This window comes from Pinus tabuliformis, chromosome 5_1, assembly GCF_031772625.1.
Source record: "Pinus tabuliformis cultivar Carrire ecotype Pingquan chromosome 5_1, CPIR1, whole genome shotgun sequence".
NCBI lineage: Eukaryota > Viridiplantae > Streptophyta > Pinopsida > Pinales > Pinaceae > Pinus > Pinus tabuliformis.
The window spans coordinates 853,771,232-853,915,410 of NC_142305.1; the positions used below are offsets into that span (position 1 = coordinate 853,771,232).

The 144,179-nt window shown below is 37.0% G+C and overlaps 2 long non-coding RNA genes across 2 annotated transcripts; one reads left to right on the top strand and one right to left on the bottom strand.

Annotated features, from left to right (window-relative positions):
• Positions 1–26,118: 26,118 nt before the first annotated feature.
• On the bottom strand, positions 26,119–110,912 carry LOC149167536 (uncharacterized). Its single transcript, XR_016260566.1, has 2 exons — positions 110,744–110,912; positions 26,119–26,271 (listed from the first exon to the last, which is right to left on the bottom strand). It is a non-coding gene; the product is annotated as an uncharacterized LOC149167536 (long non-coding RNA).
• Positions 109,377–110,915, top strand: LOC149167537 (uncharacterized). The gene is made up of 3 exons (XR_016260565.1): positions 109,377–109,575; positions 109,649–109,773; positions 110,781–110,915. It is a non-coding gene; the product is annotated as an uncharacterized LOC149167537 (long non-coding RNA).
• Positions 110,916–144,179: the final 33,264 nt, after the last annotated feature.

Genomic DNA, 144,179 nt, shown 5'->3' on the forward strand with positions numbered 1-144,179 from the left:
ATATGAGGTCTTATATTATGTTGTTTCATTATTTGGTCATTGGAAAATTAGTCCTAGCGTCAAAGGAGAGAGTAATGGGTCATATCACGCATGTGTTGATGTGTGGTTTGTTTAAGAGAATATAACTTTGACAACCATGTTTTAGAATATGGATGTCATGTTTCATCCATATGTTGGTTGTGTGGAGGCATTGTATAATAATATTTTATCATTCTTGTAGACATTTAATAGGCCTATCAATCCATGTACTTTCATTGCATATCATTGTGTCATAACCCTTGATTGATGTGGAGTAGCCCCTTGTATGTGAAAAGAAATCATTGTCAGCAACAATGGTTGCATGTACAACACCATGGAAGGATGTTTTATAGTCCCATTATAAAAGTAATGTACATGTATTAGAAGTAATTTTTCTTTAATATGTGGAACTCCAAAAGTCTGTATGAATTTTTTGGTGGTTTTGTTAGGGATTTTTTACTAAAAGGTCGGAAAAGACTAACTAACATCTAAAAGGTGATCAATTCAAACATAATGAGGACTAGTGATGTCCATGGATTGCATCTTCCATCAATTATATAAATCTTGGAGAATGAAGTATAAGGGGTTAGGATCATGAGATTGTGAGAGAGAGTATGCTAGAGGTTTGCAGAGTTGGAGAGAAAATCATAGATCAGATTTGGAGCTTATTTTAGAGGATAATGGAGCTACAATAGATCTACAAGTCAAATCTATTTGTTTTGCAGATTGTGGCTCCCAATTTTTGTTGATATGGAGAGGAGAGATATTGTTGTAGTTGTTACATTTCCATATCAAAGTTCATATTGTTGATACATTTGTGTTTCAGTGGTTTTACTGGAAAATGATTTGTTGTAACTTCAATATACGAGTTTGTATATGGTTTATTAAGGTTTATTATGGATGAGTGTGTAGATTAGATTTTCATTATGTATTGTTGCATGGTTTGACTTTTTTAAGTTAATTTTACATGAGATTGTGTTGCAGAGTTTTGTATACATATTCATGACTATGTATGTAAGAGTTGTGTTGCATGGTTTTGTAGATCCATATAATGTTGGTATCTACTGTTTGTATTTTGTAGTGAGAGTTGGATTTATAATATGGTTGTGTGTGATATCCATAGCTTGTATGTTGCTACAAAATACTATTAAGAGTTGGATTGTGATTTTTTGTTGCAGTCATATTGTGTTGAAGAGATGTAATTTAGTTTTGGATGAGTTACTTGTATCATGGGCCATAGTCTGAAAATATATAAACTAAGGTCCATGAGATGTGCTAAAGGTTGGGTATTTTAGTGAGAAAGTGGTGTCTTGCAAAATTAGGGTGTAGTGGCATCCTTCAAGTAGTTCCCTAAGAACATGGGAGTGGTGGCTACATAGTCCAATGATGGCTAGGCGAGACTTATTGGGACTAGTCGATTCCAACATGTAGTGGCTTGCAAAGACAAGGGAGTGATGGATTCCTGTAGGTGGTGGCCTAAAAATTCCATACATGTTGTCATTTGGAGTGAGTAGAAGTTCATATGATTAGCAAGTGGTGTCTTGCACACTGGTGGTGGATAATGAATCAGACATAAAAACATTTTACCTAATATAATATACGATGAAAAAGACTACCTCCCAATAGTGGGTTTAACCCTTATGGTTTATACATTATATCTTGTGTCCTCATGTGATGATTTTCTTTATTGTGTTATTGCTCATGGTTACTGTTTATGTGTTAGTGGTTTCATGCATTGATATTTTATTGCTTAGTTATTATTATGGTTATGCATCATGTTATGCTTCTTATGGTTCATGGTCATGCATATATCTGCTAATGTGTTATGATGTTAATGGAATGAATTAGGGTTTGTAAAGAAAGGAAAATTTTGATAAAAATATATTACAAGGCATAATATTGATTCCCCCCACCCATCGCACCCCCACACTCAATATTATTAAAGGTTTATAATAAGTGCTATTAGAGTGGGGCACTTGGTTGCAGCTTAATCAATGGAGAGTAGATTCAAATAGATCAGGTGAAAAACATTTACTTGTTTTTAATGAATCCTCCAACAGTGTCTCCTCCCACAACAAAAAAATTGAAGGTATAGAATGATAAGGTGAAATATTTACTATCATCTCATGGATCTGACTTTTCGTAGATAGTTTTCGAAGGTTGTGGTGAGGGTCCATCTTCATTTAGTGTCTTACAGAAGGATTCTCTAGCGAGATGCACTATGTATAATAATCTCCAGAATGTGGAGGTGAATAAAATAAGTGATTTAAAATATGCTAAAGAAATATTGGATAGATTGTAGATCGTATTTGGAAATGATAGTAGTAGGATCAATTAAGAGCTAGAGCAGAGTAGAAAAAAGAAGAAGAGAAAGATGAAATGCCTTTAGAAGCAAGAATATCGCCCAAAAGAGTCTCATCCTCCTAGTATAAATGGTGCAACCGACCATGAGAAAAAATCCAAATATATAGAATCATTTGTATTGCAACAAAATGGATCCAAAGTTATAAGAATTAATGAGCTTCTTTCAATTTATACTTTGGATGGTTGTGGTTCTAGTATATTTGACTTTCCTTGTGAAGATGAAAATTAACTAACGCTTCTTCAAGTAGAATATGAGTAAGCTTTCATGGTCATTCAAAAAATCTTTGTTGAGGTTGGTAGACTAAAAAATGAATGCAATGATCATGAAAAACATTTTTCGATCTATGATTATAAGGATGCCAAGCTCAAGGAAGATATTGTCAAATTTTGGACTTAGTTGGTAGAATAAAAAAGAGGTGAAGGAGGAATGAGGAAATAATACAAATAAAAGGAAGATTAGTGTGAGAAATTAGAAGTTGAAGTGATACCTCTGAGGAAGTAGCTAAAGATGGAGAAAAGAATCATAGCCTTGGAAAATTTTCTTGAAAACCAAAGATCACCATTTCATTAGAACTAGAGAATTTGTAAGCAACTGCATGAACTACTCAAAACTATTTGCATGTTCCTCTGTCTATTCAAATTTATTTCCTTTCCTCTATAATTATATAATAGGATGCCAAATATGTGAGAAGTCATGCATGAAACTCTTGTAATGACCTAATAACCCCATGAATGATCTAACATCATCCACATTTATAGGAGCTGCACATTCCATGATAGCTCTAATATTTTCTTGGTCCACTGTTATCCCTTCCTTGGAAACATATTATTACTAATGTGCCTTGGTCTGAAAGAAGTTTCATTTACTAAGGTTAGAATACAATTGATGTTCCCTTAGAAATATTAATAATGTTGCTAATTGTTCTGTATGATCTTCCTCATTCGTAGAATATATCAATATATCATATGTGAATACTATCACAGACCTGTAAATATCCACAAATTGAGAAATGTGCCAACCAAGATGAGTGGTTGCAAGGTACATTAGTTGAGGAATTAACTCAAGAGGAAATAATGGAGAAAAATGTCAAGGATTTAGAAAAAACTCTTGACTTGGATTCTGTGCAGCAGGTAACATTCAAGTTGCCACATCAAATTGGAGAAGGTACATCCGCTGCTGCAGCCACACCAGCCGCCCAGGGACCATCTACATCAGCAACAGGTACAACAAAGGGCAAGGAGATAATGGGTGCAGAAAAGGAAGTGGTCACAGAACAGCCTGCCTCTTCAATGGAGCAACCTCAAGTACAGGCTCCTCCATAACAAACAGAAGCACCAACAGTGCCTACCTTGCAGACTCCTGCCCATGAGGAAAGGGGCAGAAAACGAGACCAAGATGAGTCCAAACCTGCTAGTGCGTCCACTCAGCAGCCCAAAGCCAAGAGGAAAAAGGTTGATTCTCCAGTTGTGGAGGAAATTAGTGAAGAAATCCTTCGAAGCCCAAGGAAAGATAGAGAAGACAGTCAACAAACAGCCACAAGCTCTTTTCAACAAGAGCAGGAAAGACAACATGGCATGGAGGTGTCCTCCTCCACACAGCAAAGCAAAAGGCCAGCTAGCATTAAGGCCGCCTTTAAAGAAATTAAAGCACAAAATGAGCTGCTAAGAGTGGAGTTATATGACCAATTCCTCAAGGCAACACCTGCCAAACAAGAAAGGTTGATGGCAGCATATGACATCAAAGAGGAAAAGATGATCCTCAACCATTTTAAACCTAAGGTTCAGCAGCCTCAGTCGGCTGCATATTATGTCAGAACGAAGTTGGAGGTTATGGCAAAAGACATTCACCCCATGGATCAAATAGAACTTCATAAGCAAACAGGGGAAATGGTCTATGCCACATTGGTAGACAAGGCCACAATGGCCCATGAGTTAAAAGAATCTCTGAGGAACACTAATACTCAGCTTGATTTAGAAAGAATGTCCTCCACAGCCAAGGACAACAGAATCAAAACATTGGAGGAAATTATTGTGGACCTGGGGCATTATCCTAAGAATCCCAAGGCTATCAAGGCTCTAATGAAGAAAAAGGAGGATGATATTGCTGCTCTAAAAAAGAAAATGAGGCTCTCCTCAACCATGCATCCACAAACAGGAGAGCTAGTAAAAGAGAAAGAAGTTGAGGATACATTGGACCTCCTAATGCAAATGAATCAAAGAATAGTCTAAATGGAAGAAGAATTGGAAAAAGCACTGCAAAACAAGCAGGGAGAGTCGTCCTCCCAGCCTCCTCAAACTGCCCCAACTACTGCAGCAACTACAGAAGAAGCAGTGACCCCTCCAACGGCTACAACAACTTCAAATGCTACAACAACAACCACAACAGCTCCGGAGTCTAGCATAAGCATGGATGAATTGACCAAAGCTTTCAAGGAGCTGGAGCTTTAGGCAACAGAAATTAAACAAGCCAAAGAAAAATTGGCTGAGCTAGAAGAAAAATATGCCAAGTACAAAATGACAGTGGCTGAACAGACCAGAGAAATCAAGGCCCTGAAAGATAGAATAAAGGCCCTGGAGAAGGAGCTAAATTTAGAAAAGACTCTGGCTGAAATAAAGAAAATTTCGTGGACCAGGATTGACCACTCTATCACCAAACAGTGGAAATCAATCAAAATAGTGCATGAGCAGATTGAGTTAATAGGCCAAGCTCAAATTGAAATCCAAAAGGCCAGAGCAACACTGGGAAATATGCCTGAGTAGGCTAGCAGGAAGATACATTTCCTGAACACTCACACAAAGGAGGTGTTGGCAGCCCTAGAGATCAGCAATAGAACATATATTGTTTTAACAGCCAAAAAGGTACTGACCCTCAGAAATTTTATGCAGAATTTGGAATGAAAATGTCAGGAAATGCAGGCTGAGGTAGATGATTACAAGCTAAGAATGGGTGCATTACAAGGCAAAGGATTGCCCAGCCTATTGACCAGTGCTGGAAGACTGCTCACCCATGAGCAGTATGCCACTAGGATGACCAATTTCATTGCAAATCAGATCACAGCATCCACCAGCACTTCAGAAGAAGTAGGACCTCCATCAGGGCAGAGCCTCTATGACAAGCTAGAAAATTTATTTTACATTGAGCATGAAATTAATCACCTGTTTGAGGTCCCACCAAATTTTTATAGGTACACAGAGGCAGATGAAACTCTAATAAAAATACGAAGACACCAACTGCCTAAAGAAGATTGGTGGCAAGCAATGCTGCAAATTTTGCCCCAATGATCTCAGTTCTGTCTCTTCTAATCAGCCTCAGGTCAACGAAATTTAATGCAGCATGAAGACAACTGGCAGAGCGGGTGAGAATAATGACTCAACAAAATACTGGGACAGCAAGCCCAAGAAGGGAAAAAACACAGATTTTGGACAGCGTAGCTCCAGCCGACTCAGTTGGTCACAAAAGTCAAAACTTTCTGACAAGATAGACAGCTAATGCACTAAATATTTACTGCAACATTTACTCTTTCAGCTATAATTCCTCAGGGGTTGGCATAGAATTTATGAGCTATTAACTCATCAGCTAGATATTTTGTATCTAATTTTTGTATATATACCTCCCCATACAACGTATTTGGGGTTGGTGATTTTCTCTCTGAGACACTGTTTTGTAAATTTTCAGACTATCTAATACAAATGGCTGGAAAAGTTCATGATCCCTGCACTGTTTGATGTTAAAGTGATGATCTACGTTCTGCTACAGAATTCCTATGTTATTTGATGGAACAATAAGTTATCCTAAACTATCTTTTGTCTTTCTATGTTTGCTTAACTCAAATATATGTTTCATTAGCTTAGCAAAAGAGAAAAAGAATAGTAGAGGAATTGTTTGAATACACCCTCTGCTCAATCTCTGTTGTTAAATGTGTTTTCTTCAGAATTAATCATAAACATGAATTCTTAAACTGCTCATGTTTGTATTCATTTTATCATTATGAATTCAGGAATTCCTGAATGCTCCTAGATAATATTCCCACCATTCCCTCTATCAGTTTAGTGAAAGATCCTTAGCTTCCTTTCGCTCCCTGATTTCATCCCATCATATTACATATTTGAAAAATTGTTCCATAGATGCTTGTCTAGCTCTGTAGCATAACCTTTTCCCTCAAAAGACATTTCCAGCAGTTCACCATCATCGACTCCATGCCCAATGGCCTAGATCATTCTGCAAAAACATGCCAGTTCTGACTGCAATCATCATCCCAACAAATTCAAAACAAAATCCTGTGCATCATAACTATTCTAAAATTTCACCAAAAAATGCTAAATCAGAAAGAGAGAGCCCTCTCTGGTTGCAGGTAGGCTAGGACCTGTGGCTAAAAGATTGGTTAGTGGTTACCTCAGCAGTATTCCCTTTGGAGTCAAAGGGAACAACCTGAGTGCTAACACATACCCTTCACCTCAAATGCACAAGGTCTTACCTAGTTATGAACTCTCTTCTTAGTAACTATAGCCAACTACACCAACTAAGACTCCGCATGCACTTGTTTTCTCAAACCAAACTTATCCACAAGGTTAGGATTAACATAAATATAATTGGATCCCAGGTCAATCAAAATAGAAACAACCTGATAAAAAATCTTACCTTTCATCTCAATAATGGATATCTGATGATCTGCATGCTTGTAGTCCACAATTGCATAAATTATAGGAATGTTATGTACAACATCCCCAACACACTGCGCCTGCTAAGCACTATATATTTGATGCATTCCACCCTAGTACAATGGAAAATCCATCTTGCAATGATCCTCGCCATAAATCAAACACTGCAAGGGCCACCTACGAGCACCTCTATTCTTCTACTCTGCAGGGTGTGACCCATGTCCCTTCTCAACTGCATTATGCTTCTTGTAAGGAGAAACATTTTATTTCTCACCTGCATCGTATGGTCTTCCCCACTTGGATGACCAATTCCCTTTAAATTTGTCATTCCCATTAAAACCATGCTAAGGCTCAACTTTATGCTTTGATTCTCATAACAATGCTTCAGTTTCCTCATGGCTTCCTCTAGGGACTGAGGCTCATCAAACTCAATCCGGTCTCTATATGTTGCTAGAAACCTGCTAATGAACCTTTAAATCTTTTCTTTTTCATCCTTGAGGGAAGGCACATACCTCAATAGCTCGAAGGACTTACTAGGATACTCATGATATGTCATGGAACCCATCTGTAGTTCATAAAACTCCTTAGATTTATCATCATAATGTCTCTCAAATAGGTACTTCTTCTTGAAGAGTCTCTCGAACTCATCCCAATTCAACTCTTCTTCTTGAATGCCTCCAACATTATTCACATCTTCCTGCTAGATATTTGCTTTCCCTTTAATACTTAAGCTAGCTACTTTGGGTTTTGTGTTCTCTAAATAGATATGCAATATGAAGAATTTATTCATCCCAAGAAACCATGAATTTGAATCTTCCAACTTCTTCATCTCTCCATCAAATTTAGGAGGCTTGAATTTCTTCAACTCGCCAGGAAAGTACTCATTCTGCCTATGAGGATTATGGCGGTGATGATGGTGATGATGTCTCCTAGACACGGAACTAGAATGAAACCCATACATACCAGTCCTCATGTGAGGTGTATCCAACGACATTCTACCTCTGACAACGTCCCCTCTATCTGAAATGTATCCTGACCGAAAGCTACTACCATATGCTCCATTAGTATTATCTTCATTTTCTTGACTAATCCTGAGTTGTCCCTATCTCTACAAGTCGACAAGCTCTGAAGGATCACTGCATTGACCTTTGCCTTCTTTTCTCAAGCCCTTGCACGTCTCTCCTGAGCCTCAACCAAACTATCATTTCTTTCCTTGTAGCTTATGATATTTTATTTTTAACTCAATGTATCTACTATATCAAGAGAATACTCATATCCTTGCTGCTCAATTGATATGTAGGAAGAGTCGCATGAACCATAGTCCACCATTTTTCTTGTCATATTTTATTCTCTTCTTCCTGCAAGAATTCCATGTGAGATAAACCAAATACATACCATAATCAAAATCATACCTCAATGAAATTTAGGGGAGGATTATCTCATCTACAAGATCAATCCAAATTAGCACGATACATGTATAACCATAATGATATCAATATGTCGACATCTTCCATGACAATACCAACTACATATCATGACCTCATGCATGACAACCATAGCCATGAAAATGCATGCAGAATGACATGCGTCTATGCCATCTGGTCCAAATGTTTGAACCATGCACTGATACCAATCTGTAACACCACTTCCCACATTTACCCAATTTCATTGTCCTATCAAGGTAAACATGAGTTGAGGGATACTATGATAGGAATCAACCTCCTAAGTACAGTTAAGGAAGTGTAATCTAAAAAATGAAACTTTATTAACCTTCCTCGAGAGCTATAGGACTCCCAACAGCTAAACAACCACTGTAGGTCCCACAACCCTGCGTTAACTTTCCTTTTTAGTGTAACACCTCCTCCATACCTACCCACTTTCACTGGCCTGCCTAGGGTAAACATGAGAAGAGATATATTATAACATGAATCGACCCCCTAGATAACCTCAAGGAAATGGAGCCAACGAAACGAGACCTTACTGAATTACCTCAAGTGCTACAGGACCACTAGGAGCTAACCAATCTCTCCAATTGTCAAACCCCTATGCTAACTTTCTTTTTCAATGAACTAGACCCCTAGTCACTCCCATGACAAGCCCTCCAAGTGTCTATAAACCTCTAGTCATGCCCAAAGGCTTGCTTCCCAATGATTGTAGTCTTTTTCACTAAGTTTTGGGCGAGTGACCTCGAGATTTGGGCCACGTTTTCAGGGCTAGGATCCATACATCTACCCAAAGATTAATGAAACTCCTAGAAATGATAAATAAAATACATAGAAAGGCTCTAAAACAAAACTTAATGAAGGACTTGACCTAGCTTGGTCTAACCATGATAGTCATTCCATCAAACAAATTGAGAACATAAGTTCTACAGGTCATGAATGCATATCTAAACATAAATATCTGAAAATTACTTGAGGTTTACCAAGAAGGACTAATTCCCTCTCACAATAGCTACAATAACTTCTATTAGGTCATGCATTCAATAACCTTTCTTTTATCAATCAAACATGATAAGAGACATAACTTGGATCAGTCATAAAACCATGCTTATAACCAACATTTAACTAGATAAATAAAAATGATATAACAACAACCAAATCCACATAATAACATTTAAATCTACTCATAAACTACAAGAGGAACTTAGCTCTTATTGGCATATGTGAAAGCTAACCAAGTCAGGGATATCCACATACCACCTAACCCTAGATTGGGTTGAACCAAATCTTTCTTTTAGCTAATCACCCTCATGCCATATTCCAATCATGAATGTGGGATCCCATGGGATAAGCCAATCCATAAAAAACTAAGGGAATATAGAGGCTAAACCTACTTGACCCTCACACTATCATGATCAATCCTAAATCGATCCTATGATCACAAAACCAAATGGAGCTTGGATGCCTCAAAATCCCTTCACCATCCCTTGAGGAAATTTCCTATCTTAACCCACCTAATGAGGGCTTCCCAGAGAAAACCATCTCCACCCACAACCCTTGGGATTTTCCTGAGACCACCTCACCTAGATCGAAAACCTTTTAGTAATCCAAATCTCAACCAAGAATGAATCCCATCAGACCATGGCGATCTAGAAATTGTAAGGAAAGGCTAAAACCATTGTTGATACCCCACAAAACCCATGTCAATGACAACAAATGAACCAAATACACACATTCATATACTGTGAATGCTAAAACCAATTACTGTAGGTTTTAACCCCATACAGAAATTACCTGCATACGAATTCTAAAACATAGAAAATAAACAATGTGAGAGCATAACACATAAAACACATATACACAGAGATTTTCCCCTAGATCCCAAAACCGGGACTACCATCTTGACTTTTCATGATGCTACTTTCAATATTACAATACATATTTATACATGTCGAAGCATCCAAAACCATGGACCAAAAACCATCTCATCCTAAACCATGGACCGAAAACCATTGTGTCCAAAAAACATGTGTGAAAATCATGCACAAAACCATAGGTGGGTCCACCCAACCTAACATAGGGTCCAAAACCAAAATTTTCTAGGGCGCTGCCTCGGACCCCATAAAGTGGGGTTTTGGGTACCCCTCAAACCCCCTATGACTCCCCCCCCTCTAACCCCTAGTTAACTATGTGGGCTAGTTGTGGAAATAATATAACACAACCCAAAATTCTCCCACTTGTTGTTTTCTTTCCACAGGGGGCCATAAGAGAGCTTAGTTATTTATCTAGCCCTGCAACGCCCATTGTTTCTCTACACCAAGAGAACTTCTTAGAGCTCACAAAATTTTTCAATGCATCTGCAGTATTCTTCAAAGTGTCCACCTTTACCAACAACACCCTTTTGTCTTCTATCATATCCCTCACAAAGTGATACTGAACATCAATGTGCTTTGTCTTTAAATGATATGCGGGGTTCTCTGCCAAGAAAATTGTACTTTGGCTATCACAGTCTATCTTTATAGCTTCCTGTACTAACCCCATACTTGAACACAATCTTTGCAACCAAACTGCTTCCTTGCTTGCATGAGAGGCTACCATGTATTTTGCCTTTGTAGTTGATAGTTCCACTACAGATTGTTTCTTACTCATCCAACTGACTAAACCTCCAAATAGGTTAAACACATACCCACTTGTAGATCTTCTTTGATCTAGATCTCCAGCATATTCTGCATCAACAAAGCCATGAACATCCAACACTCTGTCCAATCTCAGTCTTTCTTGGTAGCACAAACGATAATCATTAGTGACACGCAAATACTTGAAAACCCACTTCACTATTGTCCAATGGTCATTTCCTGGTTTTGACATAAACCTGCTCAATGCTCCCACTACATGTGCAATGTCTGGTTTAGTACAGACCATTGCATACATCAGGCTACCGATTGCACTTGCATATGGAACACGGGACATGTCCTCTTCCTCATCTTGTGTCTTGGGACACTATTGAGGAGATAACCTCACTTGTAGGAATAGGAACCTTCACCAGTTTACTATCCTGCATATTAAACCTCTACAGTATTGTCTCGACATACTTCCTCTGGTTTAACCAGAGCTTCCTCTATGCCCGATCTCTTTTAATTTCCATGCCCAAAATATAGTTTGCATCACCAAGATCTTTCATGTCGAATTTGGAGGACAATTGGGTCTTCAAATCCTGGATAATTTCTTTATCATTTCCAACCAGCAACATATCATCCACATACAAGACCACATAAATAACACAGTCACCAATTAATTTAAAATACATATAGTGATCTGTTTTTCTTCTGGTGAAGCCAAGTCCCCATATAAATGTATCAAATTTCTGATACCACATCCTTGGTGACTGTTTTAATCCATATAGGTACTTCTTTAACTTGCATACCAATTCTTTCTTACCCTTCACCGCAAAGCCTTCAGGTTGCTTCATGTAGATATCCTCTTCCAGATCCCCGTGAAGAAATGATGTCTTCACATCCATATGTTCTACCTCAAAATCAAAAGCAGCAACAACAGGTAAAATTAATCTAATAGAATTTATCTTGGCAAGAAGAGAAAAAATATCACCAAAATCAATTCCCGGCACCTGGGAATAACCTTTTGCTACAAACCGAGCTTTGTATTTCTCCACTTTTCCTTTTGCATTTGTCTTCTTTTTGAATACCCATTTGCCACCAATGGGTTTCCTTCCATCTGGCAACTCCACCAGATCCCAAGCCTCATTTTTGTGCAAAGATGCCATTTCATCAACCATGGCCTCTTTCTATAGTTTTCCATCCTCTGAATCTATTGCTTCTTTCACAATTCTGGGATCATCACCAGTAATAGATAAAGCAAAATTTGAATAGAAAGTAGATGGACTATACCTTTCAGATGCCTTCTTTCTTGAACTGATCCTCTCACAGTTGGAGTTTATGGCTCTTCTTCTTCTGATTCCTCCTCTGCTGTAGAGTTTGATTCTTCCTCCTTTAGCTCAAACTCTATCTTCTCAAGTTCCTTTAGTTGGTCTTCATGTTTAATAACATCTTTCACCTCTCTGAACACCACATCTCGGTTGTACACAAGCTTCCTTGTTACTGGGTTCGAAAGCTTATAACCCCTTAAACCATTCTTATACCTAATAAATATGAACTTTTCAGATTTACTATCCAACTTGGTTCACTTGTCCTTTGGAACATGTACATAAGAATCACATCCAAATACCATTAGATGTGAGAGAGAGGGTTTCTTACCAGTCCATGCCTCTTGTGGAGTCTTATCCTCCAACGCTGATGAAGGTGACCTGTTGACTAGGTAAAATGCAGTATCCACCTCCTCTGCCCAGAATTCCTATCCTAACCCGGCACCACCGAGCATGCTTCTTGCCATTTCCATCAACGTCTTATTCATTCTTTCTGCAACTCCAGTTTTTTGAGGTGTATATGGAGTAGTCTTCTGTCATGCTATACCAAAATTCTTACAGAATTCTTCAAATTTGTTACTGCAAAACTCTCCACCATTATCTATCCTCAGCACCTTTATCTTCTTCTCTGTTTGATTTTCCACGAGAGCCTTAAATTCTTTAAACCTGTCGAAGGCTTTAGATTTCTTCTTAAGGAAATATATCCATGTATTCCTTAAGAAGTCATCTATAAATGATACATAGTAAATAGACTTACCCAGTGATGGAACCTTCACAGGTCCAAACACATCACTGTGCACAAGTTCTAATATTTGTTTCGCCCTCTTACTACGAGAGGGGAAACTCACCCGATTCTACTTCCCATATACACAATTTTCATAGAAATCAAAATCTAGAGAGTTATTACTCATAATTCTACCATACCTTTACCATGAAGTATTCGAAGGCCCTTCTCTCCAATATGACCAAGCCTTTAATGCCACAAGATGGTCTTCTCTCCAGAGACCACTAGATTTTTTGCTCCACTATTAGGAACCACAGAACTGTTGCACCCATCAACAACAGTGCTACCTTGAAGCTTGTATAGAGTTCCAATCTGAACTCCCCACATCAATACCAGTGCTCCCCAAACCATCTTGCAAGTATCCTTCTCAAACACTGTTTTTACACCTGCATCATCCAACTTGCTTACAAAAATCAGATTTCTGGCCAATGTAGAAATATGCAGAACACCCGGAAGTGTTCTAACCCTTCCATTTTGGAACTTTAATTTTACTTTTCCACGACCAATGATTCTAGCCTTCCTATTATCCATGTTGAGCTAATTTGTTTACCGAAATTAACACAAATATTTCTTATCAATCCGGGTTGTTTATGCTTTGAGGCAAGTTCACTATATGTGAATATCAGATGTAATCAAACCTTGAAAGATAAGTTATTCAAAAAAAAAACTTAAAGCAATACATCCTACAACTCTAATTCAATTAGTTTGAAAAGAGGAAAAATATTGAAATGGTTCTTAACTCAAGAAGTCCACTTTTGCCTCAATTACTACTTAATGAATCAGAGATTAAAACCAAAAACTTAAGATGGATAAATTATTAATGAAAGAAGGCTCCTAACTTAAGAGACACATAATGTGTTTCATCATAATTCATTCACCTCAATGCCAAAATCACATAAAGAAACTACTTGCATGCAATCAAAGGAAACTAGTTACAATTCATCATATTAGTAGAAGGGGTGCTCAACTTGAACACTTTGTTTTTCCAACTCAATCAAATGATGAATAAGCTAATATATAATGAAATCAATCACCATACATTAACCATAAATCAAATCTGAAATAAAGCATGAAAAACCAATTCTACAATAACCAGATTACAAGAAATAAAGCTAGTTAACAAGGAAGTGTACTTAACTTGGAATGGGGGCCCTCGACCCTTGCTTTGCACACTTGAGAAGTGATATCAGAAGCTCAAATTCAGTCACACATCCATAGCATTGAACAACAAAATAATAATAGCACAAGTCTTCAAATTAACTCTCCAATCCAAAAGTGTCTCAGCATAAAAGTATAATAAGTCAATACATAAGCCATCAACGTCTTGGCTCTTAAATAGAAGTCTCATGAAACAAACTGATCTATATTCACTCAAACAAACCCATCTACTCGTATCCATCTATCTAATTCGAATTCATCACTCCCATCCCAAGAGATATGATCAATCCCATAGAATCTCAAAATTGCCCTATTTCTATGGGATTTCTGAATGACTAGTCATGATTGACTAGCACTAAATGGGCCTAATAAAGCTTGTTCTGTTCGAGCTAAGCATAGCTGGCTTAGTCCTAGTTCCCAAGCTATCCATCCATGCATTCAATTCATGCCCAAGTATCCTGCAACCATATTAACCATAGAGCTATTACGGGAATTTCTGAATCTACCAATTTTTGCACTTAAAACCAAACTTTCATAAAAAGTTTAGAAATTGAAAAATTTAAGTTAAATACCTGAATGGATATAAAATACATATCAAAATGGGATGAATAAATGGAAAATGGATGGCAAATAGATGGATTAGTAAGTTTCTTAGAGCAAAAACAAGACCAAAACTAAGGCCCAACATATCCCCCTTGCTTATCATCAAGCATGTCCCCATGCTTGCTTATTCCTCTTTGATCTTCTTCTCTCTGTAGTAGATGTTGTACCTATAGATGCTTCCTGTTGTGCTGCCCTGACCAAACAATCCAAACCTGAATCATGTCTTTCCCTGAACAAAGCTGCTTTTACTTTTTGTTTTTCATACTTTGCCTGCCACATATTCTTTTCCTTTAACTATTTAAATGCTTGTTTAGAAAGTAGATCATTTTTCCGTTTTAGTCTCCCTAGCTCTTCATTTAACTTTTCATTTGCCTTGAACAACTTAGTATTATCCTTATTACTTGCCTTCTTTTCCTCTTTTAATTGTTTTTCCATGATTTTACTAATTTTTAGTTGGTCAGTTAAGTCCCTGATTCTTCCCAAATTGATTTCTTTTTCAAAGTCTTGTGTTGTTTTAATTAGTGATGCTACTGCTGCATCATCATATGAAGAATCCCTCTCAAATAATTCTTGTGCAATGTCGTTTTCTACCTATTTTCTTGGAGAATATGTGTCTACCTCCTTTCCTAAGTCAATGGGACTTTTATTCCTAAATCTTCTAGGAATAGACATAACAGATGTTTCATTTTCCTGCATGGTCATGTTATTTTGCTGTTTAGCTCTTGTTTTGGTATACAAGGGTGAACTCATCAATCCTCTATTTTCCTGCTCTACTTTATCCTGCACTCCATTAATCTATAAAGTAAACTGATTTCTAGACATGAACTCGCTCCAAACTATGCCTTGCGACCTCACTTGATACTCAACCAGGATTTTGATCAATCCCTGGTGGTAAATCTATCCTGCTTTGGGCATGTGTTCATGTCTCACTGTTTCAATCATTCTCAAGAGGATCCTAAATAAGAAATATGGCAAGTTAATCCTATCTTCTCCCTTAATATGATGTAGAAGCTGGACATGATATAGGTGGGCAACACTATATCCTCTATCACAAGTCAAAAACTTCTGGATGACCAGAACTAACTCACCCAATGGTTCATTGAACCATTCCCTTGGTATCCTCTTTATTCTATCAAAAGTCCCCTTCCTGTTCTTTTCAAGGAAGAAAGTCCATGCTTTCTCCTTGAAGTGCAGGCCTTTGTGATATTTTTCACCTATCATTGGAAGATCTAAAGCTTGGGAAAGGTATTCCCGAGTCACAGGAATAATGACATCTCCTACACGTGTTTGGTCCTGACTATAGTTGTTTATGAAGTCCCTGGTTATCTCCTCACTGTAGCCATCAAACTTTTGCAGAAAGCCTATCAATCCTGCCTGGTAAAGCTTTTCTATGGTTTCCTTTTTCCAGCTCTCTATTTGAAATTTGGGCTCTATTCTAGTTGACGTTGTTTCTAAAAACCAGTGGATATATTCTTCTACTGTCATTAATTTCATCTTAACAATAATACTTTACAACTATTGTTCTGTTGAAAATTAAATTTTAAAATCAGAGAAGCTTACCTGCTCTTTCACAACAATTTTCCTCAGTCTCTGTTTACCCTTTCTCTGCAGCAATCACTGATTTAAATCCCTGTCCAAGCACTCAAACACCTGTATATCCTTGTCAATATGCTAAACTCTGCCTGGTAAAAAAAATACATATGAAACAACATTTTCATGATGGACTTTTGGTTTTCTTAATGTATATTTTCTTTAGGCATCATCCTTATTTCGCTCCATATATGCCTAACATTGTGCACTATGTATATAAAAAAACATTAAAACAAACAGCGCATGGCCCTTATCTCTCTGAAAATCAGCGCTCGGCCTCCCATATAAAAAATCTTGAACATCACACAACACATTTAAATGGAACAGAGTTTAAATGGCTTGGCCTTATACAACTTATACAAGCATACCAGTCTAAAACAAAGTCACATTCTTTGTGTTTATTCACATTACAGGCCGTTCTATTCAAAGGTATGCAATATATATCAAGCATATAAACAATAAAATCAACCAACAGCACAAAACAAAATCAACTTATACAAGCATATCACAAAAATTCACATCTTCAGCGCTAGCAACTATGACTCTGCCTCCTCCGTTTTATAAACTCTGTATTGATTTGCAAAATTCCACATGTGAGCCCATGCTAATGACGTGTTATACATGCAACATGATAGAATTGACTTGCTGCACTATTTTCCTAATGTTTATGCCGCGATATATGCGATGAATCTTATCACCAAGCCTCATATTTATTAAACTGTTGTTATTAACCCTTAGAATGATTGTTTCTGGAGTTTTTCGGCATTTTTACCTGGCTATTGGCGAACGCTGAGGAGTGTTAAATGGCACTCCGAATCCCTGTGACTGCATTTCGCTGACTGGTGGCAAGAGCAGGTGTGTTAGTCATTAAATAACAGCACTGTTTTAACACGACTCATGGTTTTTGGTCTTCAACGAATCACACCATTACCTGAGTTATCCCGGGATTTCAGGATCACTTCGCGTTGTATTCGGGACGTTTACCCTCCTTATATCTCCTCAGGCCTGCTTCAGTGTCTTCTTTGCTTGCGACTATGCATCTCACAGCTCTTCAACAATCGTTCTGAGCTATTCAGCGATGATGAAATTGTTTTACCTGGCACAGGAGACCATCGGTCAGTTTATGACCATTTACTTGTTTTGGTTATGTGTTTGGCTGAGTTGAACTGTATGAGTTTCTATTGGTGGTCATGGGCACATAGACATGCTGTGCAAGTCATGCAAGTCCTTTTGACCAGTCACCTGACTGTGTCATTAGGATGGCCTGCCTATTTTTATGATTCAAGTTTAAACCCTCCATCCATGCAGGTCGTGGCTGTCCTCCTATGCAGATCACGACATCATGCAACCGTTTGATGGTGTACATGTACCTCCATGCCACGTTGCTCAAGCCACCTCTGTGCTTGAAGGTCTATGCAATTTATGCCTTGGGTTGGTGCGTGGGTGGACTGTCGTTGCACTCATAACCTTCGGCATTCACCATATATGCAATATTGTTTAATCATATGCCATAACCCATATATGAAATATCCTTTGGCCGAATATAAATGTAACATTGTGTTATATACGGTCATGTCTCCTCGTGCCATGCGCTATATGCATATTGCCTTGCCTTATATCCAAAGTTTATTGTATACGCATATCATATATTCATTCGTCCATAGCGCATATATTGCATATTGCATATTTGTTTGTGACTTTGCATATTGCATATATTCAAATTTTCATATAGTGAATTACTTCTAAAGGTATATGCACATCCTTATTATAATTTTAAAATGACCATCTTGGGTCATATTTAAAATTATAACCATTGCTAATCATTGAATTGTATGTGCAGGTTGAAATGTTGTCCTAGTTTGGTCTCTTTATGCTTCTAAAGAAAAATACTTAGGGGTTAATGAACATGAAATGGGATAGGATATGAAATGGATATGAAATGGAATAGAATGTGTAAGGGTTATAGGGTATGTATAGGGAATATAGGGTATGGAATGATAATTAATAGCTTCAGGTACTAATTTCAACTTAACAAAGACTAAAAATTTCTAAGAAAAATTTGAATTTTCAAGCATAAAATGACTATACATATGCTCCCTTGGATGATGTCTGTACAAGTGGGATGAAATCAGTTGATCAAATGTTGTAGATGGATTGAAAAGTAAAATTTATTGCTGCTCCTTATTCTGCATGCTCTGGTTCTTGAATTGCTGACTGTTGTTTAGGTCCCTCTGTAATGATTTCTTGATTCAGGTCCCTCTGTAATGCTTATGAAATATATACATGTTTCTTTGACATTTTCAGGTCCCTCTGATATTTTTTCAGGTCCCAGCTGTTGACAATACAAGTTCTATCTGTACTTCAGCTGCACAACTAAAGTTCTTGTGCAATTCTCCCCCTTGCTTATGATTCGACTTGTTCTCAAGTCAGATGTGTGTGGAGAAGTATTTCCTGCATTGAATTTTTGTGAGAATAGTAGAACAAGAATAAGGAATTCATAGAGTCCAAGTTTCCTTGGTTTTCCCCTATGAATTCGTGTTTTCTTGTTGCCAGTTTCCTGGTTTTCACTAGCGAAAAATTTATTTATTTATTTGTTTTTTTATTATTTTTTTATTATATATATATATATATATATATATATATATATATATATATATATATATATATATATATATATATATTATTATTATTATTCTGCTACAAGACTGGAAGATGGCTGAGCCTGTTGTGCCATGATTTCCAGTTCTGTATCCTCTACCAGTTGTTTCATAAATGCTTCCTTGCTGATAGGCCTGTTATAAACTTTGAGCCTTTGTCCATTTACTAAAAATGAGGTGGAGTCCTGGTCGATCGTCCTAATCTTTACTGCTCCATTGTCAAAGATTTCTTCGATTTCATATGGGCCTAGCCAATGTGTTGTGAACTTTGCTTTGAAATCTTTGAATTTGGAGTCAAACAGTAATGCCCAGTCTCCCTTGTGAAATGTTTTGCTTTTGATAAATTTGTCGTGCCACTTCATTCTTTGCTGTTGCACCAATGTGGTATGTTCTATGGCTTGCTGACGATGTTCATCTAGTCGATTCAATTCCATGATCCACTGCTGTTGTGCTTCAGACATGTCTAGTCCTAGTTCAACTGCCAGTTTGTATGTGTGTATCTGAAACTGTATAGGCAATAAGGCCTCTTTTCCATATACCCACTGGTATGGACTAAAACCAGTTTTATTCTTCCATGTCATTCTATAGGCCCATAGTGCATCTTTTAATTTTTCAGACCAATCTTTTCTGTTCAGCTGTACTATTTTAGTCATGATATTTTCTAGGACTTTATTTGTTGATTCAACCTGCCCATTTGCTTGAGGATGATATGGTGTAGACTTCCTGTGTTTAATCTTGTATTTCTCTGTTAGATCTCGTACCAGCTTTGAAGTAAATTGTGTTCCTTGATCTGTTACAATTTGTCTAGGTACTCCGTATCTTAAAAAGATTTCTTCAAAGAGAAAGGTGACCACTGTATCTTCTGTTGCTCTGGTTACTGCTTTGGCCTCCACCCATTTGGTGACGTAATCTGTACATACTAGGATGTACCATTTTCCTTTTGATGCTGGATTAATAGGTCCAACAAAATCGAGTGCCCATTGCTCAAATGGTTCTATGAGGACCTGTGGCTTGAGCAACATCTCATCTGATATGATTGGTCTCCCTGTTCTTTGGCAACTGTCACATTGCTTGACATATGCCTTGGAGTCTATGAAGATGGATGGCCAGTAATAGCCCAATTGCAGCAACTTGTATGCTGTTCGTTTGTCTGCAAAATGACCACCACATGGTTCATCATGACATGCTTTTAGGATGTCTAATATTTCATCTTCTCGCACACATTTTCGAATCATTAAATCTGAACCAGTATAAAATAAATAACCATTTACCCAACTATACCTAAATCTTTCTCTAACAATTTTTTGTTTTTGTTTTTTAGAGAATTGTGTTGGAAACTTTCCAGAATATAAGTAATTTGCAATGTCTGCAAACCATGGTGTTTTTACTGTTATTGCAAATAGGTGTTCGTCTGGAAAGTTGTCTACAACTGGATTTGGATTGTTGGGTGAATGTATGCGGGACAGAAAGTCAGCCACTTGATTTTCTTTGCCTGGCCGATCTTGTATTGTAATATTATACTCTTGCAATAACAATAACCATATTGTTATTCTCCCATTGGTGATGGGTTTATTCATCAAGTATATTATTGTTGAATGATCTGTGTGAATAAAAACTTGGTAACATGTTATATAGTGCTTGAATTTGTTTACTGCATGTATTATGGCTAACATTTCTTTTTCTGTGACTGTATAGTTCAATTCTGCAGGTGTTAAATTCTTGCTTATAAAGTATATTGCATAATTGAACAGGTTCTCTTTCTGCCCAAGAGAGGCACCTATCGCGGTATCAGATGCATCAGTTGAAATATGAAATGGCAAAGACCAGTTTGACCCACAGAGAATGGGTGCAACTGATAATTTTTATTTTAGTATTTGAAATGCATTTTGACAATCATTTGTCCAGTGAAATTCAATATCTTTTGCTAATAGTTTGAACAGATGTTGGGCTATTTTACTAAAGTTTTCAATGAATTGTCTATAATAGCCTGCATAGCCCAAGAAACTTCTTACCTCTTTTTGTGTTGTAGGAGACATTAAGTTCACTAAGACTTGGATTTTTGCTAGATCCACCTTAACTCCTGAAGCGGAAATATGGTGTCCCAAAACTATTCCTTCTGTCAACATCATATAGCATTTCTCATTGCTCAATGACAAATTTGTTTCAATGCATCGTTTCAAGACTTTCTCAAGGTTGTTGAGGCAATCATTATATGTGTTTCCATAAACTGTGAAGTCATCCATATAAACCTCTACACATTCGTGAATTAGATCAGCAAATATTGCAAGCAATGCTCGTTGGAAGGTTGCAGGTGCATTGCATAAACCAAATGGCAAAACATTATATGCATAGGTTCCCCATGGGCAAGTGAATGTTGTCTTGTCTTGGTCTTCTGTTGCTATTCTAATTTGATTGTAGCTGCTAAACCCATCTAGGAAGGAGAAAAATTTCTTTCCAGCTAATGAGTCTAACACCTGGTCAATGAATGGTAGGGGAAAATGATCTTTTAATGTGGCTTTGTTTAATTCTCGATAGTCCACACATACCCTCCACTTTCCATTTTTCTTTGGTACTATAACCAATGGAGAAACCCATTGACTATCTGAAATAGGATAGATGAATCCAACATTTAACAATTTTTGCAGTTCCTCTTTCACTATTTCTTTCATCATGGGATTCATTTGTCTTTGAGGTTGCCTTATAGGTTTGAGTTGATCATCTGTATAGATGTGGTGGATACATGTGCTGGGATGAATTCCTTGCATGTCAGTATAATCCCAGGCAAAAGCTTTTGAATATTTCAGTAATAATGCAATTACCTCTTGTTCTTGTGCTGATTGCAACTAGTTTCCAATGTTCAAATGTTTTCCAGGATATAAGTCAATTGTTTTTATTGTTGGATTGGAGATTGTGTTTACAGGAAAGATGTCTATAAAAGAATTCCGCAAAGTTTGAACAGTACAAGTTTCCTGAAAGCATTGATTCAAAAGATTACTTGCAGCTTCATATTGAACCTCTCTAAGCTGCTCTGAAATACTTGGTTCTGAAATGAAAAGATCCATTAAGTCTTCATTCTCTTCTTCTTCTCTAAAGTCAAAGAATTGATTTATACTTAAAACTGATTTAGTTTGTTGTTTTTCTTGAGTTTCAAGTACTGATTCTAAAGAAGATGATTGTGCAGGTGAATAAAGAGCAATGTGTTTCCTTTCATCTCCATGTGAAATAATCATGCTTCCTGATCTGCATCCTATAAAGGCATCAGCGGTAGCTAACCATGGTCTACCTAAGATTAGAGGATGTCCTCCCAAATTTGTTTTTGGTTGCAAGATAACGAAGTCAACAGGATACTCCCATGAATCCAAAGAGACTATGATATCTTCTAATATCCCTTCCGGAACAACTTTAGATCTGTCTGCTAATTCTAAAATTGTAGAAGTTGATCTAATGTTGTTTAAATGCAGAGTTTTCATTGTCTCCATTGTCATTACATTTATAGCTGCTCCCAAGTCTATTAATGTGTTTGGTACTGAGAAATTATTTATTGATATAGTAACCATAGGGATACTAGGATCAATATATTTTTCTACAATGGTTTGTGTAGACATGGGGCTTGCTAATTTACCAATGACTTGGATTGTAGTAGGATCCTTCTTCTTTTTACGTGTTTTCTTAAGGCACAATTCCTTTATTGTTTTAGCATATATTGGTATTTCTTTAATTGCCTTCAACAAAGGAATTTTTCCATAAGCATTTTTTAATTCATCTAAAATATCAAATTCAGGAAGGGTCATTTCTTTTTGTTGTTCCACTAACCTTTCAGGATAAGGCGGTGTTTGAGTTGTAATGGTTTTTCCTTTCTGAATTTGTATTTCAGTTTGTGATGTTTCAGGTGATTCTCCTTGTTCAGTTGGCTCTTCTATAAATGGAGGAGAATCCTTTTTGAGCACTTTTCGAGACCTTAGATGGACATCATTTAGAGGAAGAATAGAATATGTGGGAAAACATGTTGCTTCCTCTACAGTGTATGCAGATTTGTCCACTTTATTATTCCGATTTGCCATTGGTTGGGCTGGTAATTGAGTTGGTCTGGGTTGATTTGAGGGTAGCTGTAACTGTTGTGGTTGAGTCAACAATGGTGGTGGATTCTGCTGTGGAAATGGCATGGATTGTGGATATGCAGAATTTTGTTGCGGAAATGGTATGGACTGTGGATATTGTGGATATGAAAATGGCTGTTGGTATTGTTGCTGGTATTGTTGTTGATACTGTTGAGGTGGCTAGTTTCCATAACCATATCCTCTCCAACCTTGTGTAGGTTGTTGTGGAGGCCAAGCTTGCCATGGCATTGGAGGGGTCCAAAGACTTTGAGGTGGATAGAGGTAATTTTGTTGAGGGAATTGTTGCGGATTTTGTTGAGGCATCCTAGGTTGCCATGGTCTTCGTGGTGCTACATAATAAAAACCTTCTATTCCTGGCACTTCTTCCATTGAGTTCATTTGTAATTCTTTCAATCTTAGACAGTTTTCTGTGGAATGATTTTCTGTACAAAGACCACATACCTGAATACTATCTAAAGGACATTCTCTCAATGTATGTTTCTTTCTACATTTGGAACAAAAGATTGCTAGAGCTTGTTCTTGTTCTTATTTCTTCTTATTTTCCTTTAGAACATCTACTTGTGTTCCTAATGTACTTAAGAGGTTTGTTTTGAAGTTTTCCAATAAGCTTCCTATTTCCGCTCTTGTTATCCCTCCCACAGTGGACTTTGTTGCTTTTGAACTTGCTTCTCTCTTTCCGGTTTTTGATCTTCCTCTAGAATATTTTTGACATAACTCAACAATTTCTTCGAATGGTAGGTTTGAAATGTCTCCTTTACCCATCACATTCAAAATGTCAAGGTATTCATCTCTTACACCCTTGAGAAATATTGTTCGAATGGTTTCTTGATTTAGAGAGTGTTGTTTAGATTTTTGTAGATTATATGCAAATTTTTCCAAATATTCTTCTAAACTTTCATCTTCTTGTTGTGTCATTCTGAAAACATCTTCCTTTGAATCTCTAGATCTACAATAAGCTTGATATTTTTTAAGGAATACCGATCTCATATCATCCCAAGAAGCTATTTTTTGTTCTCCTAAACCCATGAACCATTTTAAAGTTGTTGCTTTTAATGTAGCAGGGAAAAGACGAAGTTTGTGAATGTCATCAGTGTATCCATATGTTCTACATAGAATATCAAATTCAAACATAAAAGCATCAGGACCTTCCGTTGACATTCCATAAAAATTTGGCAATACAGAAGGTGGAATATTTTTCATTTTCACCTCTTCTCCTAATATTGCACTTGTGTCTACTATTGGAAAGCCAAAGGTAACCTCTTGATCATGACCATATTCTTGTCTTTTCCGATCATTTTCTATCGTCCTATCATTTTCTTGTTTTGCCTCCTCCTCTCTTTTTCTTCTCCATTCTCTTTGTTGTCTTTCATACTCAATTCATTGTTCAAGAGTGAAAATAATAGATCCATTTCCCTCTTCTGCCATTGGTTTAGTTGTTTCAATTTTGAGTGGAGATTCAGGTTGTTGATAGACAGGTTGATTTATGGATGGAAAGATAGGTTGTTTTTCTTTGATAATTTCTTTTTGTTTTCCTGAAGTTGAGGGTTGTTTTTGTTTTGCTTCCCAAGCTAACAAAGTTTGCCTCTCAATCAAAGTTAACCTTTGTCCAGTTCTTTGTTTTTCTGCCAATTCCTCAATTATTGGATTACCAGTAACTCGGGTGTTTGATGATCCTATCTCTACTTATGGGGGGTTTTTAACAAATCTACCTAGAGGATCTCTATATCTAGGCATAAAGAAACATAACTAAAAAGGAATTTAACTAATGTTTTTGTTTTTTTTTTTAGAAAATTTGAAACTTATCTTCCTATTGACTATGTCGATATTTGCCTCCCCAGCAACGGCACCAAAATGTTGAGCTAATTTGTTTACCGAAATTAACACAAATATTTCTTATCAATCTGGGTTGTTTATGCTTTGAGGCAAGTTCACTATATGTGAAGATCAGATGTAATCAAACCTTGAAAGATAAGTTATTCAAAAAAAAAACTTAAAGCAATACATCATACAACTCTAATTCAATTAGTTTGAAAAGAGGAAAAATATTGAAATGGTTCTTAACTCAAGAAGTCCACTTCTGCCTCAAGTACTACTTAATGAATCAGAGATTAAAACCAAGAACTTAAGATGGATAAATTATTAATGAAATAAGGCTCCTAACTTAAGAGACACATAATGTGTTTCATCATAATTCATTCACCTCAATGCCAAAATCACATAAAGAAACTACTTGCATGCAATCAAAGGAAACTAGTTACAATTCATCATATTAGTAGAAGGGGTGCTCAACTTGAAAACTTTGTTTTTCCAACTCAATAAAATGATGAATAAGCTAAGATATAATGAAATCAATCACCATACATTAAACATAAATCAAATATGAAATAAAGCATGAAAAACCAGTTCTACAATAACCAGATTACAAGAAATAAAACTAGTTAACAAGGAAGTGTACTTAGCTTGGAATGGGGGCCCTCCACCCTTGCTTTGCACACTTGAGAAGTGATATCAGAAGCTCAAATTCAGTCACACATCCATAGCATTTAACAGCAAAATAATAATAGCACAAGTCTTCAAATTAACTCTCCAATCCAAAAGTGTCTCAGCATAAAAGTATAATAAGTCAATACATAAGCCATTAAAGTCTTGGCTCTTAAATAGAAGTCTCATGAAACAAACTAATCTATATTCACTCAAACAAACCCATCTACTCTTATCCATCTATCTAAGTCGAATTCATCAGTCCCATCCCAAGAGATATCATCAATCCCATAGAATCTCAAAATTGCCCTATTTCTATGGGATTTCTGAATGACTAGTCATGATTGACTAGCACTAAATGGGCCTAATAAAGCTTGTTCTATTCAAGCTAAGAATAGCTGGCTTAGTCCTAGTTCCCCAGCTATCCATCCATGCATTCAATTCGAGCCCAAGTGTCCTGCAACCATATCAACCATAGAGCTATTATGGGAATTTCTGAATCTGCCAATTTTTGCACTTAAAACCAAACTTTCATAAAAACTTTAGAAATTGAAAAATTAAAATTAAATACCTGAATGGATATAAAATATATAACAAAATGGGATGAATAAAGGGAAAATGGATGGCAAATAGATGGATTAGTAAGTTTCTTAGAGAAAAAACAAGACCAAAACTAAGGCCCAACAATCACCTATGAATACATCGCCACCATCATATTTTTCATACTCACAGAACCACTCTCTATGGGGAGTGAAGTGAAAGGATGCACCTGAGTCAATTAGCCATGCCTCACGATCTACATGTGTACTTGAAGAAGCCAAGTACACATCCCCATGTTCATCTGAGGTGGTTTTTCCCTCTGCAGAAGGAGCAACATTAAATCCCTTTCCTTTGTCAGGAGCTTTAGATTTACAGTCCCTTTTGTAGTGCCCTTCCTTTCCGTATTTCCAGCACACCACCTTTACAGGTTTTCCTGGAGATTTAGATCTCCCTCTAGATTTAGATCTCCCACTCAATGACTTATTTTTGTTTCTGTTTTGGGACCGTCCTCATACAAACAAGACATCACCATTCTGGCTCTCCATATTTTTCTATCTCATCTCCTCTGTCAGCAAGGATGAGACTATTTCATCAAAATGTAAGGCAATTGCATTGCTATTTATTGCAGTACCTAGACTATCTCACGAATCTGGTAGAGAACACAACAAACTGATGCACTTATCTTGATTTGAAATTTTAATATCAACAGATGCTAACTGACTTACCACAGTATTAAATGCGTTCAGATGCTCTGTCACCGAGTCTCCATCTTTCATCCTCAGGTTATACAGCTTTTTTCGCAGGAACAGTTTATTCACCAGAGACTTAGATGGTACAAAGTCACTAACTTGTCCCGAAAAATCCTTCGTTGTAGCTTCCCCTGATACATTCAACAATACTAAATCTGAGACACACAATTGCATTGTGCTCTTTGCCTTCCGATTCAACTTCTTCCATTCTTCATCAGACATTCATGTTGGTTTAGTACCCGGATCTACCGTGATCCGCTGATCTTTATCCACCAACAGATCCTCCATCTTGAGTTTCCACAACTTAAAACTTTGACCATTAAATTTCTCGATCTCTATCTTTCCATTGTTCACCATCTTCTTTCACCACCAGAATCAATCTCATAGATCTCCCACTGAAAAGGGTCTACCACAGGCCCAAGTGAAACCCCTCAGCAACAAAGGCATCCCCTTGAAGCCAAAACTGTTGCGATACAAAATGTAGGTTTTAACCTCGTATAGAAATTACCTGCATACGAATTCTAAAACACAGAAAATAAACAATGCGAGAGTATAACACATAAAACACATATACACAAAGATTTTCCCCTGGATCCCAAAACCGGAACTACCAGCTTGATTTTTCGTTATGTTCCTTTCAATGTTACAATACATATTTATACATGGCGAAGCATCCAATACCATGGACTGAAAACCATCGCATCCAAAACCATGGATCAGAAACCATCGCATCCAAAACCATGGACCAAAAACCATCACGTCCAAAAAACATGTGCGAAAATCATGCACAAAACCATAGGTGAGTCTGCCCAACCTAACATAGGGTCCAAACCACCTTTACAGGTTTTCCTGGAGATTTATATCTCCCTCTAGATTTAGATCTCCCACTCTATGACTTATTTTTGTTTTTGTTCTAGGACCATCCTCGTACAGACAAGGCATCACCATTCTAGCTCTCCATATTTTTCCATCTCATCTTCTCTGTCAGCAAGGATGAGATTATTTCATCAAAATGCAAGGCAGTTGCATTGATACCTATTGTAATAACCAAACTATCCCATGAATCTGGTAGAGAACACAACAAATTGATGCACTTATCTTCATCTAAAATTTTAATATCAACAGATGCTAACTGACTTACCACAGTATTAAATGCATTCAGATGCTCTATCACTGACTCTCCATCTTTCATCCTCAGGTTATACATCTTTTTCTGCAGGAACAGTTTATTCACTTGAGAGTTAGATTGGTACAAAGTCCCTAACATGTCCCACAAAGCCTTCGCCATAGCTTCCCATGATACATTCAGCAATACTAAATCTAAGACACACAATTTTATTGTGCTATTTTCCTTCCAATTGGACTTCTTCCATTCATCATCAGACACTCCCGTTGGTTTAGTACCTGGATCTACCGTGATCCACTAATATTTACCCACCAATAGATCCTCCATCTTGAGTTTCCACAACTCAAAACTCTGACCATTAAATTTCTCAATCTCTATCTTTCCACTGCTCGCCATCTTCTTTCACCACCAGAATCGATCTCATAGACCTCCCACTGAACAGGGTCTACCACAAGCCCGAGTGAAACCCCTCAGTAACAAAGGCATCCCCTTCAAGCCAAAACTGCTCTGATACCAAATGTAGGTTTTAACCTCGTATAGAAATTACCTGCATACAAATTCTAAAACATAGAAAATAAACAATGCGAGAGCATAACACATAGTACACATATACACATAGATTTTCCCCTGGATCCCAAAACCAGGACTACCAGCTTGATTTTTCATTATGTTCCTTTCAATGTTACAATACATATTTATACATGCTGAAGCATCTAGCACCATGGACCGAAAACCATCACGTCCAAAACCATGGACTGAAAACCATCGTGTCCAAAAAACATGTGCAAAAATCGTGCACACAACCATAGGTGGGTCCGCCCAACCTAACATAGGGTCCAAAACCAAAATTTTCTGGGGCACTGCCCTGGACCCCATAAAGTGGGGTTACGGGCACCCGTCAAACCCCCTGTGACCTCCCCCCTTCTAACCCCCGGTTAGCTACGTGGGATAGTCATGGAAATAATATAACACAACCCAACAATTAGGAAATTGTACATGCAACTTGTTACCTACAAGTATTCTAACTGAAGTTGCTTGCTCCTTTCTTTCCTTTGTTTTCCTCATCCTTCCTTTGCTTTCATGATTTTCTTCTCCTCTTGGTGCTCTTCTCCTCTGCGAAGCTAATTCTAAAATTGAACTAACAAAAGGTTGACAAAGTTTGTGAACTGGTCCTCAGAAGCCTTTTTATTATTAAGGACTCTAATTTTGTCAATTTCCTCCTCACGTGCAACCTATCACCTTTCACGTTCCTTTTCTCCTAATTTCCTTTAGTTTCATAAAAAAATTCCAATTAATTCCTTTTTTCCTTTTCAAATCATTTCCCAATGCCCTTTCCAATTTCAACTTTAGCCATAGTAAACAACAAGTGATGCTTGCTAGGATACTTTACCCAATATTCATCATGGAAAACGTGTCCCATGACCTTGCTTTTATTTTTCCTTTATGAACTTTATTACATCAAATTTTAACTTGAGGTTGTTATAGACCACTCCCCCTTAGGGGGACAACATCCTCAGTGTTCAATGACACCTATCAATAGAAAAACCGCTGAAAACCAAAACATACTATCCATGGATATTTTTAACCCAACTAGTTCTAGTATTTACAATGAGCAATCTTCTCAAAAGAAAAAACATCATTAAAACATGATAAAATGACAACCATACCAATTATTGGAGCTTTATAACACAACTCATTACAATATTTGCAATAACAACCATAGATAAATATGTACATATAGAAAAAACTCATTTTCCTCCACTGAAAAATAATGAAGGATACATAGCCCACTTTCTATCATCCATCTCCCATGTAGCTTCTTCGGGCTGAAAGTGCTTCCACAACACTTTAAATTACTCAATTGATTTGTTCCAGAGCATGAGTTGTTTCTGTTGTAATATCCATTGAGGTTCCAACAATAATTATCCTTCTAACTCCACTTGCAAAATAGATAAATCAATAGCATGATCAACATCTTTCACATATATTTTAATCAATGAAACGTGGAAAACATAATGAAATTTCACTGTTAGAGGTAGTGCAAGCCTATAGGCCACTCGTTCGATCCCCTAAAGGATCTCAAAAGGCCCACAATACCGAGGTGCCAACTTGGCACATGATCCAATCCTCAAGGAGCTCTTCTTGGGCTTCATGTGCAAATGCACATGCTCCACAACCTAAAACTCCTTAAATGCCCTATGTTGGTCTACATAATTTTTTTTTCTATATTGTGCTACCTTTAGATTCTTCTTTATAACCTATATTTCTTGTTCCATCTCTACCAGCATATGCATTCCAATCAATACCCTGTTCACTAGATAGTTCCAACTAATGGGTGTATTACAACTTCTCCTATAGAGCACCTCAAAAAACTCACCCTTACTGACTCTTAATACCAATTTTTGTGACTCCTACTCCTCCCACATTCATTGTTGATGCATGACATATATCCTCAACATATCCTTCAGTATCTTGTTTACCCTCTCTAATTATCCATTTGGCAGTCAATAATAAGTTTTGTTGAAGTCCAAATCTATACCCAAACCTACAAATAACTCCTTCCAAAACCTAGAAGTGCGATTAGAATCTATGTCCAACAGAATCTTCTTGGGAACACCATGAAACCTCATTATCTCCTTGATGAAGACTTGTGCTAACTCATAAGATTAATATGTAGTATTCACTAGAATGAAGTGAGATACCTTTCTGAACCTGTCAACCACAACCATAATGGAATCCTGCTACTTAGATGTCCTCAAAAAACCTGTAATGAAATCTGTGGAAATGACCTCCCATTTCCATTCTATAATCAGAATAGGCTTTAACAAACTAGATGGGTGCTTACACTCAATATTCACCTCCTAACATGTAAAGCATCTAGCAACAAACTCTTCCTTTTCCTTCTTCATATTCACCCAATAGTATAACTTTTCACCACTGTCAATGTCTACTAATATCCTCAGTGACCCCAATATGGCCTGACATGAAACTCCCTCAAGATAAGCTTCTTGAGCTCAATTTCATCCAACAGACAGATCTTGTCCCTAAATTTCATCAAGCCATCTGTTGTGACACGATAGTCGACATCCATCAACCTTGTACTCATCTGAAATGTGGAAAATTAGATCGTACTTCTCTACTTGGCAAAATGATTAAATGATGCTTCATGCAAGTTTGTTAATTAGTTGTTCATTATAGATGACTGCATCACATATGAAATTAAATCTAGAGAATTTTAAACAAAATTTACGCAAATCAACAAGATAGAGAACATCGATGTTGATTATGGAGTTCACCCCTCTTGGGCTATGTCTTTGGGCCCTGCACAAAAAGGCTAGGCCACTTGTATTTCAATGGAAAAAGAGGTACATGACAATTGCTGACACAGTTGCAACTATTTCCTCAAATTGGAAATTCTCTAGTGCAGAGAGCTCTCGCAACTTTACATAGACTTTCTCCAAGTGACTTAGTCAAATTCAAAAAAATAAAAGAGTCTTAGAATGCAGACTCAAACCTCTACTGAAAACAAGCAAACATCAATAGAAATGAGATTACAAATCAAACCTCCCTCAACTTGACATAGGAGTCAGATTGTCTCTGTACTGAAATCTAGAATTTTGATTGCTTCATTCACCAAAAGGACCTTGTTAATGTCTTTGAAGCACCTTGAAACCCCTGTCTAGGCTTTTGAATCACTCGATTTGGGTTCCATATGACTACGGAAAACCAAAAACTAACTTGCTTACGACTTCAAGCTTCTTGATGCCTTGATCTGATGCAATGGTTCTCTACCTTTTGCACTCAGATCTGAACTTCAGCTCTTGAAATCAAGTTGAGTCTACTACACTCTCTTCTACATTCATATTGCTTTCCTAAAGGATGGACTTCCACTTCCTTTTATAGTTAAAATCCCAAACTAAAGTTGGAATGTTGTTTTAACAAAGTCTTTTGTGGTCCAATTACAAAGCTCGGTGCTTGATATATTATGAACTTAGTCTTAACTAACCTTATCATAATTATCCATATGACACAAACTATCTCCTATAGCTTTTAATTGACCAAACTTTAATTTACAGTTGTCTCGGTGCTAGCAAACACCATAGAACATTAACTTATGTTCTATTTATAATGGCACATAATTTAATACATAACCGAATGGAAATTTGATGTATACAATGTAGCATATTAAACCAAAGCTTTAATGATTAACCCTTGAACCCATTGTTATGCGACAGAGAGGCTTCTGATGGTTGGCTAGTTGTAGTTCACCTCTGGCGGTTAGGCTGACTTGGTGGTCTTGTTGGGTGGTCAACTCGACACATCACCCTCCAATGCATATCTGCTTGCAAGACCTTCAGCATTATATGCCCGGTTCAGTGGCAAGATTTTGTGGCATTTGATGATGGTTAAACCTGCCCTCATATGTGTTGCAGCAACAACGAACTGACTCTGCTTCAGTGGCATGACATGTCAACCACAACCCCGATAGTCTCAGCTGAACTGACTCGACCTACGTTGCTGCAATGGATATGCATGTGATGACGTAAACCCATTGTAGACCTGAGTGGTGCGCTAACATGATGCCTTCGTGGCACACCAATCCTCGGTGGTCTCAACCTGCTCTACCATCTCTGGGTGGTGCTATTAAACTGCCTATTGATAGTGGCTCCAATGGTGCTAGCCTCCTCATGGTGATGGTGTAGCAGACTTGGTACATGTGACGGTTGTATTAGTTGTGGACCTGTGGAAATCCAATAACTGATCGGTATCTTTGCAGTTAATCACATAGCATCCAACTACGCTAAGTTCATATTCAATGCCACCTCCACTTTGTTGGCTTGTTTTAACAATATTCATATATCTGCCATAGTTGACATGTCACATGGCTTATGTCATAGCTTTGATATATAGCTTATATGCGCCATATAATATCTGCTCCAAACCTCCCATAAACATTTGATTTGCTCCCCTATAGTTTTAATGCCTCACCGTTATACATCAAACACCATAGGTTTATGCCTTAGAACTTTAGCTTCATGGTTTTGAAAATGTAACATATAAAAAATCAACCATTTGACTCGGATTTAATATGCACCTATCTTGCCATCTTTGTATAACATGGTTTTGTGACAAAACTTTGTGCCATGACATAATTAAAAATCATGTGCCCATGCTATGAAGTATAAACCCAAATATACCTTTCAATTTGTAGATGTGCACTTGAGATAGGATTCGACTTGATGCCACGTGTCAAGTGATGGAAATACCATGTCAAGTGATGGAAACACCATATGACCAGCTAGGCCTCTTTTGCACCTGCTCCATGAACTTTGACTGATGATTTCTCCATCATCTGGAGTCCAAATGAGAAACCGTAAGAAGCATCGAATTTAGAACGATGGACACTTCAACTTGAAACTATCTTCGGGATGATCTGGGACTACCAATTTTATGCTCAATTCAAAAAAAAATTGCTACATGGGACCATCTTGGTCATTAAGAAAATTTCTACTTAACCTACAAGATCCATTTTGGATCATGTACCCTGTTGCAACCTATGCCTAAGCTATCGGTACATGTCATCCTGCAGTCTTGCCTATAAGATTTGGTCCTGTAAGTCTCCCCCATAAGAAATCATAGCTACAACATTATTTACCTAAACTCTCCTACTAAGATAATTTGCAACCTTGTTCACCTTTCCATTAATGTATCTGATCTCAAAGTCAAACACACTAAAGGTAGCCAACAATCTAGCTTTTCTGGCATTCATATTTAGTTGGTCAAATAGGTATGTCAATTCATTGTGATCACTCATTAAGATGAACCTACTGCCAAGAAGATAGTGTCTCCACATCTTTAAAACATGGATTATCAGTGCCAAATCAAGATAATGGGTAAAATAATTCTATTTGTGCTCATTCAATTTCCCTGACTCATAACACACCACCTGTCCCTCTTGTATTAGGACTCCATCAAGTCCTCTCTTGCAACTATCTATGCACTTCACTAACTCTTTATCTAGATTTGTTATCTTTAGAACTGGAGCATTTGTAAGCAATTGTTTCAACTGCTCAAAACCTATTGCACATTCCTCTGTCCATTCAAATTTCTTTCCTTTGCTCTGCAAGGATGCAGTAGGATATATGATCCATGGGAAGTTCTTGACGAAGCTCCCTTAGTAACCTTCTAGCCCCATGAATAATCTTTCCTCATCCACATTCCTAGGATTTTCCCACTCCATGATAACCCTTATTTACTAAGGTTGACATACAACAGATTATCTCTTAGCAATTTTAACAGTGCTACTAAGTGTTTGACATGGTCCTCCTCATTGTTAGAATATATCAATATATCATAAATGAATACAATAAAGAATTTTCTAGATAAGAACACAAAAAACTATTCTTCAAACACATAAAATTAGTTAGAGCATTTATAAAACCAAATGGAACCACAAAAAACTCATAATTCCCATACCTGGTCTAGAAACAAGTCTTGTAACTGTCCTCCTCTTTGACGTGTACCAGATGGTATCCTGATCTCAAATAAATATCTGAGAAAAATGTTTCTCCCTCCAACTATTCAAACAAGTCATTGATCATTGACAATTGATGCATGTTCTCTATGGTTACCTTTTTAGCTTTCTATAATTAATGCATGACCTGAGAGTACCATCCTTCTTCTTCACGAACCACACTGGTGCACGCCAAGGTGATACACCTGGCCTAATTCATCCCTTGTCAAGCATTTCCTTCAACTGCTAATTTAGTTCCACTAACTATGAATTTCTCATCTTGTAAGGTGCCTTTGATGGTAATGTTTCCCCTTATATCAACTCCATAGAAATGTCCACTTCCCTATGAGGAGGCAACTTTGAAATCAATGCTAGAAACACATCCTGAAAAAACTTAAATACAAGGTACCTCTCAAATATTTTTTCATTGTCAACATCCTTACGTTTGTCACCGGAAATATGAACTGCAACCAATACAGACCCTTTCCTTCAATTGTGCTTAGCTTTCATAGTTTTAACCATCCACACTGATGTAGGCTTCTTCTTTCCCTACAGGATTCTCTTTTCCCCATGATCATCCAGGAACTCAATACCCGTGTCATACAAATATACTTTGGTCATGTGGGGGTACAACCAATCCATACCCAAAATCATACTATTTACCCTAATGGAAGCACATTCATATGTGTTGAGCTTACCTTCCATCTCAAGAATGGATTCCTTGTGATCTTACTGCTTTTTGTCCACAGTTGCATAAATCCGAGGAATGTTATGACCAACATCCCCAACTATATTTTCCTCTTGGGAATTGTAGATCTCAGGCTTTTCAACTTGATACAAAGGACATTCCTTCTTGCGTTGATCTTTGCTAGAAATCCAACACTACAATGATTCCCTACCATCACCTCTATTTTGGTATTGTCAAGGTTGCAACCCATGTCCCTTATTAACTTCATTTAGCTTGTTGTAAGGAGCAACATTTTCTCTCTCAACTGCATCTCGAGGTCTTGCCCACTTCGGTGGCCATTTCCCTTTAACTTTCTAATTTCACTTCAAATCATGCTTACACCCAACTTTATGCTTTGACTACTCAAAACAATGGTTCAATTTCCTTATGGATTCCTCCAACGAATGTGGTTCATCAAATTTAATTTGGTCTCTATATGCCACTAGAAATCCACTAATGAACCATTGAATCTTTTCTTTCTCACCGTTGGGGTAAGGCACATAACTCAATAACTCTAGAAACCTCCTAGTATACTCATCATCTATCATGGAAACCATATGCAACTCATAAAAATCCTTAGCTATTTCATCATAATACCTCTCAGACGAGTACTTTTTCTTGAATAATCTCTCCAAGTCATCCCAAATCAAATCTTCTTCCCAAATTCCCTTAAAGGCATCCACATCTTCCCACCAAATATCTACTTTCCCTTTCAGATTGAAGGTGGTTATTTTGAATTTCATGTTCTCTGAATAGTTATCAAATCTAAAGAATTACTTCATCCCAAGAAACCATTCCTCTACATTTTCTGACTTCTTCAACTCTCCATAAAATGTAGGCAACTTGAAGTTCTCGAACTCTTAAGGAGTGTACTAACTCCTTCTATAAGGATGATGGTGGTGAAAATTGCGATGATGTCTGCTCGATGAGGAACTGTAATGATACCCATACATACTAGTCCTCTTGTGAGATGTACCCATTTATCTTCCACCTCTAACTGTGTCCCCTATATCCAATCTGTATTTTGACCAAGTCCTACTACTATAGGCTCCATTAATATTCTCTTCATGCTCCTGACTAATCCTCAACTCTCACTATCTCTGTAAGAATGAGAAACTCTAAAGGAGCACTACATTTCTCTCTGCCTATTTTGCCTGAGTGCTTGCAAGTTTTTCTTGAGCCTCTACCAACCTATCTTTGTATGCTTTTCAACTTTTGATCTCTTCCCTAAAAGTCCTCAATGCATCTGCAATAACAGGAGAACACCAACCTCCATATTTCCCAGCTAATCTATAGGGAGAGTCATGTGAACTATAGTCTACCATTTTGCTTGTCATATTGTATTCTCTTCTTCCTGCAAGTATACCATGTTTGATAAACCAAATAGATAACTTAACTAAAATCATATGTCAATAACATTCAAGGGATATTTATCTCATCTATAAAATCAATCCACATTGTCACGATGCATGTATAATCATAATAATATCAACATATCAACATCATGCATGACCATACTAACTAAATATAGTGACCTCATACATGACAACCATAACCATGAAAATGCATGCCTAACAACATGCCTCTAACCCATCGGGTCCAAGTCTTTGAACCATGCTCTGATGCCACTATGTGGTATCATATATTACCCAAAGAGAACAACCCACCTTGATACCATTTTGTAAAGACTCCTCCCATATCTACCCACTTTCATTGGCTTCCTGGGGTAAACATGAGCAGATGTCTACTATCACATGAATCAACTTCCTAGATAACCTCAAGGAAATGGAGCTAACAAATCAAGACCTTACTGACTTCCCTTAGGTGATATAAGACCACCAAGAGCTAACCAACCACTCCACGTGCTCAACCCCTGAGTTAAATTTCTTTATTAGTGAACTAGACCCCTAGTCACTCCCATGATCAGGCCTCCAAGTGAATTTAACCATCGAGTTACTCCCACAATACTTCTTCCCATTGACTGCAATATTTTTGACTAAATTCTATGCTATTGACCCCAAGATCTGAGCATATTTTGAAGGGCTAGGACCTAGACCTCTACCTAGAAGTTAATTAAACTCTAAAAAATGATAAATAACACAAAGATAAAGGCTCTAGCATAATCCTTAATCAAGGAATTTACTTATCCCGGTCTAACCTTGAAAGTCATTCCGTCCAACACATTGATAACATGAGATATACATGACATGAATGCATATCTAATCATAGAGATCTGAAACTTATCTAAGGTTTAACAAGAAGGACTAATGCCTCCCGCAATAGTGGAAATAACTTCTATTAAGTAATGCCTTAAATAAAGTTTCATTTGTCATTCAAACATGATAAGAGACATAACTTGGATTTGTCATAAAACCATGCTTATAACTATGATATAACCAGATAAATAACATTGATAGAATGACCTTTAAATCCACATAGTAACATGTAAGTTTACTCATAAAATACAAGATGAACTTACCTCTTATTTACATCTATAAAAGGAAACCATGTCAGGGACTTCCACATACCACCTGACCATAGATTAGGTTGAATCAAATATTTATTTTAGCCAACCACTGTTGAGTCCCTATAATACTAGTGATTACCCCATTACTATTGTAGTTATACCCCTTATTAATATTTTTGTGCCCCTATTTCCCCCATATTGTTATTACTGTGCCCCATAGAATCCCTCTATTGTTATTTTTGTGGCTTTATATCATTATTGTTAGGTCGGCTAGATTATATTGTGACTCCTTAGACTCCTATATATAGAAAGGAGGTTTTGTCATTTGAATCATCCAAGGATTGTTCATTTATGTAATGTAAAGTAGGTTGCCCCCTCGAAGAGGCTGAATTATAAGGCGTTGATCTATCTTTTCTATCTTTTCTTCAGCTAGTTTCATAACATTTGGTATCAGAGCTTCGAATTCTAGGGTTTCGCTGCTCCAAACAGGTCATCATGGCATTTTCACTATAACTTTTTTTCTGCGATGTTTCAGAAGTTGCAAAAAAAAAACCCATTTGAGAAGAAATCATGCTAAACCTCAGGTCCAAATTTCAGAGCTTTTCGTGCTATATTTACGGAGATATGATCTGAGGAAGTTGGTCTTTTTGCAAACTCCTGAATTACATTCCAAACAGGTGACCTGGGGAAAATCATCATAACTTTCTCTCTGGGGATTGGATTGAAATTTCGTAAGAAGTTACAGAAAGAGGACGGACTGCAGTTTCTCGTATGCATTTTTCAGATCCAAAGGTCAAAACAGTGACTCGTGGCACGTCGTACAAGTTCGCTCTACTAAACTAGTCTATAATCAAGTCACTGTGGGAGATTTCGCATAACTCTTCCTTGGAGAATCCAATTTGGGTCAGAATTGTGGCATTGGAAAGAGGACACAGAAGGCTACTACACGTCGCACATTCAGAAGTGGAGGATTTGAATTTACAGAGATACATCAGATTAAATATCAGGCTTCTACAAAGTGAAAAAAGGTGTGTAGTTTTTTTTTTAATTTTTGCATAAGCTTGGTTTGAAGGAATTCAAAGGGCATAGCAAAGCATTATTATCGGTAACTGATGCCCCGAGGAAAGAAAATTCAAACACCTAGTAAGGAACCTGAAAGCTCTAGCATGACTCATGAATAAGAGGAAGAAATGCTACATGATATATCAAAATTACAAGAGCAAGTGCAACAAATGTCACGCTCACAAAAGCTAACAGAAGCTAAGATAAATGGCGTGGAATCTAAGATAAAGGGCATGGAAGCTAAGATGGATGATTTGAAGATAGATTTGAAGATAGGCATGGCAGACTTGAAGACAGATTTGAAGACAGACATGGTAGATTTGAAGACAGATTTGACAAATTTTCTACAAGAAATACTTACTAATGGTGAAAAGGTTGTAAAGGAAACTCATGATGTGAACAAAAGAAATGTTAATCATGATTCCATAGACTCTAATGTTGGATCGAAGGCCCACCATATTCCAAAAATTGATATGAGGAAGTTTGATGGCAAGGATCCCGCCACATGGATATTACAGATGGAGCAATTCTTCGATCTCAATAATGTGCAAAACACACAAAAGGTACGTATGGAAACTTTATATTTGGAACCAAATCAGTTTGTATGGTATCAATGGGTTTGCTCTCGTAAACAATTTATTACTTGGGCAATTTTTACGGAAGAATTGATAGCACATTATGAGGATACAAAAAGCAACACTTTTTTTAGCCAATTGATAAGTCTCAAACAAAAGGGTTCAATAATGGAGCACATTGAGGAATTCCAAAAATTGAACATAAGGGTAAAAGATATTCCAGAGGAGCATAGGATTGATGTGTTCATAGGGTCTTTAAAGGATAATATCCAACATGATGTTCGCCTTTGGGAACCTGATTCATTAGAGAAGGCATTCAGGTTAGCAAGAAAAGTGGAAAGCAAAATTATGGCAACCAGGAAGCATACCACTCACAACTATAAAGACGGAAGTATTGTTGCCCCTAGTCTTCCACAACCTATAAGGTTGACACCACAACAATTGGAAGAAAAAAGAGCAAAAGGGCTTTGTTACAGTTGTGATAGAAAATACACTAAAGGTCATAAATGTGCTGAGAAGAAATTATTCTACATAGATTGTGAAGAGGAAGAAGAAAAGGAGCAAGAAAGGTCAAAAGAAGAGGATATACTCCAGGAACAAAGCCTAGATGAAGAACAAATATATCCGACCATATCTTGTAATGCATTGGCGGGAATTACCACTCCTCAAACCATCAAGATAGAAGGACAAATCAAGAAGAAAAAGGTAATAGTGTTGATTGATTCAGGAAGCACCCACAATTTTATTCATTGTAAGGTACCAAAAGAATTGAATTGCTTCCTATATCCAGCACCAGAGTGTCAAGTGATGATTGCAAATGGAGGAACAATAAATTGCTCTAGAAAGTGCCATAATATCAAGCTATCCATGGGGGAATATGTATTGACTAGCCCAATGCTTTCCATTCCAATGGGAGGTGCTGATGTTGTACTAGGAGTCTAATGGCTACAATCCTTGGGTACAATAGCTTTTAATTTTCAAGAAATTTTCATCAAATTTTCTATGGAAGGAAAGGAAGTTGAATTAAGGGGTATTGCAGGGAAACCAGGAAAGATAATCAGCTCTAATGGTATGACAAAGCTTCTAAAAAAGGAGCAAAGAGGTGTAATTGCACAATTATGTTCGCTAGATGTTTCCACATCGGAATCATCTATTTCTCCAGATCTCCAAAATGTCCTGGACAATCATTCCAAGGTATTTGAGACTCCCAAAGGTCTCCCACCTATGCGTGATCATGATCATGCTATTCATCTAATTCCAGGAAGCGTTCCTCCAAACATCAGGCCGTATAGATATCCCTATGTCCAAAAGAGTCAAATTGAACGTATGGTTGCAGAAATGCTAGAGGCTAGTATAATTCAACCGAGTCAAAGTTCCTTCTCCGCTCCAGTAGTATTGGTGCACAAGAAGGATGGATCATGGTGCATGTGTCCAGTTTATAGGGAGCTCAACAAGCTCACTATTAAAGATAAGTTCCCCATTCCTGTCATTGATGAATTACTGGATGAATTGCATGGATCAATTTACTTCACCAAGTTGGATCTTTGTTCAGGATATCATCAAATCAGAATGAAGACTGAAGACATTCCGAAAAAAAACATTTATAACTCATGAGGGTCATTACGAATTTTTGGTCATGCCTTTTGGCCTTACCAATGCACCTTCAACATTTCAAGGTTTGATGAATTCAATTTCCAAACCATTCCTTAGAAAATTTGTGTTAGTATTTTTTGATGATATACTAATCTACAGCAAGTCTTGCAAGGATCATGTTGAACATGTTGATAGGGTGCTACAACTATTGGAGGAGAAACAATTATATGCAAAAAGATCCAAATGTTTCTTTGGAGTCCAGGAGGTGGAATATCTAGGTGATATCGTATCTCATGAAGGAGTTAAGGTAGACCCTATCAAAATTAAGGCCATTAAGGAATGGAAAATCCCCACATCCATAAATCATCTACGAGGATTTCTCGGGTTAACAGGGTATTATCGCATGTTTGTTAAGAATTATGGGATTATAGCAGCACCTCTAACAACATTATTGAAGAAGATGCATTTTCATGGACTCCGGAAGCAACAAAGGCCTTTGAACATTTTAAAGAGGCAATGTGCCAAGCACCGGTCTTAGCTACACCGGACATCACAAAAACCTTTATTGTGGAATGTGATGCTTCTGGAAATGGAATTGGTGCTGTTCTAATGCAATATGAAAAACCCATTGCTTTTGAAAGTCGTCCAATCAAGGGAAAGTTTTTAAGGAAAGCTATTTATGAGAAGGAAATGTTGGCAATACTCCATGCACTTAAGAAATGGCGACCCTACCTAATGGGAAGAAAATTCAAGGTAAAAACGGATCATGATAGCCTTAAATACTTTTTAGAACAAAGATTATCCTCTGAAGAGAAACAAAAGTGGGTCACAAAGATGTTGGGTTATGAATTTGAAATCATCTACAAAAAAGGGAAGCAAAATGTGGTGGCAGATGCACTCTCAAGAAAGGATGAGGATGTGGAAGCATTGTTGTGCGCCATTTCTATTATCCAACCAGATTGGATAAATGAAGCAAGGGAGGAATGGAAGAATGATGAAGAAGTGTGGGCACTTATTCGAATGTTACAACAAGATTCCAATACGTCTGATACATTTAGCTGGCAAAATGATTCGTTATGGTAAAAAGATCACTTATACCTCTGTAAGAATTCCCAGCTAAAACAAAAGATTCTTATGGAATTGCACACTTCTCCCTTAGGAGGGCACTCAGGATTTTTAAAAACTTACCACAGGGTTAAGAAGGAATTTTTTTGGGATGGCCTTAAATCAGATATTCAAAAGTTTGTGGCAGAATGTTTGGTTTGCCAACAAAATAAAGTTGAAACAATTAAGACACCGGGTCTATTACAACCTTTATCCATTCCAAGCCAATGTTGGGAGGAGGTTTCAATGGATTTTATCACAGCTTTACCAAAGTCTGAGGGAAAGAGTGTCATCATGGTGGTAGTTGACAAACTTACCATGTATGCACACTTTTGTGCATTATCACATCCATTTAAAGCCAGTACAGTTTCTACTGCTTTTATGGAAACAATTCAAAAGCTACATGGAAACCCAAAGATTATTGTAAGTGATAGAGATCCCATTTTCACAGGAAATTTTTGGACAGAATTATTTTCTTGTATTGGTAGTCAGTTAGCTCATAGCTCATCTTATCATCCTCAATCTGATGGGAAAACTGAGATAGTAAACAAATGTTTGGAAGGATATCTTTGTTGCTTTGTATCTGATAAACAGACACAATGGGTCAAATGGTTGCCTCTGGCTGAATGGTGGTATAACAATTCCTTCCATACAGCAACAAAAATGACCCCATTTATGGCACTTTATGGGTATCAACCACCATCCATCACATCATATTTAAGAGAAAATTCTAAGGTTCAGGCAGTGGAACATCACATCGAACATCAACAACAAGTCCTCCAACTCTTAAAGGATAACCTTGTGTTGGCACAGAATAGAATGAAACAACAGGCAAATCAACATCGCAGTGAAATAAGTTTTGATGTAGGTGATTGGGTACTCCTACGGCTACAACCATATAAGAAAATGTCCCTCAAGCAAGCTAAGAAGGATAATAAATTATCACCAAAGTATTATGGTCCGTACAAGGTGTTGCAAAAGATTGGTACTATGGCATACAAATTGGAGCTTCCTACAGCTTCTCGATTGCACCCAGTTTTCCATGTTTCATGTTTAAAGAAGGTTATAGGTGACAAGCTCCCAGTTCAAAAAATATTGCCAGAACTTGACGAGGAAGGAAAAATTATATTGGAACCGGAAGCAGTCACAGAAACAAGAACTTGACAGCTACGAAATCGATCAATTTCACAGTATCTTATCAAGTGGAAGAACTTATCCGCTGAAGATTCCACATCGGAGGATGAGAATTGTATGCAGAAGTATCCAGAACTACTCAAGCGTTGAGGACAAAACTTTTTTGAGGGAGAGGGGCATGTTGGGTCCCTATAATACTAGTGATTACCCCATTACTATTGTAGTTATACCCCTTATTAATATTTTTGTGCCCCTATTGCCCCCATATTGTTATTATTGTGCCCCATAGAATCCCTCTATTGTTTATTTTTGTGGCTTTATATTATTATTGTTAGGTCGGCTGGATTATATTGTGACTCCTTAGACTCCTATATATATAAAGGAGGTTTTTTCATTTGAATCATCCAAGAATTTTTCATTTATGTAATGTAAAGGTGGTTGCCTCCTCGAAGAGGCTGAATTCTAAGGCATTGATCTATCTTTTCTATCTTTTCTTGAGCTGGTTTCATAACAACCACCCCCATGCCATATTCCAAATATCAATGTGGGATATCATGGGATAAACCAATCCATTAAAAACCAAAGGAATCTAGAGGTTAAACCACCTCCACCCTCACCCTACTATGATCTCGCGTAAACTGGTACAGAGATTACAAAACCAAACCAATCTTGGATGCCTCAGAATTCCTTCACCATGCCTTGAGAAATTTTCCCATCTCCAGCCAAATGTTGAGGGCTTCCAGAGAGAACCATCTCCGCCCCCAACCCTTGGGATTTTCCTAAGACCACCTCACCTAGATCCAAAACCTTCCAACAACCAAATGCTAAACCAAGAATGAATCCCATCACACCATAACTATTGAAAAACGACAATGCAAGGTTGAACCCACTATAAAAACCTATTAAAGCCCATGCCATTGACAACAAATGAACCAAATACACAAATGCATATGCCATGCATAAAAAAACTAGCTAGGAAATTGTATGTGCAACCTATTACTTGCAAGTATTCCTGTTGAAGCCAATTGATCCAACCCTTTCTTGCATGATCCTTTATTTCCTTTGATTTACTTTTTCTTTCTTTCCTTTATTTCTATCATTCTCCTCCCTATACTCTTCTATTCTTTGAAACAAACTCTAAAACTAAACTAACAAAATTCTTACAAAAGCTGTGAATTGAGCCTCATAAGACTTTTTATTATTGACACCTCTAATTTCTTAATTTTCCTCTCTTTTCTTTCATTTTCCTCCTCACATGCAATCTGTGACCTTTCATATTTATTTTCTCCTAATTTCCTTTATTTTCATAAAATAAATCCCAATTAATTTTTTGTTTCCTTTTTGCAGCCTTTGAAAATTTCCCCTCTAGCCATAATAAACAATAAGTGATACACACTAGGAATTCCAAACATTTAGCCTCGAATACATATCCCATGACCTTGGTCTTATTTCTGATTTATTAACTTTATTACATGAAATTTTAACTTGGTGTTGTTACCAACCCCTACCCCTTAGGGGAACACTATACTCGGTGTTCAATGACACCTATGACCAGAAAAAAATGTTGAATATGTACATGAATATGAAAACATGACTACATGATAACCATACTACTTATTGGACATTTATAACATAGCTTGTTGTGGTATTTACTATAACGACAATTCATGAATATTTAAATATATCATTAGCACTCTCTAATTTTTTAAGGCTCTGAAAGAAATACAAAGGTAACCCCAAAACCACTTTGGATGTTGCGATCTAGCCCTACCAGCTTTAGAGACAGATCTCTCTTTCACAGATAAATTTGTTGATATTGAGATATTGGGCTAGATATGAAGGTTTAATAGTTTGGTGTTTGATTTCTTTTGATTGTTTGGTTGATCATGTAACAAGATACCATTAGGCGATGGAGTCATTTTACTTCAACTGGATTTATTTCAGCATTGACAGATAGATCTAAGAGGGCAAGGTAGGAATATTTACTAGATCTTATATGTTTGATTAGATGGAAAAAGAAGAAATGATCAAGTGTCCATTAAGAATAGGGAAATTAAGAATTCTATTGCTTAAATTTAGTAGAAAACATTGAAATTGCTCAAAAGACAGAACCTATTGTACTTAAAAAAATTCAGGTTCACAATTTTCATTGAAAAACATAGATTAGAAAACACATATGAAATTACAATGAAGAAAAACATAGCTACAAAGGAGAATATCACTTCACCAAAAATCTGACACAGGAACCCTGTAAGAGTTTTTGTATTACTCAAATGTGTCCACTAGAACTTTGTTGAACAACTTTACATCAATGGTCCTTTCCTTTTACATAATTATCAACCCCTACTACTTCAAAAAATGAATTACTTATCGAAAAATTATTACAAAATATCGTGATGTCAAAAGAATGAGATAAAATTCTAAAATATCTAAAATTGATTAAATAAACAATACAAAAATTTAAGAATTTGGAATTGCTAGAGCATCTAGCACTATTGTCGAGGATGACTCTTGACGAATGGTACAAAAATGTTGTTTCCTCGATGTCTGAGATGAAGCATTTCAATCAAGTAATTCACACAAGTGATCCCATCGATATTCATTAGGGATAGAATGTTTTATTAACTTTCTATATGTTTCATCAACTTCAGTATGTTTCTCAATTGTAGGCTTGTTGATGAAAATGTGTTTGATCTCATTTTTAATGATCAAATCAAGCTCTAAAGCCTCTAGAAAGATTTTCTTGTAATATTTCCTTTTACCCCTGCAAACTTAGAGTTATTTTGGGAAACAATAAAAAAATTGTGGTTGTAGTCACTCAAACCGATCAATTTGACATTCATTGCTACCAACCCTAGTATCCCTCTTTGATTCACTAAATTGAACTTGGTATGAATCCTCTGAACTACAGTTTCTAGAGTCTGACACTTATTCTCTAGTTGTAACATAAGGTTTCTCTTTTATACAACTTTCTTTATCTCCAAAATGGTTTATGTTCTATCTCCAATCTAAAACTCCTCTAGTTCTTCCTTAGCTTTAGAATTTAAAATTTTGATTAAGGCTATTTCTTCACCTATCTTATCTCCCAATGTTTCTCTTACCTCCTCTACCATTATTTTTTTATCTTTGCATCAATTCTTCCTGTTCGAAGATGATCTGAATTGATGACCAAATTTCTATTATGGTCTGCTTTATATCCACCAATATCTTTTCTTTGTCTTGTGCTAAAATTTGAGCCATTATTGACTCACTCTCTAAGACCTCTATTATCTGAGAAAGCCTGTGAGATTTTTGTAATTCTGCTACATGAGTTAACTATCTTCAATTTCTGTTCTTGTAAATTCTCTAGTTGATCTTTTAACTTCTCAATTTATTTTCCCTGAATGGACATCTCCTACATGGATTTAATCAATTTGGTGGAAGAATATGTGGTTGATACTGGTGTTGTTATAGAGTTTAGACTTCTGTGATCCATAACATGTTTGTGAGAATGATTTCAGCAAAATCACATAGAAAATCATTTGTCGACAAATATTAAGAATTTTAATATTAGTATCATAGTAACAATAATTTAGTACTAATAATATTATTATTCTTTTAATAGAATTATTTACCTTAATATTAATACTAATAATAAGAATAATAATAATATTATTTTAAAATTAATAATAATAGTATTAATAATATAAATTTTTAGCTTTAACATCTTTGACCCCTGCCCTTAATCCTTATCAGCCTAGTCCCTGGTCAAATCTAGATGTTAGAAGTCATTTTTAACCATTGCTCGGTCAAATATAGCTGTTGGAAGGACATCCATTCCCTATTTAACTAGTTGCTTAGATTTTTTCTTCAACTTGTCCTGACGATGAACCACACTGGTTGGTTCGAAACGCGTCAACAAATTATTTTCTATCTGATTTTTCCAAAATCATTCTCACAAAATGGTGTTGTTGTCGATGTAGAAGCCTTTGTTGTTCATGTAATTGTAATAGGAACTGCATTCAGTGTAACTATAGCCAACTGTGAGGACTGCTCTTTCTCCTTGAGCAATTTTTCTAGTTCCACCTCCATTTCTCTGATATAGACATTTTGTTCAATTAATATCTTGAACATGTATTCCTTTTTAATTTCCAGTTCTTCCATTTCCTTGGTCTGTAGATCCTCTATAGATGGTAGCTTAAGCTACTTCCTCAAAGCTTCTACATCTACATTCTTTTTTCTCACAATATCCTCTACTGCCTTTATATCACTGGGGTCATACCCAAGCTTAATGACTAAGTCCTCTAGTGATATAATTCTAGTATCATTTGCTAAAGATGAGATCTCCTCCAACTTCAACTGTGATTGTATGTTGCTAATGGAGGCCTATAATTTTGAATTTTTGATTGCAGTATTGGCCAATGTGGATAATAAAATCTCTCCAGTTTGTTTGTGCATATTCATCTGATCAATTAGATGGATTTGATCAATGTGAAATGACAAAATTGTATGCTTATAATATGCTGGTGATTTTGGGAATGAAACCTGTGGCTGTAGAATAGTTGTTTGCATTCATCCAATTTTAGTGTCAAAGGCTGACAGAAGCCCGTGCTGGGAAGAAGCAGTTTGTTTCCAGTATTGAGTATATGTACTAGCCTTTAGCATTTAATTTTTTTGTTTAATTTCTTTATACTTAGAAAAAATATTTGGCTCTGTTTGGCCTTCAGCCAATTCTGTTATTTGTGCTGAATCTAGAGGATCTTGTGAGGTTGAGGAAGATGGAGAGCTTAAAAAAATCTTCTTGTATTGTACCTATAAAAATGTTTTCTCGTCTTGTAGAACCATGTGGACCTATCGAAACTATAGTAGCTTGTCCTCGATCATCCTGCATGAAAACTGGTTTTGGAGTAGTTTTTGGTTTCTTTGTATTTATTAGGAATTCCTTGGTTCCAATTTCTGTTACTGAAGGACAATTTTCTTTTGTTGGCCTTTTGTCATGCTTCTCTTGAGGTAATAGAGTTTGTGAAGTGGTTGTGGATAGAACCTATTCTTCAACTTCTTGCAGAGTGTTCTCCTCCCATTGATCTTGGTTCATGAGTTTTTCAATCTTCGACCTGGGAGTGTGAGTGTAATGAGTGGTCTTTGGTTCCACTCTTAAGCCGGAAATGATGTTGAAAGGGTCATATGACCAAGTAAAGTTTAATTGGAAATTCATTTGTTTCAGAAGTGCCTCTGCCTCTTTACCTGATGCTCTATTGTTGCATATGAATGGCCCTACTTGTGTATTGATCTTGAATTGTGCCTTCTTTTTAGCAGAAACAAAGTGTAATTAATCCATGTTGATCATTTTCCTTACATATTACAATGATTAAATTCTCATAGAAACATATTTTGGTAGTTTGTATGGTGGAAGCTCACAGTCATACACTCTAATTTCTGTGTAGTTATGGTACAAGTACCCGTCTCTTGTTTTAACTTGTTCACTAACGTGTAAGGTTCTTCTATCTAAGAACCTATTCTATGTTCTTCATTATTGTTAAGAAGGCATGTAATTGTATAAATGAACTGGTATATGAAGTTACTGAAACTGAAATCATTCAAACTCTTCCCCACCAAGGAGGTCTAATGGATGATTGACTGTGCATTGCCTTTTTCATCTAGTTTATGCAAAGCGATTGGGAATCTTTTTTCCTGGAAAAATAGGAACATATAATCTAGCATTGATGCATGTTTAAACATTCCTTCTATCGTAATCTTGAGAAACTACTCCTTGATGTTGTCAAGGAATTGACTGAAATTCAAATTTACATAAGGTTTTTATTCTATGGAAAAGATGGATAGAAAACCTAGGATAGCTTCGTCAACCCATTGATCTGATTGATATCCTAGGAGACAAAATACTAATGAGAAAATTTTCTTGGTTTTTCTGGAAACATGGAGGCTCATTATGGTGGATTCTTCTTTGGAGGTTAGATATCTTCTAGCAAGAAAATTTCAAATGTTCTAGCTCTTTGAGGGAAGGATAGCTTTTGGTAGAGTTTCATTAGGGAATCTCTAGAGAAAGGGATCAAAGAATCATTCAGTGGGACTTGAAGCATCTGGTTAATTGACTCTGAGGTTATAGTAAATAGAATGTCTCCATTCTGGGCCACAATGGCTCCTTGGCTGGGGAGATAATTATAGGAAAGGGTGAGTTTGGGGAAACATGAATTATGTCAAGAGGAACTTCCAGAGGTTGATTTCACCACTCTAGTCCAGAAAGGTTTGTCTGAGCCAATTCTGTAGTTCTAAGAACTCAAACTCATAATTACTCTTTGTGATTTTATATTGTTGGTCAGCCAGGGGTAAATGGTCTAGGTCAATGGCAGGAGGGATCATTGGGTTTTCACTGGATGGTTTCGACTCCCCCTTAAGTGACATTTTTAAAATTGGTAGTAAAATAGGTGGAGAGTCAGTGGTATTTACCTGGGAAGGTTTAATTGCTTGTGGAATAAATCACTTTCTGTAACTGGTACCTGGTTAGGAAAGAATTATCTGGAATCTGCAGTGGGTGATAAAGCAATTTGGTGGGTGAGATGGGGTTTTAAACCATTATACATGTTCTCTCAAATAAATGGGAAGAGAGAAGTGGACCACATTGAACAATTAGTAGATTTTTATAGGAAATTGGAAATCGTCTTTGTGTTTCACTGTTAAGGAGGGGGTTTGTTGCGTTCTAGTGCATGTTGGAGAGGAAATAGTCATCGTATAATGGATAGGGTGTAACGGGAGAAATAGGTGTCAAAACAGGGAAAAGACATGTGGCAGAAGAGAAGGGAAATGGTATACGAAAGTAGGGAGGACGAGTGGCATGATAGGAGTGGAGGGGAAGGAGAGATGTGGTGGGAGGCAACAAGATGACGAGCGCTTATAACCATTAGTGGGAGATGGAGTAGTTTTCGGGGGGGAGGGGGTTAGGTCGTAAGAGGGTTCTAGTGGGGAGGTGCAAAGTGTTGAGTGCCCACCACATAGCATGGGGCCCAAGAATATGAATCTAGTTTTCAGACCCCCCTATCGATAAAGATAGAATGAATTGGGGGGTCTAAAATCAATCCCCCCAACCCCTCCCGCCCCCTAACCCCATTGATTCAAGCAGGGTAGATCAAGGTGGTTGGTTTGTATGCCCTATATACCGCAAGTCGATAAATCAATTTTGTCCCTTTCGAATTTATGATAAATCAAAACTTTAGCGCCAGTAACTTATTTACAAAGATGCTTTAAGGAATGGGAAGAGGATCCAAGTAAAATGATAACTAGAAGTATTCCTTTTGTTTTCTGTATCTATTATAGAAATATGATTGACTTAGAATCATTAAGGAGGGTTGAAGGAGCTGCAATGGCGCTAGTTAGGGTTTTGAAACCAGAGCTCAAGTCGGAACCACGCACGGGCCACGGGTAGGTAGCTCAGGTCAGGTGTCAAAGAACAGCTGCCGGCGCAGGTGCAAAGCGACTGGCAGGTGGAGGTGGAAGCTTGGATCGGGCCAGGTTTTGTCGTTTATGATTTACCATAATACTGTCGATTACAGTTTGTTATCCGCCTTTTTCCCGTTTTTCCTCCACAAGAAACCGTGAAGTTTATCACTATTGACCATCGGCTGTAGCAAATACATTGGAACGGGTTGTAACCATGGTTAATCCCGCCGACTTTGTAGACCTGGACCCAGCATTGGAGGACATCCTCTCTATGTGGGGGAAGGATATCACCGCTCAGAATGTGGAACACTATTTTGGGGCTTTCGAACTGTCAAGGTTGGAGGATTTAACTCAGGCGGAAACACCATTGTTTCGGCTACAAGACAAGGATGCGGGCAGCGCGGCTCACAATAGATACATAACGGCCGTCTCAAAGCAGGTGGGAAGCGAAATAGTATCCAGGGGGACAGATGAGGAAGGGTTGCCCTCAGATCCAAAGGGTAAAGCAGCGTCGACTCGATTTACGCCCTCTAAGGGTTTTGAAGATTTAACTAATTTAGGGCTTTCTGCAGGCTATAGTCGGTCAAGGGCTCCAGGGGGTCTTCCATCGATTTCAAGGGTACCCCTACCAAGAGAATCCCTTTCTCTAAAAGGGTCTACAGCAAATGGTCTCGGAGAACCTCCAGTTGGGGAACGGGCAGGCTCTGATGGACTGGCAACGGGCCCTTTGTCTTCAGGGAACATTGAAGCAGGATTTGCGGGTCAGACCTCGACACAGCCGGAGATAGAAACTATTTGGGGCATAACGCAGACTATCCCAGAAAGAAATGAGGATCGAAGGGGTTTCGGATCTCCGGTGCAAGAGCTAAGAATCAAAGGTGCGAAAAGGAAACCGCAAAGACCCATTGGATCTCAGGAGATTGAAGGCAATCTGGTCCTTGGGATGGAGGTTTCTATCGAAGAAACCCTAGCTGTTGCAGACTGTACCTTGGTCGGCAGAGCTAGAGGTAAGAAATTCTCCTCTGATTTTCTTCAAGTATGGGGTGAGACTTGCTTTGTGTCTGCCAGACCTATACATTTTGAAGCTCAAGTTTTAGGGAAGGGGTGGTTTAAGCTCAGCTTTGTTGATAAAGACTTGGCAGAATGGGTTTTCCATCGTAATTGGCATATTGGGAACATCCCTGTTCTGTTAAAGAAATGGACCCCCTTGTTTGATGCTTTCAAGGAGAGAACGGATGAGTTCCCTGTGTGGGTGCGAGCTCCGGGCTTACCATCCTTCCTGTGGACAGAAGAAGTATTCAAATCAATTGGGAATAGGTTGGGGGTTTATTTGGAGGCAGATATGTCTTTCCTGGAGACGAAGGATAGAACGATGGCGCGTATTCTGACTCTCCTTAACCCGAGTAGAGGCTTGGCACAAAAAATAAATCTTCAGTACAAAGAATACGTGTTTGAGCAGATATTAGACTATGAATACTTGCCGTTCATATGCCATTGCTGCCATGAGTATGGGCATTTGGCAAAAGATTGTCCACAGCTGAGAAGAAGGCGACATTTTCGGAGGACTACAGCTAACAGAGGAAATGGTCAAAATCCTGTTCAGAAGCCCGTGGAGCATGAAATTCCTGAGTCGCTAGGAACAGAGGATATGGAGACAGAGGAGACTGTTAAGGATCCTGTGGGTGAAGCTGTTCCAACCCAAGAGGATGTTCAGGAAACCGTCAATCATCCGGCGGCTGCTGTGGAGGAACCTGTTAAAGAAGTGGTAGCCGCGGAAGAGCTCGTCAAGGAGGATCCTGCAAATCAAATCCTGCATGAAGTCGAAGAAAAGGGTATGTGCTCAGGGACCCCTATCTCATCTCTAAAATCTCCTGAGCATGTTTCTTTTCCTTCGCATGTTTCATATCCAAATAGTCATGTGCAAGAAATTAATATTGTTGAAAATATGGAACATATTTCCAGTCCCTCGAATGTAGACACTATTGTTGATGCATTACCGTCTCTGGATATAAACTGTGAAGACCAGTGGCCCCCTCTTTCACATCCAGCTTCTCGTTCCCATTGCCCTTATAACCTGAGATCTCTGGGAGGGATTCATAGTGATTCGGGGACTTTAGGTGGATTGGGACATACCCCCTCTCAGAGTTGCCCCAAAAATAAGAGAGGTAGGAAATCGGATATGTCCAAGGCAAAACTTAAAGCTAAACTGGATGTTGCAGATGGTAAAAAATACTCTATCCCGGGGGTTCTTAGAGCAGCCCAACCCCATGAGAGTGTTATAAAATGATCTTGACATCTTGGAATTGCAGAGGTTTGGCTAGCAAACCTAAAAAACGGGCCTTGAAAGAGTGGATAAATAATTCAAATTTAGATGTTATCTTTCTGCAAGAAACCCTGGGAAGGGCTTGTGAGATTGAAGCTATGCTTAAAACCCTTATGCCTGGGTGGATCTTTTCTGCTATAGACTCTTCTGGTCACTCGGGGGGCATTGCTATTGGTTACAAAGAAGGACGGGTAAAGGTCATAAACCAATGGGGGATGAAACATGTTATGGGCATGGAGGTTTTATCTCCAGATTTCACTTTCCCTATCTCCTTAGTAAATATCTATGGGCCTTGTCAGGGCAGGGAATTTTTTTGGGAAGATTTGGTGTCAAAATCTGTGATGAAATCCCCTTTGATGGTTGTGGGAGGTGATTTAAATTTTTCCATAGGCAGAGCAGAAGCATGGGGACCATCAGCTAGAGAAGATCCTCTAACAGACTTTTTCTTTAACCTCATCTCGGATAATAACTTCACAGATCCTTCTCCGATCAAATTAAAGCCCACTTGGAGGAACCGAAGGATAGGTGAAGATCGAATAGCCAAAAGACTAGACCGCTTTTTGGTAGCTGAGTCTTTGTATTCCAAAATTCCCATGCTCAGACAGTGGGTTGAGGAAAGAGGGAATTCGGATCATTTCCCTGTTTTTTTAGATCTTTCTCTTCCTCCTCCCAAACCTCCTGCCCCTTTTAAGTTCAATCCAGCTTGGCTCCAAGATCTCTCTTTCTGCAATCTGTTTAATGAAACATGGATTCACCCTGTTCACAATACAGATGAGGATAAATGTTTTTTGTTCATGGAGAACCTCAAAAGATTGAAGAAAGCCACAATCTCCTGGGAAAAGGAAAGAAAACTGAAACAAAATGAGGAGCTGGTTAAAATTCAGGAGGAGCTGAAGCAGATGGAAAGTATGGAGGTGGATGGATACTTCACAGGCTTCAAAAGACAGAATCCTTCATTGGAGAAGCAGCAAAATAAAATCCTCTTGGATAAGGAAGAAGAATGGAGGATCAAGAGTAGGGCAATTTGGTTAAAATCTGGGGATGAGAACACTAGGTTTTTTCATAACTTTGCAAAAGGTAGGAAAGCTGCAAACACTATTTGGCGCCTTAAAGATGAAGAAGGGAGGGAAATCAGTTCCTTTCCAGAGCTTTCTGGGTTAGGGAAAAGACACTTCCAGAATATTTTTGCAGATTCTAGGGAGGCTACTATTGCAGAAGTCTTTCAACTGTGCAAAGCTTCCCTAGATTCATTGAGGAAGACGAAGCAGAAGATCTTTCAATCCCTATATCAAAGGAGGAGGTTGAAGCAGCTATGAAGCTCATGGGCAAGGATAAGAGTCCAGGCCCAGATGGCTGGACTATAGAACTGTTTCTCCATTTTTATGATCAAATAGGATCCGAAATTACTGAAGTAGTTGAAGAGTCAAGACAGAAAGGAGAAGTTTATAGACCTTTCAACTCAACTTTTATTGCTCTTATTCCTAAGAAGGATGACCCGGAAAGTTTTGAAGACTTCAGACCAATATCATTGTGTAATTGCATCTACAAGATTATAGCAAAGGTTATTTCCCTCAGATTAGCTCCAATCCTGTCACAAAATATATCAATGGAACAATTTGATTTTCTGGAAGGAAGACAAATTCATGAAGCCATTGGGGTAGCCCAGGAGGTTATTCATAGTGTCAGATTGAAGAAAAAGAAGGGGGTTGTTCTCAAAATTGACCTATCTAAAGCATATGATCGGATCAGTTGGCTCTATTTGCGGATGTTGCTAACTCAAGTGGGTTTCAGCTATTCCTTTATTAGTTGGATCATGGGTTGCATCACAAATGTCAGCTTTGCAGTTCTGGTCAATGGTGCAGCTTCCTCTTTCTTCAACAGCCAGAGAGGACTCAGGCAAGGTTGTCCATTATCCCCTCTTTTGTTTCTTCTTGTGGCAGAAGGGCTAAGCAGATTGATTCACAAAGCCAGAAGAGAGGAAAAGGTAAAGGGTATCGAGGTAGCAATTAATCTCTTCATCACACACCTTCTTTTTGTTGATGACATATTGATTTTCACCAATGGTTCCTACAATGAACTAAAGGAGCTAAAATGCATTTTTGACCTTTTTCTCAAAGCAACTGGAATGCAGATAAATTCAAGAAAATCCCAAGCGTGTGTGGCGGATTTAGAAAGAAGAGAAAGGAATAGAATGGCTAATATATTCCGTTTCCCCATACAGCCACTGGATTCTCCCTTCAAATACTTGGGCTTTTGGTTAAAGCCAGCAGGTTACAAAAAAGAGGATTGGAATTGGCTCATCGCTATGATTGAAGCCAGAATTTCACATTGGAGCTTCAGATGGCTATCCAGAGCTGGTAGGATGACCCTTATTAAATCAGTTCTGTTAGCCATTCCGGTTTACTGGGCCGCTCTAACTTGGATCCCCAAAGGCGTGATGGAGAAAATCAGAAGAATTTGCTGCAGATTTTTATGGGCAGGATCAAAGGAGTCCTCAATGTTACCCTGGGTAGCCTGGGACAAAGTGGCCAGAACAAAAGAATGGGGAGGGTGGGGCATTAAAATACTCCCTGATTTCTGCCTCTCATTAACAGCGAAATCAGGATGGAGGCTAATAACTATGGAAAATCTATGGACAAGGGTGGTGAAAAGGAAGTACATTGACCCTATCCCCATGGAAGACTCGATCCAGAGTCAAAATAAGAAGATAAAAAATATATCAGCCATCTGGAAAGCCACGGCGGAAGCCTTTTCAGTGATCGAGCAAGGATTAGCTTGGAAAGTTGGAGATGGAAGACTGGTAAGGATTGGCAGAGACCCATGGGTAGGATGCAATGAAGCTTATGCCTTATCACCAGGGCTTCTCAGACACTTGGATAGTAAAGGTATTACAGCATTAAATCAGGTGGAGAAGGTTGGGCAGTCTACTATATGGGGACAGGCATGGAAGGATGATGTAGATTTGGGGTTAAATGTCAGATGGAAGATTAAGTGGGAGGGCTTCATCAAAGAATTACAACGTTCAAATGTCAGGATAAAAGATGAACCTGATTGCTTGATGTGGGCACAGAGTAAATCAGGGGAATATTCCCCAAAAGATGGATACCTTTTCTTAATGGGAAAGAAAGGATGGGGGGTCCCGGATTGGTGGGCCAAAAATATCTGGAAACTCAAAAGCCCAGCTAAGGCCATGCTTTTTCTCTGGTGCATCTTAAAAAGGAAGGTCCCAACATGGGAAACTCTACAAGCTAGGTTCGTGGTTGGGCCTAGTAGATGCCCCCTATGCAAGTCTGAAGAAGAAACCATTAGTCATCTTTTCATAACTTTTGCTGTTTCAAGAAAGATATGGGAGGAGGTCACTGGTTTGCTCAAGATAAAAGATCAGTGGGGGAATGATCCCTTGGAGACAGCCTGGAGGAAATGGTGGCAAGACCATCCGGAGGGGAACTTGAGAAATCTGCCTCTTATTTTCTGTTGGGGTGTATGGCTTGCCAGAAATAAAAGTCTTTTCCAAGATAAGGACACCCCTCATTCCGTCATTGCTATTAATATAGCTGCTATATACTTTGCTTTACCGCCTCCTGAGGTTAAAAATCCTAAACCAAATAAAAAACAAATCAACATACAGGAAGGCATTCCTTGTGGTTTCTTTGATGGGGCTTCACAAAACAATAGGGCTGGAGCTGGCCTGTGTATACATATCAATCCGAATCACTCTTTAAAAGCTTCTGTTGGGCTGGGTACAGGCACAAATAACTATGCTGAATTATCTGCTTTGCGCTACCTCTTATGCTGGCTTCTTCACAGAAATATCAACACAATTCAGATATTTGGGGATTCACTAAATGTCATAAATTGGGTCAATGGGAATGCATCTTGCCAAAATCAGATTTTGAAGACTCTTGTTGAAGAAATTTCTTTATTAAAGACATCTTTTAATAAGTTTTCTATCTGCCACATTTACAGGGACAAGAATGAGGAAGCAGACCAGCTTTCTAAGGCTGGTTTACAACAGGATATGGGCAGCTGGACAGTAGAAGAGATCAGACAGGGGCAGTCAGTCATATCAAATCTGCCTCCTTATATACAGTCGCTTTGATTACAGTACATCTTCCTCTTTTTGACAGCAGTTTTCGCGGATATATATGTTTTTTCTGTGTATATATTTATCAGTTTTCTTATCAGTTCTATCAGGTATATAGCCACAGCAAACAGTTTTAGATACATACTTTTAATGGTTACTTTCCGGTTTATAAACTCATATTTTTTTGATGTATGGGGTTGTTTTCCTTCCGTTGAAGGAGACCCCAGCTTTTTGTTCGGTTGTCATCATGAGCTTTACTATGCCTCCAATAGGAGGAAGACTGTACAGGTACAAAAAACAGCAGAAGCAGCTCCAAAATGTTGAGCAGATCAGCAAACAAATGAGCCACATGTTATGGCTTAAGACCAATATTGCTTGTAAAACTTTTTATAATCTCTAAATAAAAAGTTTTGATTTTTTCCTCGGAAAAAAAAACTTATTTACAAATTATTAATTGTGTTTAAATGACACGTTTAGTTTATTACAAGCGGGGTTAATTACTCCAAATCATATTTAATTAACCCTAAGGGAACATTTAATCTAGCCAGCCCATTTTTATTTTCTCTAAGGTTGTGGAACTTCTATTTTAATATTTATTTCTCAAATTTAACAAATATTTAACACTTTGGTTATCTCTCTCTAATCTACCTAATTAATTTCAACCAAGATTAAACTGGATGGTTGGTTTATTCACTAACCTATACAACCTTATTTAAATCAGCTTAACCATGATTAAATATTATGATCAAACTTAAGAAATCTATTTCTATGTGGCATTTAAACAAGCTGCATTCTTTATTTGAAAATTTTCTAAAGTATCTTTGATGCATCTTTTTTTAGTGGAATTTAGACTTGCTCACTTGCATACATATTCTATTTTTTGGGGTTTTTTCATTCTTTTATATTTCCTTTCTTATCCTATTTTTCCTTTTTATTCTATTTTTGTTTTCTCATATACATTTTTTTTATCCCCTTTTTCCTCATCATTTTTCTATAAATAATTTGCAGAATACAATATTATTTACAATTTCTATCAACTGAAAGATAATAGCCAATCATCATTTGATCCTATGAATTATAGGACCCTAATAGTGGCTCCAACTGGGAATGACGTCTTCCCTATGAGATTTCAAGAATGTAATATATCTGTAGCCTTGATCCGTTATCTTCAGTCATTATTTTGCATCTGAATTAATCTATTATTATTGTAGCTATGGCAACAACTCATCAAAATATTTTGGCCTTCACCTCGGGCTTTAACTTCTGATGTAAGCTACCCACACTAAAAATAGAAAAACGTAATGATATTCACAAATATTTGATTGAAAAGTAATTTATCCTTGAGGGAAGTAATCTTTGAGCAACCTATCATTCACAGGTCCACCAGGAAGTTGTGCTCTAGACATGTCTTTCAGGAAAAATCCATTGTTTCCTCTATAATCATCAATTTTATATGGTCCCTTCCACAAATGATCAAACTTACCATGGTTCCCTTTATCCTCGTTTCTTGAATACCACTCAAGTACAATGTCTTCTAATTTAAAATCATAAGCTTTAGTTCTTCTATCATAAATATTTTTAATGTTCTCCTGAACGACTTGGGTTTTATTGTAAACTTTTTCTCTTAATTACTGCAGTTGTATAGCTTGGTTTACCCTCCTTTGTAAATCATTGGGCTCAGTTTGTGACTCATGCAATAATTTGAGAATAGGGATTCATAGGGATGAGGGGAAAATAACGTCTACCACATAAACTAATTGGAATGGAGACATACCAATAGACTTTTTAGTACTAATCATGTTTTCCCACAAAGCATTGATTAATTTATTATGCTGAGACTTTTTGTTATCCTGCAATAACTTCTTAATGATATTAACCAAAATTTCATTTGAAGACTTTTCTAACCCATTTCCTCGTGTGTAATACTCGGTAGAGTGACACAATATTATTTTGTACTTGTTGCAAAAGTACACCATCTTCTTCGATTTGAATGCAGCTGCATTACTAGTAATAATCTTATTTGGGCATCCAAATATGGTAAGAATGTTACCTTTCATGAACTCCATGATTACTGCATATATGCCTTGTCTTGTAGGTATAGCTTCAATCCATTTTGTAAAATAACCAGTGGTTGTAAGAATCCACTTATGTTGGGATGAGGAACTCAGATGCATTTCTCCTATAAAATCAAAACCCCATTGCTAGAAAGGTGTTTCAACTGATATGGGCTTCAGAGGTAGGGGCAACAATTTTATTTCTCCCTCAAATATTTTTCATTGATGACATGTGGTGACTTTCCTATGGACATCTACAAATAAGGTGGGCCACTAGAACCCAGCCCTTAAAATCTTGTTTGTTGTTGTCCTCCAATACAAGTGTCCTCCACGATCTCCTTTATGGAATTCCTACATAAATTTATCTTCTTCATCTCTTAGCACACAGTTCACTAACATTCCTCCTGCACCTTTCCAAAACACATTATTATAAAAAATACAAAATATCACAACATTTAATTTAAGAAATCTCGCTTTAGTTTTAGTCAAACCTGGAGGAGCTTGTAAATTTTGTAAGACAAAGACAATGCCTTCATACCACGGGCAGGTAGAAAAGGCTTTTCATATCGATGGGTTCACCTACTCTTCTTGTTCATCCAGTTCAACTATGAAATATATATCAAGTGCATGGAAATTATATTTTGCAATCGGCTTTTCCAATCCCTGACCTTTGATCAGCTTGGTAGGATTGATTTCAGGATCATATTCTAACATAAGAGAAATCCATTTTCCCCTCTTTCCATCAGGATCAGCTTGTGTCAAAATATCTTTTACAATCACATTAGGGACAAATGCAATTATATGGCAGTGTAAGATGTAAAATCTAAAGTCCTTGAATAATTTTACCAAGGCAAAAGCATATTTCTTCATTATATTGCATTTTAGTGAAATATCCCTTAAATCTCTACTAAATACGGCTACTAGTTGCTCCTATCCTTCATTGTTCTTCTACAATAAAACAACTACAATAGTATGATCAGATGCAAAAGAGAGTAACATAAAATATTTGGTGAAGTCAGGACTAATGAATACAGGAGCAGTTTTTAAAGCTAGTTTCACTTCGCTGAAAGATTGTTTGGATTCAAAGTTCCATTTTATCTCAATATCATTTTTTAACATGTTTGTGATGGATCTTAAGATTTCTAATAAGTTAGGAATAAATATCCATAGGAAGTTTATTCTCCCATTGAAGGACTAGACTTCCTTTTTATTCCTGGGAGGGTCAATTTTGAGAATAGCTTCAACTTTGCAAGGATCAATTTTAATTCCCTCCTTGGAAATGATGTGGCCTAGAAGTTTCCCCTCCTCTAAACCAAACATTGTTTTCTTGGGGTTTAGTGAGATGCAAAATTTCCTACATTTTTCAAAGACTCTCCATACATGCAATAATTGTTCTTCCTCAGTATTCGAAAATATAGTGATATCATCCAGATAAATGACAATGAACCTACCGATTTCATTAGCAAAGAAAAAATCCATTTCCCTTTGGAACGTGGCTCCAATATTAATCAGACCAGAAGCCATGTTTACATAAGGATACCCCATGGTTTAGTAAATATTGTATTTTGTTGGTAATTAGAGTGAACTAGGACCTGGTTATAACCTGAAAATCCATCCAATAAAGAGATCCTACTCGATCTAACTACCTTTTGTAATATATGATCCATTTTTGGGAGGGGATAGTTGTATTTAAGTGAGGCCTTATTTAAGTTTCAGAAGTCTACACATAGCCTGATTTCTCATGTTTTCTTCCTTGTAGGCACTAGGTTTCAAACCCACTTATAAAATCTGAGAGGGACAATGATTTTGGCATCGTATAACTTCTTAACTTATTTTTCCATCAGAGGAAACATAACTAGATTCACCCTTCTTAGATTTTGTTTAAAACGATTATCATATTCTTTAAGTGGAATGGTATGTTGATTGATGCTGCTGTCATAGGATTTTAAGTTCTCATAACTCGAAGGAAAAACATTAGATTTTTTTAAAAATTTCTATGTACTTCTGTTTTTCATTGGCAGGCAAGGATTTCGGTAATTTAACAATTTTAGGGCTCTCTATGCTCCCTATGTTGCATTCCTATCCCCTAGCCCCTGTTGGCTCAATTTTGGGCTTCTTTGCTACATCATTTAAATCAAATAGATCTTCTAAAGGTGCTAATCCGTTAGGCAACAAATTATCCTTTAATTGCAACACTTCTAAAGATTTTGAATCATCATTAGCTTCTTTTAACACTAACTCACTCTTATTTATTTCTACATCATTATCTAAATATGTATTATTATCTAAATCTATATGTGTACATTCGAATTCATCCTCTAATTTCAAGAAATTATCAATTTGTTCATCATTACCAAAAACTTGACAGTATTTGATGTTATAGGGCAGAGTTGGCTGATGTTTAACTTCCATAACATATTTTTTATTTGAATGGAAATGCATCTTGCAAGTACTGGCTGAAACAACCAAGGCATCTGCTAAAAGGTTCTGGTTTCGAGGTATCACAGAAAAAACAATATTCAGGAAAACATTATAAAAAATCCAAAACCTCATTTCTGTAAGCCCTTAATCTAACGTGTTTTACAGAATATTTACCCTTAATTTGTTTTAAATTTAGATTAGAATTTCCATGCACAAAAATCCATTTTTCTCATAGCTTCTTTAGAATTTGCATCCCTAAAATTTGTGTCCCATATTTTTCTATATTATTAGTGCACTGAAAATTAAGTTTGTAACCATGTCCTTTTGCCCTGTTTATTGTTGATTTACAACAAATATACCTTCCTCTACTCCATATTTACAAAAAGCTTAATCAAAATTCATATTCCACAAATATTCCCCTCTAGATATTCTTCTTCAGTATTAAATTTAATTATTTCTTTATTACTGACTTCACACTCTAAGGGTGAAGCTTCATTTTCTACACAGTCATTATTGTATAAGATGAATAAGTCCATGTTTGAATGTACTAAATAAACGAGATAATTGTTAGGCTTATCTTGATTGGTGACCATATATTTCATGAGTGTTTCCCTATAATGTCTTATAGGTTGGCCAAACATAGGTATAGTGGCATAAGTCATATCCATTTGCAAAGTGCCTTGCAACTTTCCTCCCATGATCTAGACAACAACATTCCATACTTTGGGGGTATGTCTACCACTACTATGTCTATGACTAGACGCTTAGTAGGTATTTGAACTAGAGTGACAAAAAAATATTTTCTCATACCAAGACACCTAACTTTACTTGAATAAAAAGAGTATAAGTCTTTTTAGGGACTTGTGATGTCTAGCCCTAATTTCTCCATGATAGATCTGGGCATGAAATTGTGAAAGGCTTTAGAGTCTAGCATTGCATTGTGAAGGATTTTATCATAAATGTTCAGGCTTATGTCGAAAGATGGAACAATCCCATCCTGAGGTTTACCTTCAACTTCGGGTCCAAACAACAGTTAAACTTCGGGTCATCAATAAAATTGACTGTGTCTAATCCTTCTCCTATTTTTAAGGCTTTCAAGACTTGGACTTGTATACAATTTTCGTCATCAATTTCGTTAAAGGAATGAGGATCTTTAATTTAGCTAGTTTAGTTTCCATATTAAAATATGCTTGAGATTTATCAACTTCCTTGACATTTACATTAGATTTTTTAGAAATTTCTTTTTGAGAATCAGGTTTTGGTTGACTAGAGGAAGGGCATAAGTTTGAGTTTTACTGGAAGAAGTTCCAATAGCATTTTTAATTCTTAATTTGTATTTCTTATGCACCTCCATAATGGAATTTCGATATCCTTGTTTATAATATTCTGATTCGAAAGGGATCTCTTCTGGTTGTGAGAGTAAAAAATGGTCTCTCTCTTCTTTGGTCAAGAATATGTGATCTATCTCACTTTTTTTGAATAGCTTTATTTGATTTTCTTCTAGTTCTTCACACAATTCAAGTCCTTCATCAGTATAATTTCCTTGAAAGGGAAGCCTAACTAGCTGTTGATCACGAGGGCCTCTCTGCTCCCTTTGTATAATCTGTGGTGGGTTTCTCTTAAAGTTGGGATTTCAAATCTGAGATCCTCCCTGAGGTTCTCTAGGAGGTGTTCTATCTAAAACTATTATCCTCTTCATCATTTTTTCCATAGTTTTCACTATATTATCTACTTTGAGTCTAATGAAGAGGAGGAAGATTCGTCCTTAAAAGCAACACTTCTTTTTGTTCTTAGTTTAGCTCTTTTGGCTAATAAATTAGCATCTACCTTAACTACATTGCTTTGAATCTCTTCAAGAGTGGTCGGGTCTCTTTCTCTTAACTGATAAACCATGTCTACATCAAAACCTTCTGGAAAATGAATAAGGGCTAATCCTGGTGGTGGTTTTATGGTAGCTGGAATGGAATTATAGACATGGTTAAACCTAGTACAGTAATCTTCAACAATCTCATTTGGAGCCCTTATAAAATTTTTGTGTTCATTTAGAATTTGTAGGGGGTTATTTTTAGTTTCCCATCTAGTAAGAAACTTTGGTGAAATTGAGGTAAATCAACCATTCTCCCAGCTGGTAATCTTCTATGACCGTTAAACATTGAGCAAACAACTCGATTTTAACATCATCATTATCGACTTCTTCTATGTCAAAGGAGTCATTCATCATATAAATATTTTGTTGTGTTGTTATAGGACTTGTACCATCAAATTTTAGGAATCTTTGAGCATAGTTATGTGGCATATCATTTGAAGGTGCTTGCAATGCCAAAGGAGCATATCTACCTGTCATGGTTGGTATGCGAGGCACAAATATAACTACATAAGGTGTGGTTATGGAAGGTATGACATGAGGTATAATAATAGTTTGTTGTGTGGATGCTGGGATAGTAGGGATTGAAGATGAAATAGGAGGACTGGTAATGGGGGTTGTTACTACAGAAGTGGTGGAAATGAAAGGGGTTTGGTGTGAAATAGTATAAACAGGGGAAGTTTTTGGTGGGGTGGAAATTTTAGGAGAATTTTTCATTTGGATTGGGGGATGAAGCACTAGAGGAAGAGGATGCGTTTTAGGTGACTCAAAAGATGTATGTATAGCCTGATCTAGTTCAAGTACCAGTTCTTAAGTTTCTACAAATTTTTAATGGCATCATCTTCAGTATTAGGTTTAATAGCTTGCTGTTCTAAAATGTGAGGTTTAAATACATCGTTATCAACCACTTTTTGAGGTATCCAAGCATCAGAATTGGTTCTAAATTAAATATTGTTGAAAGCTAGAACCAACCCAATATCAACTTCATCCATATTCTCAAAACCTACAGGGAGGGATTGAGCTTTAGATGGAGGGTTGTTACTTTTGTAACTTTCAGTTATACTTTTCCTTCTAAGGATTAGTTCAGGGTTGTCTACAATCTGTAGTGGATTGGGATCTGAGTTGGCTCTAGTATGTATTCTTTCTTAAGGTCATGAAAGAAATATAAAGGTAACCACAAAACCACTTTCGAAACTAGGATCTATACCCACTAGTTTCAGAGAGGGATCTCTCTTTCAAATTTAGATTTTTTTATATTGAGATATTAGGCTAGATATGAAGGTCTAATAGTTTGGTGTTTGATTTTTTTTTTATTGTTTGGTTGAGAATGTAACAAGATACCAATAATGATTCAATGGAGTCAATTTACTTTGACCAGATTTATTTCAGCATTGACAGACAGATCTAACAGAGAAATGTAGGTAGATTTATTGGACCTTGTATGCTTGATTAGATGGAAAGATAAGAAATGATCAAGTGTACATTAATAAAAGAGAAATTAAAAATTATATTTATTAACTTTAGTATAAAAAATTGAAATTGTCCAAAAGACATAACTGAGTGTACTTAAACAAATTCAGTTTCATAATTTTCTTTGAACAAAATAGATTAGAAAACACATATGAAATTACACAAAAGAAAAACATAACTACAAAGGAGAATATCACTTCACCAAAAAATTGACACTGGAATGTTGTAAGAGCTTTTGTATTACTCAAATGTGTCCACTGGAACTTTATGGAACAAATTTACATAAATAGTCATTTTATTTTACATAAACATCAACCCATACTACTTCGAATTATAAAGTACTTATATATAAATTGGTAAAAAATATCTTGATCTTGAAAGATCAAGACAGAATGGTAAAATATCTAAAACAGATTACACAAAGAGTACAAAAATTTAGGAATTTCAAACTGCTGGAGCTGCTGCCACTATTGTCAAGGATGGTCGTTGCCGACTGGTCCCAAAATGGTGTTTCCTCGCTATTTGATATGAAACATGTTTCACTCAAGTAATGTACACAAGAGATCTCATCGATCTTCACTAGGGACATAAAGTTTTATTAAGTTTCTATATGTTTCATCAACTTTAATATATTTCTCAAATGTAGGCTTCTTAATGAAAATGTGTTTGATCTCATGTTTAATGATTAAATCAAATTCTAAAGCCTCTAGGAAATCTTTTCCTATAATACTTCCTTTTACTCCTGCAAACTTAGACCTACCTAGGGCTATAGTAAACAATTTGTCATTGTAGTCACTCAAACTGACCAATCTGTCATTCATTGCTACCAGTTGTGGTAGCCCTCTTTGATTCAGTAAATTGAACTTGGTATGGCACCTCTAAACAACAGTTTCTAGAGTTTGACACTTATTCTCTAGTTGTATCATGAGGTTCCTCTTCTGTAAAACTTTCTTTATCTCCAAAATGGTTTTTGTTATGTATGTAATATAAAGCTCCTCTAGTTCTTACATACATAACAAAAACCTCTATTGGTTTTTGTTATGTATGTAATATAAAGCTCCTCTAGTTCTTCCTTTAGCTCTGTTTGGGCTTGAGCAAAGTCTATTGTCTATGCTGAACCTGGAGGGTCTTGTGAGGTTCAGGGAGATGGAGAGCCCAGAAAAATATCTTCTTGTCTTGTACCTGTAAAAAGAAATTCTGGTCTTATAGAAACATGTGGACCTATTGAAACTATAGTAGCCTGTCATACATCATCCTGCATGAAAATTGGTTTTGGATTAGTTTTTTGCTTCTTTATATATATATTAGGAATTCCTTGGCTCCAATTTTTGTTACTGCAATAGAATTTTCTTCTCTTGGCCTTTTCTCATGCTTCTCCTGAGGAACTAGAGTCTGTGAAGTGGTTGTGGAAAGAACCTATTCTTCAACTTCTTGTAGAGTGTTCTACTTCCATTGATCCTGGTTCATGAATTTTTTTCATTCTTTGCCTTGGGAGTGTGAGTGTAATGAATGGTCTTTTGTTCCACTCTTAAGCTAGAAATGATGCCGAAGGGGTCATATGACCAAGTAAAGCCTAACTGGAAGTTCATTTACTTGAGAAGTGCCTCTGCCTCTTTACCTGCTACTCTGTTGTTGCATATGAATGGTGCCACTTGTGTCTTGATCTTGTATTGTGCCTTATTTTTAGGTGAAACAAAGTGTAAGTCATCCATGTTGATCATTTTCCTTACATATTCCAATGATAAAATTCTAATAGGAACATATTCTGGTAGTTTGTATGGTGGAAACTCACAACCATAAACTCTAATTTCTTTGTAGTTTTCTTACAAGTACTAGTCCCCCGGTTTAACTTGTTCATTGAGTTGTAATGTTCTTTTCATATTAGAACCTATTCTAGGTTCCACATTACTGTTAAGAAGGCATTCGATTGTATAAATGAACTGGTCTATGAAGTCACTCAAAGTAAAATCATTTGAAATATTCCGCAACAAAGAGGTCAACTGGATGACTAATTGTGCATTTCCTTGTTCATCTAGTTTTTATGAGGCAATTGGGAATATTTTTGCTTGGCAAAATAGAAACATATAAAGAACCACTGATTAATGTTTAAACATTCCTTCTATTCTAATCTTCATAAACTTCTCATGCATGTTGTCTACAAGTAATTGACTAAAAGTAAACATTACAGAAGGTTTTTCTTTTGTGGAAAATATGGATATAAAACCTACAATAGGTTCATCCACCCATTGATCTGATTGATACCCTATGAGACAAGATATTAATGAGAAAATTTTCTTGGTTTTTTCTGGAAATATGGAGGCTGAATATGGTGGATCCTTCTTTGGAAGATGAACATCTTCTGGCAAGAAAATTTCAAAAATTCTGGCTCTTTGAGTGAACGATAGCTTTTCGTAGAGCTCCATAAGGGAATCTACAGAGAAAGGGCTCAAAGGATCATTCCTGGGAACTTGAGGCATATGGTTCATTGACTCTATGGTTATATTAAACAGAATGTCTCCATTCTGAGCCACAATGGTTCTTTGGCTGGGGACATACCTGGCTTGACACCATAAAACAAAATTTGGGAAAGGGTGAGTTTGTGTAAACATGAATTGGCGATAGGGATTTTCAGAGGTTGATTTCATCACTCTAGTCCAAAAATGTTTTTTTGAGCCAATCGTGAAGTTTGAACATGTCAAACTGACAATTGGTCTCTGTGATTTTATATTGTTGGTCAACCAAGGGTAAATGGTCTCAATTAATGGCAAGAATGGTCATTAGGTTTCCAATGGATGGTTTCCACTTCCCCTTGGGATCCATTTATAAAATTGGTAGGAAAAGAGGTGGAGAGTCAGTAGTATTTACCAGGGAAGATTTGATGCTTGCTGAATAAATCTCTTTCTATAACAGGTACCTAAACGAGAAATAGTTATATGGAATCTGCAGTGGGTGACAGAGAAATTTTGTGGGGGATATGGGATTTTAAAGGACTATACCTTTTCCCTAAAATAAACGGGAAGGGAGAAGGGGGCCACACTAAACAGATAGGAATTTTTTATAGGAAACTAGGAATCCCCATTTTGTTTGAACTTTATGGGGTAGGATCCTTGCGATTTGGTTTACATTGGAGAGGAAATGGTCATCATATAATGGATAGGGTGTAATAGGAGAAATAGGTGTCAAAACAGGCAAAATAAATGTGGTAGAAGAGAAGGGCAATGGCATACGGAAGCAGGGAGGCCGCATGGCATGATAGGAGTGGAGGGGGAGTAGAAACGTTGTGGGAGGTAGCAAGATGATGGGCGCTTATATCCATTGGTGAGAGATGGAGTGGTTTTTGGAGGGGGGTAGGTGGTGAGATGTTTCGAGCAAGGGTGGTAGGAAATGTTGAGCGCCTGCCACGTAGTGTCGGGTGCGGGAATATGAATCTGCTTTTTGGACCCCCTGCCGATAACGATAGAATGGACTAGGGGGTCTAAAATTGATCCGTCGCCATTGATCGGGGCAGGGTAGAGCGTGGTGGTTGGTTTGCACGCCCTCTACACCACAATCCAACAAATCAAATTTATCCCTTTCAACTTTATGATAAATCATTACTTTAGTGCAAGTAACTCATTTAAAAATTATTAATTATGTTTAAATGACAGGGTTATTTTATTACAAGTGGGATTAATTACTCCAAAACATATTTAATTATCCCTAAGGGTGCATTTAATCTAGAAAGACCATTTTTATTTTAATACCTATTTCTCAAATTTAACCAAGCTTAGACACATTCGTTAATCTTTCTCTAATCTACCTAATTAATTTCAACCAAGATTAAACTCGATAGTTTATTTATTCACTAACCTAAACAACCTTATTTAACTTAGCTTAACCATGATTAAATAGTAGGATCAAACTTAGGAAATCTATTTCTATGTGAAATTTAAACAAGCTACACACTTTATTTGAAAAAATGCTAAAGTATCATTGATGCATATTTGTTTTTTTTAGTTTAATTTAGACTTGCTCACTTGCATACCTATTTTCTTTTTTAGGTTTTTTTCATTCTTTTCTTTTTCTTTTCTTATTCTGTTTTTCTTTTTTATTCTATTTTTTTTCTCATATGATTTTTTTTTAATCCCCTTTTTCATCATCATTTTTCTGTAAACCATTTGTAGAATATAATATTATTTACAATTTATATCAACTGAAAGATAATAGAAAATCATAATTTGATACTATGAATTATAGGACCCTAACATATACTAAAAATTAATTTTCCTCCACTAGCAAATAATGAATGATACATAGCCTACGTCTGATCAGACATGTCCCATGTAGTTTCTTTGAGCCCAAAGTTCTGCAACTTTACTTTAACTTTCTCGATTTATCTGTTGCGGAGCATGAGTTGTTTCTACTGCAATATACAATGAGGTTCTAGCTAGAATTCTTCTTCTGGCCCCACCTATAATACATACCAAGAAATAATATTATCAACATCTTTCACATATCTTTTAAGCAACGAAACATGGAAAAATCATGGATTTTTAGTGTCGGAGGTAGTGCAAGTTTGTAGGCCATTGGTCTGACCCTCCTAAGGATCTCGAAAGGCCCGCAATACTGAGGTTCCAACTTGGCACATGATCCAATCCTCAAGGTGCTCTCCTTAGGCTTTATGTGAAAATACACATGCTCCCTAACCTCAAACTCCTTAAATTCCCTATGCTAGTCTGCATAAATTTTATGTCTATCCCATGCTTCCTTTAGATTCTTCTTTATAACTTGCATTTCTTGTTCCATTTTGTGGTGTAGGTAAATTCTTGATGCAGACAAAGGCAATTCCTCTAGCCCGAGAGAGCGGGTCTAGCCACAAAAAAACAATCTAGTGAAAACTTCCTTAGGTTAGAATCAAATAAGAGGGCCTACCTCTTAGAACGCTATTATGCTTCGTGATGATCCCGCTTCCTTACTCCAGCTACCTTTCATTTCCTTCCTTCAAATACCTAAAACAAGAAAACAAACAACAACAACAACAAGCGTGATAGCATACAAATTGCATTCAACCTACTTAAAAGGTCAAGGAATATTAAGCCATCAAATGTAAGATAACACTTAATGTAGGAAATCAATCAATAGTTGTATTCATATAAATTCAGAAAGATATTACAACCAATTCCTTGACATTATCGATCTCCTCTGGCGTATTCGAGTTCCCATTCGTCCGCTAGCATCTCATGGACAGCCCCAACAATGGAAGTTTGAAAGCTTATTCCCTTTACTTCTAAACCAAACCAATCACACTATTCTCCTACCACAAACATAAATTAGAAGGATACAAGCTTTGATATCTTCCCGGTTATTCAAGAACCAAAAATACAAAGACTAGTTTAGCTTGGAAAAAGAGGAGTTTATATAGCTTTGATGGAGGGGAGATGGTTCCTCTTATTATGAGAGAGAGGCTTTATCTCTTGGGTTTGTTCCATATCAATAGGGAAAAGGAGCCCAAACTGAATTCCTCGGCTTTATCGAGCCCAACCATTTACCAGACTTTCGTTACAAAGCTTCGACTCCATATTTAAAAAAGTTTCCTAAAGAGGATCACCATGATTGAGAAAAGGTTCATTTGCACTGTACGATGCTAGGCCGAGTTTCAGATTCTACAAATAAGCATGAGAAGGAAATGGGTCATTAGCATCGGTCTTGTAAACTGGGATAAAAGGAATATTCTTGGGAAATGATGCAAGAGGGAATTGTTCTACTCATGTAGAGGGATATAATGGGAGTCTCATCATGATGGGACAGTATGTAGAGTTCACTGTAGAGGTCCTCCAGGATCGTTTAATGCAGAGCACAAGGATAGTGACAAAATGTTGTGCAACACTTCTCTACCAATATATATGTTCCAATCAGTAACCTATTCAATGGTTCACTCTATCTGATGGGAGTATTACAACTCAACCCATGGAGCACCTCAAACAAACTCGTCCTCAGTGACTCCTAATACCCATTATTTTAAGAAAACCAATCCAGTGGAATATGCTCCTCCCACTTCCATTACTAATGCATGACATACATCCTCAACATATCCTTTAGTATCTTATTGACCCTATTTTTCTGTCCATCTGTCTTTGGATGACAAGTTGTGTTGAAGGCTAACTCGATACCAAAACATGCAAATAAGTCCTTCTAAAACCTGGAAGTAAACTTAACATCTTCGTCCAACAAAATTTTCTTCGAAACACTGTGCAACCTCACTATATCCTTGATGAAAACCTGTGTTACCTCACTAACTAAATAAGTAGTCTTCACTAGAATGAAGTGAGCTACATTTCTCAACCTGTCAACCATAACCATGATGGAATCATGCTCCTTCGATATCCTTGGAAAATTTGTAATGAAATCCATTGAAATTACCTCACATTTCATTATGGAATCAGAATGGAATGTAACAAACCAGTCAATTTCTTACACTAAACTTTCACCTCCTAACAATCTAAGCATCTAGCAACAAACTCTGCCACATCCTTCTCCAGATTTGACCAATAATATATCCTCTTCACTGTTCTCAATGTCTTATGGTATCCTGGGTGACCCAAATATGGCTTCGCATGAAACTCCCTCAAGATAATCTTCTTGAAATCAGTGTCATCTAACACATAGATAATGTCCCTAACTCTTACCAAGCCATCTTCTATGAGACAATAGTCCACATCTTTCTCACATGTACCTACTGCAACTTGTGCCTAAGATACTGGTATCTTCCATTCATATGTCCTTCCTACAAGATCCAGTCCTGTAAATCCATACCATAATGACTCATAGATGTAACACGATTTACATACACTCTCCTATTGAGAGCATCTGCAACCATTTTCTCCTTTCCCTTAATGTATATAATATCAAAGTAAAAGTGACTAAGCATAGCCAAACATCTAGCTTTCCTGGAATTTATATTTGGTTGGTCAAATAGGTATCTCAATCCACTGTGATCACTCGCCAAGCCGAACCTTCTGCCAAGATAATAGTGTCTCCACATCTTCAAAGCATGGATGATTGTTGTCAACTCAAGATCATGTGTAACATAATTATTCTTTTGCTCATTCAATTTCCTTGATTAATAACAAGCTACCTATCCCTCTTGCATCAGGACCCCACAAATTCTTCTCTTGCACCTATCTGTGCACACCATGTATGCTTTAGTTGGATATGTAATCTTTATAAATGGAGTGTTTGTAAGCAATTTATTGAATGACTCAAAACTTTCTGCACATTCCTCTGTCCATTAAAATTTATTTCGTTCGCTCTACAAGGATGTAATATGATATGCACTCTGTGAGAAGTTCTTGTTGAACCTCATATAGCAACCTTCTATCCCCATGAACGATCTGGCCTCATCCACGTTCCTAGGAGTTTCCCACTCTTTGATAGCCCTTATGTTTTATCGGACCACTGTTATGCCTTCCTTGCAAACAACATATCCCATGTAATGTACTTCTTTATTAAAGAAACTACATTTACTAACATTGGCATACAACTAATTCTTTCTTAGCAATATCAACACTGCTACTAAGTGTTTGGCATGCTCTTCCTCATTCTTAGAATATATCAATATATCATGAATGAGTAGAATCAAAAACTTATCCAGATAAGGACACAACACACTATTCATCAACCACATAAAAGTAGTTGGAGCATTATTTAAACCAAATGGTACCACAAAATCTCATAATGCCCATACCAAGTCCATAAATTAGTCTTGTAAATGTCATCTTTTTTGATGTGTACCTGAAGGTATGATGATCTCAAATAAATCTTTGAGAACATTGTTTCTCCCTTCAACTAGTTAAACAAGGCATTGATATGTGGCAATGGATACACATTCTTGATGGTTGCCTTGTTAAACTCCCTGTAATCAATGCATAACCTAAGAATACCAACCTTTTTGTTCATGAACAAAACTGGTGCACCTCAAGGTGATACACTTGGCCTAATGTATCCCTTGTTAAGAATTTCCTTCAACTCAAATTCAGTACCACTAACTCTAGAGTGCTCATCCCGTAAGGTGCTTTTGACGCTGGTACTTCCCCCTTTACCAATTCAATAGAAAATTCCACTTTCGTATGAGGAGGATACTCATAAATCTCTACTCGAAACACATCTTGAAATTTATGCAATATAGGGTACATATTGAATATTTTTGAATCCTCACTATCTTTACCCTTATCACTAGAACTATGAACTACTAACAATAAACAACCTTTACAGCAATTGTTCCTATCCTACATAGATTTAACCATCCTCATCGATGTACTTCTTCTTTCCCTACAAGATTCTCTTTTCCCCATTATTATCTAGGCACTCAATAGCCTTGTCATAAATATTTACTTTGGTCTTGTGTAGGTACAACCAATCCATACCCGAAAGCATACTATATGACCCCATTGGAAGCACATTTAAATGTGTTCATGCATTCATACAATTCAGCTCAAATGCACACACTCTTACGTAATGATGAACTCTCTTCTTAGTACCCGTAGAAAATTGCACCAACCAAGACTCTACATGCACTTCGTTTCTCAAACCACAACTATCCACCAGGTCAAGATTAACCTTACCATAATTAGATAAAGCATCAATAAAAAGAGAGACAAGTTAACCACAAAGCTTACCTTCCATCTCAATAATGGATTCCTGGTGATCTACTTACTTGTTTTCCACATCGACATAAATTTGGGGAATGCTATGGAAAAAATCCCCAACTATCTCTACCACTTGGGAACTATATATTTGAGGCCTACCACTCTGATACAATGGACAATCCTTGTTGCGATGGTCTTTGCCACAAATCCAGCACTACAACGGTCCCCTACGATCACCTCTATTCTGCTTCTCTCTAGATTGCAACCCACGTCCCTTCTCAACTGTATGGAACTTCTTCTAAGGAGAAAAATTGTCATTCTTACCTTCATTCTGAGGTCTTCCCCGCTTTGGTTGCCATTTCCTTTTAACTTTCTCATTTCCCTTCAAATCACGCTTAGGCTTAGCTTTACGCTTTAACTACTCATAATAATGCTTCAGTTTCCCAATGGCTTCGTTCAATGACCATGGTTCATCAAACTCAATCTGGTCTCTATATGTTGCTAAAAATCCACTGGTGGAATCATCGCTTTCTCATCCTTGATGTAAGGAACATACCTCAATAGCTCTAGGAACCTGCTAGTGAACTCATCATCTATGATGGAAACCATTTGCAACTCATAAAATTCCTTAGCTTTGTCATCATAATACCTCTCAGATAGGTAATTCTTCTTGAAGATTCTCTCAAACTCATCCAAAATAAACTCTTCTTCTCGAATTACCTTTACATTCTTTACATCTTCCCACCAGATATCTCCTTTCCCTTTCAAATTGAAGGTGCCTATTTTAGCTTTCATGTTCTTCCAATATTTATACAATATGAAAAAAAATTTCATCCCAAGGAACCATGCCTTTACATATTCTGACTTCTTCATCTCTTCATAAAATGTAGGTGTCTTAACTTTCTTGAACTCCTTAGGAAATTACTGACTCCTCCTATAAGGATGATGGTGGTGATGGCTATGATGACGTCTTCTAGATGAGGAACCAGAATGATACCCATACATACCATTCCTCCTATTAGGTGTACCCAATGATCTGCCACCTTCGACTGTGTCCCCTTTATTCGATTTGTATTATGATCGAGACCTACTACCATATGCTACATTAGCCTTCTCTTCCTTCTCTTGACTAATCCTAAACTGTCCCTGTCTCTATAAGTCTGACAAACTCTGAAGGATCACTGCTTTGAACTTTACCTAATTTTCTTGAGACCTTGCAAGTATTTCCTAAGCCTCGACCAACCTATCATTGTCTGCTTTGCAACTACTGATCTCTTCCTTCATACTCTTGAGTGTGTCTACCATATCAAGAGTATACCCATCTTCTTGTTACCCAAATGATCTGCAGGGAGAGGCACATGAATTGTAATCTACCATTTTTCTAGTCATTTGTGATTCTCTTATTCCTACAAGTATACCGTGTCAGATAAACCAAATAGATACCATAAATAAAATCATACCTAAATGACGTTCAGTGGAGACTTATCTCATCTACAAAATCAATCCACATTATCCTGATACATGTATGACCATACCAAGTACATACAATGAGCTCATGCATGACAAACATAACTGTAAAAATGCATGCCTAACAACATGAATCTAAACCATCTGCTTCAAGTGTTTGAACCATGCTCTGATACCACTTTTTGGTATCATATATTACCCAAAGAGTGTTCAATCTGCTCGGATACCACTCTATAACGCCTCCTTCCATATCTACCCACTTTCACCATCCTACCTAGGGTAAACATGAGCTAAGGGTTACTATGACATGACTCAATGTCCTAGATAACCTTAAGGAAATGGATCTGGAAAAACAAGACCTTACTGACTTCCCTCAGGTGCTACAGGACCACTAGGAGCTAACCAACCACTCCAAGTGCCCAACCGTGAGTTAGATTTCCATTTTAGTGAACTTGATTTAGATTTAAATAGGAATGCAACAAATTACAGATATAACCATACATCTGTAGATGTAGTAGAAATAATACTTCATTTCATTACTGTAAAATACTTAAATATGCTTACAAACAGAAATGGAAATAAACTAGCTAGGGCGATGGTAGCTTATCTCTGAGAAGAGATGTGGTGGCTACATGCCTCTGAACTCTGTGTTACAATGAGGCTCGAAGGCACATTTATTGTTGAGGAACAATGGTAAACCCTAAACATCCAAAAACCTAACCCTAGAAGATGAAATGCCAAACTGTGGGCCCCGTTTGGGTAAATTGGCACATCAACTTCCCTGGGTCGTAACTTGGGCATACGATCTTCGTTTAATGCACACAATATCTTGTTAGAAAGATATATTCGAGAAATAAAATTTTTGGAAGAGCAGCATCAGTACATGGACCCACACTGCTCCTATTTTTCCCAAAAAACATAGTTTAGGGCCTCAAAATGACTCCGAAAGTTCAGGACCCGAAAAACTACTAAAAATAGTAAATTGTGCTACAATTAAAGAAACTAAAAAGTTGAAAGAAATAATGGTGGGGGTCCAAGTGGACTTGGCGGGTGGCCACCAAAATCCACCTGGACCATTCCTCCCCCCTTAGGAAGAAATGGTCCCCATTGGGTTGAGTTCCTCCATGAGATGAGGAAAATTCTACTGAACTTGGTCCTTGGTGAGCCACTTGCCCTGGTGAAGTAGTTGGCCTGCTTTGATAGCTTGATACAATTGGGTATTTTGCTGGCAAGTGTGCTTGATCTGTGTGTCCATGATTCGATCAGTTGCAGCTTTCTCCATGCAATCTCAATTTAACTGCGGGTGTGAGTTGTTCTGCAACGTTGGATGTGACTAGTAATGGTGGAAAGTATGGCCAAAGGCGGTCCACATTGAACACTGGGTGTAGGCCAACGAATAGGGGAATGATGAGCTGAAATGCATTATCTCCCATAGCCTTGGTAATGGTGTAAGGACCATATCGGAGTAGTATGAGTTTCTGGTAGGCTCCGGTAACGTGTCCCTTTTGCAAATGTAACCAGACATTGTCACCCACCTGAAACTTGTGTGGCACCCAATGTTGATCATGTCGCTGCTTGTACTTGGCATTTGATTTCTCCATAATGTTGTGGACCTATTGGTGAATATGTTGGATGTGCTCAGTGAAGCTATTTGCCTTATCTGTTTCGGACTGGACATGAGCCAAATCTATGTGAGTAGATGCAAATGGCATGGCCACATCAATGGGACATAGTGGCTAGAATCCTAAGGCCACCCAAAAAGGGTTGTGGCGAATCGAGCTGTGGACAGACTAGTTATAGTTGTGATGTACATAGGGGAGGCTCTCATCCCATGTGCATGGATGCTTTGAGTTGTACATGCGTAGAATGCGTACAATCATCGTGTTGAAAACCTCTGTCTGGCCATCAGTTTGAGGATGGAAGGCTGGACTTAGTGAGTTAGGTGTCCAGCATCGACCCCAGACTGAACCAAAATGTACTGAGGAACCTGCTCTCCTGATCTGAGATGATAGAGTGTGGGATCCCAAAGTGTACCCACACTCGTTCAAAGAAGAGTTTAGTAGTGGCTTCTGTTGTGATATTCTTCTTGCAGATCGCCATAATGGCCATCTTCGAGAACCTGTTGATGACCACAAAAACACAATCATTTCCACACTTAGTAGAAGGAAGGCCTGACATGTAATCCATGAAGATGGATTCCCAAGGTCGACTAGGGGTAGGCAACAGGGTATAGAGGCCTTCCTTCATGATGGTCGGTTTGGCAATGACGCAAGAAGTCCATGATCTGATGTACTTCCCAATATCCCGCCAAAGATTTGACCAATAAAAATACTTCTACAGTACCGCCACCATTTTCTCGACCCCGAAATTCCCAACAGCTCGATTGCAGTGTGCTTCCCAAATCCACTTGGCACGCTCGCTTGAAGGAACACAAAGGTAACCCAGGTGGCATAAAAGGGCATTCTGGAGGTGAAAATATGGAACATGCTAACCCTCTAAGAGTGTCTGGTATGTGTGGCTAAATTCTGGGTCACTTTTGTGGAGAAGTGACCAATTAGAATTATCATGCCCACAAGAGTTGAGCACGGTGATTAACTCCATGATCGAAGGTCGATTGATGCAATATGCAACATTATTGGTGCTGCCCTTCTTATACTTGATATTCAAATGGAACTGTTGTAGGTATTGTGACCACCTTTGATGGTAATCATTCTACAATTTCCTTTGGTTTTGTATGAACTCCAGGGGTCGGTGGTCTATGTGGATGACCATTTCCTTCCCCAAAACGTAATGCTTCCATTTTCCATAGACTTGCACAATGGAATACATCTCTTTGTCATAAGTGGGATACTTTTGGACTGTGTCTAAAAGTGTCTCACTCTGATATGCCACTGGATGCCCATGTTGAGAAAGGATTGCCCCAATAACATAGTCAGAGGCATTTGTCTCGACCTCAAATGGTTGTTGCAAGTTTGGTAATGCGAGCACTGGTGCCGAGTAGAGGCAATCTTTCAACTTTGTGAATGCCTTCTATTGAGATTCAGACCAAAAGAAATTTGCTTTCGCTCCTCCCTTGGTGACTTGACTCAAGGGCCAAGTGATATGAGAAAATCCCAACATGAACCTACGGTAGAAGTTGGCAAGACCTAGAATGCTGCGAAGCTCTGTCAGAGTGGTTGGAGATGACTAATACCAAATGACTTGGATCTTCGTTGGATCCACATGCACCCCCGTTCTTCAATAACGTATCCCAAATACTGAACCTGGGTCATGCCAAAAGTGAATTTCTCCAAATCGGCACATAACTTCTGTTGCTGCAGTGTTTGGAGAACATGTCGGATGTGGTGGAGGTGCTCTTCCCAACTCTGGCTAAAGATCAGGATGTCATCCAAGTATACCACTACAAATGAGTTGGCAAATTGCATCAAGATGTCGTCCATTAGCCTCATGAATGCTGCAGGAGCATTCGTCAATCCAAAAGCCATAACGAACCATTTGAAAAGTCCCTCCTTGGCTTTGAAAGAAATCTTCCACACATCGGAGGGTTCAATTGGTACTCGGTGATATCCTAACTTCAAATCAATCTTGCTGAAGTATTTTGCCCTCTTCAGTTGGTTGAGGAGTTCATCAATCTATGGGATTGGGTACCTATTATTGACAGTGATCTTGTTCAACGCCGATAATCAATATAGAGTCTCCAAGTCTCATCCCTCTTCTATACCAAAATGATCCAGCACCCATAGGGCGATGACCTCAGACAGATGTGACCTTTCTAGAACAACTCCTGAATCTGCGTCTTGATTTCATCGTTGTCTAGAATGGAGAGCCGATATATTAGTCCATTGGGAAGCAGCGCACCTGGGGTCAGATCGATGGAGTGCTTGACCTAACAGTGCAAAGGGACCCCTGCAGGGTAGGTGAATATGTCCTTATACTCCTCCACAACCTTGTCCATATGTAGTTGTCGTGCAGAGGGTCCCTGTCTGGAGATCGTGGCCCCCATCTTCTTCTTTCCTTGACGACGTATCATTAGGAAAAAAAAATTCCCGATTTTGGAAATGAGCTTACTACATTTTTTTGCAGTAACCAAAGAGATGGTAGTAGGTCGTGCTACCTCTGGTATCCTTTACAAATTATTTCCCAAAGTAACAATAACAGCAAGGGGCCTTGATTCATACACAACATGTCACTTCCACAAGTATGGTTGTCCTAATAATACATCACAAGCTTCAAGGGGAGAAACGTCGCACAATACCTCATCTGTGAATGGCTTGTTGTTGTATGGAAGGTGACAGCGCTGGCTCACACAAAGATCCCATCATTGGTGAAGCCACTTGGTGGTGGACGGTTGTCGATTTGCTATGGTCGGTAAGCCTAGCCGCTTCACGACCTCTGCCAAAATGAGATTCTTTTGGCACCCATTGTCGACAATGAACTATGGTGGGGAGACCTTTACCCACATCTAGGAGTGGAAGAGACGCTCCTCCTCCTATGGATCTTCGGGTTCCTCCTTCTGGATCTTCGTGGTGGCAACAGTAGCATGGGTTCCGCATCGATAATCTGATTCCCTTTTTCATTCCCCTTGTTGTGTTCTGACTTAGATTCAAAACATGCATCTTATTCTAAAACCTTTAGCTCGGCCACCAGTGATTGCTTGGCCTGACACTCACTTGTGTTGCGAGTGGAGCTCTTATGGAACTCACACCACTTTCCCGTGTCCTTTTTTGGCTTTGCGTTACTGTTCTTTGCTTACAGCTTTGCCAAGTTGTCTTGGCCCACCCCACCTTAGCTTTGTCCTTTGTTCTGCAGTTTGGGGGCACCTTTCCCTTGCTTTGGATTCACAGATCCAAAGTCTCACTTCTTCTGTTTAAACTTTTGCTCGATCTTCACAACATATCAGTATGCGATGCTGAGAGAGGAGATGTTCAGGAGCTCTATTTCTTCCTAGATGTACTTGTGCAGGCACTTGCAGTATTTGAGTACCAAATGTTGCTCTGAACCCTTGATACCCAACTTCGTGTGAAGGGTATGGAAAATATTGGTAAACTCTGGTACATCTTGGTCCCTTCCCTACCGTACCATGGTCCACTTTATGTATTGATCCTCATAGCTTCTGAAAGGGTAGTACTACTCCTTGATGGCATTCTGGAAGGAATTCCAAGTTGGTGTGGCTGAGAACAGTGAGGTCTTACTTTCATCCTTCTCCTCGCAGTAGGTTTCCGACTAGTCCTTGAGGTGGGGGGCAGCTTTGAGAAGAGCGAAAGTATTCTTTTCCCGATTGAAAAAATCATGAATAGTAAAATACCCTTCTAACATATTTAGCAATTTATATACAGTGTCTACATCTATCTGATCCTTATATATGGGAATGTCAAAGTTAACTTGTACCTTAAAGTGTGTGGCGCTTCCAGAGTAGCTACTAGAAATAGATGTGTCACCCCTGGGTAGTCGTTGAAGGATCTGGGCAAAGTTGTCCATAATCGTATTCCTTTGTCGCTCGAGGGCCTCTTCGAGCAAGATTTTGATAGGAAATCCTACCCCTCATCTTCCTTTTCATCCTCGATGAGAAGCCGTCAGGATTTACAAGGCCGATCTTGCAAAGTTTCAACTAGTTCAAGCCCTAACTCCTTATATCTCGACCTCATTGGGGACATGCAAAGAAAGACAGAGAAAGAGAAGACCACTCTGATACCACTAATCCTGATTTAAATAGGAATGCAACAAATTACATATATAACCATACATATAGAGATGCAACAGAAGTAAAACTTCGTTTCATTACTGTAAAATATTGAAATATGCTTACAAACATAAATGGAAATAAACTAGCTAGGGCGATGGTAGCTTATCTATAAGAAGAGATGTGGCGGCTATGTGCCTGTGAACTCTATGTTACAATGAGGCTCGAAGGCCTATTTATCATTGAGAAACAATGGAAAACCCTAAACATCCAAAAACCTAACCCTAGAATATGAAACGCTAAACTGTGGGCCCCGTTTGGGTAAATTTGTACATCAACTTCCCGTGGTCGTAACTTTGAGATATGATCTTCGTTTGAGACGAACAATATCTCGTTAGAAAGATCTATCCGCGAGATACAACTTTGGGAAGAGAATAATAAGCCTATAGACCCATGTTGCTCCCAAGTTTCCCAAAAAATGTCGTTTAGGGCCTCAAAACACCTCCAGAAGTTCAGGACCCGAAAAACTGCTAAAAATAGTAAATGTTGCTACAATTAAGGAAACTAAAATGCTGAAAGAAACAATGGTGGGGTCCAAGTGGACTTGGAGAGTGACACCAAAATCCACCTGGATCAGAACTAGACCCCCAGTCGCTCCCTTGGCAAGGCCTCTAAGAGACTGTAACCCTCTAGTCACTCCTACAAGCCTACTTCCTAGTGACAACATTCTTTTTCATTTAGTTTTGTACAAGTGACCCCGAGAACTAAGCCACTCTTTTAGGGGTAGGATTCAAACCTTGAACAAAACTTAATGAAACTACTAGAAATGATAAATAACATAGATATAAGGCCTCTGACACAAAATTTAATCAAGGAATTGACCTATCTTGGGTTAAACATGAAAGCGATTCCATCAAATACATTGAGAACGTGAGTTCCACAAGTCATGGATGTATATCTGAACATAGATATATGAAACATATCTGAGGTTTACTAAGAAGGAATAATTCCCTCTCGCAATTGTTGCAATAACTTCTAGTAGGTCATGCATTCAATAACCTTTCATTTATCAATCAAACATGATAAGGGACATAACTTAGATTTGTCATAAAACGATGCTTATAACCAGCATATAAGAAGATAAATAAGAATGATAGAAAAACCATTAAATCCACATAATGACAAGTATATTTACTAATAAATACAAGTAGAACTTAGCTCTTATTGACTCATGAAAAATTCGACCATGTCAGTGACTTCCATGTACTACCCAACCATAGATTGGGTTGAACCAAATCTCTGTTTCAACCAACCACTCTGATGCTATATTCCAAGCATGGATGTGGGATCTTATGGGATAAACTCATCCATGAAAAGCTAAGGGAGTTGAAAGGTTAAACCACCTCCACCCTCACACTAACATGATCTCACCTAAATCGGCCCGAGATCATAAAACCAAATTGACCTTGGATGCCTCATAATTACTTTACCATCCCTTGAGGAATTTTTCAATCCCCACTAAACTGTTGAGGGTTTCCCAGAGAAAACCATCTAGAACCCAAACCCTTGAGATTTTCTTTAGACCACCTCACCCGGATCCAAAAACTTTCGGCAATTGAAAGCCTAACCAAGAATGAAACTCATCACACCATGGCTATCCATAAATGGAAAGGCAATGCTAAAAGCATTGCCAGAACTCGACAAAACCCATGCTAATTATAGAAAATGAATAAATGTAACACCCTCCTCCCACATCTACCTAAGAAACTAGTCATCTGGGGTCAACATGTGATGCGAGGCCACTATGATATGATTTTACCTCCTAAGTCACATTAAGGATGTGCAACCAACAGAAACACACCTCATAGATATCCAAAATCATCAACAAAACCCTCAGAGGACAAGTCAGCCATGCATACAACCTATCCCTAAGTCCCACTGTCATTTTGAGTCTCTTGTGCCATAGTCGCTCTCATGTTATGGGTAAGGGAGTGGCCAGCGACCTAAAGTCACTCTCATAGGCCTACCTTCTAGTGATTGTGGACCAAAATTGTCAGTGTTGTGCCAGCGACCCTGGGATTTAAGTTAGCTTTTCAAGCTCAGAGCCCAGATAACTGCCCAAAATTGATCCCTCTCTTCAAATCAGTAAGATAACATGGAAATGCCAGTACGAAAGAAAATACTTGTTCAAGACCTTGACTAGACCCTTACTAGCCATGACAGGAATTTCGTCAAATGTATTGTAAATGTGTATTCCACAGGTGTAATTCAGAGTTATGAGCATAGGGTTCTCATACTTAGCTGAGAATCGCTAAGAACCATTGATGCCTCAGTGCATCAAATTACATTCCATCCATTAGGTCATAGATACATTGATCATTCAGTTATAAGTAAAAACATGATGAGAGGCAATTATGGTTGTTATCATAAAACACATAAATAACCAGCATAATAGCAACAGAAAATACCCATGAAAGTACAATCATATAGACCACATATAATCCATCAAAATTCTCATAGAAATACAAGAAGAAATAACCTTTCATTAATTATGAAAAATCCAAACCTCGGATGGGATTTCCATATTCCATCCGACTATAGAATTGTTGAGCCAAATCTCTCTTCATCCATTTACCGTCGTTCCATATTCGAAGCATGAATGTGGGATCTCATAAAACACATCAATCAAAACTTATCCAAGGCTTCCAGAGGTCATCCACCTCAACCCATCCAATAGTGATTCCACCTCACGGTCTGCCATCACCAAACCATCATCAGATCAGTCTCTATCCCAGCCATCCAAGGCTCTAGAGAATTTGTACAACGAACGATCGAAGAGTAGTAACTCAACCAACAACTTTTACCGGTCTCCAGAGCATTTTTCCAACCAAGGCTACAGGGCTAGTAACTCATCCCACCAAGGGCTCGAGAGAATTTTTCCAACCAAGGCTCCAAGACTAGTAAGTCAACCCAAGCTAATATAGTTCTCCAGAGTGTTTATCCAACCAAGGCTCTAGGACTAGTAACTCAACCCAAACTAAGGAACATGAGATGTAATTAAAAAAAAAAATGCAAGTAAATCCACAATCAGCATGGATATCCAAGAAATGGCAAGGCTAGGAAATCACTGTCAATCCATGAAATCCTCCATGCCAATGACATATCACAACCAATAAACCACATGTATGTGCCATGCATGCCAAAACTAGTGAAGAAATCATACACAGAACTTGGTACTTTCAATAAAATATGATGTAGATGCTGATACTGATGCCTCCTTGCACTTTCTTTCTTTTCCTGTGAGTTCTTTCTCCAAGAATCCAACTATGCCACACCTTCCAAGGGTTCTCCAAGAAAACTCTAAGTATCCAAGTGTATGAGAGAGAGAATAATGAGAGAGAGCTCCAACACTGAACTGACAAAAGGTTACCAATTGATCCTCACAAGCCTTTTTATCAATGACTCCTCTATTTTCTTCATTTTTCATAATTTCATTTCATTTTCCTCCTCACATGCAACCTGTGACCTTTCATGTCTGTTTTCTCGTAATTTCCTATATTTTCATAAATAAATGTGCCAAAAATGTCATTTTTCCTTTCCGAAGCCTTAGCAATTGCCTTTGACAATTTCCTTAGCCATAAACAACCAAATGAACACCCTCTAGGATGTCCTACCCAACATTCATATTGGAATAACTGTTCCATTCATCTGTGGTTATCGTTTTTAACTTTTATTACATGCAATTTTCTCTAAAGCTATTACAGAACCCTCCCCCTTGGGGGACACCGTCATCATTGTTCAATCACTTATATACCTCAGCAGCCTACTAAAAGAAGACATACTACTCATGGCTCTTTATAACACAACTCGATGCAATATTGACAATGAAAGAACTACTCAAAAATAAACATCATGACAACATTATAACGCATTGCATAGTGGATCTTTATAACACATCTTATTCTGGTATTTAGAATGATCACCGCGCTCAGTGCCAACTCATATAAGATCATAACATCATGATAACATAACCACATGATAACATAATAACATGACATCCATACTACATAGTGGATCTTTATAAAATAGCTCATTACAGTAGTTACATCCATACACGGGTGTACATATAACAACATCATCAAAATATGGATACCAAAACATATGCCAAATCATATACTAAAGCATATATCAAAACATATATTAAACACCATGCCTAAGAATATATCAAAACATCATATAACATATAGCAAACCATCATAAAACATATATCAACCACCATAAAGAAAATACCAAACCATCATAAAGCATATCCATTGCACCTTAACTTACTCTATTGCTCGGCTTCGAAGCATGAGCACTTTTTTCTGCACTATACACTGAGGCTCTAGATGGAATTATCCATCTGGTTCCACCTGCAATACAGACCAATCAATTACATGATAAACATCTTTAACATAGACAAGTCAATTACATGATCAACATCTTTAGCATTCTTCTTAAGAAAAGATACATGGAAAACATCGTGGATTTTCACTGTTAGAGGTAGTGCAATCCGATAGGCTACTGGACCAATCCTCTCAATAATACTGGAGGATCCAGAAAATCATGGTGCTAGCTTGGCACATGAGCCAATGTGCAAGGAGATCTTCTTTGGTTTGATGCACAAGTAAACCTGTTACCCAACCTGGAACTCCTTGAACAACCTATTCCTATCAGCATAACTCTTCTAACTATCCTGTGTTTCCTTTATATTCTTCTTGATTACCTAAATCTCTTGTTCCATGTCTACCAACATATATGGTCCAATCAATACCCTACTAACCGGATCACTCCAACTAATAGGAGTGTTACAATTCCACCTATACAATGCCTCAAAAGGACTCATTTGAAGTGACTCCTGATAACCGTTGTTGTATGTGAACTCTACAAAAGGGGGATACTCTTCCCATTTCTGTTGTTGATGCATCACATACATCCTCAACATATCCTCTAATATCATGCTGACCCTCTATGTCTGTCCATCCATCTAAGGATGATAAGTTATGCTAAAGGATAACTCTATTTCCAAGCCTGTAATAACTCCTTCCAAAACATGGAAGTGAACTTCACATCGATGTCTAACATAATCTTCTTCAGAAAACCATATAGTCTAACCACATCTTTGATGAACACCTATGCCAAATCACTAGCTGAGAATGTAGACTTCACCACAATTAAGTTTACAACCTTTGTTAACCTTTCCACAATAACCATAATGGAATCATGTTGCTTCGCTGTCTTTGGAAACCCTGTAATGAAATCCATGGAAATGGCCTCCCATTTCCATTCTGGAATCACGATCAGCTGTAGCATTCCACTTGGACGTTTACACTATTCTTTCACTCTCTGACAGTCGAAACATCTAGCCTCAAATTCTGCTACATCCCTCTTCAAGTTCAGCCAATTGTAATATCTCTTCACTTCTGTCAGTGTCTTCTGGTAACCTCAGTGACCTAAATATGGTTTTGCATGAAACTCCCTCAAGATCACCTTCTTGAATTCACTGTTATCTGGTACATATATTCTGTCTCGAAACTTGACCAATCCATCTGATGTAGGATGATATTCAATTTCTTGTGAACCTACACCTATACCTGTACCTATGCATGTACCTATACATCCACCTGTACCTATACCACTACATGTACCTATACCTTCACCTGTACATGTACCTATACCATGACCTGTACCTGTACTTGTACTGTCGCCCTGCTGCATCGTGTGCACAAACTCCATATACTTAAAATCCTATTGTCCTGTCTGCAAGATCATATCCTGTAATTCCATCCTGTAGGAGCTCACAGCAGCGAAGTGATGTACCTATACCCATCTACTGAGAGAATATTCCATCCTATTATCTTTACCCTTGATGTACCTCATCTCAAAATTAAAGTCATTGATCATGACCAACCATCTAGCCTGCCTAGCGTTTAGATTCGACTGGTCAAACAAATACCTCAACCCAATGTGATCAATCATAAGCGCAAACCGCCTGCCAAGAAGATAGTGCCTCCACATCTTCAGTGCATTTATAATCCCTGCTAACTCAAGATCACGTGTCAAGTAGTTCCGTTCATGCTCATTGAGTTTTTGGGACTCATAACATACCACATGTTTATCCTGCATAAGGAATCCACCAAGCCCTCTCTTGCAAGCATCTCTGCATTCCACAAACTCTTTGTCTAGATTTGCAATTTGTAGTATTGGTGCAGGCTTCAACAACTGCTTAAGCTGCTCAAAGCTAGCTTTACACTCCTTTTTCCATTCGAACTTCTTACCTTTAACACATATTTCATTAAATTTGGAATTAAATAATTAATTTAGAATTTTAAAATAACCAAAAAATTCAATTCTAGTGATGTCCTTGTAATAAAATGTTCGCAATTTTAATGAAATATGTGTTCTTTCTTTTGTAATGATGTCATAGGATAAGCAATATATGAGAGGTTCTTGATGAACCTCCTATAATAGCTTGCCAGACCCATGAAATATCTCACCTCATCCACATTCTTATGAGCTACCCACTCCATGATGGCCTTATCTTCTCTGGATCTACTACAATTCCCTCCTTGGAGATCACATGGCCCAAGTAGTGTACCTCAGTCTGAAAGAAACTACACATGTTGAGCTTAGTATACAACTGATGCTCTCTCAAAAATTTCAACACTACTTCTAAATGCTCGACATGCTCTTTTTCATTTTTAGAATATACCAATATATCATCAATGAACACAATAATGAACTTATCGAAATATCGATGAAATACATTATTCATCAAGCACAAGAATGTAGTTGGGCATTAGTTAAGCCAAATGGAACTACCAAAAACTCATAATGCCCATACCTAGTCCTGAACATAGTCTTGTGAATGTCTTCATCCTTGATACATACCTGATGGTATTCGAATCTCAAGTCAACCTTTGAGAACATTGTTGCTCCCTTCAGTTGATCAAACAAGTCATCAATCCTCGACAACATATACCTATTCTCAATCGTAACTTTGTTCATCTTCCTGTAGTTAATAAATAATCTGAGAGTACCATCTTTCTTCCTTACAAACAAGAATGGTGCTCCCCAACATGATACACTTCGCCTAATGTATCCCTTGTCCAACATTTCCTTCAACTACAATTTTAACTCAACCAACTCAGGTGTGCTCATCCTGTAAGGTGATTTTGATGCCGGAGCTGCCCCTCTCACTAACACAATAGAAAATTCTACCTTTGTGTGAGGTGGAAACTTTGTAATGTCCTTGGGGAATACATTCTTGAACTGTTGTAAAATTGGGTATTTTCTCAACACATGTGCATCCTCAACCTCCTTACCCTTATAACTAGAAATGTGTATTGCAACTAACTTGCACCCTTTTTTGCGGCTACGCTTTGCTTGCATAGCCATCACCATCCTAACTCATGTGGCCTTCTTCTTACCTTATAAGACTCTTGGTTCTCCATTGTCATCAACACACTCAATATCTTTGTCGTAGCACTCAAACTTGGTTCTATAAAGGTACAACCAATCCATTCCCAATAACATATTGTATGAACCCAATGGTAATACATTCAAATGTGTTTTGGTAGGCGTACCATTTAAATAAAATGCACAAGACTTTACCCAATGATGAACTCGCTTATTCGTACCTGCAGCCAACTGCACTAACCAAGATTCTACATGCAATTCCTTACTCAAACCACACATATCCACCAAGTCAGTACTAACATAGCTATAATTAGATCCAAGGTCAATCAAAATAGAAATAACTTGATCTCAAACCTTACCATCCATCTCAGTGATAGAATCCTGGTGTTCTGCTTGTCCATTGTCTGTTGCTCCATAGATATGCCGAATACTCTGACCGACATCCCCAATAGTCTATGCCTTCTCTGCACTGTATGTATTGGGTCTACCACTCTAAAACTGTGGAAAATATTTCCTACGACAGTCCCCTCCACAAGTCCAACATTGTACAGGCTCCTTACTCTTCTCCTGACACAGATGTCTCTACCCTCTCTCTGATGCATTGAACTACTTAGGTGGTGCAACATTTTCCTTGTTACCTATGTCTTATGGTCTTGATCGCTTCTTGTCCCATTGTCCTTTGTTCTTAAAATTACCTCTCTAGTCTGGCTTAGTCTCAGTTCAGCCCTTCGATTGTTCATAGAAATGCTTTATCTTCTGAATCACCTCCTCCAAATATCTAGGCTAATCAAACTCAATCTTGTCCTTGAATGTGACTGGTAACCCTCTAATGCATCTCTAAATCTTAGCCTTCTCTTCCTTGAGGTAATACACATACCTCAATAGTTCCAATAACTTACTAGTGTACTCATCATCTGTCATAGAACCCATATTTATCTTATAGAATTCTTTTCCCTACCATCAGAGTATCTCTCTAATAGATACTTCTTCTTGAATAGCTGCTCAAATTCACTCCAAGTCAGATATTCCTCATTTATGTCCCTGACATTCTTCACATCTTCCCACCAGATGTCCACTTTACCTTTAAGACTAAAAATAACTACTCTAGCTTTCATGTTCTCTAAGTAATCATGCAACCTAAAGAAATTCTTGATACTAAGTAACCAAGCCTCTACATCCTGTGATCTCTTTACCTCTCCATCAAAAGTAGGTGGCTTTGATTTCTTAAACTCATGGGGAAAGTATCCCTTATCACTCCTCTTGTAAGGATCATACCAATGACAATCATAATGCTATCTGAATTAGAACTAGAATCATATCCGTGTCTATCCATTATCCTCTTTGGAGTGTCCAACAATCTGCCATCTCAGTTTTTGTCCTCTCTATTTGATCGGTGACCACCATGTGACCTACTGCCATATGCCCCATTACTTTTGTTCTCCTACTCATGAATGATCCAAGGTGGCCCTTTTCACTGCAAATCTGACAATCTCTAAACTATGCCTGCATTTACCTCTTCTAAATTTTCCTATGACTATATGATTCTGTCATTATCTACCTTACAACTTCTTATCTCTTCCTTTAAACTTATCAATGTCACATCAAAATTAGAAGAGTTCCCAACATGATACTGCTCTTCGGATTCATAGGGAGAGTCTTTGTAGTGAACCATCTTGCTAGCCATTTGATGTTTCTTTTCCTGCAAGGTATATCATGTCAGCTAAACCAAATCATAATAAACCAACATACCTTAGTATAGGTCAGGGAGGATGTTACAGGGAAAAGTGTGTATATAGAACTGCTCTATCCCACTAAGGTGTGACAGCTACCTTAGAAACAAACAGAGAAAAAATACTTTTGTCTTTCCTTTATGAATTATAGATAGAGAGGAACAGAAGGACCAACCTCTGTCTTGTGCTAATCCTTTGATTCGATCCCTATCTTCTTTGATAGTCCTCAGCTACCTGCTCCCTTACACACCCAGCTCCACAAAGTACCTGTAATATTACTGAAGCATAGCACTATACAAAGACATGGATCTATATTCATAAACAATCTAGGATCAGATGTAAATTGACCATACAAATGTAACAAGCATCAATGATACAAAATCATGGAGGAAAACTCAAATAGTTTTTATTGATAAACAAGAAAAGATCCAGGAGGCGTTACAACCAGTTGTTCTGACCCAGCATCATCCTCCCAGCAAAGAAGCCCCTCTTCGCCTCAAACAAAGCATAGATCACCCAACAATCTGATGTTTGTCTCAAAAAACCAACAGAAATTCCTTACAATATGCAAAATTCCAACCTCTGGATCTCTGGGATGAGGGATCCATATATAGATATCTGTAAGGGGGATGAGTCAACTTGTGATTTGATTAGTGTCTTCTCTCTGATAGTTCTTGCTTCCACTTGGAGACTGAAGGCCTCTTACTCATCCTTGGTTGAATTCAGTGAGGCAAGTGTCACCGGAGAAGATTCTGGAAGCTTCCATTGTCTCTCCACCTCGCGGAATGACACTGCCATTTGTCATTTCTCACCCATCGCACCCACACAGAAGGGAATTTTGAAATGCAACGCACCCTCACAGTGTATTTAGGTGCAATATAACGCACCTAGCTAGTGGAGCAGCTAAAATGATCCCGTTTTGACCAATTTTGAGCATTTTCTCATTGAGAACTTCTGGGAGAAGCTTTAATCTGTTGACCTTGTTCTTTTAGGAGTTAGAACAACACTTTTAGGGACTTAGGAGCCCTTGGTTTTTGGACATTTCATGCTTGTGGTTGCAGGGCACAAAAATGTCTATAACAGTTGCCCCCTAAAGTATGAGGCCATTAACCTTTTGGTGTCGGATGAAATGCTTTATTATGAGGATCCGAAGTTCTTTCAATGCTGGGAGGAGACCTGTAATAAGATACAATACAATACATTATCTTCATACTATTTTCATGATCTAGCTGAGGTGGGCATTCCCATGCTCAGCTTTATAAATTCATTTTCATGTACATAGGACAGACAACCGTCTGAGTGTAGACTGATGATTCTGATAGAGCCATCATCCTTTTGAGTGGATGATTATCTGTGCAGCGATGAAGTACATTTAATGCTTTTATTTCTCTGAATATATATCGCAGCCCGGATGGATGAAACTAGATCCGGGGTCTTCAATCTCGTCTGATCTTCACTCGGAGTACAAGTCGATCCATGTGAGAAATGTTTTGAAGTCGAACATGGAAAGACATCGCTTGATAACCAGTCAATGATGTAAACTGTTAACAAGCGCGAGAGGAATCACCGATAATGATAATGATCCTCAAGGTACTGGAGTACAATTCACATGGTGTGAATAAAGGACTTGGCATCAAACACCACACAAAATCTTTTGGTCGAAGGCCATTGATGTAAACCTGTCGCCGGAAGTGAGAAACTTGCCATTGAGGCATGCAAGCTTCAAGGTACTGAATGGGGTGTTCCTAGACCAACTTCTTGGATAATGAGATGATGTCGACAAGAAGTGATCTGTCACAGGAGGGCCTTAATGAATCCCACATCAATGACACGGAACAGAGCAAATGATGTTAATGGAGGTGAAAACGATCTGGTGATATAAGGTTCAGGGTGGCGGTCATGAAAGAATGGAGTATAATGTATGGTAGTGGGTGAGACACAGGTGAATTCTCTGAATGACTTCTCTTGAACATATCGGCGACACTGATGTGATGGATTGGTAGCATTAATCCCAATTGTGGATGGTATGGCGTGACCATGGTGATGTGACCGGTGAATGAAACAACCCAACCCGACTCGGACACGGAGTGGAAGTGTCATGTTCAAGAGCGACTTGCTACCAACAAAGTTTCTTTGAGTTTTCTTCCCAATCTTCCCCAGTCATTGCTGACCAGTACCTCTTTATTTTTTTCAAGCTTGAGGAGGATAACATATGCTTTTTCTATAATTTTCCCTTCGGGCAAACCCATCGCTATGTTTTAACTAGCCTAGCGATAGTGAAACTCGTTCTCATCTATAGACAAGTTTGTCGCTATTAATCTTTTTAATGATTTTAACGACAAAGATAACTCGGTCCATTTCAATTTTAGAGAGTCTGAAAAGGAATGTAAAGGTAACTCCAAAATTCCTTTTTCATCATCTAATCCCTTAAGTCCGAAAAAGTATAAAACAATACAAAAGGGATGAATTTTCGATACTTTTAATGACCAGAACAAAACAAGCGCCCCATCTTTTTGTGTAATAATCCCTCAGGTCAAAAAAGATTAAAATCTAGAGGAGGGATAGCACTTCCTATCCCTTTAACGAGTTGGAAAGGCCAATGGCTCGGCAATCTTTTCATATTTTATGAGTCAGTTGAAAAGAGCTTAAAGGAAACTCGTCTTTTGAGGAACGAGTGATAACATAGGTAGCAGGTGATTCCAGGTAAGGTTTGGAATTTTCCAATCACGACAGTGTCACAAGGATGGCTAGTGAAATCACTCTTCGCAGCTGTTCCTCAAAATGGGTAAACAATCAAATGGAGGTGAATGATCGGCCAATGAAAAAGTGGAGGTGATGGTGTAAACACGACCAAGGCTTTAATGGCTGAAGTACTACATTCACGATGGTTATTTACCGGGGAATAGTTCATTTTTTAATGAGCTTAAACGCGGGTGGGAACATTTGCTCATGTCTTATGTTTATTTTTTAACGAGCTTGAACTATGTGCTAAAACTGCTCGATTAATCTAGTCGTATGATAAGAATGTCTCATATAAAATGGCAATTTTTAGGGTTTTTCCCCACATCCTTTCTTTATGAAAGTTAGGAGACGACCAATCGTACGAGTTTAAAGGGTTAGAGGTCCTAAAAATTTAAAAAATAAATAGTCGCTCTTTGCTTGCACTCCAAAAGGTTTGCATGCCCCTAGGTATAAAACAGAGTTTCAAGGTTACCCCTTCTTTAGTCCGTTAAAACATTTGTTTTACCGAGAGAGGCCTACCTCTTACAGGTTACCCAAAGATTGTTCTATTCACAGTGTAAACAAAACACTTCTTCGACGATGTCTATCGAAATAAACAAAGGTGAGCGGATGGTATGGCGTGACCGTCCCTAACATAACTTTGACAAGAGGATCTTGTTCCAGTCCAACTCCCCCTTCCAATCACGGATGAGAGTACGGAGGTCATATTCTCTCGCGGAAACCTACCTTATACCCGAAGTTTTTCTGCCGAAGCAGACCAGGATGCATGCCCCCTAGGTTTCAGTCATGTCCCCCCGAATCACTCACGCTCATCGGGTGGACGGACTGGAGATTGAGACATTTCTTGCATGAAAAGACCATTCAGGGATGGTATATGACTATTTGCTATGCGTGATCTGGGAAATGAAAGCTGGTCTACGAGCTTGACCACTCTTCCTTCGTGCGGAAAACAGATTACTCTAAAGAGGAGACAATTGCTCCCATGCAATAAATATAGTCTCGTCCAACGAGTAGATTGTAATCCAGGGGTCCTTGAACTACCATTATGTTCATGTGAACAATTTTCCCTCTCAATGTTATGGGCACATTGGGAAGGATCCCTAACGGTCGACTGGTCCCTTTATCAAAGCCTGTCAGATTTCTCATCTCAGGAAAAAGCGATGGCAAACCAAGCGCATTCCAAGCAGTCGAGGAAAGGATACTCACAGAAGCCCCCTCATCTATGATGGTACCAGCCATAACCATTCTATATATTTGAACAATAATTCGGAATGGTATGCTAGCTGGTAAACGGGGTCTGCCTAGTTGGTTCCAGTCATAGGAGACAACTAGGTTGCTTGGAGGTGGGACCGAATAGACGGCCGGGTACGACTCTGACGCACTTCCTTCCTATGATAAAGGAACGGGTAAATTGCCCCCATGTTCGTTGGAGTCTGTGTTTATGAAAAGAATTTGGACGGTGTCATCCTTATTCTCTTCAGTGAACGTATCATCTGAATATGGAACCTCTGAAGGCAAGACCGGGTCAACTGCCGCCTCGACCTTTTGAATTTCGTCTGGTATGGATTTAGATGGTTTATCTTCAATGACAGATGCTTCAGCCGACCACCTGAGCGGGCCAGCCGGATTTTCAACTGGTGACGGACTCGGCAAGATTTTTTTATATCCAGGAGGAAGTCGTGACGGTGAAACCGGACGATCGTCCAAAACTCTTTTAGCGTCATCTAAGAAGGGACAACGGTGGACGACATGATCGCCTTCGCACAGTTTACAAGGAAATCTATATTTTCCTTTTTGTCCTGGGGCTTCACTTTCACTAGTTGACGGTGTGTTTTCAACATGATCATCAGAGGTTGATGACACCGGGTTGTGCAAACGGGGAGAACAGTCCCTTAAGATCCGAGGGATGCAAGGACAATCTCTGTGATAGTGGTCTCCCTTGCAAATGACACATGGCGATTTAGGCCTGGTCAGTGCAGTGTGTGGATTTTCGTTAGACGACACTTGTTTGCCCCCATTCGCTTTTGGCTCCTTCTTCTTCTTCTCTTTCTTCTTATTTTCCTTCTTCTCCTTAGGTACTTGACTTTTGGCTTTACCAGCCCCATCAAGCGAAGAGGAAGGAGGAGAGGAAGAACTAGAGGAAGTAGAAGGTTGGTGGGTAACTCTGGACTCATCTAATTGCTGATTCGATTGTTCAGGAATAGTGGTGTTCTGAACAACAGAGGTTGAGAAGAGCCATACAGGCAAACAAATTGTCAGTCCTGGAAGCAACAATGTGGCCATGTGGGGTGCACCAACATCTCCCCAAGAGGAGAAGGGACTAGGATTTCCTCCAAGGGGAATTCCTTGGTTGGTGGACTCCAATTTTCTCAACCCAAGATCAACATAGGAAAGGGGTAATGAATATTCCGTTTAAAATAAATTTTAGACGCTTTGACACAACTTGTTTTTTCAGTTTTTAAGAGTCGAGAAAAAACAAAAGATGACTCTAGTCTCCTTCGATTTTTAATGAGCCTGAAGTGACAAGTGCTCAGATGGACCTTTTCCATTAAGGAGTCTGAAAAGGAACGAAAGGGACTGCTCTGGAAGTCTAGGTAGAGGGAGTGCCAAACCAATCGCAAAACTGCAGAATACTTTTTACGGTATGGCAGTCAATCTTCCCTAATGCTGTGTTCAGTGCATTGCGATCGATAGGGCGGCAGACACGACTTCCTATGGATAAAGGATTTAAGCCTATAGGGGTCTCCCAAAATATATTCGACGGTACGTGGGAGCACAAGTCCGTACTAGCACTTATCGTCTCAAAGTGGAGGAATCACCCAACCATCAGTGAGAACAACAGTTACCAGGCTTTACCACGCCGGAATACGTCTCTAGCCTAGACCTCTAAATGTTGTGCGTTAAGTTCCAAAGCGTTGTTAGATTCATTGAATTTATTTTAAGTTGATCTTGCTTATGAAGTTTTCCTTTCGGGTTCACCACGAGATGTAGATGTAATTCCTAAAATGAAATCTAAAGATGATAAACAAACTTTTTATCTCTTTTATGCAATGAAAATCCTATCTACTAGGGAAAAGAAAGACAGAATCTTTTCACAAAGAGCAAAGAGCACACTATAAATGCACTTTCCTAAATCAAGCCAAACAGACTGTCTATATGCAAATGCACGTGCATGTATTTGTTTTCGACTTTCTTAGTATATGGATGCTAAAAAGAAAGTTGATGCACAAATCTGAACTTCTTTTCAAGCGACAAATATAAACAAGCTACTTTTCGAAATCAAAAATAGAGATGATTACAACACCTTACGATTTTGAAATGAATACTTGTTTTTGACACTAGAAAATTATAAATTCAGATCAAAGGCAATAGTAATAGGATAATCGACCATCAACAGCAATCAAACTTTCTCCTATGATCGAAATCGACACTTGCGACAGATTCAAATCAAAGGACGACAGTACGATTACGCTACTTTTACTAAGGAGAACTGTAAATAACTCAACAAACACACAAAAACATCTGCAGTTCTTTTGTACAAAGGAGGTGGAATAACAACAAGGAAAAGGGGTTTCAAGCAGACATATACTGATCACAGGCAACAAAATTCAGGAATAGAACTGGAAAGAATGAACCACAGAAGTCACAACTGCATAGAGCTAGTCTGATCAACGCACCTGTAACACAGAGAATCTGAAATGCAGCGCAGGTTGTCCACTCAGGAAGTGCGCTGAAATTCAGAATCTCTGAACAGTACCTACGCTGGGCCAGAAACGAGACTCTGTTTGGGTTCTGGGTCACAGTTTGCAGTTCAGTTCTTGGTTTTTGGCCAAGTAAAAAGCAATCAGTAATTTAACAATCAGGGGTAGATCTAAGGAGGATCTAAGAGCTATCACAAGGGCAATCAGATCGTTTGTGAATCAATTGTTTAAATCATAAACAGATCCAGTGAATGGATTAAAGCAGCAGTTGTCTACTTTGCATTTGTTATGGAAAATGCAGTTCAAATGCTGCTTATAAGTTTATGAAACAAACAAACAAAGAATGATAAACAAACAAAATAATTAGCTCCCCAGTGGAGTTGCCATTTTGTTACGGGGAAAAGTGTCTATATAGAACTGCTCTATCCCACTAAGGTGTGACAGCTGCCTTAGAAACAAACAGAGAAAAACTACTTTTGTCTTTCCTTTATGAATTATAGATAGAGAGGAACAGAAGGACCAACCTCTGTCTTGCGCTAATCCTTCGATTCGATCCCTCTCTTCTTTGATAGTCCTCAGCTACCTGCTCCCTTGCACGCCCAGCTCCACAAAGTACCTGTAAGATCACAAAAGCATAGCACTATACAAAGACATGGATCTATATTCATAAACAAACTAGGATCAGATGTAAATTGACCATACAAATGTAACAAGCATCAATGATACAAAAGCATGGAGGAAAACTCAAATAGTTTTTATTGATAAACAACAAAAGATCCAGGAGAAGTTAGAACCAGTTGTTCCAACCCAACATCAACCTCCCAGCAAAGAAGCCCCTATTCACCTCAAACAAAGCATAGATCACCCAATAGTCTGATGTTTGTCTCAAAAAACCAACAGAAATTCCTTACAATATGCAAAATTCCAGCCTCTGGATCTCTGGGATGAGGGATCCATATATAGATATCTGTAAGGGGGATGAGTCAGCTTGTGATTTGATTAGTGTCTTCTCTCTGATAGTTCTTGCTTCCACTTGGAGACTGAAGGCCTCTTACTCATCCTTGGTTGAATTTAGTGAGGCAAGTGTCATAGGAGAAGATTCTGGAAGCTTCCATTGTCTCTCCACCTCGTGGAATGACACTGCCATTTGTCATTTCTCACCCATCGCACCCCACAGAAGGGACTTTTGAAATGCAACACACCCTCACAGTGTATTTAGCTGCAATGCAATGCACCTAGCCAGTGGAGTAGCTGAAATGATCTTGTTTTGACCAATTTTGAGCATTTTCTCATGGAGAACTTCTGGGAGAAGTTGTAATCTGTTGACCTTGTTCTTTTAGGAGTTAGAATAACACTTTTAGGGACTTAGGAGCCCTTGGTGTATGGACATTTCATGCTTGTGGTTGCAGGGCACAAAAATGTCTATAACAGAGGATACGTTGTCTGCAAGATCAACATATCAACATGATACATGTATAACATAACCATAACAATATATAAAAATAGTACATAAGCATATAACCATTGAAATGTCATTCTAGGTAGGGTCCAATGATTAATGCATGACCTTATCACAACACGCACTACAACCTCATGCATGACAACACACACTACATCACGGTACACTTGACCATATCCAAACATGAAAATGAATAAGCATTACATAACCATACATACCATGACCTTATTCATGATAACATAAACCATACCATTGTATGTATACTATGCACAACAACAATGTAGAGAATACACCAACATATATTCAGATGGAAATCAAGCACGAGTATGGTCCATTCCCACACATAACACATGTAATCAAGCATAAATGAAGAACACTCATAACAATATGTAGCATCATGTAACCCAACACACAAGAATGATACATATGACCAAATCATACAACAAGGTAACCAAACAACCAGATGATACATGTAAGCGATATATAACAACACATAACCAATCATATAATCACAATGATGCATCTAACAAAAAAATGCTAAGTTAAACATGACGACATCATTGCAAAATGATCAACTTCATGCAAACAAAACAAGCACATGGAATGCATGTGTGAGAGACACACATGAAACTGACATGCATGCATAACTAACAAATAGAGCATCCATTTCAATGGGTGAACCATGCTATAATACCACTTCGTAACACCCTCCTCCCACATCCACCCAAGCAACCAGCTAGTCGGGGTAAACAAGTGACGAGAGGCCACTATGATATGATTCAACCTCCCAAGTCACATTAAGGAAGTGGAACCAATGGAAACACACCTTATAGACATCCAACATCAGCAAAAAACCCTTAGAGGAAAATTCAGCCACTCAAATAGACTGTCCCTCGGTCCCACAATTTTTCTAGGTCACTTGGGCCATAGTCGATCTCATGATATGGGGAAGGGAGCAACCAACAACCTAAAGTCATCCCACATGCTTGTCTGCCAGTGACTATGGAATAGAATTGTTAGTGTTGTGCCAACGACCCTAGGATTTAAGCCATTTTTTCAAGCTCAGAGCCCATGTCACTCCTCATAATTGATCCCTCCCTTCAAATTAGTAAGATAACATGGAAATGAGAGTACTAAAGCAAATACTTGTTCAATACCTTAATTGGACCCCTACTAGCGATGACGTGCATTTCGCCCAACATATTGCAAATGTGTATTCTATAGGTATAATTCATAGTTCTCGGCATAGGGGTATTATACCTAGCTAAGAATCGCTAAGAAACATTGAGGCTTCAATGCATGAACTTCCATTCCATCCATTCGGTCATAGATACATTGATCATTCAATAATAAGTAAAAACATGATGAGAGTCACATATGGCTGTTCTGATAAAACACATACACAACCAACATAATAGAAGAATAAAATACTCATAGAAGTACAATCATATAGACCACATTAATCCATCAAAATTCTCATAGAAATACAAGGATAAATAAACATTCATTAATAATGAAAAATCAAAACCAGGGATGTGACTTCCATGTTCCACCCAACCGTAGAATGGTTGAGCCAAATATCTCTTCATCCATCCACCTCCGCCCCATATTCCAAGCATGAATGTGGGATCTCATAAAACACATCAATCAAAACTCATCTAGGGCTTCCAGAGGCCATCCACGGCAACCCATCCAACTGTGACTCCATGTCACGGTCAGACTTTACCAAACCATTATCACATCAATCTGTATCCCAGCCATCCAGGGCTCTAGAGAATTTGTCCAGCCAAAGATCCATGAATAGTAACTGAACCCACAACTTTTACCAGGCTCTAGAGCGTTTTTCCAACGAAGGCTCCAGGACTAGTAACTCAGCCCACCAAGGGCTCCAGAGTGTTTTCCCAACCAAGTCTCTAGGACTACTAACTCAAATCAAGATGATATATTACTCCATAATGTTTTTCCAACCAAGGCTCTAGGACTAGTAACTCAAACCAGGCTAAGGAACGTGAGAACAAATAAAAAAAAATTAATTCAAGTAAACAAGAATCACCATGGTTATCCAAGAAATGGTAAGGCTAAGCAATCCACTATCAATCTAGGCAATCCTCCATGCTAATGACAGATCACAACTAAGAATCCATACGCATGTGTCATGCATGCCAAAACTAGTGAATAAATCGTTCATGCAACTCGACACCTGCAAGAAAATATGATGTAACTACTGATCTTGATGCCTTCTTGTGCTTACCTGCTTTTCATTTTCCTCCTTGCTCCAATAATCCAGGTATGCCACACCCTCCAAGAGTGCTCCAAGAAAACTCTAAATATCCAAGGGAATGAGAGAGAGAATAATGAGAGAGAGCTCCAACTCTGAAGTGACAAATGGTTACCAACTAATCCTCATAAGCCTTTTTATAAATGAGGCATTTATTTTCTTCATTTTCCATTATTTTCCTTTATTTTCCTCTTCACATGCAACTTGTGACCTTTCACCTCCTTTTTCTCCTAATTTCCATTATTTTCATAAATAAATGTTCCAAAATGCCATTTTGCCTTTCCAAAGCTTTAGCCATTTCCCTTTCCAATTTCTTTAGCCATAAACAACCAAATGAACACCCCCTAGGATTTCCTGCCCAACATTCATCTTGGAATAAGTGTCCCATTGATCCGAGGTTATTTTTTTTAACTTTTATTACATGGAATTTTCACCAGAGCTGTTACAACCAAATATACACATACATATGTCATGCATTCCAAAACTAACTAGGGATTCATACATGCAACCTGCTACCTCCAAGTATTCCCGTTGATGTTGATTGATCCAAACTTTCCTTGCTTGATCCTTTCTTTCCTTTTCTTTCATTGTCCTTCCTTTGCTTTCTTTCTTTCCTTCTCCTCTTGGTGCTCTTTCCCTCCATGAAACCAACTTTGAATCTGAACTAACAAAAGGCTAACAAAAGTTGTGAACTGATCCTCAAAACCCTTTTTATTATTGAGGCCTCTAGTTTCTACATTTTCCTCTATTTTCCTTCATTTTCATCGTCACATGCAACTTGTGGCCTTTCACCTTCCTTTTATCCTAATTTCCTTTATTTTTAGAAAATAAATGCCAATTAATTCCTTTTTTTCCTTTTCAAATCCTTTTTGAATTTTTCCTTTAGCCATAATAAATAACAACTCATTCCCACTAGGATACTTTGCCCAATATTCAGCTTGGAATACACGTCCTGTGACTTTGGTCTTACTTTTTGTTTTTTAACTTTATTACATGAAATTATTACCCGGGGTTGTTAGGTTTACTGATCTGGAATCTTATTTGCTTGAATAAATATGCAAGCTATTGACGCTAACCCTCTAGTCGCATGGATGACCCTGCCTCTCAACGACTGTAATCTATATTTCCTAGTTCCAAGCATGTGACCGTGGAATCTGAGCCACTTTTTGAGGGCTAATACCTACACCTCTTCCAGTAACTTGATACAAATTTCCAGAATGATGAATGACACAAGGGAAAATCCATTAATGTAAAACTTAGTCAAGAACTTGACCTAACAAGGCCTAGCCATGACAAAGATTTCCTCAAACACATAGTGAGCATGAAATCTATAGTTCATGAATGCCTATCTGAGCATAGGGGTCTTATACCTATCTGAGAAACATCAACAAGGCCTAATACTCTCTCACAATATCTACAATAACATATATTAGCTCATGCAGTTAATAACCATTCATTTACCAATGAAAACATGATCAGAACCATAATTTGAATCTGTCATAACATCATGCTTATAACCGACCTATAACCAGAATAATAATAATGAGAGAACAACCATCAAATCCACATCATAGCAAGTGCATTTACTCATTAAATATAATAGGAAATTATCTCTTATTAACATATGAAAAATCCAACGAAGTCAGGGACTTCCACATACCACCTGTCCATAGATTGAGCTAGACCAAGCCTTTGTTTCAGCCAATCACCCCCATGCCATATTCCAAGCATGAATGTAGGATCTCATGGGATAAACCCGTGAAAAATTAACTAAGGGAATTCATAAGTTAAACAACTTCCACCCTCCAACTACCATGATCTCGCCTAAATTGGTCCTATGATCACAAAACTGAACTAAGCTTAGATGTCTCAGAATTCCTTCACCATCCCTTGAGGAAATTTATTGTCTCCACCCACCTATTGAGAGCTCCTCGGAGAAAACCACCTCCACCCCCAACCATGGGAATTTTCCTGAGATGATCTCACCCAGATCCAAAACCTCCTGGCAATCCAAAGCTCAACCAAGAATGAATCCCATCACACCACGGCTAACCAAAAATGGCAAGGCAAGGTTGAAACCACTATCAAAACTAGGAAAAGCTCATGCCAATTACAACAAATGAAATAAGTACACACATGGATATACCATGGATGTCAAAACTAGAAAGGAAACCATACATGTAACTCGATACCTACAAGTAATCCCTTTGTAGCTGCTTTATCGAACTTTTACTTGCTTGATCCTTTCTTTCCTTTGCTTTCTTTTTCTTTCTTGTCTTTCTTTTCCTTTTTCTTGCTTTCTTCTCTTGGTGCTCTTCTCCTCTCTGAAACTAATTCCTAAACTAAACTGTGAAAGTGACCCAAAATGTGCTCTGATGCGTTTTTATTATTAATCCCTCTAATTTCTTCATTTTTCCTCTATTTTCCTTCCATTTCCTCCTCACATGTAACCTGTGGCCTTTCATCTCCCTTTATTAATATTTTCCTTTATTTTTTTAAATAAAATGTGAATAATTGTCTCTTTGAATTTACAAAGCCTTTGTGAATGTCTTTGTCAATTTCCTTTAGCCATAATAAACCAAATGAACATCCACTAGGATGTTTTGCACAACATTCAAATTGGAATATGTGTCCCATGACCTCGATCATAGTTTTCCTTTAGTAACTTTATTACATGAACTCCTAACCTGGGGTTGTCACACATATGAGTAGTATATAATGGTCCGTAGTAATAATAATAATAGTGATGATGATAATAATAATATATAAGTAAATAGATGATAAACAAGCAAGAAAATATAATAACAGTAAATAAATAATAAACAATAAAAATATAATAATAGTAAATAAATAATAAATAATGAACAGAAGATAGTAATAGTGAATAAATAATAAATAATGAAGAGAATATAATAATAGAAAATAAATAAAATAGTATTTAATAAACTAGACTTATAAATAAATACATATAAAAATAACTATAAAAATAAGTAAAGTTCAAAAAATTTGAAAAAATAAAAGGAATAAAATAAGAAAAACTTAAATTAAGAGAAATATTGTATTAACTAAAATTTAAAATAAAGAATAAAGTTGACATGTTGACATATGGAATGTGTACATGTGGATCATTTTCATCTTTGGAACCATTTGGTTTATTTAATGGATGAGGGACATGAAGAGATTCATTCATTCCTTTAGAAGGAAAATGTTGTGACACAAATTATTCCCTTGCAGTAGTACGTTGATTGAGGGCTTGGGGGTGGCCAATTGTAGAAATATTATGTGTAGCTGAGCCTACAGTTAGGTGGAGATTTGTTCCCAAAACATTGTTGTGGTTAGCATGATTCAAATAGTGTTCAACTAAGAAATCAGAAGTAAGGAATATCATTGCTATTAGTAAGTCGTCTCGGCTCGTGTTTTTTGTAAATCCTATGCTAATTACTTGGGTAGTTGTGCATTGATTATTAATGAATTAAATTGATGTAATTACTTGTATGTTTTAAATTGGGGTTGTTACATATGGTATCAAAGCTTGGATGCAACCTTGAAACCTATGAACCTTGACATATGGTTGTAATTAAGATCTATATGGAAATTGATTATTAACACGGTTAAAGATCTTGATAATTTTTTTGGCTAATTAAATAAATATAGCTAACTTCTTTTTCATCATATATATATTAAAAAATTTATACAATAAACTATTATTTTATTTTGTTTAATAGAAAGTTAATAACTTGTTTGTCGTCTTTATGTTTAGATATTATTCTATTTTATATTTCAATATTATGGATTATTATACCTCAATATTCAAAAAGTCATATAAGAGCAACCCTGAAACCTATGAACTTTGACATATGGTTGAAATTAAGATCTATATGAAAATTGATTATTAACATTGTTAAAGATCTTCATGAATTTTTTTTTGGCTAATTAGATAAATATAGGTAACTTCTTTTTCCCATATATATCTATATATATTAAAAAAATTATACAGTAAACTATTATTTTATTTTGTTTAATTAGAAAGTTAATAACATGTTGTTTATGGTCTTTATTTTTAGATATCATTCTACTTTATATTTCAATATTATGGATTATTATACTTTAACATTCAAAAGCAAGTTAATTACCATGCTCTTTGATATGATAGCAATGTATGGCACATAGCGTAAAAATATAAAACAGGGTCGATGTTTAACTCTAATTGTTTGTAGTGTGTGGAAATTTATACATAAAAAACAAATAATGAATAAAAGGTTGAACCAAGTTTGTATCCTATAATTTCTTTAAGAATTTGTTGTTGTATCTACCTTATAACAAGGATTAGCTTAAATTAAAGGTTTTCAGTCAAATTTGAACCAAAATAAGAGGTGCTTGGTTGAGTTCTAGATAAGAATACAGTCCTTGGTGAGAGGAGCTACTGCCTAATAACTTTTGATGGATTGAGTTAGTTTGAAAATACAATATTGTTGGATCAGATATTTTAATCTTTTCGTAAATTTAAATCAAATATGATTATTTATTTGATACGGGATAGATGATATCAATTGGAAAGATAATTAAAGTAACTTTTTAAAATTTGAGTGGGCCATATCATTTAAAAGAATAAAATTCTTAAAATAATAATAATAAAATTGCTTTCATAATCTCTTCCCAAAACCGCAGGACCCACTTTCCCTCCGAGAACTGGCCGTTGCCTGTCACTGCCTAATTGCATTTACACTTCCAAGGCCACAACGCATCCGAGACTAATCAATCAATGATCTCGAGCTTGAGACCCTAGCAAAGGGGCTGGTGCCACCAGAGCTGGAAAAGACTTATTTCCACAATAAGTTCTTTTGACGAATCAATCGAGTGCAAAAAGGGGATGACAACATCGGCCACTTTCTCGGCCTTGGCTATGTAGACATGGAGGAGCCAAAACCCTAAATCTGTGCTGAGGGCGTAATACTCGAACTTGCAAAAAAATAAAAAAATCGTAACAATTTAACCTAATCACTCAATCCATCAACATCCTTGGATAACAAATTAGATTTTAATTATTTCATCCTTACGACTTGACATTAAGCATAAAAATTTGATTCATAATTTGCGGACAACGAATTTAGAAGCCAGATGTGCAGGCAATTTAGTCAATCTACCGAGAAAGGGATAACGATATACAAGGCAGTTCCTATGGCCCTGGGCTCTGGTCACCATATAATTATGTGCCGTGACCACATCAAAGGACTGTCTAACTTCGTCCTCCTCCCGCACTACTTCATCGAAACTCTTCATCGCAGTGGTATTTTCTTTTGCAAGCAAGCGATTACTACTTGGGAAAGCGACAGACCGATTTGAAAAGACGCTGCTCAGCTAAATCTCTTCGGCGCTGCTACTGTCGATTAGAAGCTCATATGCTCACATTTGAATCTAGCGGGTTTTTACAGAAATGATTCTGTGGATTCTATAATTTGGACGGGTGAATTATCCAAAAACAATATTGTAGTTGCTGATGCATATTATCAATTGTGTTTACTGCAATCTGACCACCTGGGAAATGGGTGGTTTGCTAAATTTTGAAGTCCACTTCTTCCCATAAAAATCACTACTTTTCTCTGGCTGGTGTGGAAGAATAAGAATTTGACCTGAGAAAACCTTCAAGTGAGGAACTGGTTTGGCCCTAGATACTATGTTCTATGTGGAAATGAAGCTGAGAACAATACTCACCTCTTCAGAACTTGTAGTTCTGTCTACATTTTATGGCATCAATTAGAGCACAAAATAGGCAGCCTAGGACCATACATTTGTGACATTGAACTTTGGCTGACTTGGTGGAGCAACCAATCCAACCCAAGAAGACTCATTCCTGCCATATTTATATGGGAAATATGGAAATGGCGCAACAACATCATATTCAACAATCACAAGGAGCTGGCATCGAATGTGCTGGAGAGAATTGCTCAAAAAACAGATGATGTTCTACAATCCTCCCCAAAATAGAAGCCATCTCGGCCATTGCAAAATATGGAGTTGGTATATCCATCCGGTTTCTTTGATGGGGCTTCAAGAGATCACAAATGTGGTTGTGGTTTCATAATCAACATTCATTCAGAACTATCATATCATGTCTACTGGGGGGCTGGCTCTGGAACAAACACTAAGGCAGAAGTAGTGGCTTTGTGGGGATTACTTTGGTTCACAAATTTTCTAAACATTCCAAATTTACATGTTTTCGGTGACTCCAAGGTTGTCATTGACTATGTTTGTTTACAGGCTCATATTCATAAATCCTCTCTACAAGGTTGGCTAAAGCAAATCAAAAATATTTGGAGTTCCCTCAAAAATCCCACAATCCAGCATATCAGCAAAAACTTAAATTCTGAGGTAGACAGATTATCAAAGAATGCTCTGGATTTGGAGCTTGATGGTTTACATGTATCTATTAAATTGCAGGAGACTTGGCTCGATGTTGGGAACTTTCCAATCCCTTGCTAGTACTTGGATCTCTCTATCCCAAGAATTTTTCCTATTTCCAAACTGCATACTATCATTTTTGGTTGATTCAGGATGACATTACCCAATATTTCAGATGACTGCTTCAGCGTCTTTTTTGGATGATTCTTGATAGAAATACCCAATATCTCATATCAATGCGTGAGCATTTTTTTTGTTTTATGATCGAAGACTCTATCCATGTGATGCTTGAAATCCAATAGATAGTCTTTGCGAATATGAAGATTGGTAAGAAGTTCTTAATACTTGAATATATATCTACTTTTGTCCTATGGAAAAAAACACAGTTCCTATCGCCTTCTATCTGTAGATGGGTGAAGGATATTCACATTTTATGTATAAAATTATGTTTTGATAATTTAAAAAAATCATCGATTTCAAATTTTATTAACTTTCCACATTTTATAAAACAAGAATTCGAGAAGAGAGTATTATATATTTGTGATTAGTATAGAGATTCAACGTAGGTTTTATAATATACATATGTGGGGCAAGTTTTGTTTTAAAATTTTAAAGATTAAACTAAAATAAAGTTGAAGCAATTTATTATTTTTTTTGAAATTTAAATATAACCAGGGAAGCTGCGAGGTAGCAAGTCCCTGCATTAAGTTCTGCCTGAGAATGCACCTGCACATGCATGAAGAAGGCTATGGAGGACAGTAGAGAAAATTCATCTACGGGTTTGCCAGTCGCTGACCCAATCCATCACGGCGCTTCCCACGGGATCAGTTATTCCAAATCCCTTGAAAATATTTTCTCCGTATTGACCACCAGAATGCTGCAGAGCACAGTCGCCTATGCGTTGATTTGCATAATTCTGTGCGTAAGCCGCGACGGTGTCGTCCCAAACCAGAGCCTCGACGCCCACTTGGGCTCTCGCGTCATTGTGAGGAGATAAGAATCGTTGCTGTACATCTTGGCCTTGCCCGACTAAGCAGTACAATGCCAGTTGCAGGAAAAAAACATACTTCAACGACCACTTCATATTGACAACGCTCAACCTAATGTCCAGAGCGGAGTTAAAGAGAGAAATCACTCACTGCAGGCTTAATTCAATATCTGAAAACAGGCACATAGTATCGATATTTATAGCGAAAAACTCCAATCCACTATTGCGTAATATTGCTTCCACGACGTGGAGGAAGATGAAATGAATGTATTTCACTCAGCATCATGCAAATTTGTGAAAAATAACTCAATTCTAGAAGAACGCCAAGAACGCCAAGAACGCCAAGCCTTGACTGACTTGGAGTCCCGTTAGGAAATCCGCCATAGAATTCGGCAATGCAAGGCCCGCCATAGAATTCGGCAATGCAAGGCGTGCCAAATATAAAGATGGTGTGACCTGCTTCCGCATGGCGTTTGATTTTGAGATTTTGCAGAAAAAGTTGCTGCTTCTAAATGCGTATGAAACACGGTTGTTGAAAACACATACTTCACTGAATAAAAACGTAGACTCAGCATTGCTTTTCTTTTAACATGGAATTTTTGTTTCAATTCCCTTCATTATTAAAAAACAAATCAAAGAAGTACTCTAACACTAACACGGAATCGTTGAAATATATGCCATTTCGAAAGAACGGGACATTGGTGGCTTCATTCAAAATTGGAATTTTGACTAACTTACAAAACAAAAGCCACAAGATTGGACAATTATGATACCGTTTATCAACAAGATAAATTGTAAGAAATTTATGTGAAGACAACTCCAAACCAGATAAGCATAACATAAGATAAGATAGTGATGGTATTGAAACAAAGAATACAAGTGAATGGATGTATCAGGTAATGGCGTGACCAAGTGTACTGTGAGATATTCGCATCCTCCTTTGAACGTGATCAGGACAAAGGAACAGTTCTGAACCACCCTTTTTCAGGTGCACATATTTGCAATTTGCCTATTCATTGCGAAAAATTTAAAATATTATTTTAATTTAATGGTAACTTTTATACTCCATATGCAACAAGCGATAATTTAAGATTTTGTTCGAGAAAATTTCTGGAAAGATATTTTGAGTTTAATTTAATGCCTTTGCTTTGATAATATTCCAGATGCAACATAAATAAAAGCGAGTTTAAAAATGAAAATCTTGTAAGTTTAGAGTCGGATGTAAAACTTATTTATGTTCCTTGAATAGACCTTCGACTTCATTTATAAAGCCTCGAATATCTAATATCTTACGACAAACATTTAAATTTCCAAAATATGCTGCAAGAAGAAACCCGAGGCATTTAGTTAGTTATTAGCGGTGCTCATTCATTTCTTCTTCCACGTCAAGCAAACATTTCTATATATTTCTATATACACTGCAGAATAAGAGGATGGGACATGTGTCATACATGCAGGTGGGCCACACAAACGGATTGCCGGCTGGAGTACATATAGTCATACATGTCTTCTATAGACATAGCCCTTCCACAGAGATTCAGTCCCTTCACAAAAGTTCAGTCCAATCAGAGATTCATTTCCATTAGCTTATATCTAGCTTTATATTAAGTTAGATCTTTCTAAACGTGTTTTAAGGTTAAACTTTAAGTTATTAGAAGGAAGCATTTTTCCACTTGTTCCAATATTTAAAACGTTAAGTGTCTCACCAACCTACACGTGTTCAACCATGTGGTAGCACACCACCTCACCGCTACCGTCTTCTATATCCCATTCCCAACATGCAAGGGCTATTCGACCTGATCCACAGCCATAGCTGCCAACAAATTATGTGAGATTTGAGGGAAGAGTCTTCAAATGAGTTCATGATCATGATCATTTAAATATGAGGGAAGCAGTCAGCTTCAAGGATCAGTTGGGCAAGGTGAAGTTTTCATGGCCGCCTCACATCCCCAGGAGGACCATCACCACCGCTTTCGTCTCTACACTCGGTGTTGCAGGTAACTTATAATAAACCCATTCCCCGGTTCAACATATGAGTTTTTTTTACAAGTTAATTCATTAACTGTGCAGGCCTGGGATGGCTAGTCTTCGGTCATGAGCCCTTCGCGTCAAAACTCGAACCCGTGACCTCTGCTGTAAAGAAGATGATGAGGGGAGGAAGGGTTCCAACGGTACCGACATAGGATAATGAATGGGTAATACCTGTCGATCCAAAATGGTCACTGAATTTTTCAGAGCTTGTATGGTTTTCCAGTGAAGTCTTTGGTCATAAAATGTGGAGAAGGTATTGTTGTGGGTGTAATTCCTTTTTGGTGTAATAATGTAGGTGTAATTTTGTCAAACAGTTGTGGGTAACTGCTGTAGGTATGTTATCTTGTTTAACCATCAAAAAGTAATTGCACAAATTTCAATGAATGCTCATAAGCTCATACAGACAATCCAACATAGGAAGATAACCATATGACATCCACACATTATCCCTCACCCAAAGTGAATGCTACAGCAATATAAATATTTATTTCTCCTTTAGAATTACACAGAATTATGTAGACCAGCAAAGATGCAAGTTAACGCAGTCATCTATTCAAAAGTACAGTGCACGAAAATCATAGGAACTTGGTCATAAGTAGTAGTCTGCCCTTTTTCTTGATCTTGTCTGCTTTACCCTTGCCCTCTTTATCCTTGCCCAATGAGGACAAGCGACTACGTTCCTTTTTGAGTTGATTTTCTGCTTTATATTGTTTCATTTTGTTACCTACTCTACTTGAAAAAAGGATATGTTTATACGATGACTCAAAAGATAGGACTGCATCAATCATAGGATTGCATCATATTGATCAAATAGAAGACTGCACCATACATAAGACTGCATAATAAGATTTTTCTGAAAATTGAATTCTATGTAGCATTTTTTAGGTTTATACCAAATTAATCAATTACTTCAGCCTGTCGGATGGGAATAAATATTCAATTACTTCAGCCTGTCGGATGGGAATAAATATTCAGAATCCATTAATTCTTGATATTGATCTCTGTGATAGGGCTCTTTGCACAACAGTAGAAGAATTGCGGCAGCAATTTGTTGTTTCAAAATGCTTTCATCTTCAAGTCTCTATATCAATCTTCAAGTCTCTATATCAATCAGTTAAGTGATAGGTGGTTTACCTGTTTAACTTTCGACATGTATGCTTTCATAATTCAGGTCAGTAGACGCGTTGGTGGCCTCAATTGCTCCAACAGCCCACAGGAGTACAGCCAAACAGTGGAGCGCTTCATCAGAGTATTAGCAAGGGACTGGACTCCATTACTATGCTGAATACTCAGGGACTCCGCAAAATGAAGGACTTTGGCTTATGGAAAACTCTCCTATGCAATCTGGCGAAAGGGACAACTGTTCCAGTTTATGGAATGGAACCTAGATTGAAGTGGTGGTATGTGGCAGGCGACAGGCGCACTAGAGCTTCTTCGCAGATGGACATGCCACCTTGCCATGAAGCTTATGAGCTTAGAATTAATTCAATTCAGTTTCAGTATAACACTTAATGTTTTAAACTAATGTGTAGCATTAGTTTACTCTGCTACGCAAAAATTCCAAATTCCAACGGAAAAAACAATATAACCTATGCCTTAGCCCCTCCCGCCTCGGGAAGAGGCTAAATAAGACTATCAAATTAATTTTTCAATAAAAGTTTGGTTATTCATAATACTTGCTTGTCATTTGTAATGGTAAGCAGGTGGTAAGCAGGTGAATTAATGTTAAATACCATCTTTTCGATTCCTATAGTCCCTGGCCATTGCCAGATGGGAGGGACTAATAAAGACGTTTGGTTATAACTTTATTAGGAAAAAGGAATGTATAAAGTGGGGTTTGTTCTTAGTAATATATTCAATTAATTAGTAATTTTGGAAAAATAATATATGTAATATATTTTGTAATATGAACATATATTTATGGAAGTAATTTTCAATAATGATGGGATAAATTAAAGAAGATATTTTAGTTTTGTTGTATTTTATAAAAAAACAAATAAATTATATTTTTATTAAATTTATATATTGTAAGGTGTAAGGGTAAAACTTTATAAGTTTATAATTAGATAGCTATTATTTTTATGTGTGTATATATATAGTATGTTATGATTTGTAATCATTGTATGTAAAATTTATAATGTGATAATATTGGGAAGGATATGATATAACCATATATATTTATTTAATTTCTATTTCAGCTTTATATTTAATAAATTATTAGAATTATGAAGTACATGATCATTTTAATTCAATGTATGACAAATATAGTATCATAAATACTATAGGAAACAATATTTTTAGATGATAGGAATATTGTTTTTACATTATTTTTGATGGTTAGTGAAACTATACATATGTAAACTAAATGATCTTAGTTTTAAAAATTATTTAAGTACTTGTGAACTTTGAAACTGGTAATGGTAGAATTCACTGAAGATACACATCAAATGAAGTAGAAACTAAAAGGAAATATAATATAAGACAATATAAAACTGAGTTGGAAGGGCAATAAATAGGGCAATAAATATATTATTAGAATGAGATGAATGGAAAAGTGTAGTAAATAAACACTTAAAAATGAGTCAGTAGAATTTTCACAAATGAGGGTAAATAATCAACAAGAGGCAATAGCTTATCTAAGAGCATAACAAAAATATTTCGTGTCACTTGGTAGAAAATGGTCATGGAGTTATAGAAGTATTTCATATAAAGAAATGGTAAGTATCACCATGAAGTATAAATGAGGATGATGTCCGCTAAGAAGAAAGTATTTCCAATCAATGGACGAATTTAATTGGTCATGATATTGATCAAAGTCATTTGAAGGAACTGTAAAACGTATGGTGGTGTTATATTAAAAAGGTAATTAACTGATGAATTCCTATAGGATGGAGATGAATAGGAACACCATTTTTACTTAGGAAGTAGTAACAACATTTCTCAAATTTCAACAATTTTCTGCATATAAGAGAGAATAAAAAGAAACTACACTCTACAGGGGTAAGAATTCAAAGATAATATGATAATAAGTACTCCAAAGGTGAGGAATGTTTTAGCTATGAAGTTAGTAGATATGGAATTTTAAGAAGATGAAACTACTATAGAAAGAATTTTTGAATCTCTTAGTATGAAAAAGTGAAGGTTTGACAAGCTTCCTTACTGATATTTATGAATGGATTAGATAACATGAATTATGACTAAGAATGACTAGTGATGGTCATATGAATGTCTCATTTAATTTAAAGGTCGAAGATAAGGAACGGTGAACAAAAAACACTCATGAGTTGCTAAGGAAAGAGCAAAGAAATTGTTTAAAGGTCTGAACGGTCAAGGATAATAGTTGAAGTATAAGAAGGAATATTGTTATAAATTCTATAAGTAGACCTTGAGAATAACTATGTACAAGTTGATAACTTAAGTGAGAATCAACTAGTAGAGAGTGTACTTATTGATATGTAAATATTGTGTCATGAGTTATTAACAATATATTGAAACTTCATATCAAGAAACTTAAAAAATTTGTGCCACTAGTATTGAAATAAGCTAATAAAAATACACCAAGCTTTTAATTTATTTTGGGACAATAATGGTAGTAGAAGTTCAAGTGTTACAAACTCTAAACCACAAATAGTGTTCACAAACCAAAACTGAAAGGGAATAATAAGTATCCCAACTTGAAGATTGGTGAATCTACAATAAAAAATATCAAGTGATATTGAGATGGGAACTTGATGAGATAAGAAATTATTTTTTAAGATGAACAATGAAAACTATGTGAGTGATGGATAAATCACAGGGGACAACAAGCCCTCATGTAGGAAATTAAGCATGACATAAGACTTAAATATGGATGACCTAGTGTATGTATATCATTTGGATAAGAAAAATATGTATAGTGATCATGGAGTTTTAATTTGATATTAATGAATTGAAGAATAATATCTCAACAATGAATATCACTAAAATTTCCTTCAGGAAGGAAGAATACATTATGAGAGATGATGGCTCAAGATGATGAGGCTCATTTAAAATTTAATGATATGCTTAAATGAGTATACCTATGGTGTAAGTGCTCAACTTCTTAGTTGGAAGAAGTGGAAATGATTATTTAAAGGTAATTGGTATCTTGATGAAAACATGACACTAATAATATTGGTGAGATAGCCCCAGATCCTAAAGGGATGTTGATTCATAGTTGGTCTTCATTATTTATATAAGAAAATAAAATTGATTCATGATAAGAATGAATATAGTGTATTATTTCTCTATATTTGATATGTTTTATGATGATTCTCATATTTATTATGTTATGATATGAAGTTATATTAACATGTGGTTCCATTTACTATGTGATCTCATGATATCTCTTTGTTATAGATATATTGATGTTGTAACTTATGATGGTATTTCATAAGATGAAGCATGTGGTAATTGCCTGTAGATTTTGTTATATGTGGTGAGCCCTAGTATTGCACTAAGAATGTTTCAGTTCCCAAGGGCTCCTCAGCTCAAATTATCAACCCGAGCTTCGTACAAACTTTGAGGTGACAGTGCTAAGGAAAATTTTAAAGATGGAAAATTATCTTGAATTTTAAAAACATTGGCGAATCTTATTAGTCCCTAATATGCAAAATCTTAAATGTTTATTAATATATTTGTAAAATTATTCAAATTTGTAATATTTTAATATATAGTGTCTATATAGTGTTGGCGATTTTTAAGGTAAATAATTTTATATTGTAAAATTTGGGGAAACCATTTTTATAAAAAATAAAAATTAGCAAATATTTTTTGTGGAAAAATCATGGAAAATTAGCCCACTTGCGAATATTAGCCCCTAAAATTTTCCATGAGTCCTATATGCATAGTAGATAAGATTCCACTCATGCCACCCTTATTTATAACATTAGATCAAAAGTGCTTAGAGACCCTTCCTTCTACTGAATTAGAATGAAAGCATGTTGATAAAGGTACAATTGGAAACTGCTTCTAGCTATGAAAGTAGAAATGCCATTGACTCAACTTGTAAATGCTAATTAATCAATTCATGAAAGGACAAAGGCCAACCTACTTGCAAAAATAAAGCTATTTAATCTTGCATATTTCATAAAACTACCAAATATACATGCAAAAAGTAAACTAATTTATCTTTCATAATTCATCAAACTACAAATTAGAATTGCATGTACCTTCTACCTAGTTTACACTTGCTTGTAATTCAATAACCTACTTCCATCATACTTGTGATAAATAAACTATCTTTAGTTTGTTTTTGTAATGAATAAAAGGAAGGGTTGGAGTGGCCTAGGAGCTTTCCCTGATCATCAAATCAAAGCTCACGGACATTATTCATCTAGACTAAGTCAAATTTGCAGTGGGGATCAAAACTAATGAAGGAACGTGGTGCTACACATTTGCTACAGGAAATTGTTATAAGACTCCTATAATGCTAGAGGAAGGATTGTAATCCTACAGGAGGACATCTGAGTGGCTTTTGAAGGTGAAAATGTTGTCTCGAGGGTACAGAGAGGTAAATGGAATTTGTACCAAGTTGAGGTAGGTTGGTTTGAGCCCCTAGCCAAGCTTAGGACTTCTTAGAGGCTTGTCTTGCACTGGGATGAGTGCTCATGGTGTACTAGGAGAAATGAATTATAAAATACGGTTTTTGGGACATTATTTGGAAGTGAAAAGAGAAGATGAAGGAGCTCAAGATGGAAGTGGTAAAGGTTCCCTTCCCTACATATCAACACAAATTTTTAGTCAATCACATGCATGCATCCATTTATCATTAACAAAATGAAATAAATTATGATGGAAAAGATGAGTTGAAATTAAGTCACATCTAATTTATGCCATAACATTGATCTAATCACTAAACTGACTTCTAAGCTAAAGAAATAAAATGTAAAACATTACAACTAACACTACTCTACTTCCAAGAAATCATAAACACAATATTTTTGGACTATGGTTGTTAATCCTTCGAGTCATTCTCCTACAAGAGAGGTCATATAGAGGCTGCAACCATAGTTTTTTATAGATTAATCTATACTGAAATTCAAGAAACTATGAACTACTTGAGATCAAGAAGAAACATAAGTACAAAAAGAGGGATCACAGCCTATGGATTGGGCCCAAACCCAAGGTTCTCAACTCTCTGAAACTAACTCAGATGCACTTTAAAATCCAACTTCTCAATATCAAAAGGTACATTTCTAATACATCACATAAAATTTTAAAGTAACGCTTCAATCTTGAAGCTTAATAGCTACACCTATATGAACAAAAACTTTGAATCCTAATAAACTCTTATTCTAGTTTATTTATACAAAACAAAAGTTGAAGTAGCTCCATTGAAAGTAGGAGTGGTTCCCTCCTTGATCTCGAAAATGGTGGGTTTTGTCCCTCTTGGTCTTCACTTGGACTAGGAATCACTCGATTTCCAATGAACTCGAATTGGTGAGAGAGGATATTATGAGCCCAAGCTGAGTTTACGGAGCTAATGAGATGGACAAACCCCATATATTCTCTCCTGGTTGTCTCCATCAAGCCCCTGCATAGCAATAGCCAAAAAAATGCTTCATTTTACTACAATTAAACCACATTAGGCCACATACTATGACAGACACCTTTTACTCCACTTACTAAAAATAACATAATAAAAATGTGAATTAATATAAGATAAGGATAATTTTAAGGCTAGAGGATGGGATAATGATCTTCATCATTATGGGACTCATCATCACCCTGGTGCTGAAGATGTTGGTCATCTTATGATCAACTCAGCCATCCATGTGAAGCTCTTTCATGGCCCTAGTGGCCTCCCTCACATCCCAAGGCTCCTTAGATGGTGTTCCCTCTTGTGGGTAAAAACCCACATTACTTTATATCCATGTCCACTCCTTTTTATCTTTTGCTTCATCTCTTCCTTCTTGTAAGCCTAAGATCAAGGGTGGATTGAGTTTGAGTCCTATCCACCTTTATTTTCATCCTTTGCACCATCCTCTTGTACAATGATGTTGTATCCAATGCATTCCTTATCCTTTCAGGAGAGTGATATTCTCTGATCTATAGGCTGTCGAGTAAGGCGTGCCTTCTCCTCTATCAAGCTTGCAGAATTTTTGTTCCCAACATCCTAAATGTGTCTTCAAAGTGCAGAATCGCTTGCTCTTGGGTAGAAATTTATTTGGGTTTGAAGAAACATCATTCCAGATGAGGCTATGATTTCTAATGACAGGCTTAGGGTTCACTAGCTCTACTCTGATATACAATGGTTCCTTCTCCTTTTTTTCCATTACCTTTTTCACTTCTTGAACTCTTGTCTCCTCTTGAGTCATCTGGGATGCTAAATCTGTCAGTTGCATATCTCCCAATCTTGAATTTGGATCCCAAAAATTCATATTTGTCAAAGTGAGGTTGTCCATATAAAATTCAGTCAAATTTTCGTTGTCTTCCATGTTAGTTTGGTTGAAAAATTCAATGAACTTCTTGTAGTCTTGAAAAGGAAGAGATCCATATTGTGCCAAAGTTTTGATTTGGAACTGCAACCAATGTTCTTTGAGAAAGAGGGCATAAGACTTTGATGGATGTATTCATTTTACAGCTTCCATATAGAGATTTTTCGTGGTGGCAAGTTGTGTTTCTTTCTCCCGCAACCTCTCTCTCAACCTTATGTTTTCTTCTTGTAGTTTCTCCATCATCATGGACTCTGTCATTCTCAAATCACTTAACTCTTTTCCCATCTCAATGACCTTATCCTCCACGAGGCCTACATCCTCCACATTCTTATATTTTTAAATTTTCATCCACTTGTGGGTTGTAACTCTCTCTATATCCATTTCATAGAGGAGTGGGATTGCAAATTTTTCAGCGATAATCCTTCCTCCTTCAATGAATTTGTAGTAGGATCCTAATCTAGGTTGTGGGATAGGTTCATGGATCTCTTATACATATTTTCTAGCTCTATTTGAGATGGTGAATTCCTTTTGTAACTCTTTCTTGTGCTCTTATAGATTCCCCTCTCTTGCCTATAGAAGACTCTGCCCCTCCTATAGCAAACCTTGTCATGCCTGTAGAAAACCTTGATCCTCTTGTAAATTCTCCTTTTCTTCTTCCTCAAAGACATATTATGTCCTTGTCTTCTTGAAGGTGACGTACATAGTGGTAGGCGTACCTATAGGTGTTACATGTAACTTGGTATTGCTTTTAGGAGGACTGACCTCCTCAATCTTTCCTCATTGGGTCCTATTTCTTCCTTTTTGCTTGGTGAATCATAAATAATTATAGGAACCTTCATAGGAGTTTGTGGCTTCACATCTCTAATTCTAGTTATATTCCTAGTTTTGAAATACATTTGACTTGGTCTTGATTGCTTCCTCTTAGGCATGACAAAGTTCCCATTCTAGCTAATGTTGCAACTACATCCTTTTTAGTATCTTTTCTCATTGGGTTGGAGAAGTATCCTCAAGTCTTACTCTTTCTTCTCCTCTATCTATCCTTTCATCTATGCTTCTCCTTCCTTTGTCTCTGCTACCTCTTTTTCATCTATTTTTATTTCTTCCTCTTATGTTCTTACTACCTCTTCCTCTATCTTTTCTCCTTCTTCTTGCTCTTCTTTTCCTTCTCTTCATACAACACTAGAGGTTGGAGTCTCTCCTAGTGTGAGGGGTTTTGTTTCTATAAAAATCTCTACATCCATATCGACAAATTTGTTCCATATGACAGGATTATCAAGTGGTTCAGAGTATCCATAACTATCAACTTGCTGAGGCCATGGTGATATAAATGTTGGTGTTTTCATTCCCTCATCTTCTGACTCATCTCCATGATTGACTATAGGAGGAAATGAGGGCCGCTAAGTCTTTGACGAAGGGGTAACTCTGCCATGAATCTCAACTCTTGGCGTATCCTGAAGTGGTAGGCATAAATCTCACTTAATCTTCCTTCACAAGATATGTATTTAAAGATATTATAAGCTACCTCATCCCAAGGCTAAGGCAGACTTTCTCTTTTCACTCCATTCTTTTCTTATACATGGTTCTCTTTTGAAAGCAAGAAGATTTCCAAGCTATGACACTTCGTTGCTTGTCTTATTTGCTCTGTCTAATTCCTAGAGGCAAGGTGGTCACTTTGTTAATGGTTTCAGGACCGAGAGAGATGGAAAACCCTATGACAATAGTTGTACCATTGTGTTCCTCTTGAAGTGTAATGCCATGGAAAAGTCACGGGAAATATTATCATCAGACCCCTTGAGAAATTCAAAGGAACCCAACTGTTGTTAATTTGAGATGATAACGGTCAATTGATCATGCCAGAGCATCTAAGATATTTGTTTTGGGGGTTTTGGTTTTTGTTTTTCATGGAGGACCAATACATAGAAAAACTATAAGAATGGTGTATTAACTCTTTTATATAGTACTAATAGATAATCAAAGGGTTGCTTTTTAACTTCACACGGTGATTTGAATTTATAAAGTGTGTAGAAGGAATTGTAAAGAGATGTGATTAATTTAGATTTCAGACAAAAAGATAAATAATCATAAGTGGAAAGCCTTTGTCCAATGTTCAAAAGTTAAACAAACTATGTTTAAGATTACATAAGATACTGACAATTTTTATGATTTAGAGGGAGCCTTTCAGACAGACAGTCCAATATCTCAATCTGTTTATGATAATAAATTCATAAAGGAATTTTAAGAATAACTGTTACACATTTATTCTCACTTTATACCTCTGTAAAATTTAAACATATGAAGAATAAAGAAAATGAATGAAACACATGAAAAACTTACAGAAGAAAATGAAATTGTATGAAACCAAATTCAAAATCCTTTGCTTTATTGTTAGTGATCTATCAACAACTTGTACATCAATGCTTTTCCAAAATTTCTTATGAAAGGTACCACCCTTGATAACTCATAGAAGAGAGTTATTTATACAAGTTGAGTGTTAAGAAAATATCTTAAACAAATTTGCAAAAATAGATTAAAACAAAATCAGGAAAAGTGAACTGATAGTAGATCTGTCACTATTTTGTTGTTGAACTGTTAATGATTGTTCCTCAAAATTTTGAATGTTGTTTGACCTATTCATGACTTTTCCTGAAAATGTTGAATGTTGTCGATATTTATTTCAATCAAGTAAATCAGTTAGCTTTTACCAGCATTTATTATCTGGGATAGATAGCTTAGTTACTGTTCTATAAACCTCATCCATTTATTTATATTTAGTAGAAGTAGGTTTTACCAAAAATATGTGTTTAATTTTGTTAAGGATGAAAAACATATCTCGAAGGGCATTCAGCACAAGCCTTGGTGTTACTATACCTTTTATATTTGAAATTGAAGGTGCACTGGTCTTAACCTCTGTAAGCTTGTAGACATAATCTTTAATAGGCATTAACTTATCATTTATCACAAATAAGGAGGGAAAACCCTTGTTGGTCAAGGGTTCTAGCCCGCTGAAAAAATGTTGGACTATGACATTAACACTGTTGCACTTTTCCTCCTATTGAAGAATGATATTTTTCTTTGTAATAAGCTTCTTCATTTCTAATATGGTTGTTTTCTTGTCATCAATATCCAACTCTTGAAGCTCATAGCTGTCTCTAAAATTTAGAAGCCTGTAGCTATTTCTAGTTTGTCCTCAAGTTGATTTGAGCTAGTTTCAATAGCTTCTTGAGATTTTTCCAACAAGTCTTTTTTATCAAAAATTATTATGATATAAGGCCAGATGTCTTTGATTGATTCAATGATCTCTTCCCATATAATTTCCTTCACTAAACCTAGTGTATTTCTGAGGTAAGAATCTTTGACTTCTTTCTGCCATACCTCAATTTCACCTTTTTCTCTCTGTAACTCAGCTGCATGTGAACTGTCTGCAACTGATTTCATGTGTTGTAGTGTCTTCAGTTGATCCTGCAATTTCTTGATTTCTTCTATCTGAATAGACAGGTTGTTAACAACATCAACAAGCTGTTCATCTCCTTCTGTTGTACTTGTGGTTGCAACTGTAGTTATAGAGACTGTTGTAAGAGGAACTACATCCATTGGAATATTGGCCCTTTTCACAGCTTCCTCTTTCACTTTGACAAGTTTTTCCATTTGTTGCTCCATCCGTTTTATTTGCAGATTTTGTTCCATGATGAGCTTCATCATGTTAGATTTTCGAGTCTCAGTTTCTTCAATTTGTTTAGTCATTGGGTCCTATGAAGCTGAAAATTTGAGCTGTTTCCTTAATGCTTAAATCTAAGTATTTTTATTCTTGACAATTTCTTCTGCAGCCTTTATATCAGAGGGATCATATCCCATCTTTAGCACCAGATCTTCCAAAGCTTTGATCTTGGTGTCTTTTGCAAATGAGGAAATGTTCTCAAGCTTGAGTTGTGATTGTGTATTAGTCGAGGTAACTTGCATCTTTGATAAACTCATGGTAGTGTTAGTTAAAGTGGAGGCAATCATTTGGCCAAACTATTTGTGAATATAAATTTGGTCAATTTGATGTATATCTTTAACATTGAATTCAAAAGGTGTTTTCTTCTGGTAATGTGTAATAGTTCTGAGGTATGGAATCTGAGCTTCTAAGAAAGCCATCTGCATCTTACCCTTTTCAGAGTCAAAAACTGAAAGAAGTTTGGCATGAGAACTAGAATAATGTTTTCATAACTAAGTATAAGTGTTTAACTTTAATTCTTCATTCTTCTTCTTAATTTCACTAAAAACATGAAAAATATCATCTTCTTTATCCTTCTAACTTCCTTCATTGATCTGAGTCACCTGAAGTTCATGAGATGTGGTGGAATGAGTGGAAGACTGAGTAGAATGTCCACCAGACTGTGTGAAAAGAGATGTCTTTCCAAGTCCATCAAATGTTGTTTTTTGAGACTCATTAGTTGCACTGACCTTCAAGGAGGTCTTAGGTATCTTCTTTCTGTGCACAATTATAATGCCTTTACTTGATGCTTCTTCTGTAAGGGGTGATTGTTCTTCCCTTCCTTATTTGGCTGTATTTTCTTGCGCAAGTGGAGTCTGTATATTTGAAGTAGAGACTGCCTATTCTTTGGCTTCATGAAGGGTGTTTTCCTTCCATTCTTGTAGATTTTTTTATTGTTCAATCTCAGGCTTAGCTGTGTGATGATATGGAGTAAATTTATTTTCTACTCTGAATTTTGAAATCAATCCCATTGGTTCATAAGACCAAGTAAATTTGAGGCCAAACTTCATCTCTTTCAATAACATGTCTTCTTCTTCTCAAACTGCTCTAGTGTTAGAAATAAATGGACCAACCTAAGATTTTAGCTTAAACAGTGATTTCTTCTTTGTAGCCACAAAATGCACTTCATCTGCATTGAGCCTCTCCCTAATATATTCTAATGCAAAAATCCTCATAGGTAGGTACTTAGGGAGCTTGTAAGGTGGAAGCTCACAGCGAAAGACTCTGATCTCTGTATAATTTTTGTAAGGATACCAATATCCTATTGTGTCTTGATCAACTAGCTGCAAGACTTTTACAATTTCATCACTAATTCTTGGTTCTCAAGTGCTGCTCACAAGATTAATGGCTAGATGAAAAAACAATTCTATGAACTGTTTATATGGAAATTATTCTTTCTCCTTCATTCCCATAGAAGTCCAAAAGATAAATGATTGTTGGTTCCCTTCTTCATCTAGCTTCAGCAAGGTGAATGGAAACTTGTCTCCATGAAAAGAGATAGAAAGATATACAAGTATTCAAACATACTTGAATACTTCTTCAGTATTGAACTGGACAAATTGTTCGTGAATAGCCTCAGCTAGAAATTAACTAAAGTTAAAAAGGACAGTGGGTTTGGAACCAGTAAAAAAGATTGACAAGAAACCAACGATGGCTTCATCTACATATTGATCATAATAGTAACCAAGGAGATAAGAGAGAATGCTGGTAATTTGCTTGGTTCTATCTGGGAATATAGATGAATCATAGGGAGGGTTTTTTTTAGGCAGAGGGTTATCTACAACTAGGAAAAGTTCTAAGGTTTGAGCTCTTTTGGTCAAATCCAGCTTCCTATAGGTTTCTATTATGCTTTCATGAGAAAAAGGATGGGTTGGTACAATAGTTGGGGCCTGCAACATCTGGCCAATCGATTCGGCATTGGTGGAGCACAGGATTTCTCCTATAGGTGAGATAATATCCCTTTGAGTGGGGTTATAAGCTGCATGACAATTTTTGACAAATTCAGGTGCTCTATGGGTTTGAGGGAAAATGTAACGAGGAAGATGGGAGTCCCAAAGTCCAATTTTGTTAGTTTGATCAGCAAATTGGTCCTGCATCCAACAATAAATTTTGAACAATCAAATTCAGACAAGGACTCATGGATTTCACAGTCTCTATCAACCAAGGGAAGATGATGGAAATCAAATTGAGAAGGAATGAGAGGATTTTGGGTTTCTGCAACTTCCTTTCCCTTAGGATGCATTATGTTGATTGATTAACAAATTGAAAGTGACATAAATTGGAAGGATTTGGCTGAAACACAGTGATAACAGAAAAATAGTGTAATCAAAATCAAATTGAGTGAACCTGGATGCTGGTTTGCTTATGAGGAGGACATAAAATTGGTTTGAATGGTGAATTTGTCATTTTGACTACAAGCTGGAAGTAATGGGTTTTATGAAAGAACAAGGCTTATAAGGCATAAAATGGAGTGGGTTCATTAATCAACGACTAAATTCGTATTAATTCTCCAACGATATTGAGAAATGGTTTGATGGAATATTCATTTGTAGGTGTGGTGAATTAAATGGATAACAGGCAACTAGGTAGAGGATTGGTCCATGTAGGTTGATGCGACAGAGGAAGTGACAAGGTGTTGTCATAGACGATGATGTGGGAGTGGCGGTGATGGAGGAGGTCCAAAACCGCGTTCGGGAGTGAGTTCGGGTGTAAGAGGTTTGGGATTTTAAGTCCCGAATAACTAGGAGTGGGAGTTGGTGGTTTCAGTGGGTGGTTTCTAAAACTACCGACTTCATACCCCCCCCCCCGCTTACAATGATCTGACGGGAAGGGAGGGACGAGGAGCAATGTTATTCATGAAATCGACGGGAGATGCGAAGGATGAAACAAAAATGAAAGGGATTTAATGAAGTGAGGGAGAAGGTGATGGTGGGGTCGAAATAAATATGATGGATGTGACAGGTGTGGGGTCCGAAGGGAATTAATAGATAAGGTAGTGAATAACATGGTATTTAGAAAATTATGGTTAGTTAAAACCATTGGTTACATGCACATATATCCAATTTTTAAAGCCTAGGATAAAAATCCTATCATACTCCAATTTTATTTCATTTCTCTACCTACCCTTAACAATCCTAAGATTTTTTCAATCTTAGTCACCCAAGTGCATTTGGACTAGAGACTCAAAATTTTCCTTTTAATGATCGATCTACTTCTATCACTTATTGCTTCCATTGGCTCAGATTAAACTGTTGACCAAATTTTATTTGCTACCCATTAACAAACAATTTAAATCTAATCCAATCATGATTAAACTGTATGATCGAATTGTATGAACTAGTGTGGCATTTAAACAAATTGCACACAACTTTTATTTGCAAAAAATAAAATTGCGTACGAGTAGTGGCATTTGGATGTGCAACACTTTCAAAATTTATTATTTTTTCTTTTATTTCTATCCTAACATTTTATTTATTTTCCTTTCTTTTTAGGGCATCTATTCTAACATTTTATTTGATGTGGACCTATTCATCAAAATATTCCTAACATTTTGTTCCTTTATTATTTTTGTCCATATCCTAACTTAACATTTTTTGAAATATATTTTCATTTTTTGGTAACTTACCAAAATCAAAAAATGCTACAACATGGGCTTCAACTGGGGATAGCCTTCTCATGTAGAACGCAGAGAACCTAGAGATCCATGTGCCTTCTCCTCAGGCTATGGAGTCTTACCTGTGAAAAAAAAATCACACTAATAGTTGAAAAAGTAAAATAAACCGAACTTTTTACAATGGTAGCATTGAAATCTATTTCAACTTCTAAGTACTGAATGTAATGTTTGAGAAATTTTTCATTAATGGGATATGTGGAATATTGACGCTATAAATTTTCTAACACAAAAGTTTTGTTTCCTTTTACTTCAGAAATGGCTAGAGCTCCAAACCATAGGTTTTCAAATTTTCCATGTTTTCCTTTATATTCTCTTCTGGAATCCCATATTAGGACTTGATCACCCTCCTTGAAGTCCATTTCTGCTATTCTTCTGTCAAACTACCTCTTCATCTTATTCTCATACTTTTTCAATTTGTATTGAACTTCATCTCTGTTCTCATATAGTTCAATGATTTGATTTATACTTCTTGAGAAATCATCATGTTCATCACTTGAATCCTGTAGAAACTTTAAAATAATGAAGGCCAAGTTGGTAGGGAAAATTGCATCTTTCCCATAAACTAATTAAAAGTGAGATTTTCCACTAGATCTCTTTGGAGTAATCCTGTTTGGCCAAACTAGATAAATTAGATGAGTGTCCCAGCTCTTTTTATGACCTGCTAAAGTTTTTATGATTACCTTTACCATACTTTTATTGGATGATTCTCCAAGACCATTATCTTGAGGATAGTATGGAGTTGAATGCTATAGCAGAATCTAATATTTCTAGTAAAATTTAATCATTTTAACACTAGAAAATGTTGTGGTATTGTTAGTAACAATTTGGGTTGGGCAACCAAACCTAGATAAGATGTTTTCTCCAATGAATTTGATTACTATTGAATCAATAACGTTTCTTACTAGAATTGCTTCCACCCATTTAGTAAAGTATTATGTTGCAGTGAGGATCCATCTATGTTGATTACTTGAAGTAGGATGAATCTCTCCAATAAAATATAATCCCCATTCAAGAAAAGGTGTTGAAACTATCGTTGGGATCAGTGGGAAAGATGGTAGTCTTTTTCTTACCAGCAAGCATCTGACAAGGGACACAACTTTTGACCTTTGCTCCTACTTGCAAGAAAAATGTTGGCCAATAAAATCCTGCTCTTAATATTTATACGTTGTTGCTTTCCAAGCATAATGTCCCCCCCCCCCCCCCCCCCAAAAAAAAAATCCTGTATGAAACTGATCAATGATCCCTTCACTCTATGATTTTGTTGAACATAATAACAAGATATTCAGTGGGTCCTTCCAATATAGATTTGCATTTATGACGTAGTACTTGAGTGCTTTCAATTTGAGAGCTTTACATTGACCTTTGGAGAATGGTGCAAGACACTCAAAACGAATCAAGAAATTTATAATATCTTGATACCAATTTGATAAAAGGTATTTCTCATCATATGTACAGAAATGGTCTGATATGAAGGTAAAGGTTCTTGTGGATTCTTTTCTTCAGGGTGTTGGGAAGGTTCTTGTGGATTCTACCCTTCTGCATAAACAGAAGATTCTTGTTGATTCTTCTCATTCTGATTTTGGGAAGGTTCTTGTGGATTCTCCCCTGGTATTTCTAGAATAGAGTTGATGTCTAACACTTTACAGTTTGATTCAGTAAGAAGTTTATCTAGTCCTTGACCCTTTACTATCTTTGTGGTTTTGATAGTTAGATCAAACTTTAAAATTTGAGTGATTCATCTACCTCTCCTCCCATCAGTATCTGGTTGGGTGAGAACAGTTTTAACAACACTGTTGGGGACATAGGCTATAATGGTTGAATGTAAAACATACATCATACAAGATTTCAAGGATTGGACTAGGGCATAAGCCCACTTTTCAATTATATCATATCTGAGCTCAACATCCCTCATGACTTTGCTAAAAAAGGCTATAGGTTGCTGATGGGAATCTTCATTTTTTTGTAATAAAATAGCAGCAAGGGTTGTTTCAGAGGCAAAGGAAAAGATACTAAATGGTTTGGTATAATCAGGACTGGCCAAAGTTGGAGCTTCAGAGATGGCTCTCTTGATTTAATCAAATGCATGTCTAGAAGAGACAATCCATTTAACTTCATGACCCTTTTTAAGCATATCAATTATATCTTTCACAATTTTAGCAGAATTGGCTATGAACCTTCTTAAAATGTTGATTTTACCATGAAAATCTTAAACTTCCTTTTTACTTCTTGGTAATGATAATGTCTGGATAGCTGATACTCTGTTTGGATTAATAATTACTCCATGTTTCGAAATTATATGGCCAAGAAATTTACCTTCAATGGTAGCAAATAAAGACTTCTTTGGATTCAATGATATTCCAAATTTCCTCCATCTTTCAAAAAACTTCATCAAGTGTTTTAAATTCTTTTTATCAGAATTAGAATAAATTGTAACGTCGTCAAGATAAATAACAAGAAATTTTTTTACTTGGCCTACAAAATCTATATCCATAGCTCTCTAGAATGTAGCTCCTATGTTTTTCAAACCAAAAGGCATCCTTGCATACATGAAAGTACCCCAAGGTGTTGTAGAGGCAGTCTTTTCCCAATCCTCTTTGTCAACCATAATCTGATTATAACCAGAAATGCCATCTAACATAGAAAGTATGTTAGCTCCATAAACTTTTTGAAGTAACTAATCCATCTTAGGTAATGGATAGTTATCCTTTAGTGATGCTTTATTCAAGTTTCTAAAATCAACACAGAACCTGAATTCACCATTCTTGTTCCTGACGGGCACTAGGTTGGCAATCCAATTAGAATATCTCAGTGGAAGAATCATATCTGCATCTAACATTTTCTTAAGTTCTTTCTCAATAATTGGTAGAAGAACTGGTTTAATTCTTCTAAGCTTTTTCTCGTAAGGTTTGGCTTCAGTCTTTAACGGGATCTTATGTTCAATGAGGGATGTGTCATAAGTTTTAAGATTAGCATAAGACCAAGAGAAAACATCTTTGTACTTTCTATGTAACTTAAGATATTCATCTTTAACTTTTGGGGCTAAAGACATAGGGTTTTTTATGTTCTACACTTGTTCTTGGGTTCCAATATTGTTTTCTTCATTGTCATCTTTAGGAGAAATAGATGGAGGCTTCCGAGGGATATCATTATAATCAAATAATTTCTCTAAAGGAACTAACCCTTTAGGAATGAAGTTGTTTGATAATTGTATGATGTCATGATCTACAATTTTAGAATTTAACTCCGAATCATTAGTAGCTTGAGGATTGAGCATATCAAGATTGTCTTCCTCATTTTGTACAAGAGAAAACTCACCTACAAGATGAAGGAAATACTTTAGTTTTTCATCATCCTCAAACACCTGCCAATGCTTTTGGTTATCTGGTATATATGACTTGTATTTAGCTTGTATTTTGTATAACACTTGGGTTTGATTCAGAATCTTAAATGAGCTTGCAGAGACAGCTAAAGGGTCTGCATGTATGTTTTCATTTCTAGGGACATAAGTTATGTAGAAGGCATCAAATAAATTTTCAATAGAATCTCAAACCTCATTCCGATAAGATCTAAGCCTAGGATGCTTTCTCTGGCAAAAATTTCTAACTTGTTTTACAATGAGTTCTGAGTCAATAAAAACACTCAAGTTGTGTACCTTTAAACTTTTGGCTAACTGTAGTCCTGGAAGGAAAGCCTCATATTCAACTACATTATTGGTAACTTCAAAATAAAGTTTACAATATTGTGTAATGTTTTCTTTTTCTAATGAGATTAGCACTACGCCAACCCCTGCTTCATCCTTTGTACAAGAACCATCAAAAGAATAGCTTCCATACATCAGCTTGATTCGATATAGGGTTTTTAATTACATTTTCAACTTTTACTTCAGATTCATGTATTTGGTTTGAAAAGAGTTGAGAACAACCAAAATCTTGATCAATATAATAGATGGGGTGGTTATTTGGTGGATCTGTTTTGCATACAGTGTGCACAAATATAACTTCTCTATAGAACATAAGTTTTTCTCCCCCATAAACTAGAATAGTGGTATAAGACATGTCCATCTGAAGCGTTCCCCCTAGTTTTTCACAGCAAGACCTTGAAAGGAGCATTCCAAATTTGGGAGGGATATCAATGAAAACTATATCTAATACTATGCTCTTCACGTGGATTTGGGAAAGAGTAACTACTAAATCCTTAATCAGTCCTAGACAAGGTACCCTTTTGGAACCAAAGGTGTACAAATCATGATAGGATCTAGTTATGTTAAGATTTAAATGATCCATGATAGTTTTTGGCATGAGATTATGTGATGCTCCAGAATCAATCATACAATTGTATAGCATGGAATCATTTACCTTTAGTGTCACATAGAACGGGGGTACTAATTCATCTATCATATCTGAGCTAGGGCCAAAGACAAATGCTAGTTTTTCATCTTGAAGGCTAATCACATCACTCTCAACATCAACCAAGGTGCTTTGTATCCATTTGTACAGTTGATTTTTGTATCCAGGGTTTTTGAAAAGTTCTGAAAGTGGCATGGGGATTTTAACTCGAACTCCTTTTCGACATTAAACATAGTTAAGACAGTTTTTTTCAAATTGAGTTGTATTAGATGACTGATTTAATGGTCGAATAGTAGTTGTCTGAGTTTCTACAACTTTGCTATGAGGTTCAATTAGTGGAGGCTCTTTAGGAGGTCTTGCAGGGCCAGGTCTAGGTCTAAGATAATATCTATTGTTCAGCTCTACAATTAGGAATTCAAAGAAGGCATGGTACTTGGAAACCTATGAGGATTCTTGATTTTCTTGAACTTGCTCATGCTGTGAAATAGGAATAATAGTAGTGTGACGAGAAGAAGTATCCATATTAGTAATGTCTTTAGTGATAGTCCTTGTACTATCATCAAGTCGTTGATAATCTATTAGCATAGGAGTTCGAACATGTTCATCATTACTAGGTCTTTTAAGAATTTGTAATTGTGGATTTCTTTTGTATTGACCTTCATTTTGATTTTGAGGTTGAGTGACAGTTGGTTGAACTGTTCTAAGTTGAGTATAAATCTTGGAAATTATATTTGATAGATTCCTAAGAAGTGAATTGATCTCATATATTTTAGAATCTTCATTTTTAGTCTTTGAATAAGCTGAGGCCTCTTGACTAGATTTAATTTTTCTTTGGACATTTTCCTCTTTAGCTTTTAAAGTGGTTGAGGTGGCCCTATTTTATTCCACCTCAGTAGCATTAGTTTGCATGTATTCAAGAGTTCTTGAAGTTATTTCTCTTAACATTACAACAAAATCATCTTCAAAGGCTTTTGAAAACCTAGATTTTGCTGTTGCTACAACAGTTTTGCAATCAGGGGCATCTTATGATAAATTTTGTTGAACCTTTTGTTAAAATCAGAGACAGGTTCACCAAAGTTTCTTTTAAGTTCTTAAAACTCAGTCAAAAAGTAAAGAGCATCTTTCTTCACACCCCATTGGTTTTTAAATATGTTTGTTAGCTCTTCCCAATTTCTAATGGAATTTGTAGGTAATTGCTTAAACTAGGTTCTCACCTTTCCCTCAAGATATTGGACAAACAACCTCATGTAAATGTTTTCTTGTTCTATGTTGATGTTATCTAGAAAGTCTAGAAATTGTTGAAGATTGTCCTCAGTTGAGGAACTAGTTTCTCCATTATACCTAGGAAGGTGCTTTAAATATCCAGGGGGGAATGCATCAAGGTTTTCAGGTAAGACTAAATCTACATATATAGCCTATACAATGGGTTGGAATGTCATAGTAAAAGGTGGTGTATGAGGTGTTTATATGGGTGAAGAAGAAGAAGAAGGTGATAGAGAGGGTGTATAACTATGTGGAGGTGAAGAAGGAGGAGATTATGAAGGAGGAGAGGTCCTAAATGACTTTAAGTGAGTCTTAATAACTAACTTCTGAACTTGAGAATGAATATCCTCTTTTCTTTCAAAGAGTGGATTTGAGTATATAGAAAAGCTCCCTTCAGGTTGTTTAGAAGTATGAGATTTAGGTTGTTCAGAAGTGGAAGGGAATGAATAAGTAAAACAAGATATAAAGTCTGTAGGCTTGTATTCAGGTAAATGAACACCCAAGTCAGACTCAGATTTAGGTTATCATACGAGTTGTGGGGCTTCTTGACATGATTTAAGTGAATGAATAAGGAAAGATGATTTGAAATCAACTTCCCTATCTAAAAGTTCAACAACCCTAGGTGATAAAATAGTCGAATCTGGATTTGAAGGAATGCTACTGTAGGGATCAAATTGTAATATATCTTCAGACTGCAAGGCTGAAGTAGAAGAAGATGGTTGATGTCTTCTTCTGGAACTCATCTTTCCCACATGTTTTTCTTGACTTGACAGAGGACTAACTGTGTAAGATTAAGAATGGTATCTAGTGTGCTTAAAATGTGCTAGTTTACCACAATGGAGTCGCCAGGTGAAGGATTTTTACCTATCTAGAACTTTAGTCACCTTAAAGGAATAGCAATTATATCGTTGTCCCAAGAAAACTAATAAAATTCAAATCCCCGACAATGGCACCAGATTGATGTTGTTCCTCTGAGATGATAGCAATCAATTGATCATGCCAAAGCATCTAAGATATTTGTTTTGGGGGTTTTGGTTTTGGTTTTTTATGGAGGACCAATACATAGACAAACTGTAACAATGATGTATTAACTCTTTTAGATAGTACTAATAGATAATCAAAGGGTTTCTTTTTAAATTCACATAGTGATTTGAATTTATAAAGTGTGTAGAAGGAATTGTAAATATATATGGTTAATATAGATTTCAAATAGGAAAATAAATAATAAGTGGAAAACCTTTGTCCAATGTTCAAAATTTAAACAAACTATGTTTATGATTACATAAGATGCTGACAATTTTTATGATTGAGAGGGATCCTTTTAGATAGACAGTCCAATATCTCAGTCTCTTTATGATAATAACTTCATAAAGGAATTTTAAGAATAATTGTTACACATTTATTCTCACCTGATACCTATGTAAAATTTAAACATATGAAGAATAAAAAAATGAATGAAACACATGAAAAACTTACATAAGAAAACAAAATTGTATGAAACCAAATTCAAAATTCTTTGATTTATTATCAGTGTTCTATAAACAACATGTACATCAATGCTTTTACAAAATTTCTTATGAAAGTTACCGCCCTTGATAACTCGTAGAAGAGAGTTATTTATACAAGTTGAGTGTTAAGAAAATAACTTAAAGAAATTTACAAAAATTGCTTAAAACAAAATCAGGAAAAGTGAACTGATAGTTGATTTGTCACTATTTTGTTGTTGAACTGTTGATGACAGTTCCTCAAAATTCTGAATGTTGTTTGACCTGTTGATGATTGTTCCTCAAAATGCTGAATGTTGTTGATATTTCTTTCAGTCAAGTAAATCAGTTAAATTTTCCCATCGTTTATTATCTAGAATAGATAACTTAGTTACTCTTCTATAAACCTCATCCATTTCTGTATATTTAGTAAAAGTAGGTTTTACTAAAAATATTTGTTTTATTTTGTTAAGAATGAGTAAGGTATCTCGAAGGCTATTCAACACAAGCCTTGGTGTTACTATAGTTTTTATATTTGAAACTGAATCTGGACTGGTCTTGACCTCCGTAAGCTTGCAGACATAATCTTCAATAGGCATTAACTTATCATTTATAAAAAATAAGGAGGGAAAACCCTTGTTGGTCAAGGGTTCTAGCCTGCTGAAAGACATTGGACTATTACATTAACACTGATGCACTTTTCCTCCAACAAAAAAATGAGATTTTTCTTTGTTATAACCTTCTTCACTTCCACTATGGATGTTGTCCTGTCAACAGTACCCAACTCTTAAAGCTCATAGCTGCCTTTAGAATTCAGAAACTTGATTATATCAGTAGCTATTTTTGGTTTGTCCTCAAATTTATTTGAGATAGTTTCAATAGTTTCTTGAGATTTTTCCAACAGATCTTTTCGATAAAAAAATTATTCTGATATACGGCTAGATATCCTTGATTGTTTCAATGATCTCTTCCCATATAATTTCCTTCACTAAACCCAGTGTATTTCTGAGGTAAGAGTCTTTGACTTCGTTCTCCACTACCTAAATTTCACCTTTTCCCTTCTGCAACTCAGCTGCATGTGAATTGTCTACAACTGCTTTCATGTGTTGTAGTGTCTTCAACTAATCCTGCAATTTCTTGGTTTCTTCTATCTGAATAGACACGTTTTGAATAGAATCAACAAGTTGTTCAGCTCCTTCTATTGTACTTGTGGTTGGTGCTGTAGTTATAGCGACTGTTGTAATAGGAAGTACATCCATTAGAATATTGGCCTTTTTCATAGCTTCCTCTTTGACAAGTTTTTCCATTTGTTCCTCCATCTATTTTATTTACAGATTTTGTTCCATGATGAGCTTCATCATGTCAGATTTTTGAGTCTTAGTTTATTCAATTTCTTTAGTCATTGGGTCCTCTGAAGCTCATAATTTGAGCTGCTTCCTTAATGCTGAAATCTCAGTATTTTTCTTCTTCACAGTTTCTTCTATAGCCTTTATATCAGAGGGACCATATCCCATATTCAGCACTAGATCTTCCAAATATTTGATCTTGGTGTCTTTTGCCAATGAGGAAACCTTCTCAAGCTTGAGCTGTGATTGTGTATTAGCCAAGGTAACCTGCATCTTTGACTGACTCATGGCAGTGTTAGTTAAAATGGAAGCAATCATTTGGCCAGTCTATTTGTGCATCTCAATTTGGTCAATTGGATGTACATCTTTAACATTGAATTTCAAAGAGGTTTGCTTCTGGTAATGTTCAGTTTTTCTGGGCTATGGAATTTGAGCTTGTAAGAAAGCCATTTGTATATTACCCTTTTCGATGTCAAAGACTAAAAGAAGTCTATATTGAGAACTAGAAGAATGTTTCCGTAATTGAGTATAAGTGTTTAACTTTAATTCTTCATTATTCTTCTTAATTTCAGTGAAAATGTGAAAAATATCATCTTTTTTATCCTTGTGATTGCCTTCACAGATCTGAATCACCTGTTGTTCATGAGCTGTGGTGGAATGAGTGGAAGACTGAGTATACTATCCAACAGAGTGTGTGAAAAGACATGTCTCTCCAAGTCCATCAAATGTTGTTTTCTGAGACTCATTAGTTGCACTGACCTTCAAGGATATCTTAGGCCTATTCTTTCTATGCACAATTCTAAAGCCTTTACTTGATGCTTCTTCTATAGGGGATGACTATTCTTTCCTTCCTCATTTGGTTGTCTTCTCTTGTGCAAGTGGAGTATGTATATTTGAAGTAGAGACGACTTGTTCTTCAGCTTCTTGAAGGGTGTTTTCCTTCCATTCTAGAAGTTTTTTGTATTGATCAATCTCAAGCCTGGCTATGTGATGATATGGAGTAAATTTATTTTCTACTCTCAGTTTTGAAATCACTCCCATTAGGTCATAAGACCAAGTAAAGCTGAGGCCAAACTTCATTTGTTCCAATAACCTATCTGCTTCTTCTCCAACTGCTCTATTGTTACAAATAAATGGACCAACCTGAGCTTTTAGCTTAAACTGTGATTTCTTCTTTGCAGCCACAAAATGCACTTCATCTGCATTGAGCCTCTGCCTAATATATTATAATGCAAAAATTCTCATATGTAGGTACTTAGGGAGCTTGGAAGGTGGAAGCTCACAGCTAAAGACTCTGATCTCTGTATAATTTTGGCAAATATACCAATCTCCTGTTGTGGCTTGATCAACTAGCTACAAAACTTTTACAATTTCATAACTAATCCTTGTTTCTGGAGTACTGCTTAGTAGATTAATGGCTGGATGAACAAACAATTCTATGAACTGTTTATATGAAAATTCTTCTTTCTCCTTCACTCCCATAGAAGTCCAAAAGATAATTGATTACTGGTTCCCTTCTTCATCTACCTTCTGCAAGGTAAATGGAAACTTGTCTCCCTGAAAATAGATAAAAAGATATGAAAGTATTGAAGAATACTTGAATACCTATTCAGTATTGAATTGGACAAATTGTTCATGAATAACCTCAGCTAGAAATTGGCTAGAGTTAAAAAGCATAGTGGGCTTGGAACCAATAGAAAAGATTGACAAGAATCCAATGATGGCTTCATCTACATATTGATCAAAATAGTAACCAAGGAGATAAGAGAGAATGGTGGTAATTTGCTTCGTTCTATCTGGGAATATAGATGAATCATAGGGAGGGTTTCTTTTAGGCAGGGGGGTATTTACAGCTAGGAAAAGTTCTAGGGTTTGAGCTCTTTTGGTGAAATCCATCTTCTGATAGGTTTCTATTAGGCTTTCATAAGAAAAAAGGATGGGTTTGTACAATAGTTGGGGCCTGCAACATCTGGTCAATTGATTGGGCATTGGTGGAGTACAGGATTTCTCATGTAGGTGAAATAATAGCCCTTTGAGTGGGGTCATAAGTTGCATGAAATTTTCTGACAAATTCAGGTGCTCTATGGGTCTGAGGGAAAATGTAATGAGGAAGATGGGAGTCCCAAAGTCCAATTTCATTAGTTTGATCAACGAATTGGTCCTCCATCCAACAATAAATTCCAAAAAAAAAAAAATCGAACAAGGACTCATGGATTTTACGGTCTTTTTACAACCAAGGGAAGATGATGGAAATCCACTTGAGGAGGAATGAGAGGATTTTGGGTTTCTTCGACTTCCTTTCCCTTAAGAGGCATTCTATTGATTGAATAACAGATTAAAAGTGACAGAAATGGGAAGGATTTCGCTGAAGCACAGTGATAATAGAAAAAATTTGTAATTCAAATCAGATTGAGTGAACCTGGATGCTGGTTTACTTATGAGTAGGATAGAAAATTGGCTTGAATGGTGAACTTGTCGTTTTCACTGCAAGCTGCAAGTATCTAGTGATCAATTGAGTTACAAGAATGAACTGTGTAATGGTTTTTATGAAAGAACGGGGTTTATAAGGCATAAAATGGAGCGAGTTCATTAATCAACGTCCAAATTTGTATTAATTCTCCAATGGGACTCAAAATGGTTTGATGGAATATTCATTTGCAGGTGTGGTGAATTAAATGGATAACGAGTGTTATCACTCAGATTTTCCTTGAAGTTGTTGGAAGAGGAAAGGGGTCTGAGGTAACCACAAACCAATCTTGAGATACAGAATCTAGCCAATCTGTATCTAGAGAGGGTTCTCTCTTTGATTTTTAGCTTTATTTTATAAGGTTTTAGGCTAGTTGTGAAGTTTAGGGGTTTTGTTTTGAGTTTGGGTGGTGGGATTCAATAGCAGAGGGGTAAACTGAGTAGTTTCAGGCCATTGGTCTAATGGAGTCAAAGAATATGGCTTAACTGGATTTGATTTATAATCAAAATATGGTTTCACGGGGCAAGATGGTCAAACAGGGAACAAATGGCAACTTGGAATTTGATGGAATGGGTTTAAAATGGGTGAAGTGCAATTAAAAATCCTTCAACATATTTAAGGAGGGAGCTTGAATTATTATTACTAAAGATCAGTTAAGAATTCTTTAGTAAATAATCAAAATCAATGAACTAGAAAACAGGAGCAACTATGATTTCACTGTTTATACTAATTCAGAAGAAAACATGGAGAATAATAATGATTGAAAACAGAGTGCAATCAAGCATATTCTGAATTAGTCTTTTTCGTTTATCATTCAGATGTGACACATAGATGATATAATAAACAAGGAAAACTTTAAAACGTAAGGTATAGAGGACTTATTGATCTGGTGTTTGCTTCAATTCTTTATCCAGCAAGCCATAAAAAGTTGGTCCAACAACACTTTATTCCAAAATAGTCAATATTACAGCAATGTCTAAGAATCCACCCTCAATACTCCAATTGAGGGGGTATTTATACAAAAGATTTTACAAAAAATATCTCATAACAGAGTGAGATATATTCTAGGGTGACTAAGAGTAAGTTCCAAGAAAATAGAGACAACTAGTCTCGATGATAGGAGAAAGGTAAATTGATGTTGTGCTGATCCTTTTCTTGCTGACTGTGTTGGAGGTATGCCCTATGATTTGGCTTGCTGCTGTCTTCTTTAGTAACTTTGTACTGGCTGCCCTGTTTTGACTGATACTCTTTACCTGTTCTGATACACTTCGACCTGTTTGACCTTTGTTCATCTCTACTTACCTTTATTCATCTTACCACAGTAAATAGCCAAAAATTTACATTTTAGTAGGGATAAATTTACAAAATTTACAACATGTCCTCCCACCATTTTTGCTCTAGCAATTTGTGTTTCTGAAGTTTCCTCAGCGTCTCATCAGTTTCTGTATACCTGAAAAAGGTAGGCTAGATTGGGAACAAGTGCTTTATCTCATGCTCAACGTAGAACAAGTTCTCTAAGCTGTCATAGAGAACTCGGCCTGTGGGGAGTGTTTTTATTCCTGATGCACTTGTTGATGAACTAGCTTGATTGCCTGCATACTTATTCAATTTGTCTACATAATCTATATGCTTCATTAATCTTTCATTAATCACCAAAGGACTTGGTAGTCCTTTATTCTGTAAAATAGTGAACTTCTCCATAAAAGAATTAATTTCCACCTTAATATCTTGACATCCTCTCTCCAAATTCTACATCAAAGTTTTCTTGGTTAGCACCCTTTTGATTTCCAAAATAGTGTCTATCCTGTCTGAGATGCCAAGTACTTCCAGTTGTTCCTTATTTCTGTTATTCAAAAGATGTATGAGCCGGTTGGCTTGATCAGGAATTTGTCCTAACATAGCTCTGGTCATTTGAATTTCTCCCTGTGTTGCTTTTACTAGATCAATCTATTCATAGATCACTTGGATGAATGGCCAAACATCATTTATGGATTGAGTGATGTTGGCCCAGAGAATTTTCTTGATCTCTGCAAGAAAGTGAGATCTGTTTCTAATGTTTTCACTTTATTTTCTAATGCTTTGATCTCCCTTGCGTTTTCCGCAACATTTATTTTGGAGATATCATAATTTCATCCTACCTTAGCCAACTGCTCTTTTACTTGTTTTAATTCTAAAACTTGTAATCTCATATCCTCCATTTCCTTTCTCAGCTCATCTGTGCTCAAATTAGCACTGCTACCTAGTCCTGTTCCTGTTGTTGCTGTACCTGTGACCACCTCTGCTATGACTGCTCGGATGTTTGGAGCTAATATTGTTCCAAGTGTAGAAGGGACTGTTGTTGAGACTATGGGGATTACATCAGGGGGCTGAGAGGTCGACTCTCCCTGCCTGTCCTTCAGTGCTTTTTCTAATGCCTGCTATGTGTTATTCAATCTTTCATTGAGTTTCAAGAGGAGATCCATCATCTCTTCTTCAGATTTCTATTTTACAACTTTAACAGTCTGTGGATGCCTTGAAGGAGGCAGCTTTAGCTGCTTCCTCAAGGCAGCAACGTCTTCTTCTTTCTTCTTGATTAGAGCTTCTACACCTTTTACATCTTTGGGATAGTGTCCCAATCCAATGATGATTTCTTCTAATGATTTTATTCTATTATCCTTGGCTAGGGAGGAGGCTTTCTCCAAGTGAAGTTGAGCAGTTGTATTATCCAAGGAATTTTGTAGCTTGTGGGCCATCATTGCTTTATCAGCCAATGTAGAATAGACCATTTCTCCAGTTTGCTTGTGAAGTTCAATATGGTACATAGGATGAATATCTTTGGCTAAGACCTCCAAGTTTGTTCTGATGTAATCTGCTGCTGACTGAGGTTGTCGCACCTTTGGCTTGAAGTAGCTCATTATCATTGTGCCCTCTTGAATATCATAAGCTGACATCAATCTCTGCTGGTTTGTGGGGGCCATTTTCAAGTACTGATTGTAAATTTGAAGTCTGACAGGATCATTTCTGGCCTTTATTTCTGTGAATGTTTTCTTGATGTCTAGGGCCTCTTTTGCTGGAGGTATGTGAGATGATACCTATAAACCTTGTTGTCTTTCTATCTCTTGCCTTTGTGAGCTAATGGATGTTTCTCCCAATGGAAAAGTTTGTAAGCTCACTGCTCTTTCTTCTCTATGGTTGTCTATAGTCTCTTCCATTATTTCCTCTTCTGGCAGAGGGTTCAATCTTTGTCTTTTGGTACTAGGCTATTCTGTAGGTCCATTGGTAGGGGTAGTGGTTTCCTTGTCCCTCTCTTTGTTTCTTTCCTCATTTAGAGGAGTTTGCAAAACTGGGCTTTCTGCTACATTGGTTTGAGCTAGAGGAGTTGGCACTTGACGCTGTCCTTTGGATATTCCAGGCTGATTTGACATTGTAGACTTTTCTGTAGGTATATATTTCCTTGCCTTTGGTCATTCCTGTGGCTGGTATGTTGACTTATGGTGGAGGCTGTTGAGAAGTTCCAGCAATGGATGAACTACCTGCTGATTTTTGACGTAGCTTGAATGGTACCTGTCCAAAAGAATCTAGGTCAAGAGTTTTCTCAAGATCTCTCATAACATTTTCCATGTTTTCCTGCTCACTAACATATTCTATTAGGGTCCCTTTTATCCATTCATCTAGGTTTGCAAACTGCTCAATTTTTGGGATCCTATGGTGAATATATGGGGATAACTTGTTCTTTGTCCTTCTGTCACATATGAAACTATTGGGGTCATATGGCACCCACCAAAAACTCTTTCGTAATCTAAGGTGGTCTTCTAAAATTTTTTCAGCTTCTTTCCATGCATCCCTAGAGTTGATGACAAAAGGGCCTAGCTGGTTCTTAATTCTTAGCTAATCTTTCTTCTTGGCAGCATAAAAATGGACTAGGTCTGTGTTTATCATTTGCCTGAAATATTCCAATGCAAAAAGTCTCATTGGAACATACTTTGGGAGCTTAAAAGGGCAGAGTTCACACCCATAAATCCTGATTTCGGTGCGGTTCTTATATAGGTACCAATCACCTATCTTGTACTACTTGGAGAGCTGGAGGATTTTCTTCATATCACCATTTATCCTAGGAGGGGAAACTCCTATCAACAGAGTGGTTGCTGGATGTACAAATACGTCAATGAACTCATTATAAGTGTAAGGAGACTCACAGGTATTACGAAAGATTGAACTCCAAAAGATCACAGACCTTGGATTTCCTTTGGTGTCCAATTTCTTGGTGGGGGAAGGAAAGTTATCTGACTGATGATATAACATAAGATGGCATATGAAAGAGGTGTATCTGAAAACTCCTTCCCTATCCAAATTCAGTAGTTGATCATGGATTTTGTTGGAAATATAAGTGGCATAGTCATATCTGACAGCAGGAGGTTGTCTTGGAGTAAAGATTGATAATAAAACTAGGGTGATATCATCAACATATTCACTTGAGTTAAATCCCATGATCAGGGATATCATGTCAACAATGAGTCTTCCAGTTTCAGTGGAAAATGTCTGCAGATAAGGAGGTGGACCTTTGGGCTGGTGATTTGGTAACATGAAGGTTTGAGCAATACGACTCACTTCTGATTTGGATAACTGAGATGCTTTTTCAAGTAAATATGCCATGGAAATAGGGGTGAGAGGCTAACTAGAGTGGAATTGCAACATTTCATTGATGGATTTAGCCATTATGGGAAAAATGATAGTTTGGAATGGGGACATAACAACTCTATGGTTGGGATCATAATTGGCACAACAGTGATGAATGATCTCTGGGAAAACATGGACTGAGGGGAGGAAATAAATGGGAAGATTGGATTTCCACAATCTAAAAATATCAGAATTATTCAGATAACTATCTCTGGCTCGGCAAAAGATCTTAACATGGTTTACATGACCAAAAAAGTCTTTTATCTAAAAATCTTTATCGTCCACAGGAAGATAATCTAAATCTTTATGAGGGGCATTCATAGGTGCGACATTCAGGGATATAGGGGTTTCCATCTTTGGTTCTTATGGATTCAAAATGGAATTTAGGATTTCTGTGAGAAAATAAACCAAACAGCAGGTTTGGTAACTTTTTTTGGTGACCACAGACTGTTCTAGAACTGAATTTGGCCTTCTCTGGTAGAACTTTTAGTAGAAAACCAAAATTACAAGGTTGCAGGGTAAACTAGATAAATACCTCTGTTTAGGAGGTAGATTATACAATGGAAGGTTGGATGACAGGCTGCGGAGCATGTCGTTGTAGTTTTTCTGATCAGGTAGCAGTTGGGAAACTGGAACAGTTGACTCGGACATTGTTTTGCATGGGAGCATGAGCTGCAGCGTATTACAATGAAAATGACACTTTGTTCGTTTATTTAACAAAACTGAGGTTGGTGGGTCTTTTTTTTCGTTTTATCGGGCGTATGACATAAGCGAGATGTGACGTTTTGTCACTTATGGAGGGTGGTAAGCGGTTTGTATCGCACTACTTTTGAGGCTGGGCGGTTTTGGGTTGGGGATGAGCGAGCATATGAACAACGTGACGTGTGACGGGAGCACGGGCGGAAAACCGCCTGGTGACCGTGAGTTAAAGCACAGTCACTAGGGGGGGCGCAACATCATCGTCAACCATTTGATGGAAAGGGAGTGATCAGACATTGGACGGGCGTTGGAGACGGCGGAATTTTATTTGCGGCAGGCCCGATGTGATTAACAATGCTTTAATCATATCAGGGTCAATATGATTGGTCGGGGGTGGTTATTAATTAACCTAAAGGGTTAATTAATCCCATATAGTGCAGCAGGGAATTAAGGCTCTTAACGAATTACATATTAACTCGTTAATTCTCTATTAAAAGATGATTATGGTTGTATTCAACCAGGGGTGGGATTATATAATAATTTGGGGATTTATGTATAATTAAATAATACGGGAAGGGGAATTTTTTTCTGGATTTATATAATATAGGTTAAAAGGTTAATATGACATATGAAGTTTAAAAGCGCCAAGTAAAACATTTAAAGAGTATATTTAACTTAGGCTAAAGATAAAAAGGGGTTTTTTAGGTGATATTGTGCATTATTCCTAAGTAAAATAGGATTTTACTTAGGAAACTTTATGAAATGAAATGAACGGTTTATGGATGATACTCAGTACTCAGGCTTTTAAACCATTGGGCCGAGGGTCCAGTCCCTCCAGAAGTCAGAGAAATGCTCTGAGCCCCTTTAATTTTCAAAGACCTTAATACTTCAGGGGGAATTAGTGGAATCTTTAGGGAAAAATGTGCAGGGAAGTTAATAATTTGACCATGTTTTTCTGGATGCATCAAGTGTAATGTCTGCCTTGCACTTGTGATAAAAATGAAAGTTAACACATTTAGGGACATGATCCATCACAAGTATCATTCTGCAACACCATCTACCTACCCTACCTACTTTAGCCTGACATTTTTTCTTCTTTATTAGGGTGCACTTGGACTGGAAAACCCTTATCACACTTTTTCTTTTATATATGTAAATCTATCTAAGTCTAACCTTATTACATCCAAGGGCTCAGATTAAACTATTGAGCTCCTTTTATTCACTCTACCTATCTACTTATCTGCCAAGATTAAACAGTTTGGTTAGATTTTATTCTCTATTTCTAAAACATGAAATTGAAAAATGAATGAGCCATGTTTAAACGGTTTAACTCTTCATCAATTGTGGCATAAGTTTAACAAGCTGCACACAATTGCTTATTATAGAAAATGAAATAGTAGTGGCATTTAGACTTGCACACTTTCCTGATCTATTTTTGTTTGGGGTTCATTTCTTCACTTTTTTGACCATTTTATTTCTTTTCACCCTTTGATTTTTCTTTTAGGGTATACCCTCTTTACATTTTTTTAAATTTTTTTTTTTTTTTTTGAAAATATGGAAAAGCTTTGCAACAAGAAAAGGTGTGAACATATTATAGAGCTCATCAAGTCAATCGTGAAATATGACACCTATTGGTATAGGAGCATAACAACGAGCAGCTAGGCAAAGAATTGGTCGATGTAGGATGATGGGACAGAGGAAGTGATGGTGTGTTGTCATAGACAATGACGTGGGAGCGGTGATGATGGAGGAGGTCCAAAACCATGTTCGGGAGTGAGTTCTTATGGTAAGAGGTTTGGGATTTTAAGTCCCGAATAACTAGGAGTGGGGGTTGCCAGATTTGAAGGGCGGTTTCTAAAACTGCCAACTTCGGACCCCCCCCATGGATAACCTTCAGATGGTAAGGGAGGGCCGAGGAGCAATGTTTGCCATCAAACCGGAGGGAGATGCAAGGGATGAAACGAAAATGAAAGGGATTTAGTGAAGTGATGTGGAAGGTGATGGTGGGGTCGATGTAAATATGATGGATGTGACAGATGTGGTGTTTGAAGGCAATTAATGAATAAGTTGGCAAATAACATGGGATTTAGAAAATTATGATTAGTTAAAACCATTGGTTACATGCACATATATCCAATGTTTTAAGCTTAGGATAAAAACCCTATCATACTCCAATTTTATTTCATTTCTCTACTGACCCTTAACTCTCTTAACATTTTTGCAATATTAGTTACCTGAGTACATTTAGACTAGCAACTCAACATTTTCCCTTAATGATTAATCTAATTCTATCCCTTATTGCTTCCATTGACTTAGATTAAACTGTTAAGCCAATTTCATTTTCTACCTATTAAGAAACAATTTAAATCTAATCCAATCATGATTAAATTGTATGATTGAATTGTATGAACTAGTGTGGCATTTAAACTATCTACACAAATTTTATTTGCAAAAAATCAAATTGAGTAATAGTAGTGGAATTTGGATGTGCAACACTTTTAGAATTTGTTATTTTTTCTTTTATTTCTAACCTAACATTTTATTTTTTTGCCTTCCTATTTTAGGGCATCTATTCTAACATTTTATTTGATATGGACCTATTCATCAAAATATTCTGAACATTTTGTTTCTTTATTATTTTTTTCAATATCCTAACTTAACAATTTCTTAAATATATTTTCATTTTTTGCTAACTTACAAAAATAAAAAAATGCTACAACATCAACCACTAGTGTATTCTGAAGATGTCAAATACAAGATGGTGCTGGTGAATTATGCTGGTTCCTGACGGTTACCTTCATTTAAATCATGTCCCCATTTATCCTCTATTACTCCTTAATGCTATGTAGGTGTGGAGTACAAAAAAAAAATCAAAAAGTGGTGAACTATTGGTAGAGTTTGTGGTAGCAGTGAGGAAGAAGGGTGGCTTGAATTGATATCAACTGAACTATTTTCTCTTCTCTTAACCATAGAAAAAATAAAAAAGACCTCATAATGATCAATTGACTGTTATAGGATCTTAATTTCAAGCATACTTCTCATGCAATTGGGTGTAGAAACGAAGGACAATGTCCCTTACTTCTTGTTAGAGCAATTTTGGATGTGCATGAAGGTTTTGAGGCAATATCGAGCCACTGTGACTCCTTTTTCTCCTCCTAGCTCCTCTTGTAGCTCCTCTCGGCCCTCCTATAGAAATTTCATGTCTTCTTGTAGATTTCTCTTGTAATACTTATAGATAGGGTTCGAAACCCCTCGGTGGTACTCTAGACTACTCGACGCACTAGCTCATCCTTCCTCTACCTATTTTTGGAATGAGTGATCGTGTAAATTAAGTCAAGACAACACATAATATCCTCTTTTGGTTAAAATATTAGAGCGCTCTAGTAACCTGGCATTAACATGAGTTTCCTCTTTTTGACCATTGT